The sequence below is a fragment of the Alexandromys fortis genome, unplaced genomic scaffold (assembly GCF_014885135.2).
Source record: "Alexandromys fortis isolate MF-2015 unplaced genomic scaffold, M_Fortis_MF-2015_v1.1 scaffold_23, whole genome shotgun sequence".
NCBI lineage: Eukaryota > Metazoa > Chordata > Mammalia > Rodentia > Cricetidae > Alexandromys > Alexandromys fortis.
The window spans coordinates 12,600,035-12,743,043 of NW_026067907.1; the positions used below are offsets into that span (position 1 = coordinate 12,600,035).

The following is a 143,009-nucleotide window of genomic DNA, read 5'->3' on the forward strand; positions in this document are numbered from 1 at the left end:
AAACTCACTGGGGTGATGTGGGATTCTCCTCTGTATACTATGTGTCTTATTTTACCATTGGTTATTAAAGGAGCTGTTCCGGCCAATGGCTTAGTGGAGTGAAATCAAGAGGGAAATCCAGAGATGTAGAGAGAAAGTAGGCGGAGTCAGGGAGAGGCCATGTAGCTTCCAAAGACAGACACCCCAGAACCTTACCAGGAGGTCACAGTCTCATGGTGATACACAGATTAATAAAAAATGGGTTAATTTAAGATATAAGGGTTAGTTAATGAGAAGCCTGAGCTAATAGTCCAAACAGTGTAATAATCGATATAGTTTCTATGTAATTATTTGGGTTTGAGTGGTCAGGAAACAAACAAAGAGTCTCTGCCAACACTGGGGACTCTGACTTTTGGGGTGTCCAGGATCCCCTTAGCTCTTTGCTGAAGACCCTTTCAGCCTTTCTCTGTAGCCCACCTTTATTCTTCTCAGGGATCCCCCAATCTGCAGCAGCACACTCTACCAGGAAGTCCACAGGTATCACACATTCCCAAGGTCTAGAGAGAGCCTCAGACACCAAGGGACAGAACCCACCCAACAACAACTAGATCATGTACCCAAACCTAGAATCACCCCAATCATCCTAGGCCAGCGCTTTAGACAGCAGCCCGAACACAAGCATCAACAGTCAAAACAATATGCTTCCTCCAGAACCCAGCAGTCGTGTAATAGACTCTGTGAAATGCTTGGACCTAAGGACTTACAATAACAATTATGAATATGTCTAAGGACCTTCAAGAGGACATTAATAAATCCCTAATGAAGCCTGTGAAACTCAAACAGGGGAATGAAATAATGAACACAGTTCAAATTATGAAAGTGCAAATAGAGTCACTTAAAAAAACCCTAAAACTGAGATAAAGCTGGAAATGAAAAATTTAAGAAGTCCAGCAAAAACCTCAGCAGTAAGCTTCACCAACAGTTTACAAGACATGGAAGAGAGTATCTCAGGTGTTGAAGACAAGGGGAGAGAAATGTATCCCTTTGTTAAAGAAAATGACTCAAAAAATCCAGGTAAAAACCATCCAGGGAATCTGGGACAGCACAAAAAGACAGAAATCTATGAATAATGGGGATAAAGGGAAGAAACCTGGGTCAACACAATCACAGAAGGGAAGTTCCCCACCTAAAGAAGCATGTGGAACACCAAATACACAGTACCAGAAAAGAATTTCCGCAGAACACACTAAACATACAGAACAAAGAAGGAATATTAAAAGCTGCAAGGGGAAAAGATCAAGTAACACATAAAGGCGGACCCATTAGAATAACACCCAACTTTGCAACAGAAACTCTAGAAAAATTAGAGAGATCTTGTATTAACTACTTAGCAGCACATCTGAAAGCTCTAGAGTCTATAACAAAAAGAAGGAGAAACACCCAAAAAGGTAGGTGACAAGAAACAATCAAACTCAAGGCTGAAATTAATAAAATATAAACAATACAAAGAATCAGTGAAATAAAGTGTTGGTTCTTTGAGAAAATCAGTAAGACTGATAAACCCTTAGCCAACTTAAGGAAAGGTAGAGAGGGAAGATCCAAATTAATTAATAAAATTAGAGATGAAAAGGGGGGCAGATCTGTTTGTACATTGTGAAGATTTGTTACTCGGATTGGTTTAATAAAAGGATGGCTGACCAGTAGCTAGACAGGATGTATAGGTGGCACAATCAAGCACAGAAGACTCTGGAAGAAGAGGGAAGAGTCAGAGGAGCCACCAGCCACACACGGAGGAAACAGGATATGTACAAGATGAGGTAACAAGCCATGAGTCATGTGGTAGAACTTAGATAATAAATATGAGTTAATTTAAGTTTTAACAGTTAGTTAGTAATAAGCCTGAGCTATTGGCTGAGCATTTATAATTAATATTGAGTCTCTGTGTTGGTTATTTGGGAACTGGTGGGTGGGAAAGAAAAGTCCACCTACAACAGATACCAAGGATATTCAGAGAATACTTAAAAAAAATCTGTATTCTACCAAACTGGAAAAGCCTAAAAGAAATTGATACATTTCTTTATACAGTCTACCAAAGTAAAAGTAAGACCAGGTTAGCAATTTAAATGAACATAATAATCCCTAATGAAATAGAAGCAATGATTAAGAGTCTCCCAAACAAAAATAACTCAGGACCAGATAGATTCAGCTCAGAATTCTACCAGACTTTCAAAGAAGAATTAATGCCAATACTTCTCAAATTATTCCACAAAATAGAAACAGAAGGAATAGTGCCTATTTCTTTCTACAAGGCCACAATAATTCTGATATCTAAACCACACAAAGACTCAGCAAAAAAGAAAATTGCATACCAATTTCCCTTATGAACATACATGCAAAATAGTCTCAATAAAATATTTGCAAACCAAATTCAAGAATACATCAAAAACGTTATCCACCATGACTTCATTCCAGAGGTGCAGGGATGGTTCAATACACATTAAAAAATAAAATGTGCTGGGTGGTGGTGGTACACGCCTTTAATCCCAGCACTCAGGAAGCAGAGGCAGGCAGATCTCTGTGAGTTTGAAGCCAACATGGTCTACAGAGTGAGTTCCAGGGCAGGCTCCAAAGCTACTAAGAGAAAGCCTGTCTCAGAACCCCCACCCTCCAAAAGCAAAAATAATAAAAATAAAAACTCATAGAAAATTCTTAACAAAACTCCAAAATAAAAATAAAAGTAAAAAAGCCAAACATACAAATCTAGGCACGAGAGCTGGAGACATTGCTCAGTGGTAAGGTTATAAGAGCATTGACTGCTCTTCCTGAGGACTCAGATCCAATTCCCAGCACCCACAGGCCAGCTTACAGTCATCTGTAACTCCACTTCCTGGGGACTCATGCCCTCCTGGGGTACCAGGCACACATGTGGTGCACAGACATGCGCACAGACCAAGTATCTGTCCACATTAAAACAAATGAAAAACCAACCAAACAAAGCAAAACAGGGCAACAAACAAACCCACACAATTAATGGCTGGGGAGGTAGTTCAGAAGGGAACTGGATGACCATGTAGGAACAGGGCCGAATTCAATCTCTTGATCTCACACTTTAAAAAGCCAGATTAGCCACACAGACTTTTAATCTGAGACTGTGGGGTTGGCACAGCAGATCCCTGGCAGTTACCGGCAAGCCGGTCTAGACGCTTGACCAGCTCCAGCCAGTGAGAGACTCTGCCTCAAAATGGGTAAGATGGATGCCTACCTTAGAGACAGCAGCTGGGCTGACCTCTGACCTCCACAGGTCAGACTCTGACTCTTCTGCATAGAGGTGCCCCTACCATCGTGGGCACACACACACACACACACACACACACACACACTTGAACCTATGTATATAGTTTCACACACATACATACACAAGATATACACTCACAGATGTACACACTAAAGTGAACCTATACACACACAGAAGCCACACACACAAGCAAACCTGTAAACACACACCTACACACACTGACACATACACACATACATAGCACACATAAAAACCAACAAAAAAACCACACACAACCTCGCTAGAAACAATAAAGTCGCCCAGGGCACCACTCCACAGCGCCTCTCAATTCACCCAGAGAATCCAGGCGGGGCCACAGGTCACACCTGCTGGTAGAACCCTCACAATGGCTCCTGGTGAGGTCATAGCAGGACCTGCCCTGACACGGCTGGGCAGGACGCAAAGGTTCTGGCTCAGGCGGGCTATGGAGACTGGCCTTAGGCCTTGAGGAACCAAAGCCTGTAGGATGCCTTGAGGTCCTCAGGTCTCTGGTTTGAAGGTCTGCGGTGCCTTTTCTTTGAGTTCTGACAGATGGGCCTCAAACCTATGCAACAACTTGACATTTCAGAAGTTTGGTTCCTAACCTGACCCAGCAGGGAAGACACTGCTCCCACAATTCCCCAGGAGGCTGCTAGGTTCTCATCAAACCCAGAGACAGGGCTGCTGGGACAGGTGAACCTGAGTTCCCGGAACCCACACCAAAGCTGGGTGTAGCAACACGAACCCATAAGCTCACATCCCTGGGTGGGGGTGGGAGGTAGAGAGGAGAACCCTGGGGACTCATGGGACAGGTGGTCGGGAGGGCAAGTGTCTCGACGGAAAAGGTGAGGGCCAGTTCTGAGGATGGCCTGTGACAGCACGTGTACATAGGGCGTGTTTGCACACTCAGGCACATAAGCGGGTGTGCACACACACGCAAGTACATACATACAGGTTGACAGGATGTATAGAAAACGTGACCCAAGTCCATGCCATGTGCAAGGCTCACCTGTGTGAGCAAAGGTCCGAAGGAGGAACAGGCATGTGTGAGGACCAGGTGCTCTGTGCACACTGTGACCAGAAGGAACCAGGCAGCTGTGCAGACGCAGACGACATAGACTGTGAACCAGAGTCGGGTCACAGGACCCAGGGTGCTGTGTCATTCCTGAACACCCAGTGCAGCCGGAAGCTGACTATTACGCACTGATGGGATCAAGCCCTGGAAGAGCCTTGGCTTTTCAGAAGTGCTGTGCACAGTGCAGTGTCTGCCGCTCTCCTTCTGAGGACTCTCTTCTGGGGCTTGAGTCACCCTGTAGAGGAGCTACATGTCTGCAGACACTAAACCTGGGAGGAAAGGGTCTCATCCTTGGGGATCATTGCCATGTCTGAGAGTGGATAAGGAAAGAAACAAAGGGAACCCTGCCAGCCCTGGCCGCTGTGGCCCAGCCTCTGACTTTGTAGCTGAGTGCTAAGTGCTCCGGAGTCCACACTGGCCTGAGTCAGTCATCTCAAGTTCAGGGCCCTGCCTCCTGGTTCATAGCATCAGTCACAGGACAGTTTCAGGCCAGGGGAGCTGTGGACACCGTCTGCATTGTCAGCATTTGACGGGGTCTGTTGAGCCTTAGAGAAAGCAAGGGCTGCAAAGTCATCAGAGCAGCACTGGGCTGGGACTGAAGTCCTAGGTCTTCTCTCTCCTCAGTCCAAGGGATGCTAATCCTCAGCTAACTCCAGACTCTCTGGTCTTCCAGCTCTGTGGGTGCTGCAATGCATTAGCTCTCCCGGTACCCCACTTCTCAGGAAGACTCTCCTTAGGGATCCCACACAGCACAGCTCTCATTCATAAAGGGAGTGAATTTCCTAAGCACTGGAGAGGTCTGGAGGATGGGAACCACCCCAGGTGACATTCCAAAACCTGTCCTGGGCAGGGAGTAGGCTTGGGAACTGATGCTTGCTGTGTGTGTGGGTGACAGGAACGATCGGTCTTCCCAGGGATGATGCAGAGTGCTTCACACAGCCCTGTGTTTGGTGTGTCCACAGGTTTGACGGCCGCACTCGGCCAGGTGCCGTTTTCCATCCCTCCTCTGTCTAGAGAACCGGGCAGCGACTCTGTCTCCCTGCAAATGGAGACCAACCAGGAGCTGCATAAGGGCACGGGCTGGAAGAAGCAGGGGGAGTCGAGGCTCTGAGGAGAGCTTAACATGGTTAACAGCTCAGAGTGTCACAGGTTGGGGATGCTTGCCCAGCCCCCATGGCAGAGGCCTTTATCCAGGTGTCAAGAGAACATTTCTCCAAGCAGCTGTGCAGGGCAGCCCCGACTCAGGGACCCAGAGGACTGACACACATGCGTTAAGGGATAAACACAGGGCTGGCATGTGGTTGGTTATTGGTTGGTATAAGACGGTGGAAGGGCGTGTCCGAGACCCATGGGACAGCAGTTTTTCCTTCCTTGACTCTGTTTTATGAGCTTCTCTTTACCTCTGGAAGAAGGGAGGCCTGGAAGAAGTCTCTCTGTGAATAGAGGCAAGGCTGGCTGGACCACGGCTCCTCCTCTCCATTCTCGTCCTGCTGGGGGCTTGGAGCTGTGGGCAGGAACATTCTGGTCTCCATTTATTTCTCCAGTCATCTCATTGGCTCAGTGTCCCGACTGCAGCTGTTTGTCCAGGGCGTGTGTCTGTCTGTCTGTCAGTAGGTTCCACACTGTTCTGTAAGCATCCGTGGTACCTGTCATCTCCCGAGCACGTGTTGCGTGCTTGTCATCCGTTGGCGTTCCCTTGCATTTTAGAGGACACTGATACCTCCAAATTTATGGAATTCGCATTTAATGTAGAATCAGCCATCATGTTCAGATTTAATCATTTATATTTATATACTTTCCAACTTTTGCCATTTATTTTGCTGGGAAGTGGACGTTTTACTTCATTTCTGCAGAGGGAGGCAGAGCTCAGCCCTGGAGACTCCCTGGCTTGTTGGAAGGGCTGGCAACCAGGCTGCCTCCCTGAGTCTCAGGTGTGTGGGAGGCCCTGTGCCCTTTGCTCTGTGCCCTGTGCAGGGCTGACCTCACACATTAACGGGAACGGTTGCTACTCTCCCGTGGAAGCGTGCCTAGGTTCCCTCCCCAGCTTTCTGACTTTTCAAGCACCGCACATGACTTTCATGCTCTGGAGACTGTGGGGCCAGGAGCCTCTAGACTGTGTGCTGATCTGAGAGACGCTGTTTGCAGAGTGCTGTGACGTCATGCCACTGAGGGGCTTGCGAGACTGTGAGTGGTATCACACCCTATGGACAGGGTCCTGCCGTGTTACCCCACGGATGTAATACTTTCTTCTTCACGGGTTGGTCCAATATCTCAGAGCCTCCCTCGGAGCCGGCTATTTCCCAAGGGTAGGTCCCCTATTCTGAATTCTGAGAACCCTCTAAAGCCCGCTCACAGGAGAGCTCTGAGTTCGGTGCAGGTTTCTGAGTGTCGTATCCTGGCTGGACAGTTTACTCTCCTGAGGCCTTCCCTGGTCCTGACAGGATTTTCCCAAGGGGCACTGGATGCTCAGGGGAACTATGTGTGTTGGCCCCCGTGTTTCAGCCCAGGAGGGCAGTAGAGCCCTGCGGGGCAGAGGTTTTTGAATTCATGGACCTGGCACTACCAAGTTGATATTTAGGTCCGGGTCAGTCCTTACCTGACTACAACCTGAGTCATAGCATGGAGACCCAGGACAGTTGTCTTCAAAGATCTGCTTCATGTAGACACAACACCCCCACCTTCATTTCGCCAGGCAGAGAGCACAGCAAAGGGCCAGGAGGGCAGAGGACTCTCAGGGGGTGGACCTGGCATGTCCAAACGCATTGGGCAGCATAGCAGACAGCTGCCTTTATGTAGGAAAGAACACGGGGCACAAGATCACATCCACTTCTCAGTGTGTGGACATCAGAGTTAGGCTAAGATGCTGCACACGTGTGAGCAAAGCATCACCCTAAGCTAGTGCAAGTCAAGGCCTTCCTGCCACCCCTCTCTCATGGATCTGGGCCAGAGCAGCCCATCTCACCAGGACCCAAGCATCCTGGGAATCTGGGTGTACAGTTCATTTCTGCTGACATATGAATGTACTTTGCTTCCACATGGCCAGCTGGGAGAAGGGACTGAGAGAGGCAAGAGGATGAAGCCCTGCAAGTAGCTGCTTGGTGCCACCAAGGGCCCTGGAGAAGGGGCAATGGAGCAGGAGCCCTGGAGAAGGGGCAATAGGGCAGGAACCTTGGGGCAGGGGCAATGGGGCAGGAGCCCTGAAGAAGGGGCAATGGGGCAGGAGCCCTGGGGCAGGGGAAATAGGGCAGGAACCCTGGGGTAGGTGCAATGGGGAAGACACCCAAGTTGGAATGCTGGAACAGGCAAACCAGGACCTGTGTACTGGGACAGGTGCATATTTGCTTCATGCAGCTGCTAACAAGAGCAGAGAAGCAGTGGCTGCCACCCACAAAGGGGATGCTGCAAGTTCAAGGGGATGCTGCAAGTTCCTTGAAAGAATTCTGTAGCTCCCAACTGAGAAGTTGTGCATACCACAGATGGCATGTTTGAGATGAGCAGAGTCCAAGAGGGCTGGCTTGGGGAACAGCCAAAGAAAACATAAATGAAGGGCAAACAAGTGGGCCAGCCATCTCAAAGGGACTCTGTGTAACTGGAGGTTTCTCTCCTGCCTGCCAGTTCCCAATAACCACTCTGAGGTTTAATATTAATTACAAAGTGTTTGACCTATTAGCTCAGGCTTATTATTAACCAGCTCTTGCAACTTAAATTAAGCTTTTTCTATTATTCTATATTTTACCACAAGGCTCATGTTTGTTACCTCACGTCTTTTTTCTCCAACATCTGCTCACGTCTCCCCGACTCTGCCCATTTTCTCTCTGTATCTGTTTGGATTTCATGCCTGGCTCTATTCTGCCTGGCTATTGGCCAAATCAGATTCTTTATTAACCAATGGTAACAAAACATATTCACAGCATACAGAGAGACATCCCACATCAACTTTGCTCACAAGAACAGGACAGAAGGAAGCTGATTACTTCAGGTCACTTTGCAGAGATGAAAAGAGGGACTTTTCTTCTCATGACTGCCTGGTCATTCCATGAAGGTCAGGTCACCACTTCATCCCCTCTCTCCCATGAGGGAAGTCAGCTTCCATCTGTAAGAAGAGAGTCACAGCAGCACCTCCTGGTGGTGACAGTGAGGATTGCAGCAGTGGATAGGTTAATGGCCCAGAGTGCCAGTCATGGGCAGTCCTCATCAGCACCTGCTGCACCATCTGTTCTCTGTGACACAGGAGAAACCTAATTGATGTGGAATTCTCCTTGTATACTGTAAATGTTTTTGTTACCATTGATAATGAATAGAGCTGCTTTGGCCTACAGCAGGGCAGAATAGAGCAAGGTGGGAATTCCAAGCAGATAGAAGAGGAAAGAAGGCAAAGTCAGGGAGATGCCAAGTAGCTTCCAAAGGAGAAAGACGCTGGTACTTTACCTGGTAAGCCACAACCTGGTGGCAAAACACAGAATAATAGAAATGGGTTAATTTAAGATGTAAGAGTTATTTAATAAGAAGCCTGAGCTAATTGGCCAAGCAATGTTTTAATTAATACCATTTCTGTGTGATTATTTCAGGTCTGGGCAGCCAGGAATGAATGAGCAGTCTCTGCCTACACCTACCTGGGAAGCTGTCAACTGTGGAACGTGAACCTCTCCCCAGGGGATTTGGAATAGCATGCCTGGGCTGCAGGTCAGACAAGGTCTGGGTTAGGAAAGCTGTGGGCATAATGAGTGTCCTTGATGCTGGACTTAGACTCAGTGAGGGGCTCAGATGACCTGGCTGTCTTCACACCTCCCAGCGTGGTTTGTGTTCCTCAGGCACAGCCTTACAGACAAGGCAGTGGTGGCACACACCTTTTATCCCAGCACTAGGGAAGATTATAAGACAGGAGGAGATAGGTCTCAGCTCTGAGATTCTTGGAGGCGGGATCACCATTTTGGACTGAGGTAGATGTAAGACCCAGTGACTGACTGTTTTGCTTTTGTGATCCTCAGGCAAACTTTATTTATTAAAATTCAAATGAGCCGGGCGATGGTGGCGCACGCCTTTAATCCCAGCACTCGGGAGGCAGAGGCAGGCGGATCTCTGTGAGTTTGAGACCAGCCTGGTCTACAAGAGCTAGTTCCAGGACAGGCTCCAAAGCCACAGAGAAACCCTGTCTCGAAAAACCAAAAAAAAAATAAAATTCAAATGAAATGCCACTTTAGGGCTCACTCTATGTTTCTGCAACATAAACAAAGACAGTGACATTTTCTCTTAACGATTCAGAAACCAATTTGATTGTTCGGCTGTCCTTCTTCCAAGTGTCCAGCAGAGGGCACTCCGCACCTACAGTATATGACAAGTGGGTCCGCATCCTCCCAAGAGGCGCCCTGGCTAAGGTAGCGGTTGGCATCCAGGACAAGGCCTAGGCAGTTGTCCTCAGCAGGTGACAAGCTCACTGGGTTTCTGAGCTATAGGGGAAAATCCCCCACAGTAGCAAACTGGCATCCCCCCTCCTACTTTTCCCCCTCCACTTCATCTCTTCCTCAATCTCCCCTCTCTTTTCCTTCTTGCTCCTCCTTTCCATCCTTCACCCCTGTTCAGAAGTCCAGGGCCCTTAAAGCTATGGGGAGCTGCAAACGGAGACTGTGCTTTTGTTTCTTGGCTGCCCAGACCCAAAATAATCACAGAGAAACTATATTAATTACAACACTGCTTGGCTGGTGGCCCAGGTATATTTCTAGCTAGCTCTTACATCTTAAACGAACCCATTTCTATTAGTCTATGCATTGGCACGTGGCCGTGGTGTTGCCTCATTTTTCACACGTCTTGTTCCCTCGGCAGCTACATGGTGTCTGCTTGACTTTGCCTACTCTCTGTCTCTGCTCGGATATTCAGCCTGGCTTTACTCTGCTCGGATATTCAGCCTGGCTTTACTCTGCTCGGATATTCAGCCTGGCTTTACTCTGCTGAGCCACTGTCCAAAGCAGCTTCTTTATTCCCAATGCTAATAAAACATATCCACAGCATACAGAGGAAAATCCCTCATCAGGGAGTCTGTGACATAGGTTTGAATTTAATCTCAGTACCGAGACCAGCTGGACAACTGGTTTTAACCATCAAACTATGAAATGCTGGAAAACATTAATGATTTTGAATAGAGGAGACACAAACTAAATCCCAAAGCAAATAAAGGGAGAGGGGTTTCAGTTTTTATTATACAAGTGGAAGTGCTCTGGGTGAGGAGAAAGTCAAGCACAAACATCAAAGTAGAATGGATTTATAACACAAATAGCAACATCTACAGCGCTGAAATAGCAACATATACAGCTTTGAAATAGCAACATCTACAATGTGGAAATAGCAACATGTACAATGCTGAAATAGCAACATCTACAGCGCTGAAATAGCAACATATACAATGTGGAAATAGCAACATCTACAATGCCAAAATAGAACATGTACAATGCCGAAATAGCAACATGTACAGCCTTGAAATAGCAACATACACATCTCTGCAATAGCAGTCAACAGGGGAGAGGAGCTGAAGACCAGAGAGGAATGCAAAGTGATGTTTTCCCAAAGAAAAACAGCATTGGCCACTGGACACCGAGACAGGGTCAGCCAGTGGGCACTGACTGTGGGAATGTGCTCGGCCACACTACGTTAGGATTTCTATCCCAGTGCTGTGCTGTCCACGCTCGCCCAGCAATCCACAGTAACTTGAAATGTGCCCTGTGTCACAAAGATGGATGTGGACTGCTGTGCTTGCGCCCTCTGGGGAGGAGGAGTTGATAAGATGGTTAATGTTGACGGTCAGCGTGGATGGATGAAGAACAGCCTAGGAGACTAATGAGATATGCCTGTGGGCCTGGAGTGCGGGTCTTTCCCGAGATCGTGTGGGTGATGACCTCATCAGCCATTCTAGCATCTGTGCTTCGTAGCCCACAGACCACCTGGGGCTGAGGATGCTACACATGGAATCTGGAAAATCAAAAAGTCCTGAAAATGATATGAGAATTTTTTATTTTTTTTCATAACCTGATTCCCTGGTTCTCTCTCGAGTATGAAGTTTGTAGATGATGATGTCATGCCACAATGTCAAAAGGTTGTGAAGAATGATCGGTAAAAACTCAGAAAGAGAAACTGGGGTTCAACCTGAAGGTCTGAAAAGCAAAACAGCCAGTCACTGGCTCTTACCTCTACCTCAGTAAGAAATGGAGATCCTGCCTCCAAGAAACCTCAGAATGGGACTGCATCTGAGAGCTGTCTCCTCCCATTTTACATTCCTCTCTAGTTCTGGCATTAAAGACACGCACCACTGGCATTAAAGGCATGCACCACCCGGTTTCTATGGCAACTAGTGTGGCTACTGAGTTTATAGGTGTGTGTCATCACTGCCTGGTCTGTAAGGCTGACCAGTGGGGCTGTTTTATTCTCTGATCTTCAGGCAGGCTTTATTTATTAAAATACAAATGAAATGCCACTACAAGGTTGAATGTGCCTGAATCCATTGATGGATTCAGATTTCGAATGGACTCTTGGGAGAGGTGTCCTGGTGGAAGAGGTGGGTGGCTAGAAGCTTAACCATGAAGTACCTCTCTTGCCTGTCTCACACAATTTCCTGCCCACCCTTGCATGAGCATCCTAGCCACACATCCCCACCGCCTTAAATTCCTGCTTTGCGTCAGGCACACAGCGATGGAGCTGACTAACCTGAGCCTGGAACCACAAGCCAGGAGAACTCCTCATTCCTGGAGCTGTCCTGTTAGGTTTCTGCTGCAGAGACAGGAATCTGGCTCACCCACTTGGCAGTCACTGCTAAAATTATGCTGCATTTGCCCTTTGGCCTGGCAGCTGTACCCTTGGCACAGAGACTGCCCTCCAGTATTGGTTTAGATGACAAGAAGAGACCTAGAACCTCACAGCAGTGGGCTCCATCCCTGACCTGGAGCCACTTTGGTGAGCGTGGCCCAGCCCTAGCGCTAGTGGAGGTGGGGGGAAAAAGTTGGCTTTCTTTCAGAACGTGCTTACATTCAGCATGAGCGGAGGTCAAAGAGTGACAGCAAAACATATCATTCAGAGAGAGAGAGAGAGAGAGAGAGAGAGAGAGAGAGAGAGAGAGAGGATTTCAAATGTTTCTGGGAGTAGGGGTCTCATTTCTCCACAGCTGCCTCAGGGACTGTCTTTTCTGTTTATGCTCCCCCAGACACACTTGCCCATGCAACATACACACACACACACACAGCCACCCATGCAACATATATACACACACCTGCCCATACAACACACACATACCATGCAACATACACACATACACACACTCATGCAACATACACACACACACGCATAGACACACAGATACATATCTATGAACACACACAGACACATGCCTATGCAGACACTCTGATACACACACACATATACATGCACCTGCATACACATGCACGCACGTACACATGCATGCATGCACCACCAACAGCAGTAGCAGCAGCACTCTGGGAGCACACACAGAGTAGGGCACCTTCTCTCAACATGTTTGTGGGTTTCGTACCTTTAAATATTTTTTTAATTTAATTTTTGAGATAGAATCTCACTATGTATCCCAGACTGACCTGTATGTAACTCAATACAGACCAGGCTGGCTTTGAACTCATAGAGATCCACCTGCCTTGGCTTAGAGTCTGGGATTAAAGGCATGCTGAATGCCAAGGGGTTCACATCTTACAACGTGAGTTGCTCTGCTGTGTCTGAAGTGGCAATCACTGAGCTTCTGGGCCAGGGTAGACCGTGTGCAGAGCACTGGGGGAGGGGGTATCTCCTTTCCAGAAAGCTCCCTAGTCTAGGAGGAGGGCCGGCTCTATTTAGTGTCGCATTCTGGAATGTTTGCAGCTATTGGGTCCAGATTCAGTGCTGAAACCTGGTCCATGTTCCGAAGCACCCACTGAAGTGTCACTCAGGGAAGGATCTTCTCCAGGCCTGAGTTTGCTGCCATAAATTTAGATCTTATCAGCTCTACTCCCTAACAAGGCTTTAAGAGACGTGAAAACAAGATTTGCTTTGTCCTGATTGGTTGAGGGGCATTTTATGGACAGAGGTACAGGAGAGTCTAGCCCTTTATTTCCTTGAGGACAGGCTGAAGTCTCTGGTGACTCTTGGCCTGGGTATTTTATAAGATGTCCAGCTTCCACAGCGGCTAGCCGATCCAGGCTTCAGCTTCCTGCCTGACTGCTGGGGTGTGTGCTGTCTGCCGCTACCCAGGGCCATGAAAGGGACCAGATGAGAGTTCACTCCGACAGGCCAAGCTGTCTTTTCCTATCCAGGTTGGTAACACCATGTGCCAGAACGGACCATGAGATATACAAGGAAACCCACTTTAAGAGCTTTTATTAATAAAGATGAAAGAAGGGGGTGCACAGGCCTGTCTGAAAGAAATGCGGCTAAAGAGAACGTGAGGTAGGAACATCCGCTTTTTAGAGGTAGTTCAGCGCATGCGCATAGGGGCTTATGTAACCATGCAGATGTACAGCTTGGTTATGTTGCGCATGTGCATAGATTTCATAGGCTGGAAAGCCCTAGGGTGACCTGGGCGTTTGCCGGAATGCTGATGGTGCTTGCGTGGCCGTGGTACCCGGGAAATGGAAGCACCGAGGGTGACTATGCATTTTGCCTAAGTGCTCCTGACTGTGGGACCCCAGATCGGGTGGAAATGAGGACACGGATCCTGTGCCTCTCCTCAGCTCTAGGCTTCTAGGGTGACAGGGAAGGAAATTCACACATCTTATACAAAAAAGAATCGTGTTTTGTTAGCCACAAGTTTCTGCCCGGGGAATGGAATTCCTAAGGCAGGGTTCTCTGTTGGCCATGATCGTCTTTAGCTATTAATAATTTGCCAGAATACTGTTATTAGAATAATTTTTATATTTTACAAGAATTTTGAGTACTTTTGTGTACAGTAATTCAAGCTGGGAATGGACTGGATGACAGAGAGTAAACTAATTTATACTGCTGGGGACCTGGGTATAAGTAGGGACTTTTCTGGGGAGGGTAGGCAGATTTCACAGGAGACATTTTCTCTGTCTCTTTCCCATAGACCAGTGTGTGGCTCCCTTGTGCCTTTTCCTTGAATTGGTTAAATCCTGTGGAATCCACAGTTCCTCACTCCACAACCCTGGGGACTCAGGACTAGATTTACCTGGCCCTTGCCATAGTTGCCTTTTCTAGCCCTGAAGACGAGTGTGGCCACTAGGACCATCACTCAGTTTTGAGGTCTCCCCTGGAGCTCTGCCGTTTGTTCTTGGCTCAGGAGCGGGAACTCGGTGCAGACTCCAGGCAAGGAAGATGCTTCACCGGGGTCCTGAATGACACACCCAGTCTCTCTGCTCATTTCCACCCTTCCCAAGCCCGTCATGGTGACACCTCCTTGTCTTCATTTCCACCCGTGTTGGGTCCTTAGCTGCCGAGCCTCACCTCTGTGAAGCCCTCCTAGTGGTAATTCCAATATGCGTTGTTGTGTTATGTGAATACAACTGCCTTCACTAAGCTAAAAAACGCCAACATCCCTCGAGAGGCACCGGCAACTCCGCTGCTGCTTTGCTGTCTGTGGAAGGGATTTCAGAGGAAGAGAGGAAGAGACCGTGAAGCTGCTGTCTGAGCTTGGTCTTGCAGAGACAGATGAACTCATGCTTGAATATCATCCCAACATTTACCATTTAAAAAATCAAGTTAGACATGAAACCTCTTCGTGAGCTCCTGTTTTTAGGCCAAGGAATCCAGGTAGGGTACGGACTAAATGAAAGGTCAGAAAAGGGCAGTGTGCTGTGGATGCTCCACCTTCCTCCCTGGAGCAGGCTCAGCTGAGTACTGACTTGAAGGATCGTTTTAGATGGGGTCCGCATTCTTGGGGCTGTGGTGACTTGGGAAGAATGGGTGGGTCCTGGAGCAGTGTTGCTAGAAATGGGATCCTGGGGTGGGTGTAGTGGCATTTCAATTATATTTTAATAAATTTTAATAAATAAAGACTGCCTGAAGATCTGAGAGTAAAACAGTCCCACTGGTGGGCCTTACAGACCAGGTTATGGTAACACACACCTTTAATCCCAGTAGTCATACTAGTTGCCATAGAAACTGGGTGGTGCATGCCTTTGACGGTGATGTATGTCTTTAATCCCAGCCCTAGATTATAAGACAGGAAGACAGCTCTCAACACAGTCTCATTGTGAGATTCCTGGAGGCAGGATCGCCGTTTCAGACTGAGGTCGAGGTAAGAGTCAGTGCTGGCTGTTTTGCTTTTCAGATCTTTAGGTTGAGCACCAATTTCTGACCCTGAGTTTTCATTTAATCCCGCTTCAGTGGTGTTTAAAGGGTGAGGTCTGCCTGCCCACTGGGTAGAGCTACCCTAGGGTGTGGGGTAAGCTGCAGACCACCCACTGGGTCCATCAGTATCCTCATGGACTCTTAAAGGAAACGCTTCTGACCTCTAATGCTGAAGGATCAGTTTCATTTTAACCGATTGTTGAAGTGTGGGTGTCAGGGCTGTGTCCCGCCACCCAGCCGCCCGCATGGCTAGCTTTATACCCGAAATAATTACACGGAAACTGTATTCTTTTAAACACTGCTTGGCCCATTAGTTCCACCCTCTTATTGGCTAGCTCTTATATATCGATCTAACCCATTTCTAATATCCCTGTAACACCACGGTGTGTCTTACCAGGGACGATCTTAACCTACGTCTGTGTCCAGGAGGAGAATCATCGCGACTCCTTGACTCAGCTTCTTTCTCCCAGCATTCTGTTCTGTTTACCCCGCCTACCTAATTTTATGTCCTATTAAAGGGCCAAGGCAGTCTCTTTATTTAACCAATGAAATTAACACAAAACAGAAGACTCTCCCCCATCAACCTATTAGGGGGGCAGTTCTCTTGAACACTTTAGTCTGTCAGCCAGGACATGAATTTGACCTTTCAATCAGGAATGCATTAACTATTCCTAGAAGCTCCCTGCAGATACTGGAGAAACCCTGTGCTTGTGGCTTTCCTAGAGATACCGTCTCTAATTATAAGACATGAAGGTCATGGCAGCTTTCCCTTATGTGATACAAATTGGGGATGCTATTCAGGAGAATTCACAGTCCAGTTCAGACTAAACTGAAGGCCAATGTGTATCAACTGCTCAAGTCTAGATTGGGTGGGATATACGTGTCAGTGGGGCACATGTATCTCCTGGCATGTATCTACTTAGTGAGACATGTGTCTCCAGTGAGATGTATGTCTAACGGGGTCCGGGGACACATATCCAATTAGACATGTTTGTCTAGAGGGCATATCTACCCATGGGGACATCTGTATCCAGTGGGGGTGCCTCTGTCTCATCAATGTGTGTGTCTGTAGGACACCCCATGTTCAGTGGGATGACTGTGTCTAGTGGCCATATCTCCACAGTGGGGCAGGATCTCACTTGGTAGTCCAGGCTGCTCTCACCATGTGGCTCAGCCTGGCCTCAATCCTCTAATGATTCTCATCCCTCAGTTAATGGGGTTGGGGGGGCCAGCTGATGTAGCAGGTAGGAGTCTCCTCTTTGGAAATTGGTTTAAGAGTATTTCCATTTCTTTTAATGATTCTGCCAATTCCGTTCCTTAGCTCCTTCCTTTCCTGCCTGGATTTTCTGTTGAATGTTATCGCTTCATTGATGGTCATGCAGTAGGTTCCAGTGATGGGGAGCCACCACGTGTCTGTAGGGGTTGATAGGTGATGATGATGGTGGCCATAGAGCCCACATGCATGGGCCCTCGGAGGAGGGGACCCCTGTCCCTCCATCTCAGTCATGAAGCTGATAACTGAGGCAGATTTGGAGTCGGGGACTGGGCCTGAGTCTGGTGGGGTTGGCAGGAAAACCATGCTGGAATCTGCCATGTGGCCTTCCCAGCTCTGATGTGGGAATGATTTCTTACTAATAAAGAAACTGCCTTGGCCCATTTTATTGGATAGAAAATTAGGTAGGCGGAGTATACAGAAGAGAATTCTGGGAGAAAGAAGGTTAGAGGAAGAGTCGCCATGATGCTCCCGCTCCAGACAGATGCAGGTTAAGATCCTCTCTGGTAAGCCAACTCATGGGCTACACAGAATATTAGAAATGGGTTAGAACAATATGTAAGAGCTAGCCAATAAGAAACTGGACCTAGCCGGGCCAGGCAGTGTTTGAAAGAATACGGTTTCCGTGTAATTATTTCTGGGTATAAACTAGCCATGCGGGCGGCCAGGTGCCGGGGACGCAGCCCTGCCGCTCCTATTTCAACAGATGGCGCCCAGACGTGATGGGCTAAATCCACTTAAAAACCTGAGAAGGCTTAAAAATAAGGGAAACAGAGTTTAACACAGATTTTTGCTGTTTTGTTGGTGGCATGCTGTAGAGAGATTCCTGATTCAGCAACAGCAGCAGAGAAAAAAAGCTGCGTCATTTTAAAGCGCGGCTTCCTGGTGCTATGCTGCCAGCGTGAACTCTGGCTTTAAAGCATTTCAAGGCTTTTATGGGACTGGATGTTTCTGTTCCCACTTGGGATCGGAGGAGATTGCTCTGAGACCTGCCGATGGCTCAGCGTTCCCTGCCTACACCTGGGCAGATGGCGGAATCAGGCTTAGGCAGGCGGAAGAGCATGGCGGATTCCTGCTGCCATACAGAGACGCGTTTTCAGACTGCGCAGTGCTCTGCGTGTCAGATTTGGCTGTAACTTGGATAAAAAGAGTTTCTGTGCTGCACACTCAGTCTCAAAATTAAATTGCTGATTGCGGCTCCAATGTAAACTGCTGTTTGCCTGTAACTGTGCTCAGCTCAAAAGCACCAAATGACTCTGAGGCAGGAGCGGCTGCTCCTTGCTGAACTGTGCTGATCTCAGGCAGGAACTACCGTAATTACCTTAAAACCGTGCAGTTAAGGTTTAGACTGGGCAGGACACAGGCAGTACCGTATTACCTATACATGGTGCAACTTAAGTTTTTAAGAAATGCTTAACATTTTAAGAAATGCTCCTGGATAATAAAAAAAAAAATACAGATTCACAGTAAAACAGATTCAGACACCGTTGGATGAATGTACGTAGGCTTGGGGAAAAAAAGAGAATATAAAGAATAAAGTTAATGTCTTAAAAAGAAAAAGGGTAAAGTCTTTAAAGAGACAGAGTACAGAAGTACAGATAGTTATAGATTAAGAGAAATAAAGAAAAATAAGCCACGTAAAAATGAAAAATTCACAGAGAGTCTGGATTATGTACATTGTGTTTTCTTTAAAATTTTTGACTGTGAAGGAGCTAAGTACAAAGAGACATTTTATTATATGGGCTGCTAAGCTGAACCTGCACATATGTTCTAAAGGTATCTTGACTTCAAAATTTGGATCTAAGGATATGATGCTTTGGAGAGGGTCTTCTTTTGTTTCCACAGAGGATGTGACCCTATGGATTGCATCTATCCCGGTATGGTATGATAGACCACGCCCTCCTGAAAGGTTGCTGTGAACACCCTCAAAAAATTACTTCACTCAACTGCCAACCGAGATGAACCTGACACACAGGTTACACCCTAAATGATCTGATTAACAGTGCCCCCATTCAGCAGGAAGCAGTTTGGAGAGAAAAAACTACGCCCATGTTCCCAAATATTGTTTATAAATGTTCTTTTACATTTAAAGGGGGATATGATATAGATATGAATAATTTGCATTGGTATGGATTTTAAGGTCAATTTTGTTATATGTATATGTATTTTTGAACTTGATTAAGGTATTGTGATTATGTAGTTCACTTAAAATGTAATGTATAATTAGGAAATATAGGTTGTTAATGGATAATCATTGCTAATAGTTAAGCTTGTAGTCATGTTAGTTAGATTTTCTAGATATATAGAGATATATTTCAATTAGATAGGCATTCTTCATATCTTTCAAAGACTGCAGAATATGGCATTTAAAATATTTTAATAACTTAGGACTTTTCATGACAAGGAGACACGTCTGCTCCTGGCAGCACCAGCTACTTCAAGAGGAAGATGGGCATCGAAGAGGATCCTTATGGAGTTGGATAGTCATTTGGGCAAGAAACTGCTCTTGCCTGGACTGTTGCATAAACTGGACACAGAGAACCCTCAGAGAGAGGACTGCTGAACTTGCCTAAAGGTGAGATGGTCTTTCGGGGTTCCTGATTCATGAAAGAGTCTACAAGACATTCTACAGAACACAGCAGAAAGTGACTGAACTGTCTTTAAAATTTCCTGCTTCATGGAAATGTATCTGGATACCATGGGCCTGTAGGCCGAAGATGGATGCCCCAACGGTACAGAGGAACTTTGGGTGACTGTCCAGGCAGCGAGATGTCTCTGTCATTTCTAGAGTTTTCTTATTTCTTGTTTACTTAGATAATATTATATCCTTCTGGAGTCTTTGATGGAGTTGAAGAATAAATAGTTATAGTTTTCCTTAGTTATGATAAGAGATAAAATAGATATAAATATTGTAACTGTAATTCTTACTTGATAACTGTTTTGTTATATGTAATTTTACTATGCTAAAGTTAAAGCCTTTCTTTTTTGTTTAAACGGAAAAAGGGGAAATGATGTGGGAATGATTTCTTACTAATAAAGAAACTGCCTTGGCCCATTTTATTGGATAGAAAATTAGGTAGGCGGAGTATACAGAAGAGAATTCTGGGAGAAAGAAGGTTAGAGGAGGAGTCGCCATGATGCTCCCACTCCAGACAGATGCAGGTTAAGATCCTCTCTGGTAAGCCAGCTCATGGGCTACACAGAATATTAGAAATGGGTTAGAACAATATGTAAGAGCTAGCCAATAAGAAACTGGACCTAGCCGGGCCAGGCAGTGTTTGAAAGAATACGGTTTCCGTGTAATTATTTCTGGGTATAAACTAGCCATGCGGGCGGCCAGGTGCCGGGGACGCAGCCCCGCCGCTCCTATTTCAACACAGCTCCTGTGGAAAAACACTAGCAATAACCACCCCGGATATCACTGTGAGTCTGGTCTTTGTTGATTCTCATCTTCCTGTTGCTTGGGTGAGTACATGGCCTGGTATATAGAAGTTACAGGAGCCGAGTGCACGCTGCCTTACCTGGTGCGGGGCTTCCACAGAACATGGAGGCACGACCTTGCGTTTGGCCTTGTCTCAGTGCGTAACTAGGAAGACTGGGAGAGGGCTGTGCTTTGTGGGTGGCGTGGCATGGAGTATTTTCAGTCAGTGGCTACAGAGAGGGTTTAGCAGTGGACTTATTTTCTTATACTACAGGAGAGGTCATGGATTTCTGTGCTTCCTCTGGAGATGAAGGCTCAATCTCTGTCCCCGTCCACAAATGGTCCTCTGTGTTGGGAGCACCTAGTGGGTTAGCCTGGAAACCCTTGCCTCCCCACGAGCCACGTGTCCCTCTCAGTCTTCCTGTAAGGCCATCTGCTCAGCAAGGCTCGCTCAAGAGGTGTCTGGGAAAGAGGGCTTCGACCTAGAGTCTGTGAGCCCCGAGACACTTCTGGAAGTAGTTTGTTTTTCTTCAGTACCAGATGGAGTATTTCATGATTTCACTCGCATTTTTTTAAGGGATGTTTAATCTCTAACGTAAGAGGATTTCAGTGCCTCCTGGTCACCCAGGAGAAGGGCTGGCCTTGACAGTTTTCAGTCCAAGAGCTGACTCACTGTGGTCATCAGCGCCTCTCTGGGTGGGGAGTATGTGCCTCTCCCACAACGTCGTGTTTGGAAGGGAACGCGTCACCGTCACCCTCAGGATTTGTTGAGCTTGGTAGACTGTCTCCTTTTATGTTTCTTAGTCTTTGGACAGTGTAGAAGTGCTGCAGAGAGAGAATGTAAGAGAGGAGTGCTCAGCTCAGAGATCTCATGTGACAATGATGTCATGTGGCTTGTATGCGCTCTCTCTCTCTCTCTTTGTGTGTGTGTCTCTCTGTGTCTCTGTCTCTCTCTTTGTGTGTGTTTGTGTCTCTGTCTCTCTCTCTGTCTCTCTGTCTCTCTCTCTTTGTGTGTGTGTCTCTCTGTCTCTCTCTCTGTCTCTCTCTCTGTCTCTCTCTGTCTCTCTCTCTGTCTCTCTCTGTCTCTCTCTCTCTCTGCTCAGGGGCAGCCAAACACCCTCAGAGTATCGCAGAAGAGATAAGCCTTGAGTCAGATATGGCTGTACCTCTCTAGAGCCTGTCTCCTTGGAAAGTGGACAACAAGGGGAAGACCATATTGTTCAAGTCCCTCCCTTCATTATAGCAACTCACAGCCCCACCTTGCTCCCCTTCTAACTGGTGCTCAGGGGACTCGGAGAAGCCACTGTGCGGCGGTTGCAATCCTGTGCAGGAAGAGTGAGATAACTGACCCTAATCCCAGCGAGGAATGGCTGCAGGAAGACCAGCCCCAGACTCTTCTCAACATAGCCCAGCAGGTCCAGACACTCATGCCTCCCCCGGATCCCCAGAGGACCAGCAGGTCATACGCAGCAGACACACAGCTCACAAACAAGGAACCTCTACCGTGTCATTCCCTGTGATGGCATCCCCACATCCCCAGTGGCGTGGAAGATGTACCGTTCAAGAGCAAGTCTCGGATTCTGTCAGTAACTGATCCGAAAGCCACAGGAAATTGTAGCCGCACTCATACACAGTGTAGCCTGAGGAATTTGGCAGTATCTTCACGGTTCCGTAAAACCCTGGGAATTTCCATCTAGCTCCTGATCTGTGACCATCCGTCACGCCCACTTTCCTCAGCATTACAGGTGGAGATAAATGACCTGCTTCGAATGTGTGTTTTCCTGGACGGGGCAGACCCAGCAGACAGGAGAAAGCTCAGGAAAGTCTGCACAGAGGTCTGGCCGCCTTTCTCGCCTGCCTGGGTCTGTCCTTCGGCCTTGCAGCACCTTCCAATAATGCTAAATTATTGTTCAACCACTAATTTATGACTTGCCTTGAAGGTAAATTTCATCTCTTCCCTCTCTTCTCTCCTGGAGCAGCACGGCTCTCTACACAGGCTGTGGCCCAGTTAGCATGTTCAAGTGAAAGACATTCTTTTCTGAAAAGTTCCAGCTTGAGATGCTGTACAAGCATGATGTGGATGGGAGCTGTGGTGAGCTGCTTGTGCAAGCATGGCGTGGATGGGAGCTGTGGTGGCTGCTTGTGCAAGCATGGCACAGATGGGAGCTGTGGTGGCTGCTTGTGCAAGCATGGCACCGATGGGAGCTGTGGTGGCTGCTTGTGCAAGCATGGCGTGGATGGGAGCTGTGGTGGCTGCTTGTGCAAGCATGGCACAGATGGGAGATGTAGTGAGCTGCTTGTGCAAGCATGGCACAGATGGGAGCTGTGGTGGCTGCTTGTGCAAGCATGGCGTGGATGGGAGCTGTGGCGAGCTCTCAAGTGCAGTGCGAGGCGTTGCTTTCATGCTGATAGCTGGAAAAGGATATCATTCCCACTTTCCATGGGCAAACTGAGGCAGAGGTATCTGTGCGTGTGTCTGTGTGTTTGTGTGTGTATGTGCATGTGTGTATGTGTGTGTACATGTATGTACGTGTGTGTATGTCTGTGTGTACATGTGTGTGTGTGTGTGTGTGCATGCGTGTGTGTGTGTAACCCAGTCCTGCTTCACTGGTCCGTAAACCTTGAGGTGAGCAGAGCACAGTGTTGGAGACAAATGAATTTATTGACTCCAGCCCTGCCGAACCGGAGTGTGACCTTATTAAAAGGCTGTGGTTTCACAGGAAATGAGGTCACAGTGGCATTCCCAGGGTGATCTCTGAGAAGCTGTGGGCATCCTATACAAAGGAGCACAGGGACACAGACACAGAGAAGGGAAGGGCTGGAGGGACGAGTGGAGAAGCAGCTCACCTACAGGCAGAGACAACTTTGTCCTCAGATCTTATCGCCCAGGTTGCCTAGTTGGAGGATCTCTAATACACCCCACCCCGTCAACTTTGGACCCCACTTCTCCTTTCCCTGGAAAGGGAAGAGAGTGGCTGTTTAGAACCTAAGTGACCTTGCAGAGAGGTAGAAGCTTCAGGGCTTTGTTGAGGTCCATTAAGGAAAAACATATTCCCTCCGATAAATCAGAACAATAAAAAAGAGAGTCTGAGCTCTATACCTAGCCCAGGTGCGCACCTGGCATTCCAAGCTGCTGATGGGAAGTGGGAAGAGTAACTATTCTCCTTCCCAGAAGCCTCTCCACTTTGGCAGAAGCTTGCAGAGGGCACTGTGTGGCCAGCCTGCCTGCTCCTCCATGTCTTTCCCTTTCAGATCCTCCCCTAAGGATGTGCTTTCTCTGGTGCTCTGGGTCTTCTCACCTTGTTCCTGTAGCCTTGGAGGCTCCTGAAGGAAGGGTCACTGCTGCTTAGCTAAAGTGTCGTCTGCCTCTGGGAAGAGACATGGCTGTCTTCTCAAGGGTCAGTCCAGTTGGGCAGGTCAGTGACCTGGCCAAGGGAACACACCTCAGGAAGGCAGGTCTACTTGAAGCCACGCTGAAGAGCTGGGAGATAAAGTACTTTTCCTCTCCAGGATTCCCACGCCCTAGGAAAGTCACTACAGTTCGCCAGGAGTTCTGCTGGTTCTGTCTGCCTGCCTTTGGGGGGTGATTTTCCTATTTTCTCCTATTCTGTCTCATTATTTGGATTCTGGCTAATGGGTTTTCTGCCCCCACCCTCATGATAGCTTTCTCCATCAGTGCAGTGGTCCAGATCAAGCTGAATTGAAAAAGTATAACAACAGGTATATTTGAGTTCTCCAGTCCCAGAGATGAAGGATGGAGAAGCCAAGCCCCTGAGCTAAAGCAGGGGGACTTTATAGGTTGTAGTCAAGGGGTGATGATGTATCTACCACAAGCTGGGTTTATGCCCAAATATGGCCAAAAGCTGAGCGCTTTAGGTGGACTCTGGGCAGAGGCAACTTCAGGGGAGGAAGCTGCAGTAACTTCTGAAAGAATGTGAACTGCGGTTTTTGGAGACTCTCTAGGTGGTGGAGTTTGGAGAGAGAGACAGGAACAGTGCTTTTCAGATGGTGCATGGGGTGAGCTGGTGGTTCCAACCGGAAAGCCTGCCAGAGCCCAAGTATCCTTTTTCTGGTACTTTGGACTTTTTATTTTCTTATTTTATACTTTCTCTGATACTCCCTTGCTCACCACATGGCTTCCTGTCTGTCCTGTGTCTGACCTCCAGGCCTAACTCAGGCACCAGATGCAGCTGTCCTGGGGCCAACTGCATAGATTTACTGCTTGTCTGTTGCCTGTCCTGGCATTTTTCTTTTTAATACTAATAAAATAGCCCTCTTTTGAGTTCTTTTGAGTTATTAATGAGACTAACAACCCCAAAAGGGAACCCTGCTTTCCCCAGTAATAAGGCCATCCAGGCCAACCAACACAACCCTGTGCTCACGATCCCCACCGGAACAACTGTGCTTCTGATAGACGGAGAATATAGGGAATGCAGAAGGAGTTCATAAAACTTAATAAAACTCAAGAGATTCAGTTTAAAAAGACGATAAGAAGGCAGGATTTTAAAGTGGAGACTCACAGTAGCCAGTGAACACTGGGAAAATCGCTCAGTATCCTTAGTCTTCATGGAGATTCAAATGGAATTCATAGTGAGATCCTAACTTGCAGTAGAATTGGTTGTGATAAAAATATCAAATGCTGATGAGAATAAGGATGGAGACCTTGCTTACTGTTGGCGTGAGAGCATCAATTGGGGTGCCAGTTAGAGTACCAGTGGGTGAGCACACATGAAGTATTTTATCTGCACAATGGGTTGCTTTTAGACACAAGCAAGAATGAGAGCCTGTCACCCCAACAAATGGGTGAAGCCAGGGACCCTGTGTTTAGTAAAATAAGCCAGACATGGAAAGACAAGTGTTGTGTGTTTAATCACGCACAAAAATTGAAATGTGGGCCTGGCTATGGTAAGAGTGGCCTAGATGTTGGGAGGGAATCAGGTTGGCGTGACCTCATGGAGGTTGGTGTGACCAGCACAGGCTGACACGCATGTAGAAACATCATGATCACATCATAAGATAAAATTGAAAAATAACTGTGCCTAGGGAGATGGCTCCATGTAGAAGAAAGCTTCATGGTCGGTTTGAGTCCTCAGAACCCACATGCTGACCAGTACAGGGGCATCCATTGTAATCCAAGGTTCTACAGAGAGACGAGAAGCAGAGATGAGAAATTCTCCAGAAGCTCTGTAATCCCAGGAAAAGACAAAGAGAATTCATCTTGTAAGATCAAAACCCCTGAGGTTGTCCATGGCCATCACGCCACATGCTCCACCATGTTGATGCATGTTAATGTGAAAGTGTGTGCAAGCACATTGCCCTCAATTAGTGTGTGTGCAAGTGCTTCGCCCTCAATTAGTGTGTGTGCAAGCACATTGCCCTCAATTAGTGTGTGTGCAAGCACAACACCCTCAATTAGTGTGTGCAAGCACATCTCCCTCAATTAGTATGTGCAAGCGCATCGCCCTCAATTAGTGTGTGCAAACAAATCACCCTCAGTTAGTATGTGTGCAAACAAATCACCCTCAATTAGTGTGTACAAGCACATCTCCCTCAATTAGTGTGTGTGCAAGCACATCGCCCTCAATTAGTGTGTGCAAACAAATCACCCTCAGTTAGTATGTGTGCAAGCACAACACCCTCAATTAGTGTGCACAAGCACATCTCCCTCTCAATTGTAAAATGATAAGTTTAAGTCAAAGGTCACATTTAAATTGAAATGTATTTAAAATAATATTACATGTAAGTATAGATCAGAAATCTCACACATAAATGTTAATCATATATATGTAATAATAGTTTACTATTAATTATAACATTAATTATAATTATAATATTAATTATATTAATTAAGTTATATATAAATTAATATTTATATGCTATATCTTATATTATATATTAATTAATTATGAGTATAATATTAATCATACATGATGTAATAATAGTTGTTGATAGAGAGTGCTGCCTCACTTTCCTGCTTTGGAGCTGGATCATTTGGACTGCAGTCCTTTCTGGGAAGAACTTCTCACTGACAGGATCCCTCAGCATGGGTTGCCCTCTCCAACCTGTCAGGGGAATCAGTGGCTCCAAGGTCACAGCCTGAAGTGAGGCCTTCCCAGTGCATTGCTTCTGTCGGTGGGTGAGCGCTGGCTGAGCTTCCTGTCAGGCACACTCTGGGTGCAGCCCATGTGGACACTCAGACTTCTCCAGCACAGAGAGAAGAACTTGTTCACTCCTGGCACACTGAAGAGTCAGTATTCACTAGCCTGAGCCGTGGGTACAACAGGAACCACTCCTAAGCAGACTCTCTCCTCAGGATGCTGAAGTCTGTGTCTACAAGAAAGACCTGGACAAGGGAAGCTCACCAGCTGGTGGTGGCCTGGCTGCCTGGCCCCTGACGTGATAGTTCTTCCTCTCCAGTATCTCCAACAACAGTCAAGGATGTTTTCTTCAGCAGCCCTCTGAGCGCACAGATCTCTAGGTGAGGGCCCCTTTTCTTTCTCGTTTCCCCCATTTCCCCTGCCTTTCTGTTTACATCAGTCTCACCCTCTGTGACTTTGTTCCCGTAGGACTGGAGGCAGAAGGTCCCTCGTCCGTTTGTTCTTCCTTGCTGAACTTGAGCATAGACTATTTCCACCCAGGGATCAAGAATGTTAGCACCTCAGGTACCACAAGAGTGGAGGATTGGAGATGGCAGGCCACCGGCTGAAGGGAATCTGGAGGAGAGGATGCCGTTACTTGTGTCAGTTCTATAAACAGGGGTGCCCACTATAGACCTCTGTAGTTAAAATGGAACCGGAAATAGCTAGACTTCACTATGATGAGATGCTTGATTTCCATGACACCCACAAAACACTCAGCCTAAGGCCCGCTCTGACAGAGCTTGGACCTGAGAGGACCGAGGACGCTTCGCTTGAGTCGTGGTTATATCTGCCCTGCGTGCCTGTCTGAGTATGAAAGCCATGAGGTCTTGCAGTGCGCCTCGGAGCTGGCCCCCTTCCCGCCCTGTGGTTCTGCCTGCAGCCTCAGTAGAGTCTTGTATCCATGATAGTATCTCTTGCTTTATTCCATGGAGAAGGAGCCCAGTGTAGGCTGTGCTCAGGCGGTCACCCGACTGTGGTTAAGCTGTGTACATGGCTTTCTGGGAGCTGGGAGCATTGCCGTATCCCCTAACAGCTTTAATTACAGGCGGCACAGAAAACACCAACACGATAGCACCATTTTCTCTCCAAGCTTAGGCTTGATTTCCTCAAGCTGAGCCACACTGGCTGTAAAATGTCTGCATGGAGTCATAGGCTGCCCTGAGAGATGAGCTGTCCCTTCTAGACCCCGCAGGCATGGCGCCCTCTTCTCCCCTTCCCTATTCACAGAACTAGGAGGCTTCAGTGGTCCAAGCAGGACTAGAGCCAAGACTCCATAGTTTGGTCTGAATTTTAAACGCTACAATACACACTTGCCACCTATTTCCCAAACCAGTAAACAAGACACCAAATTTCTAAAATCTGTAGGGGCTTGAACAAGCAGAAACTCATGGGACCTTCATAATGGGACAGCTAAGGCTGTGTAGGAACAAGTTGTGGGGAGCAACAGAGCAAGGAGGATGAGGCTGTGTGGCTTTCAGCAGAAGTGGACCTTCAGAGGGCTTCTGAGCCGGGTCCAGGCAGAGGGGGTGAAGGGGACAGAATCAAGGAATTGGCAGTGATTAAAGAGGGGCTTGGCTGGCAGCAAGGTCCACAGAGCCGTGAGCGATGGATGGGACATGTGACCATGGATCCAGGGAAAGTTCTCAGATACGGGTTAAAGAGGGACACTGAGGTGGGTTATTGGGGCTGAGGGGTTTATTAGAAGAGTTATTAATATCATGGACATGATGTGGGGTTGAGACCAACTTTCATCAAACCCTGAGCTAGCATCCCAGGGCCTCGTGCTGGACCTGACAGCCTACTGCTTTTTATCCTTTTGACTTAAGTGGGGCCACCCTGTAACCCTGTCCGGTGCCTCGCTGTGGATAGGAAGTCAGTGGCCAGGCTACCATCCCCTCTGTTGTAGGCATTTCTCTCCGTCCCTTCAGTAGGGCTCCTTCCATGGAAACCTGCATTTGGGGTGTCTAGATGCTTAGTTCCCTGAGCTAACATGCCAGCCCCTCGTACAGCTACCGTGGACTCAGGGAAGGGTCTAAAACCCACAGAACTCTGAGCCCATGGTGAACGCATCATTTTTCTGTTTCTTATTTGGGGAGCAGGATCAGGTGCTGTCACCAGACCCCCAGAGGACCTGTCCCCAAAGAGAATAAGGAATTCCTCTCTGCAAGTTTCCACCTCCCCCCTTATAACAGTAACTATTTCTGAACTCATTTGTGGTCCTGGTTTCCATCTGCCAAAGCCCTTGGGGTTCCCTGGGAAGTGGGATCATCACCCATTTAATAGAGTCAGGAAGGTAGGAAGAAAGACGGGGACACCCTGGCTCAGGCTCAGCAGATCACATTTAAGGCTAACTTGTTATTTTATCCTGTTCTACTGCAGACATGACAATGGAGCAACTGGAACATTTTATAAAAGTATTGCTGCCAACTCTCTAGTTAAGCGCCATTCCTTTCTTCAGCCCTTCAGCCTGGTGTGCTGATGTTACTCAGCACCCTGCGCCTGGTGACCTCCTCAAGTCTGAACAACGAATGGCTGTGGACTTCAGGCGTCAGAGGCTGTCTTTCTGCTTGAACCAGATGTGTTATCAGAGAGATCGTGGACAGTGGCCCATTCTGCTCAGGGAACCTCAAGGGGCTTTGCACAACCGGAGGTGTGGCAGGTGAGACCGAAGGTGCCAACACAAACAACTCAGCAGGAAGCAGTGGGAGCTGGCGGTGACTTCCTGAGGAGTCAGCCAGGGACTGGGTCAGGGATCTTCTTACAGCATCTCAAGACCCAGGGCTCCCATTGTACAGGGCTGTGATGAACAATACAGATACCCTTGCCAGGCTTGCCAGTCCTGGAAGAAAGCCACCCACCTCCTCTTCAGAGAGTTTCACATGCCCGACCGGGACCAACTCAGCTCTGCCCTGGGGAAGCATAGGAGCCCTGAGGGGGAAACTGTGGGGATTTAGACCACGTGGGACCTAACAGGCTCAAGTTTAACCAGCTGGGGGGGGCATGGGCCCTAGAATTTCCCCACAAGGATGGGAATGTCACGATGATGCAATGTAGGCACCCTGCCGGAGAAGCAGTTGCTGCAAGGAAGGAGGTTGTACATGAAAGAGTTGGGAGTGAGTTTGGAGAAAGAACAGACCACAGACCTAGCCCAGGCTGCTTTGGGAGGGGGTGCATGTCCTCTCTAGGCACACCAGCCAAGGGAGTATACAGGTGACCACTGGGATCTGAGTGAAGCACGGAGCGGGGAGGAGGAGCCTCGTGCAGACCCACGCTGCTCTATTTTCTCGTTTACAAAGGTGTCTGTGTGTGTGTGTGTGTGTGTGTGTGGTGTGTATGTGATGTGTGTGTATGGTGAGTGTGTGATGTGTGTGTGGTGTGTGTGTGTGGTGTGTATGTGATGTGTGTGAGTGTGTGTATGAGATGTGTGTGTGTGATGTGTGTGAGATGTGTGTGATGTGTATGTGATGTGTGTGTGATGTGTATGTGATGTGTGTGTGGTGTGTATGTGATGTGTGTGTAAGTGTGTGTGTGTGAGATGTGTGTGTGGTGTGTGTGTGGTGTGTATGTGATGTGTGTGTGAGTGTGTGTGTGTGAGATGTGTGTGTGATATGTGTGTGGTGTGTATGTGATGTGTGTGTGATGTGTGTGTGATGTGTGTGTGGTGTGTGTGTGGTGTGTATGTGATGTGTGTGGTGAGTGTGTGTGAGTGTGTGTGATGTGTGTGTGGTGAGTGTGTGAGTGTATGTGTGATGTGTGTGTGAGATGTGTGTGGCTCAGTTTACTCCCTGGCCTCTGACTGCTTGAGTGTGTACCCTTTCTGAACACTGCACACACGCATACAGTATCTGCATCAGTTGAATGTTGTGTGCCACACAGCCTGGAAGCCGGTCTGTCCAGCCATCCTTATAGGAATCCTCAAAATGGCATCTCTCAAAATGCTTAGACTAGCTGACGGGACATCACTGCCAAAGGGTCCGTGACCATGAGATGTTCTGTCTAGGAATGTGACAGACTCTGGCACGCTTGGAGACTGTGGGATGAGGACAAAGGGTGTCTTGCCCCATGGGTGGAGGCAGGACCTCCGACCCATCCTTTGGCATTTCCTCTGAAGTGTGTAAGAAGCTAATCTCTCTGCCATGCTGGATTCAGCAGGTGGCTCTGAGGATGGTAATGCTGTTTTGAAAGTCTGTGCCCTCCACAGGGAGAGAGAGGTGGTCAGGCAACAGCAGCGTGTCTGTTCCAGCTGCGGTGAAAACGAAGTGAAGCGAGGTTGCTTGTGATTTGACAGGCACCTCATTGGGTCTGGTTGGAAGCCCCTGGGAAGACACAACATCAATGGAGCAAGCACTGTCCAGGATTCCTGTGGGACGGCACCCCTGCCTCTCTCTGTGTGTGCTGCAGCTGGAGTGAGCACCTCCATTTCTCCCTGTGTTTAAAGCGGAGATGGAGAACCACAAACAAGGGGTTGCAGAAGGACACACCTGCCAAAGAGGGGCATGTAAGCAGACCTTCCCAGGCACAGGCCCCCCTCTCTTCTGCCTGCGGTCAGCCGCAGCAGGCCCGCGCCTGCCCTGGTGGGAGAGCTTAGGTTTGAGCGACACTGGCTTCTGGTCATGCCTTTACAATCTCAGACCTCAGTGAAGCCGGTACACTTAAACCCCGATCTAGTCTAGAACCCCTCAGCCTTGCCTCTTTCCACCCCTTAGCTCTGGACACAGTGTGTCATCCGAGAGCATTCTCCTGGTCTTATGGAGGCAGTGTGTACAATGGAAACCTAGGCTCCGATGGCTCACTAAAGGTTGGTGTGTTTAAAAGCACGTTTGCCGTTGTTCGGCATCGTGTGGTATGAGTGACCGTGGCTGCTCACTGTATCGTAGTTTATGGGCATACAGAAGGCACCGAGCTGTTTCTAGTTGGGACTGTTATTAGTAGCGGTGCTGGAAGGGCGTAGGGCTTTCTCTTCGATGTAGGCACTGTTTCTTCGGGGCGTATGTCAAGCAGGAGGACTGGTAGCTGGCTGAATGCGTGATGTCTGCTTCAGCCCCAATCTCAGTCCTAGCTTCATTCCCGTTGCCACATGGGAGGGAGGGGCTTTTTTGGCTGAGAGTTCCAAGTTACTGTCCACGCTGGCTAGTTTTTATGCCAGCTCGACACAAACCAGGATCATTTGGGAAGAAGTTTTGTTCGAGGAAATACCTCCACAAATAGTCCTGTAGGCAGGTCTGTGGGCATTTTCCTGACTGATGATTGGTTAGGTGGGCCCCGTCCCCAGGTGGCTCCACCTCTGGGCAGGTGGTCCTAGGGTGTGCAAGACAACCCGAGAGAGCAAGCGAGTAAGCTGTGTTCCTACGGCCTCTGTACCAGTTTCTGCCTTGCGGTTCCTGCTCTGCTGGGGTTCCTGCACTGACATTCTTCAGTAATAGACTATAAACTATAAGCTGAAAGAAACTCTTCCCTGCACCTGCCCGCCTCTCCAAGTTGCTTTTAGACATGGGGTTTCATCGTAGCAATAGAAACCCTAATGAAGACACTGTCTGTCTTTAGGGGAAGCAGGAACTTAAAGCAGTTACTCATAGTACATCTACAGTCAAGATTTCCACGGGACTGTCCTCCCAGTGGGGCACGTGAGCAGCCTCCTGGGTCCTAGCCCCTCTGCAGGCATTCCATTAGCTTACAGCCTCCTCTCCAGGGACTTGATGGCTCCATATCGAAACTCTCTCTGCGGTACACACAGGTTTTGCGTGAGAGGCGAAGCACATGCTTTGGCGCTGTATCTAAAAAGGTAAACAGAGGCACTGCAAGCAGCTGACTGGGCAGCTCCAGTCAGAAGCGGTTCATGGCTGCCCCGAGGAACCATGGGAGGGATTGCTGATAAGTTACACAGCTGGTTGGTTTATCAGGACCCTGGAAAGTCCCAAGTTGCATAACTGCAGTTTGTGGGATGCTTCTGAGCGCCAAGCTGGAAATGTTCGCATGTCATGGCGGACTGGCGCTGTCTGGCTTTGATCAGGGTTCTCCAGGCATGGCTTCACCTCTGACATACTCAAGTCTGATTCTGAACACGAGCTAACCTAAGGACAAGCAAGAGGACTCCACAATTCCCTGGAGGTCTCTGAGTCAGAATTTTCTCGAAATGGAAGGCAGATATGAAAGGAGACACGGGAGGCTAACTGTGGAGTTTTCTCATGGCCCGTCCACTGTGCTTCTAGGTACATGTGTCACAGGACCAAAAAAAAAATTATCCACGCAGAAACTATCAGTTGAATATTCACAGCTGCATGGTTTGTAACAGCTCAGCAGACAGGAACTCAGCAGCGGACTACAGACCTATAAGACAGGACAGGTTCTCACAGGGAACGTTGGCCATGCCGCAGGAGGTTTTAAGGCCTGTTACAACGCAATTAATTCTAGAAAATGTGCTAGGTGGGCATTTAGATTCACGCGAGAGTGTTGATGAGTCTAATTATTGACCGTTGAGGCAAGGCAAATCCAAGGGCAGGTTAACTAGGTGTCCTCAGGAAAGGGCAGCACTCACTGCTTATAGGTGCGGGGCTTTGGGATGATGAGAATCTGGAGAGAGGCAGGGGATGAGCGTCGGGCACCGAACATAACAGAACCCTGGTGCATGCATTTTTAAGCGGTGGATTTTGTGTTTTAGAGACGAAAGTTCAGTTTTCTGAATTTGGAGGGGTCAGCTCAGTAGCTGTGGACCCTGTGCTCTCTGGGGTGGGATCCCCAAGGACCTGGGGCTTGCCCCCCGGCTGTCACCTCCATCTCCACCAGCCTGGATAATGGTCCTCGACCTCACCCCTCTCTCCTGGGAATCCATCTGTGTCCATCTCTGGAAGACAGACTCCTAAGCAAGGGAGCTCATGAGAGAGAACTTGCACTTAAGCCTAGTGAATTTTATGATTTGGTTCTTTTGTATTTTTCATTTAAAAAAAAGTTGATACTGTTTTCTTTGATTAACGATCAAGGGAAGGAGGTCCCTGGTGGGTCTGTCCCAAAGTCACACTGCTGTGAGGCTGAACAATCAACCATTGTCAGGTTGACTTCATATTTGACGTCGTTCAGATGAAGTATAAATTGGAGTGTTAAAAATTATTACCTCCACTGGGCACAGTGGTCAGGTGTAGTGGCACACTCCTTTAATCCTAGTGCTTGGGAGGCAGAGACACACGAATCTCTGTGAGTTCAAGGCCAGCCTGGTCTACATGAGTTCCAGGACAGCCAGGGCTACATAGAGAGACCCTGTCTCAAAACAGATACCCACATGCACACATGCACACTCATGCACATGCACCACACATGCGCATGCACACACACACACATACACACATGCGCACACACACACACACAGGGAGGAGGAAGAGGAGAAGGAGCAAGCTTCCTTTGCAAGGGGTAAGATTGTTGCATAGTTAGTGCTTCATGGGCTCCATACACGTGCAAGAAACAGAGTACTGAATAATGCTCATACACCCCCATTTAATCCACTTAGGGGAACATTCAGAAAGCATTAGTCAAAGCTCCAAGGGCCATTAGGCCAATGGGAAGGACGAGGCGTGTTGTGGGCAGCAGGGTTGTTGATGCCCTGGGAGTGACTCATGAATGTCTGGGAGGCCCACAAGGCCATTGTCTAGTAACAGCATTGAGACAGGAGGGGAGGGAGGGAGTTCCGAGGAACAGGTGGGAGAGGGAGGGACCAGAGCACTTACTCAACTGAATCAACTGAATCGCGAGGGATGGCGAGAGACCTCAGCCCGGAGGAAGGCAATGACAGGCGCGTTGTACTGAAGGCAGCTTTGTTGTCAACTGCTTGAGCTAAATTATTCCATCAATTTTTTTTTCCCAGATGGCATCATATTTTAACCCTGGCTGACCTCAGTTGTCATGATCCCCCTGCCTCTGCCTACAGAGCTCTGGGAACTCAGAAGTGTGCCATCACACTTGGCTTCTCAGTTGTCACGATCCCCCTGCCTCTGCCTACAGAGCTCTGGGACCTCAGGAGTGTGCCATCACACTTGGCTGTCACCATTTGTTATTGTAGATGCTCTCTATGAGATAACCAGAGTCCTCCCAGGGCTGGATGAGGTACACGGATTCACAGGCGGGAGACAGAAGTCAGGAGCTCCTGGGGGACACATCTTCAACTAGGTGACTTAAAGACTGTCACAGCTCATCCTCAGGAAGAGGAGAGCAAAGAAAGCCTGCTGCTTCTTAGTTCCCTTCCCCACATACAGAGCCGGGATCCCAGCCTAGGGAATGGTGCCACCCACAGAGGTCAGGTCTTCTCAATTCAATGGATCCATTCATGGTAATCCCCAGAGGGATGCCCAGAGGCCTGTCTCCCAGCTGACTCTGGGTTCTGACAATGCGTCAGTGAACATCAACTGTGCCCTTCACAGCTGTCTACAGAAGACAAGGCTGGAGGGCTCAAATCAGACTCAGGCTGGCCAAGGCTCCATCAACCTCCATGGCGACAGTTCTTTCATGGGTTGCCCAGATGTCTTCCTGCTTGGAGGTTCACACACTTCCAGCCAGGCTCTGTCCTTAAAGGCTTCCCATGAGCTGTTACCCCATAAAAGAGCATCTCAGTGAGAATACACAGAAACAACTTAGGGAAATGGAAAAAACCCTCCATGAGCTGCTCTGTTCTCCTGGGTCCTCAGTGTTTAGCATCCTCTGGCCACGTCACTACTTCTCATCTCTCCCAGGCAGCTCACTCTCCTGCCTCCTTGGCTCTTTAATAACTCTGCTTCCTGGGAAGTGGGCCTGGAATCCCTTTGTGTCCTGCCAGCTTCCTTCACTGCCCACCACGGCCCGAGGGATGTATGGACTCTCTTTGGCAGAGAGAGCTCAGCTCAGTCTCTAGTCTGCAGAATTTAAGACAACTACTCAGATAGTGATTCCAGGAAGACTTTTGTGGCACTTTTTGTTGCTAGAGGCAAGCAAGCGCTCTCATCTAAGAGAGGCTTCCTGACTCAGCTTTAGCTGCAAAACCCTGCAGCTCATTAAGAGGTCCTGCCACGAAACACTTAAACGGTGTTGATGAAAAGCTGAAGGAATGATTTTCAGTTTTCAGCCATAGCAGGAAAAAAGCTGAGCCGTTTTAAAATGCTGGCTTTCTGGGCCGTCCTGCCAGGGCAAACTCTGACTGTTTAAGGCAGGAGGGCCAGCTACAGAGAGAGGACTTGAGTGTTGTCTATTGCAGCTTGTTTGATGGCAAGGACCTTGAAACACTGTAGACTTGTGGCTCTGAATGCGGCTCTGGCCGGTACCTCAGCCACAAGGTTGGAATGGCAGAAAGCTAAGGAATGGGCTACATCTAGCCGGCAAAGCCACAGCTTTAGTCCTACTGAGATTGCTTGGTAAATTAAAGACTCATGTGGTCAGAAAAAAAGAGAGATATACAGTAAAGAGAGATTCAAAGACAAACAAAACTTTTAAATGATTTAGAGTATTAAAAATATATGCAGGCTAAAAGTTAAAAGTTCTTAAAAGTAAAAAAAGGAAGAAAGAGAGTAGTTGAGTGTGGTAGTACACACCTTTAATCCCAACACTTGGGAGGCAGAGGGAGATTGACCTCTGTGACTTCAAGGTGTGGTAGCACACTCCTTTAATCCCAGTGCCTAGAAGGCAGAGACAAACAGACCTCTGTGAGTTCAAGGTGTAGTAGCAAACACCTTTAATCCCAATGCCTGTGAGGCAGAGACAGGCGGATCTCTGAGAGTTCAAGGAAAGCCTGGTCTACAGAGTTATTCCAGGACAAAGATACAGAGAATATAAAATAAAAGTAAAAATAAACGAAATAGAGATTAAAATAAACTGCACAAAGATGAAAATACACAGAGAATTTTGATACTGTATGCTATTATGCTCTCTTTGAATTGTTTGAATGCTGAGGAAGGAGCAACAGCTGCCAAAAGATATTTGTTTATAAATGCTGCTGAACTAATCCAACATAGATATTTTGAAAATGCTTTGAAATTTGGATCTTAGGACATGATGCTTTGGAAAGGAGTTTCTTATTTTGTTTTCACAGAGGATGAGACCCTGTTCATTTCTTCTATTCCGATATGGTATGATGGACCACGCCCTCCTGAAGGGTTGCTGTAAACATCTTCAGAAAATTGCTTCGCTCAACTGCCAACTGAGATGAAACTAGCACATAGGTTATACCATAAAAGACCTAATTAATGACGCCCCCATTCAGCAGGAAGCAGTTTGGAGAGAAAAAACTGTGCCCATGTTCCCAAATATTGTTTATAAATGTTCTTTTACATTTAAAGGGGGATAGGATATAGGTATGAATAATTTGCATTAGTATAGATTTTGCTTTATTGATAGAGATTTAAGGTCAATTTTGTTATATGTATATGTATTTCTGATCTTTATTAAGGTATTGTGATTGTGTAGTTCATTTAAAAATGTAACGTATATAGGTTGTTAATAGATAATCATAATAGTCAAGTTTGTAGTCATGTTAGTTAAGATTTTCTATATGTACATAGATATATTTTAGATAGGCATTCTTCATATTTTTCAAAGATTATAGAATATGACATTTTAAATGTTTTAATAACTTAGGGTTTCTCATGACAATGAGACACTCTGCTCCTGGCAGCACCAATCTACTTCAGGAAGAAGATGGGCATCTAAGAGGATTCTTATGGAGATTGATAGCCATTTGAGCAAGAAAACTGCTCTTGCCTGGACTATTGCATAAACTGGACACAGAGAACCCGCAGAGAGAGGACTGCTGAACTTGTCTAAAGGTGAGATGATCTTTCGGGGTTCCTGATTCATGAAAGAGTCTGCAAGACATTCTTCAGGACAAGCAGATAGTGACTGCCTTTGAAATTTCCTGCTTTGTGGAAATGTCTGCTGGAAACTATGGGCCTGTAGGCCGAAGATGGATGCCCCAACGGTACAGAGGAACTTTGGGTGACTGTCCAGGCAGCGAGATGTCTCTGTCATTTCTAGAGTTTTGAAAGTTGCTTACTTTTTGTTTGCTTAGGTAATATTGTATCTTTCTGGAGTCTTTGATGGAGTTAAAGAATAGTTATAGTTATAGTTTTCCTTAGTTATGATAAAGATAAAATAGATGTAAATATTGTAATTTTACCTGATAACTGTTTTGTTATATGTAATTTTGCTATGTTAAGTTAAAGCCTTCCCTTTTTTTTTTGTTTAAACAGAAAAAGGGGGAATGATGGAGGAAGGTCATTGGTTAATAAAGAATCTGGCTTGGCCCATTTTATTGGTTAGAACATAGGTGGGTGGAGTAAACAGAACAGAATGCTGGGAGGAAGAGGAAGTGAGATAAGACTCCTCAGAGAGACTCCATAGCTCCTCTCTGGGGCAGACACAATAAAGCTCAGACCCAGGATAGACGTAGGCTAGATTCTTCCCAGTAAGCGCACCTTGGGGTGCTTACACAGATGATTAGAAATGGGCTAGTCCAGGTGCGAGAGTTAGCCTAGAAGAGGCTAGATAGAAATGGGCCAAGCAGTGCTTAAATGAATACAGTTTGTGTGTTGTTATTTCAGGGCATAAGCTAGCCAGGCGGCCGGGGTGCTCGGGACGCAGCCCCGCCGCTCCTATTTCAACAAGGTATGATTTGAGCACACATAAACCTTGTCCCAGAGGGAATGACGACCTGGGTCGGAGCTGTTGGCTACTAATCTGATGACCCACCTAGTAACTTCTTGGTGAAGATGTCAGAGCAGACATCCCTGTTTCTATGGTGACAGCTTCCAAACTGCATTCAGTGATGCTGAGCCCTGATGTACGGCCCACCCTCATGGTGCTATTTCACAGTGGGTCCTGAGTATCCTTTCCTGGTGTTCTTCTAAAAGTCTGCCCTTGGTGCCACAGTGATGTCTGAGCATCTTTTCCTGGTGTTCTTCCAAAAGTCTACCCTTGGTGTCATAGCGATGTCTGAGCATCTTTTCCTGGTGTTCTTCTAAGAGTCTGCCCTGGTGCTATAGTGATGTCGGAGTATCCTGAGGTCTTCCCTCCTTGACCTGGATATTTTTGTTCCTGTCCCGAATGTCACACGGTATTATCCTGCTGGCTATGGAGACAGCCTCTCACCAACTGGTTTACCGCAGCAGCCGTATATACATCCGTTGGGTACAGTGAGAGGCTCAGGGCTGGAAGGTGTTACTCATCTGCCCACCCTGCAGCAGTCCTCTGAGCCTGACACTTGTGCCTGTGGCCAAGAAAGGCAGGAGAGCCACGAGGGAGATGTTCCGATTGAAACTGGTCCCTAAGGTGCTGAAGGGGAGACACCAAGGGCTTTGCTTGGTGTGAGCTCACCACACACCTCTGCAAAGAAGGCACCAGCTGGGAGACTGGGGGATGAGTTCTAGTGTCAGCAGCTTCACGATGTCCCCAGAATACTTCCCCTAACCTTTTAGGAACCTCGATTCAAGCCAAACTGAGCTTCAGGGCACCAATGCAGAAGAAGAATTTCAGGCCTAGCCAGTTTGAAGCAGAGTTAGAAATTTAATTGAAGATATTTTAGTATAAGCTTAGGCATGAAGGTTAAGAGAAAGGGGGTGTTCAGAAAGGAAGACATGCTAAGTGGGGTGCGGCTTCTCAAGCAAGAGTGGCTGTTACATGTCTTAGTGGTATCCTATATAATATGGCGGCTCACAAGTCACACGTCAGAGAGCTGCTAAGAAATGTTTTCTCCTGCTCCCCTGTTATGATTTTGGGGTGGCTCTGGAGATACCTTAGACGGAGGTTTCGTCAGATAAGTTGAAACCAGGAGCCACTGGGGTGTACAGGAATTACTACAGGCCCTTTTCCTGTGAGACTTCTCCTAAGACTGATGAAACGTGGAGAGCATATCGCTAGAGTGGGAGAAAGGTCTGAGAGGTTTTTTCTGGGATTCTCGCATCTCTGCGGGTGAGAGCTTTAACCGGATCCACGGGTGAGGGGCTCAGTTCTCTTCCCATGCCAGCCTTCTCCCTGGATTTCTGTCATGCCTCAGTGGCACCTGGGGGGCTGCTGCTAACTGAGATGGCAGGCTGCGGATGCACAGTGGGTGACACAGGCTGGCACCAAGTCTGTGTTCAGACAAGATAGCCACTGAATGTGCTGGACACACCAGGCAGAGAACCCATGACAGGCCAAGGCAGTGCAAAATTCCTCCATCTTGTATTCTGGCTGAGGCCATTTCAGGTTTAACTAAATTTGATCTCCTTGATGGAGACTCCTATGAAAAGTCACCCAACTCTGTTTTAGGAGCCCACGGCTAAGACGCCCCAGCTAACCTATCTTAGCTCCAGTTTGTGGGAACCTCCTCCTCCAGCTAACCAACCATCTTTGCTTCTGTATTTTGTTTTTTGCTTTTCGTGTGTGTGTGGGGGAGGGTGGGGATTGAGATAGGGTGTCTCTGTAGCTTTGGAGCCTGTCCTAGAACTCACTCTGTAGCCCAGGCTGCCCCCAAACTCCCAGAGATCCACCTGCCTCTGCCCTCCTGTGCATGCGCCACCACGGTCTGGCCCCTGACTTCTGTTAAACTTCCTGCTTGTGCAAAACCTCCCTTTGCAGCTGCCAAACAAGATAACGGGGTGTGGCTTTTGCCTTTAAAAGCCCCTTGCTCTAAATGCTTGGGGCTATACTTGGGTCCCAAATACCTGAGTATAGTCCCAGATGGCTGGAATAAAGACCTTCAGATGGCTATATACTGTGTCTGAGTGGCTGTCTCTGTGGGCTCTGTTGTGGAATGTTCCTTTAACTAGCAAAGATGTGTTACATTTGTTTATGCTGTGAAATATTACTTTAACTATGTAAAGGTGTGCTACATTTGTTTATGTTGTGGAATATTACTTTAACTATGTAAAGGTGTGCTACATTTGTTTATGTTGTGGAATATTTAACTATGTAAAGGTGTGCTACGTTTGTTTATGTTGTGGAATATTTAGCTATGTAAAGGTGTGTTACATTTGTTTATGTTGTGGAATATTTAACTATGTAAAGGTGTGTTACATTTGTTTATGTTGTGGAATATTTAACTATGTAAAGGTGTATTACATTTGTTTATGTTGTGGAATATTTAACTATATAAAGGTGTGCTACATTTGTTTATGCTGCATTTGTTTAACTATGTAAAGATGTGTTGCTGCTTCATCTTGCCTGTCTAAGGCACCTGACTGGTCGAATGAAAAGCCGACTGGCCAATAGCTAGGCAGTAGAGGAAGGGGGGAGGGGAGGGGGCAGAAACAATAAGTAGGAGGAGAAATCTAGGCTTGGAGTACAAGAGAGAAAAGAGGACCAGGGAGAAAGAGAGGGAGACGCCCAGTTCCAGGAGCAAGGCCACGGACGAAACAGGACAGTAAGATATACAGAATGAAAGAAAGGTAAAAAGCCTCAAGGGAAAAGGTAGATAAAGAGAAACAGATGAAAACAAGAGCTAAGACAAGGCCAAACATTCATAACTAATAACAAGTCTCTGTGTCACGATTTGGGAGCCGGCTGGTGAACCAAAAGAAAGCTTGAACCCTCTGACAAAATGATGCCTTGGCTTCAATGTCTGTGGCAAGATTAGGTATCTGCACAAAAGGCATGAGTGGGTGGACAGAGATCAGAGTCTCTGAGGCAGCCCAGGCGAGCCACAGCGACCAGGCCAAGCAAGCATGGGGGGAGGGGGGGGGACGACAGGACGGGACACAGGCACACAGTTCTGGGAAGGTGGGGGATTGGTTCCTGGCCTCTGGTTTGAACATTGACTGGAAAACAAGTTCTATCCTGAGATGGGGTGACTTTCTGGGGACCTATAGCACAGAATGGGGGGACTGGTTGCTAGTGAAGGCATAGGCCCTCTCCCTTCTACCGGGGGTTGAATCTCTGTCTTACCTATTCCTAGAATGGGGCAAAACGGGACAGTACCCAGAGGATTCAGCAGGTCCAGGATTTGGGTCAAGGTGTCCCTAGGTGTACACACAGGCCTCTCTACCTTACCTTTAGTATATTCTGTCATGTGCATGTATTATGTGTGTGGTGGTGTTTGTGTGTGTGTGTGAGTGTGTGTGTGTGTGAGAGAGAGAGAGAGAGAGAGGAGAGAGAGAGTGAGTCGGGCAATATCGTGACAGGCAGCTAATAACTCAGTTAAGCATTAGGGCTCAGTTCAACCCTCCTGAAGCTGAACAAGTCAGTCTCTGAGGAAGACACGAACAAAAGGCAGTCATCACCAACACCACCTACAACACACACACACACACACACACACACAGTTAGGACAAGGGGAATTGCACTTACTAGGCCAGAACCACTCCCCCAGGTACCTCCGGGCAATAACCAAATAAGAACAAAGCCTGGAACTTGTCCAGACTTGCCCAAGAATGGAAAAGCTATAGCCTTAGCCCAGCCCTGCTGGCCCTAACCAATTAGAAACCTACTAATATGATTGTCACTTACGTAAACCAATCCTAGACAGAATGCTCACACTGCTTTTAGAATCCCTTTAGCTGTGTATAAAAGAGCCTGAAGACTTGTGTTGGATGTGTGGCCCCAGCCTGCTGACACTGTTATTCTCTAGATAATAAACACTCTTGTTGATTGCATTCGTGGATGGTGGTCTTTTGGGGGACTTCTCCCGGACCCTAACAGAAAGGGAGCTATCTCTCAGCTCTCTCGAAAGTAGTTGTCTTTGGACTTGTCTCCTCTTCCCTCCCTGTGTTTTCTGCTGGAGCCATGTCTTATATAATAGGTCGGGGCTGGGGACAGACCTGCTGGAATGGCAAGGGAACAAAGACAAGACAGAAAGGCTGGGAAAAAACCATAGTGTCCCAGAAGTTTAGCGGGTTTATTATGGAGAGTTGAACAGTTACTGCGCACAGCTGAAGGAGTCAGTGCTGGTACAAGCAGATGAACCAGGAGGCGGGGCTTATGACGCACCACTGGGCCTGTGAGGCAGGTTTAGCTAATCCCAGCAGGAAGTCTTCAGGCTGTACCTATCTGGGATTGGGGATTCTCGTGCCGACCTCACACACTCCGGGCTTCCTCTGCTCCTCACATCTAGTCCTCTGCCCTGACCTCCTAACAGCCAGGAGGTGGGCAGCCCCGCCTTGCCGTCCCCAACATGTTTCTGCCTTGTGCAGGCCTAGAAACCACTGAGTCCCACGGCCTGAAACTCCTGAAATCAGGAGGCAAAATGAGTTCCTCCCTTTCACGGTCATGCCAGGCAGTCAGCTATGGTACAAAGGGCCCTGGGGAAAGCCCTCTCCTTCCAGGAACCGGCCTGACCCAGCAGCTGCAGCTCCGTGTGTGTAGCCAACTCTCACCCAAATGAAGGGGAAGAAAGCCGGCTTTGTCTTTCCGTCCCCTTGGCAGCCCAGCCTGAGTCTGTTCAGGATGATATTGTTACAGAAACTGGAAATTCCTGTGTGTACAGTCTGGGGTGTTCGCCACCAAAAATAACACAACAATGAAGGGTCCCAGCTTGACTCTGACAGCTCAATCCCAGGTGACATTCCAGACTCCAGATTGCATGGTGCGTGAATTGATTTGATCCTCTCTGGGTCTCTGCTGCTGGCCTTGGGGGTGGGGTGGGGTGGGGTGGGGTGGGAGGGTGGGAGTGTGGGGGTTGCAGAGGTGGAGGTGTGGGGGCTGCAGGGGCGGGGGTGTGGAGGGTGGAGGAGTAGGGGGCTGGGGAGGTGTTTGTCATTCACACAAGGTTTGGGGACTGTTAAGGGGCAGGACAGTGAGTGGGATGGACGCAGTGTCTTCAGGATCAAGACTCAGCTTCCCTCAGCACCAAGCCCCACCTGAGCTGTTATTATGGGGTCAGTGCGGAGGATTCAAAGTCTCAGACTAGCTCCAGCCTCCTCCCACCTGGGCCAGCAGCTGTGAGCTCACCCTTCATTCTCTGAGCCTAGGGTGTGGCCAGTAGAAACAAGGTTATGAGCACTGTTAGCATATTCTTGTGAATTTTCAGACATAGGCTCTAAACGAGTGAGTATTGGCTGTTTCATAAGGCTCTCCCGGGGTTTTCAGAATTTTATAAAACACATTCCTGGGCTTGGAATATCTGCCTGGGACTGTGGGGCTGTTCCTCCTAGACAGGCAGGAGTGAGGAGGAGCCGTCCAAGGCCACCCTCCCTCCAGCTCCAGCCCTGGGCCCAGGAGCCCCATTGCTTCCCTCTTCCCTGAGGCGGCTTGCTCCACAGACCTCATATTTATTCTGATAGGTGGGATCACGGCCACAACCTGAGTGGAGTCCCCATTCCGTCTGCTTGGGAGATGATGGTAACAGAAGGGTGGCTCCTAGCCCGGAGGATGTGGGCCACACTGGCCCCTGGTAGGGAGGCACATGAAGGAGACCTGAGAGCCATTCATGGAGACACCTGATTGGGCCTGGCCAGCCCTGGCCACTGCCTCTCCTGCCGAGCAGGCATGGGGCCCACTCCTGCGGGCAGGGACAGAAGCTGTGCTGCCTGTCTTGGGGCGTTTGAAGTCAGTAGATGCCCCTTCTAGCCCAGGTGCATCACTGCATGGGTGGGAAGGCTGACGGCACCTGGCCCTGTGCTGGTGTTGTTTAGAACCCCGTGTCTCCACGGAAGCTCAGACACCTGGGGTGTCACAGTTATCCCCATGGAGGGAGGTCTGTCCTCTGCACCCAAGGCCTGAGAGCACCTTACTCTAGAAAATAGGACTTGTGGCCCAAATTGTGCGATTAAAATACTCAATTTAAGATTCCAAACAGTCCAATCTTCTTTAAACAGGAAGCCCACACTGAGGAGGTTCTGACTTTTAGCTTTCCCGAGGCTTTCATAGGGCAGATGCCACCGTCATCGGTAGCCCCTTCTCAGGGACTCCCCGGAAAATTTGGGGGCTGTGATGACATCTAAATGGCATATATGATTTCTGTGGACACACGCTCTCCACACATGGTCAGGTAACCCTAAGCCAGGAGGTGGAGAAGTCTCACCTCTAATTACCTGGGTGTGGGCACCTTGTTTGTCTCTACAGTTGACGAAGTGATAGTGATAACATTCCCTGCAGGGCTGTTGGACCCAACCTGGCCAGTGTCTCGGGTGACTCAGGCTGCTATAACTAAAGATAATGCCCCTAGGACAAGAAATCCACATTCCCCCAGTTATTTTGGCTGGAGCTGCGGACCTGGTAGGGTGGAGGGGGCTGAAGAGGGCTGAGGTGGGTGGCCACCAGAGCATTCTCTCATGGCAGACCCTGTGCCATCAAGAGGCCACCCTCATGAACTTTGCCAGCCCTAAGCATTCAAGAAGATTGCAAAGGCCACCACACTGGGGCTCAGGGCCCCAGCAGCAATTCTGACCCTCTGGGCAATGCCAGGACTCCCCCAGGACCTGAAGGGATGATTCTTGCACCATTACGGGGTCTCTCTTAAAGAAAAAGAAACAAGCCAGCATGCAAATTTAGGTACAGAAGTAGATTTTAATGTAGAGTAAGAAAAGGTACAATAAATGTGTAAAAGGTGGTGTGGACCACATGACACCATCCAGACAGGAAAAAGGACATTTTATCTGATTCGCCGTGATAAGTCTCTGAGATGCTGTCCCTCTGTGGTTCCTGTCATAGCCTCTGACTGGCTGTCCACAGGATGAAGCCTTTTGTAGAGAGAACGGAAAGTTGGTTTTAGCTCCTGCGTGTATGATCAAAATTGATCGTAATGACATGGTTTAGGGACTTATATATAAAGAACCATTGTGGCATATGAGCCTGTGTGACCTGCGTCTTAACTTGGGAAGTCTGTTTCAATGTACGCAGCTAAGGGACATCAGTGAATTCCCTGGACTCCGACCACTGCAGCTGTGTGCCATTGGCTCTGGTCCTTATTTTGTGATACACTGGATTGGACTCCAGTCTTTTATTTGCTGAGTCAGCAAAAATATGTCTCTGCATCCAATGTATCAAAACAATGAACCCTTTCCCATTGACTGGGTTATCAAATAGCCCTGGGCTCATCTCCCTCAAGATATGTCTTTCTCTGTACTTTGACCTCTAAGAACTTGTGGCCTCAGTGTGCTTCTGGGCTTGGTGACAGCAGGAGCTACCCACACCCTAAGGTGTGATCAATTTACTAGAGGTGAAGACACGGGCCTGCATGCCAAGTGTTTGCCGCATGCGTGACACAGCCATCTGTTAAACTCTGTGCAGTGTGATTCATGTCCCCAAAGCATGAGGTGCCGGGCATTGTGTGTGTGCCACACCAGCGTGGTGGTCTTTCCTAAGACCTGTCTCGGCCTTGGCAGGATCACCCTAGATGCCCCCGTAGGATGAGACGGGAATCAAGGGGAGGAGCCCGTGGAGGACTGATGAGTTCTGGAGAACGGGAGCTGAGGAGACAAGCAGACTGGTGGTCAGGCTTCACAGGGTACAAGTCAATTGGAATTCCAAGGAACGAGAACCTTGGGTGCATCAGAAGAAAGAAACAAGCCTTGTCCAAGCTCCCAAAGCCACACTAGGAGACAGGTCACCTCAGGGATGCCGTGGATGGGCTCCGGTTGTCTTCAGAGTGAAGTCTAGCCCCAGCCTCTGTTTGCACCAGCGAGGTGGCTCGTTGTGTTCGTGCCTTACCTGCAGCTTCTGAGCCGTTGCCTCCACCTCACGAGCCTGGTGTTTGTGCCCTGATGGTGACAGGGAAGGCCAGATTGGGTGCCTGCGAGGAACACGGCCCCACCCTTTGTAATCCTTAGCTATAGAGACAGAGGGGAAATATAGTTTATAATCTTTATTCTCTGGGAAAGAAGATGTCTCACTCAACATAGCACTGTTCACACATGACAGTTGCAGGTATACAAAGGAGATGGATATTGTACGTGATGAATCGCATGCATGTGGGTGGGTGGGGTTTAGAAGTAGAAATAGCCAGTGCCTTGCAGGATAGCCTTCCTGGTAGAGTCTTGCTTTGTGTCAGCCTGGCATTACTGAATCTTTAAACCTTGAACAAAATGCTTCTTTGAATTTGCAGGTGACATCTGAGAACATTGATAAAAGGCCAGGCATCATTAGGCTGGCTGAAGCCATAAGTACACTTACTATATCATGTTTAAGAACTCTTAGAGAGGACATGAGGCATGGTGGATCCAAGTTCTCAGCTGACGGCCATCTGGTTTTGCTCTTGGAGTTGGCTTAATTCTCGGGACGCTTGCTCTATGTCCCACCCACAGCTCCCGTGTCCTGGAACACATGTGACTATGCTCATGGGTCTTCCCCACATGAATTGGGATTACAAAGGGGCAGGGGTGCTCCGAATGGCAGTCAGCGCCGCGCCTGGAGTAGTGGGGAATGGTAGCATCATGGTCACACAGAATGGAGTGGCCCCATCTGTAAGGTCTTTGACTTGATGACAGACAGTGACTTGATGATGTGGGCCAGAGAGTGAGGTCATTGAGGAGCTAAGAATAGTAGCACGGGGTGAAGTAAGGACGTCACTGTGTCACCTGGGTCTTCAGTGCCCAGAGAACTTCCAGAGGCCTGGAGAGTGTCGCTGAGTCTGCCTCCAGCTTGGCACAGTCATTGTCCTCAACGCCTTTGGAGTGAAGGGTGCAGGGTGACCTAGGTCATCCTAGGAGCCACACATGGGAGCATTGTTCTCTGGTCATCCTGCCTGCTCTGTCCCGTAACTCCCTTTCTCCCCGGCTCTGGCCATGCATGTGGAGGTTAGCTCGGGAGCCTCAGGCCTCAGGTCCCAGCACTCAAACCTGTGGTTCCAGAGTTATGTTTATCCAGAATGCACCTGACCCTTCCAGGGGGTTCGCTAAGACAGCTCTTCATTAGCTCCACCCTTCTGGACATCTCCTTAAGAAGACAGCTTGGGGAGAAGATGGGGCTGTGGTCAGACGTGGCCGAAGCTGAGCTGTAAGCGTGATGATGGGTTTACATCTCTGCCCTCGCTCTACATGTGGTCACGGCACTTCACTGAAGTCTGAGCAGGTCCAGCAGGTGGGAGAAGGTTCCTGTGCTTGACCCCTCTTCCTCCTTACCCAGCATGGGGCATGGTGTACATGTGTGTCCATATGTGAACATGGGTGTCTGCTGGCATGTGCAGATTTGAACATGGGCCTCATGTATGTGCACACATGAACACAGATTTCTGCAGGTGTGTGCATTTGAGAACATGTGTCTGAATTGTGTAGGCATGTATGGTAGCTACACAGAACATGTAGACAGCTGCATGCATGTGCAGCTGTGGATATGGGTATCTATATATGTCTGCATGTGTAAACATGGGTGTTGGTATGCATATGTGTGTCTGCATACTCACAAGTGCACCTTTGTGTGCATGCATGAACACGGGTGTCTGCATGCATGAACACATGGAAGTGTATGTTCATTCACAGTGTCATGTGCTCAGCTCAGTGACAATTTCATCATGGGTAACAGCATATAACGTCAGTACAGATTTATCCCCTGTGTACTTCTCAAAATGGACATGCGCAAGATTTGATCTTATCAAATGTCCTTATACCAATTTAATTTATCTTTAATGATTTAATCACTCAAAGGCTCTTGCTTATGCTGTTTTCCAGAGCGATGACCTCACAAGCATCGTGACTCTGGTGACCCAGCAGAGGGTGTGGATGTCCCTGCAGGACCACCACTCCCACAGTATGTGAGCGAGAGGCCACTCTGGAGCCTTCCCTTAAAACAAGATTGTTGTGCTCCTCGTTGCTATAGAAACCTACAGTGTCCAGCAAACATCTCCACCCAGCACTGAGGTCACCACCCTCCATTTTCAAAGTGTTGTTTGTCCAAGTATTCTCTCTGCCATGTTTCTGCCTATATCGAGTCATAAATCCTGAAGCTTCCAACTCCGTATACATACATGGACACGAGAGCACGCCTTCCCGCTAGTTTCAGGTTGCCGTGCTGGGCTTCATCCTAGTACACACACTGTGTGACACCTGAGCAGGAGAACTGGCCATCGCCAAGTGCTCTGGTGAGATGGAACCCACTCGGATCGTGGAAGATGATGGCCTTACTTCTTCTCTCCACATCCCAATCACAGCCCCATCTCCACCCCTCTCCACTCCCGTGGCTAGCACAGGAACCCCTGCAGGTGAGTTCTGAGAACCCTGCTTCACTGCAGGTGATGCCGAGGTGGGGAATCAACTCGGTGAGGGAAAAGGTGAGGTGGTGGAGAGCTTCTAATCTTCAGTTCTGCTGCCTGGACCCCGGGGGAGCTCCGGCCTGGCATGGAACAGCACCGTGTGCCACAGCAGCTTGCTTTGCTGAGTCCCAGTGGGACATTGTCTAGAGGGGGTCCAATATGGCTGTGCACTGGGAAGGAAGAGAAGAACCCTGGGCTGTGGAGTTTGTCAGCTAGGCAGACAAGTGGGCTGTGAGGAGGTAGGGCACTACTTTCCCAGGCTGGAGAGTGGGTTGCCTGAGGTCTCAGGGAATCCTGCTCCGTGTCTCCAGGAGCTTTGTTGTCACCCAGTCACAAACCCACCTGCGTGTCCCATCACGTCCGTGTTTCTGTGCGCCTGCCCAGCGCCTCTGTGCTGGGTGGAGTCCTTTCTCCAGGAGAGGCTGGTGAGATACCCTGTGCAGGAGTTGACTCAAACGTGGGAATTCGAGCCACAGGACCCCATCAAAGCATGCGTTATGACGGACATCATCACCTTCTAGCCAGATACTCAAACTCCCTTTCATCTTAGTCCAGCGGCGTTCACTGGGGAGTTTCAGCATGCTCCCTGCCGGTGCTGTAGCAAATCCCCACAGTTGTGTTTATAAGTGAAGTTCAAGAGACCAGGAGAGAGAAGTGACTTGGCCATGGGCCCTGCAGAAGGTGGCAAGTTCTGAACCTGGCCGGTCTAGGCCCAGGGGTCACTCCTGGAGCTCACGTCTGCTCCTGCAAAAGTGCATCCCAAAGTCAGGCTGTGGTCCTGCTGGAGGACAGAGCGGGTCCAGATCTCAGAGCTAGGGTCAGACCGTGGTTCTGCCGGAGTGCAGAGCTATGCAGTGATATTTCATTTGTATTTTAATAAATAAAGCTTGCCTGAGGATCAGAGTGCAAAGCTAGCCACACCAGTCAGTCGTACAGATCAGGCAGTGGTGGCACACACCTTTAACCCCAGTAGTCACATTAGTTAGCAATAGGGGCTGGGTGGTGGTGGTGCACACCTTTAATCCCAGCAGCCACACTAGTTAGCCATGGAGGCTGGGTGGTGGTGGTGCAGCATTAGAGAGATATAAGGCGGGATGAGACAGGAACTCGCTCTCTTTCAGTCTGAAGATTTCATGGAGGTAAGAGCTCTCTAGTGACTGACTGCTTTGATTTTCTGATCTCCAGGTTGAACGCCCATATCTGTCTCTGGGATTTTACTATTTGTGCTACAGAGCTAGGCTGTGGTCCTGCTGTGTCTACTTACGGTGCTATCCGGAGTAGTCTCGCTGAAGAGGGCAGGACGGAGTGTTTGATCTTAGATCAAGAGTCAAGGAAATGTCAGGAGGTGGGTGTGTTAAAAGCGATAATGAGCGTGTGTGAGACCGAATGATGGACCACTGCTGTTATCGTTAGTCTCCATCTCTGAAGGGGGCCGTTGGCCCATGTGTCGCCTCCCTAAACGTATGTTGTCATTATCTCTCTGCAACCCTTCATTAAACCGCCATCTGGGTGTCACCCCAGCACTGATGCCCAACTGGAGCCTCCGTCAGGATGGGAGGGGTCAGTCCCACTGTCCCCCGGTGACTACAGAGCACCGTGAGACAGAGGCAGGGTCACACACGGAGCCACTGCACCCGAGTTCCCGCGATATCCCGACCTCTGAGTGTGGGAGGGCACAGGCTTACGGTGACAGCGTGCCTGCTCAGAGTTCTCTATAAGTCTGACTGTGAGCATCTCACCATCGCCGGCTGATGGGAGGACACATTTCTTTTTAAAAGGCTATAATTAACATAGACAACGTGGCAGACATTTCAGTGAGCATGATTTGATTTTTGGTTTAATTATCTTTTAATATAGTTAATGTAGGGGCAAATATCCGGTTGCTTCGGACCGTCATGTGAAACGGGCTGTGTGTGTCCTAGTGCCTCACTAGCACATATAGTGGTGTGTTACTCGTGTTTTAATAAATAAAGCTTGCCTGAAGGTCAGTGGGAAGCACCCACACTAGTTAGTCGTACAGGCCAGGCAGTGGTTGCACACACCTTTAATCCCAGCAGTCACACTAGTCAGTCATACAGGCCAGGCAGTGGTGGTGCAGGCTTTTAATCCCAGCAGTCACACTAGTCTGTCATACAGGCCAGGCAGTGGTGGTGCAGGCCTTTAATCCCAGCACTAGGAAGGAATATAAGGCAGGAGGAAACAGTCTCTCTCACGGTCTCCATCTGAGGATTTGTGGAGGCAGAATCTCGCCTATTTTGTCTAAGGTCGAGGTAGCAGCCAGTGGCTAGCTGCTTTTGCTTTTCTGATCTTCAGATTGAACCCCAATATCTGTCTCTGGGTTTTTATTAATCATGCTACAAGCACAGCCCTTCACCCTTTCCTCGTGCATTATAGCTTCATTTAAAGCTGCCAGAGCTCCAGAATGAGAAAGGAGAAGGGTCTGTGGGAACCTGGGAGAAGCAATGTCCCTCCTGCTGGACTTGGTTCCAAAGGCAGAAGAGACAGAAACATGTTACTCCTATGAGCCCCTCTCCACACAAGGCTTTCTGTGACGATGCAGTTGAGAAGGCTAACGTTCACGTTTGACATTCTTCATGCTCGGCTCGCTGGAACAGTTCAAGCACATACAAGTTAAGACAACAGAGATAAGGGGGCAAAAGTTTAAAACATCTGAGGATAGAGGGAGGGAGGAGGCACACATTGTGCCGCAGGTACCTGTGTGCCCCAGGCCACCAGTAACTGATTGTCAGCTGTGACCCAGGGCAGACAGAAGAGTGCCCTGGTTTTGTTGTTTTGAGAAAGGGTCTCACTCACTATGTAGTCCTGGATGGCCTGGGCCTGACAGAGCTCTGTCTGCCTTGTCCCCCTCAGCGCTGGGATTAATGCTTGCACCCACTCCATGAAGAGTCTTTAGACATTGCTGCTGCCAGAAAATGTGAGAAAAGCCAGAGAGCAAGCGTTCTAGCGGGAGGAAAGACGTTCTAAGAGAGACACCCCTGCCCCACAATGACCCTGAGGAATGTTTCTAGGACACTCATGCTGAGAGAGAAAGGAGGGGACCCTGGTGCCAGCCAGAGGAGGGACGTGTCCCCAGGAAGGGATGGCCTGGTACAGGACTGCTTAACTCTTTGTGACTCCTGTCCTCTGGTTAAAGCTAAACCTCATGTCTGGCCTCTGAAGACGGACTTGACGCTATTTCCTCCTGAAGTGGCATATTGAATGATCTCTTCTGCCCTTTACTTCCTCTTTGGGGGCCTGTGGGAGGCAGGTGACTGAGCCTCACTTGTGAGGGCCTCCAGGGACAGGGAACCTGGCTAGCCCACCTCTATAGAAATCCCGTCACATGTCCAGGCCCAGCCTGCACATGCACCCCAGACTTCCCCTGCCCTTCCCATACATGGAGAGGGCATGAGGGTAAGCTCAGTGACAAGATTGGAACCTTTGACTCCCGAGGTCATCCTCTGAGTCTCCACGCCCATGGAGTGGTGGGAACCGTTGAAGGCCTTGAGAACAGTAGTTGAGGTGAATTCTGTCTGTCCTAGTTACCGTATTAGATACTGAAAAGATTTTAGATATTTATTTTGATTAATTTAATAATAGCAATAAAAATGTAATAAAAGTAATAAAATTGTGTTACTCTAAATAATCTAACTAAAATTATATTTTTTTTAAAAAAATTAACGAATGCCTAGCTTAGGAAAGAGTAGCTGGATTGGATTCTTGGTCTGTTGCTGATGTCAGTCTGTTAGGTGATTGGATTTGGAATAGGAGAGAGAGAGAGCGAGAGAGAGCCAATGCTTCAGGGGAGGTGTCCGGATGTGTATGCAAAAGGGAGAACGACTTTAGGGATCTTTCTGGTTACCATGGATATTCTTCTCTGACCAGCTTCTGAAGATTAAAATACACCACTGCAATCCTCCTATTCATTCATCTCTTGCTCTTTGAAAGGATCTCTCTCCCACGCCTGATTTAAAACCTCATGCATGAGCTGGTTCCTGGGGATCCCTAGATCATCGGCTGTAGACACTTAGAGGACCACCTGTACGGATGGACAGCGGCTAGATCCTGACAGACGAGCCTGGAGGTGACCACTGATCCCGAGCATGCCAATTTATTTGCATTGACTGCAGGATGTAAGGCTTAAGTGTGTATCGTCAGTACTTCAAAGACTCTCTTCGGATGAATTCTAGTCCAATTAACATTCCCATAAAACAGATGTCATAGCAGCCCCCAAAGTGAAGTAATCTAAGACAGAAACAGATCGGACTGCCCCTGCACAGATGATCAGGTGGCAGCCACAAATGCGCGCGTGTTCTAAAATATTCTGAACTGAGAACTATCTACACTTAAGGAAAGAAAGTGTGAGAATTGGAAATGGAATATCACTCTTTAGATGTTATCTATAAAATTCCCAATTTCTGGAATCTCCATTTCCTCTCTCTCTGCAATCACACCAAAACACAGGGCAGCTTTCCCTGGGAGTCAGCTGTCTGTGGGCCCCACACTGTGCACCAAAGGAGCCTGACCCCAGGTCTGGCTCACTGCATGGGGGAGAATTGGTTTCCCAGATGAGCAGCCGGGGGTGTTTTCTCTCTGCCGTGTGTGTGTGTGTGTGTGTGTGTGTGTGTGTGTTACTGTTGTTCTGTGCATGCCTGCAGGGCGGTAGGTGCTTACCAACGGCTTCCTGCTCAAACACTCATCTTGAAGAGCAGCTGTTCACTTGGAGCCGGCTGTTTTCACAAAGAGCCATTGAAAATGTGGATCTCACAGAGACGTATTCAGGAAGCTGCACTATGTCAGGCTTTCAGCCATGAAGAAATTCATAGAGTTAGGGGACCGCATTCGTGGGTGCCTTGTCGAAGGCACTCAGCCAATGGCCTCTCCGTCCAGGGCAGGAAGGCCAGAGGCTGGCTGCCCACGAGCAGAGCCTGTGTCCTTGTGGGTGTGTGGGTTACTGTTGTCTATCTGTCCGGCTGACTCCACCTCCCCTCTGAAAACCCTTTAAAAGGTTGGACTGAAAGAGTCTGTGATTTGTCTTCTCTGTGCTGCAGAGGTCAGGAGGCCCCATCGGTTCTGGACTGGGGTGGCAGGAAGGTGGCTTCTAAAGCCCAGGGAGGAGTCAGGTCACAGTCATAGCCAATGAGTGGTTTAGCAAGGACAGATCCTCATTGAACAGTGCCCCGTGTGGGCTCCCCTGGGCTATCTTCCCTGAGGATTCCCGAGCTCGAGGCAGGAACCTGGTACAGCCTCTTCTATCCAGCAACGAGAGGAAAGCCCAGTCCCCCTTTAACCGAGTGACCCTACCTGCCCTTCGGGAACCCACAGTGTCCTGAATGTACCACAGTTCAGAAATCCCATTGCAGTGTCTTGGAAAATTCCCTCAGCTTTACTAGAGTGAGTTGGCCTTGAATTTGAGTTGCATGGGAAGGCATGTAGGCACGGTCTAGAACCCCAAAGGGCAGGTTGGCACTCCAGGTGTTGAGTGCCCAGCTCCCGCCCGTCTCTTACCCGCCTGTTCCTGCTCCCCCAGTCTCACTCACCCTTGTTTCCCTGCTCATGGGATGAGCCACATTTTCAGAAGCTCTGAAGTGCTGGGCCTCATTAGGGGCAGGACTCTGCCCACCGGCTTGCCTCGCTCCCGGGTTCAGGCTCAGAACAGCCATTTCCTAAAGAAATTCAGTTGTGATGTTATTTCGAGGATTTCCCAAATACGAAAGGAAGAACGGGTAGAGAGATCACCGCTTGGCCGTACTTCCTCACAGCAGAAGTGAAGGGTGAACCCTGGACTGTTCTACAGAGGGAACCTAAGGGGCTTCAGGGGCTTCGGCCTGCTCTGCGGGTCCAGTTGGATGCCTTCTTGCAAGGAAGCACTTCCTGTGATTTTCCCAGCTGCCTCCAGCAGGTGGGCTGCTTTCTACACGGAAGGATAGAACAGTGGACAGCACTGTTGGTCACCAGTGAAAATGGTCACCAGTGAAAAGCAAGCCAAGACTATAGTGTCTTCCACAAAGGTTTGTAACTCTGGGATTTGGTCACATTAAGAAAAATAATTAAAGTCCTTTAAAAGTGTCTCTGACATGTCTGTCCATGTGTGGTGCACCGATTTCCTTTGGTAATCAGCAGGAAACAGCAGAATGCCAGGGCCAGGCTGCACAGTGTCCAAAACAAGCCCACTGCCAGCCTCAGGTGTGCATTTGGGTGGCCATGACATTGAGAGCCGTGGGCGAGACATGATGCATGCCCATCTGTTCTTTCCAAGGGTCTTAAGCTCACAGCTGGTGAGGGTAAGCAAGCATGGCATCTTCTCCGCAATGAGGTACCAATGATCTCTGTGCTCTGCTCGGGGGTTTGTAAATGAGGCAGCTCAAGCTCATGCAAAGACAAGGGTGAGCTGTGCAGACACTGCCTGGCCTGTCACTAATGGCAGGAGAGATTTGTGTTCAGATCAGCCACCCAGCAGGGCATGACCAAAGGGCAGGCAAGTTTGGCATCCTACCATGTACGTCAACATCCTTACATGTCTTTTGTCAAATAAAAATTCACAAGATTTGGAACTAGTGTAGCTTAAAGATAAAATGTTCTCAGTCAAGGTTCTCTGTGGAAACGACCAGGAGGATTCATGCTGTTAAATTCAAGAGAGACATGAGGCCAACACCTTCCCCTCAACCAAAAGAAACCACAGAAGGAGTGAGCAGCTGCATTCGTTGGAGGAGGGTGCTGGTGTGCAGCGAGCATGCGACCGGGATGCTTTGGAGCATGCATACCTTGGATGTAGCAGAGTAGGAAGGGAGCCCCTTCTCTGCTGCTCTAATGACCTAGGAACAACCTGAACCCAAAGTCTTTCTCCCAGAGGGAAAGAGGTAAGCAGGGACACCCAGCAGTCTTCACTGGAAACCCACCTACGACCCTGTGGCTGTAGAACCCAGGTCCTTACGGTCCCAGCTTGCATCCCTTGGAGGGACCTGTGCTGCACCCTTTCCCGCAGAGACTTCAGCTGTCCCAGGACCATCGGCACAGTTCATGTACCGTAGGGACAGCCAGCCATGGCATCGTCCTTCCACAGAACTGTGCTCATAGGTGCTGTCTATGAAAAACAAGGCCCAGCACAAGCAACCTTGGCAACTGCAGCACAGCCCACACAGTGCCCTGGCTTCAGTTGCTAGCACCCTTGTTCTGCAGAAGCAGAGGAAGCGGAGGGCAAGCAAAGGAGATCATGATAGCATGGAGCGGACTGCATGACGCCTGGAGGGAGATTAGCTAGCCCTGAGTGTTTGGGAGCCTAGGGACACCCCTGTCTTACACAGGAGGTCACACTCCTTCCACACTAGCTACTCTTCGTGTGCCTGGGAGCCTGCGGTGATGCCACCTCAGAGGAGACTGGACCTGGTGTGATGAAGCATGGGCTCCTAGGTTGTTGAGACATTTTCAGATGCCTCTCATCTTGATGTAGCCTAAGAGCCTACACAGTACAGGACAATTCTGTATTCTGTCAATTATGTTTTAAATAAACGCTGATTGGCCAGTAGCCAGTAAGGAAGTATAGGCAGGACAACCAGACAGGAAGTAGAGGTGTGGCAATGGGAACAGGAGAATTCTGGGAAAGGAGGAAACCTATTCCTCCCAGTTCTGTCCAGACACCTAAGAAGGAAGATGTGACCTGCCCCACTGAAAAAGGTACCTACCCATGTGGCTAACATATACTAGAATAACGGGCTAATATAGGTTATAAGAGTTAATAAGAAGCCTGAGCTAATGGGCCAATCAGTTTATAACTTATGTAGACCTCTGTGTGATTATCTTTGGGATTTACCGGCTGAGGGAACTAGGCAGGACAGAAACCCCAACAAGCATGTTACACCTGCATTCAGGCTGTGAAAACTCATCTACCCAGAACCGGAACCAACAAAACCTTCCTAGGCGATATCCTAGCATTCATCTGTAGATGGAACCCTCCCCATGACAACTGCTGTATAAAACCTGAAGAGGCACCTGCTTCACCAAACACAGACATCAGTGCCCTGCATAAGAACTGTGGAACCTCAGCAGAAACCCACAACGAAAGGAGGCTTGTAACAACTAAAACAAATTAAAACTAGTGATCTCAATGAAACTAAGTAAGTCTGAATGAGTGCAGAGAGGCACCCCCCAAACTCAGGAAAAAACCATTCAGGATTTGATTCAGCTAGGAGATGGATACCATCAAAACTACACACTGATGCAGGTCCTGGAGGTAAAAACTTCAACAATGAATCAAGGAATGCTGGCTTCAACAACAAGGGTGTCTTACAAAACACACAGATGTCGTTTACCTAAACAACCTCACACCATGGCCCAGGTAAGTAAACTTTGGGCCTTCCCTCATCATAGCATCCAGCGCTGTTGGAGGTGGTTCCCAGATCACATGGCGTCCACGCACATAGAAAATAGCCCATTATGTAAAATTGGTGGCTGCCCTTTGCGTGCATCGGTCCTGGGGCATGGAGAAGCAACATGTGGAGGCAGGAGACTCCGGCCGGTACTTGCTTCTGCTTTGGAAGCCAGAGTTTCACTTCTGACAAGGATCAACTTTAAAGAAGGAGTAAATCCCCTCTGCAGCATACATTAAAGAAAACCACAGAAAGTTCCATTGGACACAAAAGCTTCTGATGACAGCACAGGACGCCTCTACCTGCACAGCGAGCTCCTCTGCACAGCGCCGTTGCCTTTATTAATTCTTACTTCACAGGAAAGGTTTAAGTTTTGAACCCATGAGTGAATCTTTTGTTTTAATTCATATAATTTTCAGCTACATGGTTCACATTTGGCCTTTAAACATACTTTCTCTTTAGTGATAGTCTCATTTTCCCACCTATTACTTTATGGGTCTCCTTTGGTTTTCTTGGTAGATAGTTTCTTGTAGAATTTGAGCGTGTATATGGCAGTGAGTTACAAACTTCGCCTTATGTGTTCAGAGCATATTTCAAGGGCATTTTCTGTTTTTTGTTTTGTTTCTTTGGACTGTTACAAACTTTTCTATTTCTTTGTCTGTATTATCTATTTTCATTGTTGCTGAAAACATTTGGATCCAATAATGTGACCAGCTGACCCCTTATTTATTAATGATTTTTTTCAATGTATCTTGGAAAAGATTGTTTCGCTTTTGTGTATGTATGGTTAGTATGTGCCCAGTCGGTGTTTTAGAGATTGCCTTTGAAGGAACTGGAAAATATTTAAATGGAAGTCCATCTCTCCCAGTCTCTGGAATATGGCTCCGTATGGTTCTTTGTTTCTCCTGCAGGTTGAACCTGGGGCCTTACACATGCCAGCTGAGCCCTGTATCCTGAGTGACATGCATTTCTGTCCTGGGTCTTTCCTTAATACTTACCTAGACAGTTCATACTCCTACCTCCCCTTCTGAGACTGGCAGAAATGGAGGCTCACGGTCACCTCTTTTCTGAGCTTTCAATCTGCCCTGGACCTGTGTGTTTCTCTCTAACTTCCCCAGGCTCCACGGATGCTCTAAAGGTTCTGATTTTCTGAAGAAGCTCCTTCACTACCCTTTCCTCCCTGGCTCATGTTGTGTATTCCAGCAGGGCCATCCAGACACCACCTAGTGTGTTAGAACGCTGGCAGTGTTCCTAAAGCTCTTCTTGTTTCCCTCTGAAACCAGAGGTTAGAGTCACACCCTGGAGCATGGCTCCTCTCAGGAGGCCTGCAGCTGAAGTGGAGGAGGGAGGGCATGTCGCGATGCTTTCCTCCTGGGCCTGAGTTGTCTTTGTCCTCAGACTCTGTATTTGCCCGATGTGTTAGTTATTTTTCTCATCACTTTGACAAAATCATCACCAAAAGCAACTTAAGAGTAGAATGGGTTCAGGACAATTGTCTATATTCTGTCAATTATGTTTTAAATAAACGCTGATTGGCCAGTAGTCAGGTAGGAAGTATAGGTGGGACAAGCAGACAGGAAGTAGAGGTGGGTCAATGAGAACAGGAGAATTCTGAGAAGAAGGAAGCTTCATCCGCAGGCCTGTCCCAATCACAGAAGAAGGAAGATGTGATTGCCCTGCTGAAGAAGGTACCGAGCCATGTGGCTAACTTAGATAAGAATAATGGGTTAAGATAAGTTATAAGAGTTAATAAGAAGCCTGAGCTAATGGGCCAATCAGTTTGTCATTAATATAGACCTCTGTGTGATTTCTTTGGGGCAAAACAGCTGTGAGACCTGGTGGGAGGACAGAAACCAGGCAGGACAGAAGTCCAGACAACAGGCTATTTCAGCTCACGGTGTGAGGATGTAGTCCATCACGGTGGGGAGGCATGGCAGCAGGTGCGTGAATCAGCTGGTCATGTGAATAAGAGATATGTGATTGACACCCCTGTAGGCATGGCTGTGAATCTGGCGTAGGCACCATCACTCTTGGGACCATTTCATAGTGAGGGTTTTTGAGTACCTCGTGCAGACTGCGAGCTGTTTTCAACAGACTCACGGTTTGTTCTGTAAAGGGTTGGTGACACGTCTCAGCTAAAAGATTGTGGTGTAAAGAGTGAACACGGCTCAAAGGGACATGGAACATGGTCCCGTGTCTCACAAAGCCAACATTCAAGTGCAGTTTACATGCAAGGGAAGTGTGCCTTCATGAGAACTCACCACTGACAAGGTTTACCCCAGTGTCTGTAGATCTTGGGCTGAAACCAAGCAGAGGATGGTCATGGTACCTTCCCTCTGACCCGCAGAGCCTTCCGGTCCATGGAAAAGAAGCATCCATCAAGCCAGCCATTCCAGAGAAGGGAGCTGGGCCACTGGGGGCAGGTGCCCATCCGTTTAGTGTAAGAGTGTGAAGGAGAAGCAAGGTTGTTCCTAAGAACTTAGCATGAGAATCAACCTGACAGTGAGGGTCCTGGGAGTGAGTGCTTCATAAAAAAGAAGCAGAATATGTGGAGGTGAGGGGGCGGTGAGCCTGTGGGGCCACGGTATTGGTGCGGCCTGACTAGTGGTGGCACCAAAATCAAGAGCTGCTTGTCTTATCCAAGCCCCTGCCTGGCCTTCGTGGAGGGCACTGAGAAGTGCTGCTGGGATTTAAGAGTAACCTGGATGCTTTCACACTCTTGAAAACGGACTCAGGAATCAGAAGAGAAAGGAAGACACAGGGAGGGGTTGGGAGTGGAGACAGGAGCCCTGCCAAGGGCAAGTCAACAAGACACATGGCTCTGTTTCTGCTTCAGAAACATGGCTGAGCCCTGCTTCGTGCTAGCTCATGATCTGCGGAGAAGCGCGGAATGACTGCGCATGTCTGATCATTCAGGGCAGCTCTGGTGGGTGGGAAGAGCTCTCAGAGTGAGGCCAAGAGATTTGCCTGCTTCTTAAGACACATAGCAACACTGTCAATCTGCGATCCAACCCTTTCATCAGGGGACAGATGCTGACGCCACCCAGTGAGTGTGAGAGGCTCCTGTGCCCATGACAACTGAGGTGGTGGCTGCCACTCGTCTTTGCGGGAGACTCAGCAGGCAGAGGGGACACACATCCTGATGGGAGAGGGATATGAGGGATGCTGCCCAGCTCAGGGCTTCTCGGGGTGAATAAGAGGTATGCACAGGCTCTCTCTGGCTAGTGTGAAGGTGGAAGTCAGATTCAAAGCTGGAGACAGACAAGTTCTGTTCTATGGGGCCGCTGGACTCTAGTGACACTGGGTTCGCCATTGGTTTTCTGGAGTCACTACTGCGGCTGGGTGGGATTCTGTTGTCATACACAGTCCACGGTTGCTTGTCGGTGTTTCCAGCCTCTCCCTCCCTGTGCATTGCACATTGTAGTGTGTGTGGTGTGTAGTGTGTGTGTGTGTGTGTTGAACACATATGTTGATACCTCGGCTCTCATTTCCAAGTGCCATGCAGCGAATGCTTGGCCCTAAGCCCCCTGCTAGGATATGGGAGTGCATTTCGGCAGTGTTCATAAACCTGGGCTATCTAACCAGAGGAGCCTAGGGTTGACATTAGCAGCTCAGGTCATCTGAGCCGGAGTTCCCACATCTGGGTGTTGTGACTTGATCTGGTTGGTTGGAATGAGTCTAAGGGGTCAGTTTGGGGCCCAGCAGGGAGGATATCAGCCAGGAGAAGCAGATGTGACCCTAGAGGGTGAGACAAGAGGGTCTTCCATATCGTCATGAAGCCATAATGTATACAGGAGTTTGCCAAGTACCTGCTTGTTACCAAGTCATGGTTGTTGGCTGTTGTATGAGCACCAAGTGTGAGTTCTTAGCGTCCATCTGCCCAGTCAGTGACTAAAGACAATTCTGTGGAAACAAGCGGTGTCTGTGTTAGCCTCCTCCCCTAAATGGTGGTCCTTTGTGACTGAGGCACTTCCCGAAGGTCCTCGTGGCTTTTCAGAGACAGGAGCGCACTCTACGTAGGCTGGGAAGCTTCCTGTTTCTCTGATAATGTGTTCATCAGACTGCAGCTCTGCTGTGCATTCCTCTCATCGCCATGGCTCGTGGTGAAGCCTCGGGGGCCTGCTAAAAGGACAGGTGATGTCTGTCCATCTTCTCTTGGTCTGAAGTCTGACTGAGGCCGAGGCTACCGGCAGGGCCAAGGATGCTGGGGCTATCTTAGCGACAGGCTGGGACGTCCGTCTGGGTAAATGCTCCCATCAAGGGTGAGACAACAGTGGCTTTGCCACTGTTGATACATTCTGCTCAGTTGCTGTCACTGGTTCTCAGAGTCCTCTTCCATGGAGATACCCTGGTGGCCTCAGAAGGCTGTGGTGGTGATGGCTCACTCCTTACCTGGGCAGGCCTGGCTATGTACCCGCCACATCCTGCCAACCCCCAGTGGTGAAGCACAAATCCCCCTTCTGTCTCATGCCTTCCAGAAAAACCTGCTGCCCTTGCTCTGCTGCCCTGTCTCTGAGACCCAGCTGCAGTGTTGTGACTTTCCCAGCACCCAGGACACTCTGCTTGGACTCCATGTGTTTTTACTGAGCTGGAAGCAGAAGCCCACGGGAGGAGCTGGTCTGCACAAACGGGAAATCCAATCACACTTAGCCCAATCATGCCACCAGCTCAGACAGTGCTGACTCTGGCGCAGGGAGCAAACACCAAACGCATCCAGCAGCAGGGGTGAGAACGCAGGGCTCAGAAAAGAAAACACTATGCGAATCCCATTGACACCTAGCGCTGGGGCAGCAGCTGCTAGGCTGAGCGTGGAGGCGCTGCCAGGGCGGCTTTCTTTGGGACATTCAGATCAACTTTCAGGGAATTCCACCCATCAGATAGGACAGCGCGACAGAGCGGCCGAGCTTATCGCTAGCTTTTGTTTTAACAACTGCAGGGCAGGGAATGAACTGGGCCCCTAGTGTCCCTCGGTGGACTGAACTCATCCTGGCACCGACGTCGTGTTTAAAGCACACTGTGTATCTGAGAGGTAGGAAAACGATTTATTTAAATGACAAATTAGGTTGGCATCAAGCTCCATGTGGATTGAGTTACATTTAAAGATGTAATCTGGGGGCTGGGGAGACGACTGAATTGATGCGTAGGTGTGAGGACCAGAGTCCAGGCCCTCAGAATCCACATAAAAAAAAAAAAAAAAAAGACCTATCGTATGAGCAGTCTGGATGCAGAGAGCTGGAATCAGGGAGTTCTGGATCCAGCGAGAGACCCCAATTCAACAAAGTGAAGAGCAGTCCAGGAACCTAATGTCAACTCTGGGCCTCTATGAACATGCCTATGCACACCTATACACATCTAAACTCACGCACATATATACATGCACACACGTGTAGAACACATAACATGCAAAAAAAGACATAATCTAACCACTGGAGCAGACCGGTACGGATTTTTCTTGCAACCAGGGTCTGCTGTTTCGTTTTATGGTTTTCTTTCGTTTTTTCCAGCTTGGAGGTTGTGACATCCTTACCCTCAGATGCACGGAGCTGGAGCCCGCACCATTCCGAAATTCAACTTTGTTCATGTCATACCATGGTTGCTTAAGAATGAACACACACCTGCCCGCAGTGGTTTGGTGAGCCGTTGAGCCTCTGGTCGAAGGTGTTTGGAGTAAAGTGCTCCATGAAAGACCTGTTAATATATGCGTTTATAATTCATTGGCATGGAAGAAACGTCCCAGGAATTTGAGGGACCCCCTAGGGGAATTGCTAATTTATAAAGTGGGGTTCATGTCTGAAAATCAAACGCCAGAGCTCAAACCACCAAGGCTTCACATCTTTATTAAGGTGAAAACCAATTTCACCAGCGCTATCAGCCTCGTGACTATGTTAGAAGAGAAGACGGCTGCCAGGACGCGGCCTCCTAAGACGGTGTCGCAGGGATCAAAGAACGCGGCGTCGCAGGGATCCTAGAGTATGGCCTCCTAAGACGGTGTCACGGGGATCCCAACACCTAGCAACGGGGATTTCCTGCACTGCTTATGTAACGCTGCCTTGTGAGGGGCTCTGCTATTGTGTCTATCCCTTGAACGCTCTCTGGGGTGATACTGTCCCGGCTTCCTGGCACGGGTGGAGCTATGGGGGCGGGGCGCCGCTAAGTGGCTCCGATACAGTGATTTTCTTGCCAAGCTCAGGAAATTAATGCCGGGCTGGCTTTACCCGGTGATCCGCATCCGCCCTTCAGAGGCTGCCTGCCAATTGGTGTTACATTTCAAAGGGAAGCCACAATGGATGTGGTGGTGCCGGGAGGAAGAGCTGGCCCCGCTGCAGCGAGGGAGGCTAAATGTCTCAAACCCACCTGCGCTGTTGGGGGCAGAGTAGGCGGAGCCACCCCAGCCTGATCCCCTCTCAGGCTGGCGCAGCTCAATCATGCAAATTGGTAGAACCTGAAGCTCCTAGATGTCGTCTGTGTGAAAAAGGTGAAGTGTAGAAAAATGTTACGTGGGTAATTGATCCATCAAGTAAAAATAGAGATAAAATAAGCAATGTACAAAATAGCCCCTCAAACAGCTAAGTGAGTAAGCAAAACGTAATTGGGTGTCTTAAGGGAGAGGCGATGGGTAAATTTTAGAAAAACACCCAGCGAACGTATTTAGGAGCCCGGCCGGCCTGGGGCTAAACTAGCTCTGAGGTGATATGGGGCCTGCTGATTCCAGGAGGACAGGGGTGTCCACGGCCCTGTGACCTGAGTTGGCTGCTGTTCTGCCTGATGTGGTCTGACCGGCAGGTGCTGAGGAACCTCCCCTGCACCTTGCGGGCAGCTCTGCTTGCAGCCGTGTGGCAGAAAGGCACAAGGATGATGCCTGAACAACTGGAGAAGGCCTCCAGAGTTGTCCCCCTCCTCCTTCGAGGAGCTCCTATCAAGAAGATGAAAACACGGCAATTGATTTGGAAAATGAAGCTGGCTCCCTGGCAGTTGCTGCAAAAACCCACTGATGAGTAATCCACGTATTACTACAGCAATTGGTTCCCTTGTCTTCCCAGAAGACAGGAAAGGCCTCCCATGACCCCAGAGCGGTGCTCCCCCTTAATTCTATTTGCTTAATTCATGCTTCCAATTCATGCTTCCAAATCACGCTTCCACCTGACCCTGAACTGCCCACGATTTGATTCCAGGGCTGCAGAAGTGACTTAAAGGGATGAAGGAATGGTTGAGAGAACGCAGGGGCCATCAAGTGAGCAGATAAGCGACCGACCCAGCGAAGGAGTTGTTGGATTGACAAAGGGTTCACGGGTGTGAAGGCTAAGTGTTTACAGAAGGAACACTCAGATGGAATGAGGACGGCTCCACCTTAAGGGATGCAACTGGCTTCCATGAAGTCTGAGGAACCGGGTGGGAATGATGGTGGCAGTGGAGGCCAGCCCTTCACAGCCCAGGCTCTGCTGGGAGCAGCCTACTGCACCAGGCCTACAACATCAGCAAGAGAGAGCCGCTCATTTCTCCTTCTGTCTCTGAGTACCCTGCTCCGTGAGGTAAGTGGATGCCAACCCCAGAGGCGGGGCCAGCGGTGGGTGCCTGAGTGTGCAGGCTCACAACAGAGCCCCACGGCACCACGGGCAGAGCCCTTGAACTCGCTGGGTTTACTTTCTTACAAGATGCACTGTCCCCGCAGGAAAGACTGTGATATGTATCTCCCTGGCAGGACTGTCCCAGAAACATAAGCTTGAGGAGGAGGCAGAGCCAGCACATGCCCTGGGCACCCCGGGCATCCTGTAGGCTGCAGGGATGAGCCTTCAGTGAGGAGGAGCTGGCAGCTCCTGAGAGCGTTGATGGACTTTAGCTTCTGCTCCATACAGCTCAGCTCCCTATCACCCAAGAGAGAAGGGACTGGGCTGGGCTGTTTATTCTGGGTGTCCTCAGATAGGACACTCCATTGATCTAAATCACCATAAATGATTTAACTGCTGTCAATAAATACTTTGCAGTGTGAGTTCTCTGAGTGGCCCCGTATTTGGGGAAGTAGGAAGCACACTTACCTCTTCTGGCTGCTGTGTCCAGGCTGACAGGAGCTGGAAGCCATCATATCAGCTCCATATCACCCGATAGCAGCTTCATTCCCGGCCCCTGCCCCGTGCACACCTGCCTGTGCACATCTTTGAGCCTTGTCCCTAGCCTGTCTCTAGCAGCTGCTGCATAGATGATGAAACTAGCTTCCTTCCCCTCCCCTCCACTCCCCTCCTCTCCCCTTCCTTCCTCTTCTCTCTTCTCTCCCCTCCTCTCCATTTCCCTCCCCTCCCCTCCTCTTCCTCATTTTCTCTCTCCTCTCCTCTTCTCGCCCTTCCTTTCCCTTCCCTTCCCCTCCTCTTTCCTTCTTTTTCTCCCCTCCACTTCCCTCCTTTCATTTCTCCTTCCCTTCCCATCCCCTCCTCTTCCTCATTTTCTCTCTCCTCTTCTCTCCCTTCCCCTCCCCTCCTCTTCTCTTCCTTTTTCTCCCCTCCACTTCCCTCCTTTTATTTCTCCTTTCCCCTCCCTTCCCCTCCGTCCTTTTATTTCTCTTTACCCTTCTCCTCCCCTCCTTCCTTTTATTTCTTCTTTCCCCTTCCTCTCTCTTCCCCTCCCCTCCTCTCCTCTTCCTTTCCCTCCCCTCCACTTCCCTCCTTTTCTTTCTCTTTCCCTCTTCCTTCTTCTCCCCTCCTCTCCTCTTCCCTCCTCTCCTCTTCCTTTCCCCTCACTTCCCCTCCCTCTCTCCTTTTCTCTCTTCTCCTCTCCCCTCTCTTCTGCTCTCTTTTTCCTCTCCTCCCCCCACACCTCCTCCTTGCTTACTCACCTTTCTGAATTTTCTACAGTGATTGTCTATCAATTTGTAATGATGGAGATTAAAGCAGGGGGTGCTCACTGTGGACTGAAAGGGAGGCGAGCGAAAACAAACAGGATTTCTCGACAAAACTGAGATAACAAGTTAAGCTGAGAAGGATCTCCTCAGGGTGTGTCTTCTCCGGTTATCCCCACAGCCTCCCAGGTCACCCTGTTATCCTGGGCATTGCTCTTTGGGGCCCGAATGGGAAGAGAGCTCCTTGGAAAACGGAATGGATGTACAGAAGGACACGGGAGCCCTTGGCCTTGGCTTAGATCCCAAGTGACACAAACAGAAGATTCTGGAAGGCCACTGTTGACCCAGGCCTCCTGAACCAAGTGTGATGTCATGTTTTCAGTAAAACCAGACCAAAGGCTTACCCTTGATTCTTCGAGTCACCAGGCGCCACTCAAGGGGAAGCTGCAGGATGGTGGGCATCTGCCCCAGACAGCACTATGAGCTGAGCCAAGGATGGAGTGGATCACCCTGGAGCAGGGGTGGTTGAATGGCACCAAGGCCCGGTGAGCTTTGACATCTCTCTGGAAAGCGACTAGCTCATAAAGTGGCTAATTCAAACAAAAGTTTCATTAGCTGTAATATGAAAAAAATGTAAGGCAAAATTTAAATAAAGTTTCCTACAGCGATGGGTCTCAAGTACGTCTCAACTGAGGAGACATAGGGTTGTCCTTTGCAAACCTTCTTCTACATATTCTTCCACAGCTGAAGAAGCCCTCGGTTAGAAAGGCTTAAAGGGCATTTCTGAGTCTGCTCGCTGACGTAGGAGTCTGAAAATGAATCAATTGCAGACCAACTGGCCACCAGGTAGAGGTGAAGGCTGCTTTCAGTCCTGGTTTTCAAAGTATTTATTTAAAGCGAGTCCTTGCTGTGTCCCATGGAAGAGCCCACCCCTCTCCTCTTGACCTCGTGACCTCATCCCCGAGCACAGCGCTGGGGATAATTAAAACTGTTTATTCTTCAGGAGGCTCTGAGAGGTCACAGAAGTTTTAAAAATTAACCGGGTCCCCAAGCAGCTGTGCGCGCCCTGCTGGGGTCTTGGGCTGTAGACAGTCACTAGGGGGGAGGGGACAGTCTGTTTTCTGACCCTAGAGCAGGCAGTTCTTAGATTCCCCGCACTATCTGCAGGTCTCTGCTCTTTTCACGTGCTTCTTGGCAAAACAGACACTGGGGATTGAACACAGGGCCCCCCACCAGCCAGCCAAGCATCTCCTGCTGAACTCCACCGTCATCCCTGGTTTATTTTAAGGCAGGGTCTCGCTAAGTTGCCCAAGATGGCATAGACCCTTGCAATCCTTCTGCCTCCTGCTGAACAACTGGGCGGACAGGTCTGTGCCATCTTGTCTGGCTCCAAACTCTCCAGAGGTGGAGGAGAGCTTCCTACAGCTGCAAATGAAGGACCAAAATAAGCCAGAGTCTTTCAAAAGAGGAGCTAATACACACACAAGAACAGTCACCTCAGGACCTCATGCTTCCTCCCCCAGCCTCCAGTGCCTGACTAAAGACTACCTGTCATGACATAGCTGGTTCAGCTCTAGGTGTATCCACAGTCTGGAGAGTCCAAGACAGTCAGTCCTCCCTCGGAGGACCATGAAACTCAAGGGTGTATGAGGTGGGTGGGGAAAGTACCCACAGAGTGGGAAATGGGAAATGCCAGCCCTTCCTCCATACAACTTTCTCTCATTCTAACCTGCCAGGACCTAGGAAGCCTTTCAAGAATGTGGAGGGAGGGAGCCATGTCCTTGTGTCAACCTCGGAGCTGAGCATTTCTCATCTTTGTGTGAGTTCACCTTCTCTGGGGACTGGATGCCATAGCTTGCTGGAGAATATAATTGGGACTGAGACCTGGGTAAGGATGTTTTTGTCAGGGTCTGGTTAGCCTGGGACCAGAGAGAATCTGGAATCGTGCAGAAAGGTCAGGAGCAAGGAGAGAGAGAGAGAGAGAGAGAGAGAGAGAGAGAGAGAGAGAGAGAGAGAGAGACTGAGCAAGGTTTCAGGCAAAGGCTGAGGCCCCAGGGAAAGCACGTAGAGTGTGTCTTTGGCCTCACAGATTGTGCCCTACCCAGGAGGCTGTAGGAGCTAGGTGGTGCTCCTGAGGAGCCCTCAGCCCTGTGGGTGGTAGGCACCTTTGCTGGGGCTCCAGTATGGGCTGCTAGATGAACCTGAAGGCCGAAGATAACTGCTTTGTATTTCCCTCAACTCCTATTTTCTTCTCTAGGAAAAGGAACTCATGGAAACACAGCCACGACAAGGGGCTCACTGCCTGGCTCTTGTTTATTCAAGAGGCAGGGGACATGGCCAGGACACCTGTTTTCTGCTTTGAGAGTGTGTCAACAGTGTCACAGCAAAACAACAGCAATGATGGCCCCAGCAAGATCACAGCAATGCAGACTCAGCCTCGTCTGAGTGTGGGTTCCTTAAGGACACAGCAGGGGAGGACCCCTGCAAGCAGACAGCATCCCAGTAAGAGAATATTAGAAACGGGAGCCGGCTATGGGAAAACAGTTATCCTCCCGCCTGAGACAGCTGCGGACACGGTGCTGTGTGATGAGGGTGGCAGGAGCATCCTCGCCTCAGTGAGGCCCCAGGAGTCCAGGACCCAAAGGCTTGTATAGAATCTGCTGCTGCTGAGTGGAGAAAGGCAGCACTGGCTCCAGGGAACCGGCACTCCTCCCTGACACAGGGATCCTGGGGTGGGGTTGGGGGAGCCTGCCTTCTGCAGCACACCAGGAGTGCAGGGCCTGGGATCCCCTGGGCTTCGTGAAACAGTAACAGGAGGCAGAGATTTTGGACCAGCTCAGGTTTCTGAGAAGATTTCCCTCAAGTTCAACAGTTGCAAGAGAAATGAGAATTCAAAGAAAGCCAGTCTTGGCGAAAGGCGAGGCAAGGGTGGGGGAGTTCACAGGAGGTGTGTACCCTGGATTAGGACTGTATGAGCATACCTGCCTCCCAGTTCTCCAGCCTAGGTCTTCATTACAGGCATTGGTTTCACATTTTGCTCATATTCAGACCCCAGGGAATGGGGCTGCTTGAGTTGTTAAAGCTGGGGAGTCCAATTGCACAACCAGAGTAGGCTCTTCTCGGCGGCAGTGATAAGCCCAGCTGGGAAATGAGGGCTTGCACGCCTGTATGTCTCTAGCGGGAGTAGGCATGTCTGTGCCGATCCTGGAAGCAGTGGCGAGGATTCCATACAACACACACAGACAGCCCCGTCCCACCCCAGGCTGCCAGAGCAAGTGTGGGAACCACAGCTAGTGATGATGGACACGAAGGGTTTGAGTGCCAGAGTCTGCCATTCTGGGCAGCTCAAGGTGTTTGGGGTGAATGCCAAGGATGCCTCTCTGCCACCAGGCTCATTCTGAGGTGCCACCTGATGCCACCCGAGGCTGAAAGTCATGCTGCCAAGGCAGATCCATTTCTGCTGAGACCACCTGTACGTTCAACAACGCAACAACACGAGAATCACACCTCTGGGGGTTTCCGTGGAAGATCTCTTAGTTCTTAGCCCACAGGCTTCTATTTTTTAAAGAAAGCAGTGATTGCAGAGCACCGGGCTTTGCTCAAGACCAAGGAAGCAGCCACAGTAGCTGGAGTGTTCCGACCACACAGGAAATCATAGGCTGTCATGCACTCTCTTTATGCATGTGCAGAAAACACCGTGCACTTATACACTACACTATACACACACATACACACACCATATATACCACTAAAACTCACATCTAGATATAACACACATCACTGCACATACTCGTGTCTCACGCCACACAGTATATACACGGCTACCATACCTACCCACCCCCATCCTCACAACACACAGACTGCTAACACATATCAGGCACACAGCCCTGCTGCTGTGGGGGTGATGACAAGTGGGGTGTGTTCTACCCAGAGCGCTCTGGTTGCCCTTTAAAATGGGGCGGCAGGGTAGAGTGTGCACAGTTGGGATTTTGTTATGTGTGAGAGATTCTTGTTCCCTTGCTCTCCAAACAGGCAGCATCAGTGGATGTCAGAGCTGCGGACCAGTGCTATCCTGGTTCGTTTTTGTTGACAATTTGACACAACTGAGCATCACCTGGGAAGAAATCTCAACGGAGGGACCATCCAAATCAGATTTGTGCCTATATCTGTGGGGAATTGTCTTGGTTACTGACTGGTGTAGGAGGGCCAGCCCACTGTGAGACGTGCTGTTCTTTGGGCAGATGGCCCTGGGGTGTATACAAGAGAGAGCTGGCAGGGAGGCAGAAGAAGTGCCCCTTGGTGGTCTCTGCTTCACTTCCTGCCTACAGGCTCCTGCTTTGAGCGCCTGCCTGGAATTTTCCTCAAGGATGGACCGACAACTGGAAATGTCAGCAGAAATAACACCCCCCTCCACACACACACCCTCGTTGCTTTTGGTCGGAATGTTCTATTGCAGTGATAGAAAGCAAAGAGCAGGTCTGTCTGTCACTGGTCAGACAGAAGACTTCAACTATCTCATTAGCATAGGCGTGTGGGTTTCATGCCTAAGTCTGAACACCAATGAGAGACAGGCCACCAAGCCACTGTTTTCTTCTGTCAACCAGCTCGGCAGACCCACAACCAGGGTGTGCTAACTTGGCGGCCTGTCTCCTGGTCCTCATAACAGGCTTTGGGGATGGACGAAGCGGCCTCTCTCTTGTTTTGTGCCTACTTGCCGGCAAAGTGCATAATTCATATTCTACTCCCCCCCTGCAATTTGCCTTCTGATTATGACCGAGGAGACTCTTGTTCTAGGTGTTTCTACCAGACAGGCCAGGTGGGTGGGATTCTTTTTTTTAGAAAAGTCAAGTCAGGAATTGATGCCATCTCTGGCCCACCCAGGTGTCCAGCCAGAGTGAGGTACAGCCAGGCTGTAGGATGGGAGTTTTTTATGGAGGCGCTTACACCCAGGACGTAGAGGGAGGAGACAGTCCGCCCATGAGATGAGAAAAGAGCATTGCTCACTTTAAACAGAGCTCAGCACCATCTGTTTCCCACACTGGATGGGGCCAGATGGTTGGGTGGGATCTTCTCCCAGGCCCAGGAGCCATGGTACCTCAGAGCCGGGCCACGAGACGACCAACAGCAGCAGTGGAGAAGCTGCGGCTGTGCCCTGGTGTCTCTCCACATGGTGTGGGAAATGACGGGTATGTGGGGCTGTCCATAGGCTAAGGCTGAAGCCCTACCAACCCTGGTCCTAAGCAGATCATCTGTGGCGGCCACAGAAGGCAGAGCAGGTCTCTGGATTCACTGTCCAAGGAATAACACACCATATCCCACTACACGAGCTGCTTCATTTTCAATGAGCCCATACTTCTGCCTCTGCTCCATGAATGAAATGCTTCCCCCAGCGGGAGGCCGCGCACCCCTTTTGCAGGCGTTCTGACTGTCTGACTGTCGCTAACACAAAGCACCCAGCAGCACAAAAGCCCCAGAGGAAGTCAGAGTGAGGCTTCTGGTGTGGGACCAACCCCGTGCCCCGGGCCCACCTTCGATTGGGGGTATGGTAGGACGCACGCACGAGGCAATCTGTGCGTGCTGTGTGCAGCCCGCGACGTCGCCTTTCTGGAAGCTGAAAGCGCCTCTGATCTTCCAGAGGCTGGAAAATGTCTTTCAGGAAACATCCAGCTGCCTATCTTCTCAACCCCAGCTCTGCCAGCTCCAGAGACGCTTTCGTCCAGGGCTCACTTTAAAAGCCACAGAAACCAGGGCATTCATGTCCCCGCTGCCCTGTGAACCTGTGGGTCCTGATAAGAGATCTTACTACAAAGGGCCTTGCTGGCTGCCAAACACAGCCCCTCTTTCTCATGAAACAGGTTAACCGCTTGGCTACCTGAGCAGGGCTTCAAGGTGATGGTTTCAAAGCAGAGGAAGCACAAATGGGTTCTAGTTCTCTTTGAGGACCCAAACCTACATGGATCATGTTTCCTCCCCGCCAACTCCCCCCCCCCCCGCGCTTTTCCTAAGAAAAGCCATGTGCGGGGGGGGAGGGGGGGAGAAAAAAAAAACAAGAACCAAAAAACCAACTCTTCTGTGCACACAGCCTAAGAGAAATCTACCTTAAAATAGTATCAAGTGGGCAAGTGAAGCAACGTATTCCACGTGGAAACAGAACGTGGTCGTGCTGAATTACTCGTTCCACTCCCGTCATAGCTGGGATCCAGGAGGCACCTCACTTGGCTCCTCTGTGGAGGGAGCAAGTCTGAGCAGGGCCGAGTGGGCGGAGCTGCTCCTTCTAAGCCCCCTGTTTACCCAGGAACCATTAGGCGGGCTGCCGCAGAGGCCGGCTGTCTTCAGGGAGGTAACTGTAACTACAGGCCTGGTGGCAGCATTTGCTCTGCTTCCTCCGCTTCTCCCTTTCCATCCAAACTCGTTAATCACCCTGGCTCCTTAGTGTGTGTTAATTCTACCTGCACAGGTTCCATCTTCCACCTCGGAGCCAGGGAGGCGGGGCTGGGTTCGGCTGTGGGAGCAGCAGGCAGGCTCTGCCCCTCAGAGTTGTTCCTGGCTGGGACTCAGGTGTTGCAAGGAAGTCTGGAGACCCTGGGCTCTGCATCAGGGACCCCAGTGCTGGCAGCTGGTCCTGTCTGTATTTAGGGCAGCAGCCTGGGAGAATTATGGGTATTGCTTTTACTTCCCTCATCTCTGAGGTTCCAGAGATTTCCTTCTTTATTTTTTAGATTCAGTTTTATTAGTTTTAATTATGTGTATGTATGTGTGTACATGTTTGCAAGTACGCTAGTGGACCAGAGGTGCCAGAGTTCCCCAAACCAGAGTCACAGGCAGACATGAGCTGGGAACCACACGCAAGAGCAGTCCTCGGTTAACTGCTGAGCCATCTCTCCAGCCTCTAGAGTTTTCTTCTTTCTTTTTGATGGAGGGATCAATTCTCCACACTGGCTAGTGCGGGGACTTGGTAGAAGCCATGACCCCATACATGGCTTCCGTACTGCCGGAAAGACACTGTCTGGGGCTTTAGTTCTAGCCATCATGGTCATGGAGAGTCTGTGAAGGAAAAGGCTGTGAGGTCCCTGGGGTTCTCTCTGTGCCACAGTGGCAACAGTCTTGTTAGGAATGTAGGGTACTTGCTGTCGCTGTCTGGATTTAGAAGGCTGGCAGTTGGCATAGCTCCTGTCTGTGGCCCACTGATACTACAGTCCTGAACCCCAAGTGTCCTTGTCCCTTCAAACTCTGAGCACCTATCCCTTACATTCTTTGTTCTGTGGCTCAGAACTCTCCAGCCACACCCCTAGGGCAGGTAAAAGAACTCTTCTTCCTGGGTCCAGAGGCAAGTCCGTCCTCCCCAGTCCCCACGAACTCCCTCCTCTGACTGTCACCAAGGACAAGAGAGCAGTGAAGAAACTCAGGGTGCAGACTCATGGATGTGGCTCTCCTTCAAGGTTGATGTCAGCCATGCCCGATCTGCCTTCCCAGTCTGGATAGACGATCCCCGGAATGCACCCACAGGTCACAGCTCCAACCGTGGTGGTCGAGGGAGCAGGAGCGGGCTGACTTCCCTCCCCAGGATTAATGGTTAACTGGCCTGGCTCTTCAGCCAGCCCTGTTTAATTGACTGTTTAACTTAAGAAAAGGATCTCTGTGGGAGTCAGCAGTAAGTGGAGCCTTGGCCCCTGCTGCTGGAAGTCCTTTGTCTGTGTCACCTGCAGGTCAGCAGGCCCTCTCTGCTCTCTGATAACCTTTGCTATGGATGGAGTCTACGGCAGGCAAGCGTGGGCGTCATTCATGCCTCAGACCCGAGGGGTATGAAAAGACAAAGCACGCTGTTTAATTTCACTCTCAGTGACTCTAGCCCTGAGGCAGTGGTGGTTGTACCTGTCTACAACAGAAGCGACAGAAGGAAGCTTCGAGGACAAACTGACGATGCCCGTGGTTCTGTCAAAAGAAACATTGTTGCTGGCCTATGACTGCTGCTTTTGTTAATTAACTGAGTTTCGCCCCAATCAGAAACAACATGGACAAGAGTAACATGCATCTTCTACCTTTATAAAATGATGTCCCAGGTTAAGTTCTGCAGGTGAGAGCGCCCATTGAAGCTGGAGCATCAGCTGGTCCAAGTCTTTTTCTCATCTGCAGAAACAAAGACAGAGAAAGGGTGGGCCTGAATTGGGATCACCCAAAGGGGGCTCTTGTCCTGAGCAATGGTGGGGTTCTGGGGAATGTGCTCTTCCAGGGCTCAATCCACCAGTCTCCCTACCCTGAGTTCCTCCTTTACACATTCTACTCCATCGGTCAGGTACAGCCTGACCCTCTGTAGCACACACCATGGTGTTTGATCACATGCCTACCACGCATTTAGCTCTCTCACCGCTGTGCCTTCTGATCTCACCTGTGTCCCCCTAACCTTTTCTGGGATCAACAGCATGGCCTTCACTGCTTCATGGTCCCTCTGGCCCTATTTTTCTCAATGTGATAGGGTTTCTACCTAGCAGACAGGAACATCCATAGAACCATATCACATTAGATGGTTTCTCATAAAACATTTCTGTTTACTGCCAGCATACTTCAGATTAAAAGGCCTCTTTAGTCCCATAGAAAAACACTAGGCTTGTACCTTAATCTCCCAGACTTCCTAAGGCTGATAAGCCAGCACACAGTGGGGAGTTGTGTTTGTGTGCTGGGAAGCAAGCCTTCCTGGTATGTGCAGCCCAACAACAGCGGTGCTGAGACCGGCCACACCAGGCACAGGCTTACACAGCCAGCGTTCAGCACTGCATGGGTGACTATCTGTGAGGATGTCACCCCAGGTGCTCGCGTTAGTCCTGGTGTAGACACCCCTTTGGCCGTCAGGCGGTGGAGGCTGAGCAGGGTGGCAGCTGACAGCTGTGGAGTATATTTTCCTGTCTTTAATTCATCTGTTGGGCTCTTGGGGACTCTCAGAGGCTGGTCCGTCTTAATTCAGGGATGCTCAGTGTCCTGTAGGTTGTGCTGGGGGCTAATCTCTGTTTTCATTCGAGGTGAGCAGAAAGCTCTGCTGTTCACAAAGTGAAGAAGAAAAGCCCAGGGCCTAGGGCAGGGACATTCCTTCCTCTGCTCTTCGAGGGCAGAGTTTTGGGGTACATATTGAATCACTGAGAATGGGGATTACAGCCCCATTCTAGGGCAGCCTGAGCGACTTTAGAGACCCTGAGCAATAATGTAGCCTCGGGGATCTAGAGGCACTTTCTTTCCAGTCCCTGAGCACTGGTCTAGCTCAGCCAGCGATTCTCTGTCCACACTGTGCCTGGGGGCTCCTTAGTACTGACTAGGACCAGGGTGCTCAGGGCAGCCTTCAGGAAGGAAGGAGACTGGAAGGTATGCTGAGTCCCGGGAGGGGCATTTTCCCTGGTCAGTGCCTCACTTAGGGAGGCAGCCACTCCCTGCCGTTGCTGGGAACGTGCAAGAACGCAGGGCCAGGTGTACATGCTAATCGCTAGGTGCCTTTCTTACACACATATCTTTTTCCCAGCCAGCTTTGAAAACAGACGGGCTGAACAAAACCAGGCTTTTCAGACAAGCCCTTAGGGACATTTTCTGGGGCTTCAAAGCCTCCCAGAGGTAATTGTGAAAGTAGAGGGAGACTGTGCCCACATGCAAATTCTGGCTGCTGGCACAAGCCCAGGGCTAGCAGACAACCACCACCCTGCTTAAGGCAAACCCGAGAAGTGATCAGCTTCGGCACTGCATTAAGAACTCCTAGCATTTTCCACTCAGGAACTGGAAGGCACACGTCTTTGGGGGTGGTGTACATCAAATTGTACCAGCTGTATTATTTCAATGCCCTAGAAGGTGAAATATGTGTATTTTGAGACCTGGAAATTTATGGATAACCAAGATCAAGACAGCACCGGCATTCTTTGGGAAATGGGGCAACCACTGTCTTTCAATTTCTTCTTAAAGTTACGTGATCTCTACCCTCTTTTTCATTTGCTAAACCAGGAAGATCACATCAGCTAGGCTGGGCAAGATTCCCAAGTCACTCAGCTCCCAGAAGCAGAATCCAGTCCCTGCCCACATTGAGTCTCTACCCAACGCTGCTCGCCTGCACTGCCTCTGAGCGCGCTGTGGCCCCAGACTTTCTCTTCTCTGCTTTTCCACTGTGTGACGTGGTCACGAAGGATTCCAGCATCTCTCAGCAGCCGGGTCCCCACCCAGCCTGGCAAGGTGAGGCTTTCATGGGCCCTGGCTCAGCCGCTGGGGTTTAGAAATCATTTTCTTTATTAACCAAGTCCAACTGTGAATTCAGTCCTTTCACACGTCTTAAAATCCTTTTGTGAAAGTCAGCAGGAATGCCTCGGGCCAAGGGTTTAATCTGGTACCGACAGAAGCTAGGAAGGGAACACGGATTGATGTATCCGAGAAAAGATTCACTATCAGGAGATCCACAGAAGCAGAGAACCCCCAAGCACCTCAGCAAGCCCGGAAGTCACACCGGCATGCTTCTTCAACATCACAAGCTTGGCTTGGGAAAAACGTGTTTCCCATTTAAAACAATGTAATATATTCCGTCATTTTGCAATTTATTATGCTCTTACTGACATCATAAGGGACAGCAAACACTCTTGAGGGTCACCGGGCATAGGGCAGTGACAGGTTTCCTAGGGGTTGTGGTCAGTGTGTCCAGCAGCACAGAGCTAGCACTGTGGAATTCCTGCAGAGAGGCCATTGCTCAGAGAGCTCAGAGTGTCCATAGTATTTCTCTTCCTATAGGAAGATGCTGCATACTTCATCTGATACCCACTCCTTAGCAGGTGGAAAGTTCCAGAAGGCTCCTCCCCCACCACTGGGAGTCTTCTAAGGCAAGCTCCAGTATTTACACTCCTGACCCAAAGGTTCCAGGTCCACACGTATCAAGCCACAGAAGAGGGCAGGGTGGGAGTGAGTCATTCAGGTGGTACAAACGCTGCTGGCTCTGGTCAGTCTTCCACCTGCTAGGCGACTCTGGGCAAGTCACCAGCTTCTTCTTTACCTGTGCAGCTGTAAATCTTGGACTCTGAGGTGATTGGCTATGTTTTCTCTCTAGGCTGCCCCATTCTGCGTGCTGGGGAGGAAACTAAGGAAGCCCTGCTAAGCCCTCATGGATCAAGTCCCCAGCTTCTGAGGATGCAGAGGAGTAAGAACCTCGGTATGGGGATCTGATATTGGCTGCACCATCTGCCTGGGCCACTCTATACACCCCACTGCTATGGCAGAGAGCAGCCCTGGCTATGTCTAAAGAATGGCATGGACCAGTCACCATGGTGTCAAAGGCTTCAGTTTCACCTGTCAGTATGGCAACAGGGGCAGGAGACATCACTACGGCAAACCAGAGGTACATGATGGGAGGAGGGGGTTCTGCCTGCTCTCTGTGCGTGCTTGGTCCACGGGAAGCAGGATGGTGCTATCCTGTCACAGTCTGTGGGAAACAGGAAGCACAGACCCTGGGGTGGCTGAGCCATAGTCATGGGTAGACTAGAATGCTAAAGGCCTGCGTATGGTTGGGAAGAATCAGATTTACTTCAAACGATTTTAATATTGCTCAAAAATATCAGGTTTGCTGAAATGGAAAAGTAAAAGAACAGATTTACTTACTTACTGATTGATTATGTGTGTATACCTGTGGGGAGGAGGGGACAGGTGTATATGTTAATATGTCAATCTTTGTTGCTATTCCTCGAGATCTGTTCACTTAGTTCTTTTTAGATGGGGTGTCTCACTGACATCTTGAGCTTTCTGATCAGGCTAGACTGGCTAGCCAGTGAGTTCCAGGACCCCACTGCCTCTGCCCCTGCCTCTTCAGATTACAGGTACACGCCACCATGCCCTACTTGTACCAGGTGCGGCGGGGGGGGGGGGCGGGGGAGGTGAATTCAGGTCTTCATGGTTAGAACGGCAGGATCATGAGGGCAGTTCTGTATGTGTAAGCAGAGACGCTAAGGAAATCAAGCTGGACCAAACTAGAAACCTGCCTGATGCCTGTGACCCAGTGGTGGGTGCTTGCTTAGCGGACACACCATCTGCCCAGGGAGTTTCTCTGAGCTGTTATTCTCAGGATGGCAAAGTGAAATGCTGTCACCCAGAAACCCCTACTGCACCCCAGACCCAGCTCCCCAAGATGCTGCCTGGAGGCAAAAACCTTGCGAAGAAGCTAAGGCAGTGGTATCAGTTCACAGTGGCCAGGTCTATACAGCTGCTCACATCTACAGGAATCATGAAAGCCCCGGGCCCTCTGTCTCAGTCAGAAGCCCCAAATTCAGCCTCCCCACATGACAAAGTCCTAACAATGGCAGCTATGAACGGAGCTGGCTGAGAGGTGAAGGAAAAGCATGGACAATTCAATACAAGGGTGTCCTCAAAGAGGACAAGGACAGGAGAGGGAATGTGGGGTGGCTGAGGACATAAGAAGCCAGACAGCCATTGCACAGTCCAGGGAATGAGGAGAGTGCAGTGGCCATGTGGCACGGTCCCTAGCAGTTGTCAGGTCTCAGTCCGCTTGGTCATCCATAGCTCAGTTCTGTAGACTGGGTGGCTCAGAAGCAGCATATATTGGTTTCATACAGTTCTTGGGCTTCAGGGCTACAGCAGATCTTTGTGAAGGTTACTTGCCAGGCCATACACACATTTAGCTCTGTCTTCACAGGTGGAAAGTGCTGGGAGCTCCCTGGAGCCTTTTATGAAATTGCCAAACCCTTTACCAGGGCTTTACCCCATGACCCAACCAATCACTTCCCCTTTCTCATTTCCCTTTACCATCTCCTTTGGAGCAAAGATCTCAACAGGTCAGTTTTGGAGGGGCACACATGCTTAGACACACAAGGGTTGAGAAAGAGGGGGACCCTGGCTGACTGGCATTTGGACCTCCAGCCTTCAGAGCTCTACGTCCTATGGTTTAGCCTCTGGGGACTCTGTGGGTGTGAAAAAGTATTCATAAAGGAGTGCCCTTCCATCTGTGCACGGTGGGGTTGGATGATGTTCAGTGTACTCCCTGCTTACACACACACACCTCCTACCTTCATCTATCTATCTATCTATCTATCTATCTATCTATCTATCTATCTATCTATCTATCATCTATCTATCTATCTATCTATCTATCTATCTATCTATCTATCTATCATCTATCTATCTATCTATCTATCTATCTATCTATCTATATCTATCATCTATCTATCTATCATCTATCTTTCTTTCTATCTATCATCTATCTACCTATCCATCTACTTATCTACCATCTATCAATGTTTACCTATTGTGGTGCTGGGTCAAACACAGACATGGCTGGCAGTCTTTCTACAATGCCACTACTTCCCTATCCCTAAAACTATCATTTAAATGTCTACATGATCTCACAAGCTACAGACAGCTCGTAACTTGGGCACCCTTCCTTTTGTGACCATCTTGCAGCAGCACCAGCAGCAGCAGCAACAACATAGCAGCACAGCAGCTATGCACAGCATCTGTGCACATATTTGGGGTCCTGTGTTTTGGGGAGATGGAAGCTGAGAACACAGTGATGAGGAGAGAATTAGGGATGAGATGTGTAGGTGTAAGGGGAGACTGTTCATTCCTGGCCACACAGATCCTAATAATCACACAGAAACAATATTAATTACAACACTGGCCAATGGCTCAAGCATATTTCCGGCTAACTCTTATATCTTAAATTAAGCCAAATTTTTTTTAAAGATTTATTTATTTATTATGTATACAACATTCTGCCTCCATGTATGCCCACATGCCAGAGGAGGGCGCCAGATCTCATTACAGATGGTTGTAAGCCACCATGTGGTTGCTGGGAATTGAACTCAGGACCTCTGGAAGAGCAGACGGTGCTCTAAACCACTGAGCCATCTCTCCAGCCCTAAGCCAAATTTTTTAATTTGTATTTTTACCACAAGGTTTGGATTTCCTGCCTTGCTATTCTCTGCTAAGCCATTGGCTGAAGCAGATTTATTCATTTATTAATGAAAGCAACAGATTTACAGAAGGACTTCCCAATCATGCCCCCTTTTCTGTCTAAATAAAAGTAAGGTTTTAACTTTAATATAGTAAAATTACATGTAACAAAACAATTATCAAGCAAGAATTATAGTTACGATATTTAGTCCATTTACATTTGGCAAGTTAAAGAAAATACTCTATCATCTATCCTATCTTTGTGAGTCTAAAGTTTCATATCTAATTTATCTTTTATCATAACTATGGAAAACTATAACTATATTTGTCTTTAACTCTTCAAAGACCCCAAAAGGATATACTATTACCTAAGTAAACAGGAAGTGTATTGTAAGCAACTTCCAAAACGCTAGAATTGACAGAGACATTTTACTGCCCGGACCGTCACCCAGAGTTCTTCTGTAATGTTGGGACATCCATCTTCAGCCTACAGTCCCATAGTGTCTGACATACTTTTCAGTGAAGCAGGAAATTTGAAGATCTGTTCTGTCTTGTACTGGCAAAGTTCATCAGTTACTTTCTTCTGTGTCCTGCAGAATGTCTGATAGTATTCTCTGTGAATCAGGAACCCCAAAGGACCATCTCAACTTCTTTTGGCAAGTTCAGCAGTCATTTTTCTGTGGGTCCTGCATGTCCAGTTTACAGTATTCCATCAAGCAGTCCAGAAAAGAGCAGTTTCTTGCCCAAATGGCTATCAAACTCCATAAGGATCCTCTTCGATGCCCATCTTCCTCTTGAAGTAGATGGTGCTGCCAGGAGCAGACATGTCTCATTGTCATAAAAAGCCCTAAGTTATTAAAATATTTAAATGCCATTTTCTGTAGGTCTTTGAAGTTTTGAAGATTATCTAACTGAAATATATCTCTGAATATCTAGAAAACCTAAAATGACTTTAAGTTTGACTTTTATAAATGACTGCCTATTAATCTATAATTTTTAATTATACATTATTTATAAAGAACTGCCTAAACATAATACCCTAAACAAAAACAGCAATACATATAACAAAATTGACCTTAAATTTGTATCAATAAACCAAAGTCAGTACTGATGTAAAGTATTCATTTCTATATCATATCCTGCTTTAAATAAAAACAAACATTTATAAACAATCATTTTGGAAATTTGGACATTGTTTTCTTCAAACTGCTTCCTGCTGTTTGTTTAGCAAAGTATTCTTAGGATCACAGAGATCTTTTGGGGGCTCTTGTTCCATCAAACCACATTAGCCTGGAAGGAGTCCATAGGTCCTCATCTTCTGTGGAAACAAAAGCAGAACCTCTTTTCCAAACAACATATCCATAGACCCAAAATTTGAAGTCAAGATACCTTTATATTGGTTTAACTTAGCAGCCCCCAGAATCAAATGTCTCTCTGCCGACAAAACTTTCAAAGAAAACAGAATAGTATGCATAATCCAGGCTCTCTGTGTATATTTCATCTTTATGTGGCTTATTTTTCTTTATGTAGGCTCAGCTTCCAGCTAGTATCCTCACTGGAGACTTTGCCCTAACTGACGGAGGGACTGGATGCTAGGGGCCCATCTTCGCTGTGTGTTACAGTCCAGAGCTGAGAACAGAGTGTAGTGGATCAGCTCAGCTGATTACTGGGATTGATGGGACAGGGTTTTAGGACTGGGGGGTAAGGAGGTAGCGAATGACAAATAGACATAAGACTTAAAGGAATTGCATTTGAATGTATTTTTATTAGGTATGAGGCTTTTTTATATATAGGAAAGATTGTTTAACAGTATATATTACTTTATGTGGTATAGATTATTTTTAGAATTATTATATTAAATATATGAGAATAGATTTTTATTAGATGTCTCCAATGTGAGTTTGTGGTTGGTTATGCCAGACATGGCTTGGCGTTAGTTGTGATATAAATTTTTATTTTGGTTATGAGTTTATGGTATTTTAAGCTAAGGGTAAGTGGTTTGGTTAGTAGTTATATAGTTTATAGTTTTTTACATTTTTGTAATTTATGTAGAAGAACTTTTTTATATTTTTAACTTTTTAAAGCCTTTTTTAAACCAATTTTAAGAAGTTATAGGTATTTATTTTTGTTTTTTATTTTTATTTTATTTTTGTTGAATTTGTTTTAATTGTTTAAATTTGTTTTTTTGTTTTTTATTTATTAAGTACCAAATTAAACCTGGAAACCTTTTTTAAATGTTAACCCATTTTTTAATTAGTATTATATATTTTTGTATATGGCAATGGTTTATTAGTAGAATTTGGAAATTTAAACATATTATTTTTTGGCAAAAGTTAGATTTTATTTTTTAGAACATAAGTAGGTGATGTCAAAAGTGTCAGGGTTTTGATGTAAGAAGTGTGTGACGACAAAGGATGGTCCTTCTGGAACAAAGCCAGTGGGCACCCATCCTGTGAGAGTGACTGAGCTGGCCTCTGCCCCGATCTGCTCTGTCTGGGGATCCTGAGTCTGCTGAGTCCGGAATCTCTTCTGTCCCTTGGTTGCTGCCCTGTTCAGCTCTACCACACAAAGCTGTGTGCCCCGGTCGGGGTTCTTGCTTTTGAGGTAGCAGCTGTGCTGTCTCTGCATCCCTTCTAGGGCACTCTCCTGTCCTCCATACTGGAGACAGCAGGTAGTTATCCGTCTTTATGAAGCTCCTTTCTGGGCCTGTTTGCAGACTGGAAGGCCTGGCAGCTTCAGTTGGCTGTTTCTCCTGCCGAGGCAAACCTTGGCTGGAGGGAATAAGCAGAACACGTCCAGATGTCAGGGTTTATAGCATCATCAAACAAAGGGAGGTGTCTAAAGCCCCAGACCGTGAGCCCTCAGCAAGGGCGGCGGCGTATCCCCAGTGCCAGCTACCCTGTCCAGTCTTGCCTGTGGCATACAATCATGGCTTTGTGTAACCTGGCATGGGGACAAGAAGGTGTGGGCATGCTTGTGGTCGCTCACTCAAGTCAGGGACAGCCAGGGTGCCGCAGGAGGGATGAGACGAGAGGGAGAAGCCGCTCCGGGATGTCACATTGGTCTCTGCAACCACATTCCCATTGCAGCTGAATGGGTGCAGTCAGATGTCAAGACCTGAGAAAGTCAACCACAGGCCTGAGCGAAGGCAAGTTCCCTGGGCATCAGTCCCCTCGATGGAGGGAAGCTGTCAGGTGGCCACTGTGGGTGTTGCTGTCATTCAGCTTACTCTACAGAGGCCTTTCCACCTACGGGTCTGGGCACGAGTCTCCAGAAGGCCCTGAGTCCAAGCGGAACACAGTCTCATAAATACCTCATCCAACATCTCCCTGGTCTACAAGCATTCAGTGGTCAGGACTCCACACCGGGAGCCTGAGCCTTATCTCCCATTACTCGTAGGACAGTGTTGGTATAGGGGGTATCTGGGTTCACCCCAGACCCAGAACCCCCACAGGACACAGCTGAAGAACAGCTGACTTGTCTCTTTAGCAGGTAGTAAAGGAATTTGCTGGCTGGCCTGGTTGCACAACTATCTGGCTCACTTTCTTGCTGTGACTCTGTGGATATTATCCAGGAACTTGATTTTCAATTGTCACCCGAGTGTGCCTGAAATACAGACATGACAGGACGGCTGCCCTGGTTCTGACCCTGGCCCACAAGAGACATGTAAAGCTTTCTGCCTGAAGCAGAAAGACAGAGGATATATGGGGGAGACAAGGAAGAAAGGAGAGAGAGAGAGAGAGAGAGAGAGAGAGAGAGAGAGAGAGAGAGAGAGAGAGAGAAGCATGTCACTAAGGCCCTGTCTCCTCACTGGCCTGAAGGCAGCTGTACACACAGGAATTCTGTTGTGCACCAGCTGTGAAATATTTGTTTTATTTTATGATAGACTCACATTTTAGAGAACTTGAAAATATGGAGATGATTTCATGAAGGAGCTTGGGTCACAGGCACAGTAACCTTCATGTGGACGGGACATACTGAGCGATCCCGCTGTGCCTCCGGACGTCCCCCAGTTCCTCTCCATCTGCCATCAAGGATGGCATAGAACAGCAAGAAGACCCCTTCCTCTGCTCTCTGTGGCTGGTTCCATTAGCAGACGCCATGCCCTAGAGAGAGTGCTGGTGCTCCCTGTTGGAAGGCATGACCTCCTTGGTTTGGGGACAGGAAAATGGGGAGCAGCTTACAGGATACATTTCCACAATACCCAGAGCGAACACTGTCAGCTCCCAGGTTCTGCCTGTTCCTTGCTGACAGCAACGTCAGACCACCCAAGTGGGGAGTCTGTCCCTCCAGGCAAACAGGGGAAGCAAGAGGCACCAAGGGAGCCTGCCCGGGTCAGGTCCAATAAATCATCTCCATGGTAATGCCACATGTCCTCCCCCAGTGCTGCGTGAGATACAGATGGCAGAAATGATGGCCTGCACAATTAAAACATGGGGCCCAAGATGGGCCACGTTGCATGGGGTCCAACTCTGGCCAGCGTTATTGGGGCTCCAACAGCGGCATGAGGCCGGGGCTGTATTTAAAACAAAACACTCAGAGGAAACCCGGCAACGTGTTCTGCAGATCTAGTGAGCGGTACCTTGGGACTGACAGTAGTTTCTGTTTGTTCATGAACGTGACAGTCTGAGTACAGACAACAGAGCACCCCACATTCCTGGGCATGAAGGTTACGATGGGACTGTCAAACGAAATAACATTTTTGGAAATGAGAAAAAAAACCTTTGACGTTTAAGAAAAATAACAGTGAACTAGCAAGACTAGTGAGGCAGAGCCTGGGAGCTGTGTTCTTTCTTCAGGTGACTGTGTCCTCTGCCACCCTTGTGAAGGAGCGTCTGCCTGAGGCCTGGCTCACTTGGAGGGAAGAGACAAGGGGGTGAGGGCAAGGACAGGGGTAGGTGTAAGGGTTGGGAGAGGCATGGCAGGGGTGGGGTGGGCGGGGGCAGTTTGGCAAGGCTTTTGTACCCTCAGCTCTCAGAGCAGGTGAGAAAAAGTCCTAGATGTCGGCTTCTTCTGGGAAGAGGTGAGTGCTTCATCCCTGAAGCGCCAACTAAAGGCAACTCCTGGGACCAGCCTTGATTAACCAGCCGTGCGCGGTGACTGCAGAAAGGGGAGCTGACTCTGAAGCCAGAGGCCTTGGTTGACCCCAGCCACACCCTTGCACCAGCTAAGAAGTCACCCGAGCAACTCACTCTTCATTTCTGCTTCATCTTTACTATAGTGTGGGTGCAACACACACTTCACAGAACTGTCACGGGCACCGGAAGAGCCTCGGAAGTGCCCCGGAAGTGCTTTGTACGGGTGCTCAGCATCTTTAACGAGCAATCAATGCACCTGTTAAAATAAATGGCAGATAATAAATGGCAGTCATTGTTAGCTGCTGTAAGTATTAGAACTAGTGAATGCCTCTTCAAACCCCAAAGATGGCATCCTCTTAGCTGCAGGCCTGTGGGAATTCTTTGATAGATTGGCCTCTTGCACTCCATGCTTCATGTCAAAAGTTATATGTTAAAATTTGCCTACTGAGGGACATGGTGGCGTACAGCTTTAATCCCAGCCCTTGGGAGGCAGAAGCAAATGGATCTCTCCAATTCTGAGCTGATTCCAGACCAACCCGGGCTCCACAGTGATATCCTGTCACAAACAAACCCATCTGCCTATTAAGTGGGATCTCCCGTGGTGTCTGGGTGCTCAGAAGCCAGCAGCAGATGGGGTATCCGAGCTTGGCATCATCTGCTTTAGGGGGACGAGCAAGAGGAAGCTGAATCTTATTCGTATGCCTTGTGTTTTGCTGCGTCACCCGTGGTTCTCTTGAGATCAGTATGATGAGGAGCTTGAGCTGCTCCTTAGCATGGTAAGTAGGAGCATGGTCCCCCAGAGCTGGCTGCAAGCCTCTCACAGAATCAGGCAATGGCTACAAAAGAGGCCCAGTGCCCAGAGCTGACCTGATGCACCACCTATGGAGTAAGGCATAGGTCCTGTGGTTGGGCAATAAGTCCTGTTGTTCAGAGCCCAGGAGGTCATAGACACCGATTGTTCCAGCATGAGCTGCCAATGGTTTTTGACACCACAGCACTGCCTGGTTCTGCTGTCAGGTGCTCTGTTGCCCTAGAGACCTGAGGCTGCACCCTGTTGATTTACATAGCCCATTTGCATATCAGACACCACTCGTGCCTACACAAACCGATTTCCAAATTCAAAGGGTATGAGGGTATGCAAACAGAGTAGGGTATCCCTAAGACAAAAGGTTTGAGCCTGCTGAATTCCTTTCATTACTGTTCTGCTTGTTTCTTCATTACGAACCTATAGATAAAAGAAAAAGCAGAATGAAAGTGTAATTAAAATGTTTTAGAAAATGAACAAAAATCCTGACTAGAACATTCTCCCTCTAAAGCTGTTCTTATTGCTGTAGTCACAGGGAATGAGCTGCCCCAAACACACCGGTATTGTGTCTGTGTCACTACTGTGCAATGGTCCCACACCAAGAGACCCAGGAGAAAGGACAAAGGGGTTGGAGCTGAGCTTGGTTCCCTGGGTGCCCTCACCAGACCTGGTCTTCACTGAGACAGCCTCTCCTGGGGCCAGGGGCCTTTCTAAACACAAATCTAACTATGACCTCCTGCTTCTGAGAAACTGAGTATACAGAGGGACAACAGCCAAGCCTCAGGTGTGAGGGGAACTCGTCCCACACCTATAGCCTCGCCAGGAACCATCCTGTCCTGTACACACCTCAGGAGCTGCCCGCTATGGCTGTCGGGAAGCCGGCTAGCATCTTCAGTGACAGGCAGGGATATAAAGAACAGGAGACCAACTGGAGGCAGTAACAGCCCCCTTCCTATTTCAATAAGGCTACTCAGAGTTCCTACCTCCAGCTTCCCCTGAAGCCAGTGTCCTTCTCCTGCCTATTGGCTTTTCCATCTCGTTGTGTGCAGATTTGCCCAGCCCAGTGACCATGGGGTCCCTTGCACAGAGACCCCGATGTACTATCATCACTCATTCTTTGTGGACAGACCTTTGTGCCTTTCTACTCTCCAAGGTCCTTGAAGGTGGCCGTCTGTGCTCTTGGAGGAACTTGGTCCCTGGATACCACACAGGCTTCTACCTATCTAGCCTTCGTGCAGCTCAAAACCTACTTTCAGCCTTACCTGCTTCTCCACGAATCCTTCTCCCTCCTCTCCTCACCTAACTCAAATCTGGCTGCACTGTGCTGGCTGGGCCCAAATACTCCGCAGTCCTCTGCATCCAGCTGTAGGTTCTGGAAGTCTACTACACAGTCTCTGCTCACTGCACCAGTTTCTGCAGAGTGGCCCCTTAACTCTACTTCTTCCCTCATGATAGCATCCAGTAGGGTTCATCATATACAGCAAGTGTTCAGTAAACAGGATCAGCTGGATCCCGAATAGATCGGGGTCTCTCCTCAGTCCCTGCTGTCCTGATTATAAGAACAATGACTTGTTCCCAGAACCAGAGACATCAGTTTCCTATCTCAGAGTCCCCAGTCCTGCTTCTGAGCTAGCTGCTTTTTCTCAGTACTTCCCCAGGGGATGAGGTAGGGAGGCACTGGCCTGGAAAGAGGCCATTCTTCTGAGGATACTGCCTGAATCCCACGTACGATACAGTCAGGCTTCTGGGAAAGTGGGATGCATCACAGAACCTGGCTATTTTACGTTCATTTCTCTATTCCAGTTGCTATTGCTTTGCTCTGGATGGTCACTTGTCTGGATTGCCTACTTTGACGTTCTGCCCTAGAAGTCCAGATGTTGGGGTGTCAGGTAGAGGGACCCCGCTGTTGGCTGCTGCTCACAGGCACCTCTTTTCTCCTGGCTCTGCTCTTAGGCGACAGAGGGAGGCTGGATTTGCAGGCTAAGCTCTTCTTTGAGGAGCGGGATGCTATTTGTTACCCAAAGTTCTCTCCAGCCCACCCCAAAGCTGCAGATCACTGAGAAGTATACCCTTTCCTCAGAAGCCAGTGTGGCCATCAGTACCCTTGCTGCCGTCGTGGGATATGACCCATTTCCTCATAAAACCGTGTTGATACCCATCTACCTTCGTGTAGATCAGATTGGTCTTGAACTCACAGACATCCTCCTGCCTCTGCACCCCAGTGCTTTCACCACCATGCCTGGCCTAAGCCTATTTTCTCAAATGTTACAATTCATTAAAGAGAGCTGGGTACTTTTGCTAACAGTGTATTTAATTTCTTTACTAATTATAATAACATATACTTAATTTCTGCGTTAGTTTGGCTTTCTTTTTTCTAAGATGCTTTTGAATTCAAACACGCTAGAACTTATCCAAAGTTTCTAAGGAGGCTGTGGTAGAAGCGTCAGCTGGACTGCCCTGTACCCTCTGGGGGGTGCTCATCCACCGGCCACTGCCACCAGGCGCCTGTGAGTCCCACATCACAGCCGCACTGCCCAGGGGGCTCCTGCTCTGCCCTCCCAGGAATAGATACGTCTGTCTGAAAGAAAATTACCCTGAAATATGTGACCTGATGCTCTTAGAAAAAAAGCCACACCTACGTTAAACATTCTAGAAGGCTGATTGACTGATTAGAACGTCAGTGGCCGTGGAGGGATGGAATTTATAGGCCAGGGGACGAATTATCTTGAGTTATCTTAAGTCCTCCAAACAGCCATTATTGCCCACTTCTGCAGGTGGCCTGCCATCTTTGTGGCTATTAGGTAAATCCTTTCGGAATGCACAAACGGACCCCTTAGATTTCACCAACCTCAAAGCTAAGGATGCCGTCAGGTGACATCCGAGGTTATGCCAGAGATGCTTTTGCTTTAACCCAGCTACTGATGTCTTTACTTTAAAAGTGCCTTGATTTATTACTTTTCTCTGTTCTGCTGATGTAAAAATTGCATAAAAACGTTGCTGCTGAGATGTGACTGATTACCTCCTGAGTTCTGAAGCCTCCTTATCCCTGGGCTCCCCTCTCTGGTTTGCAGGCCATCTGGAGCCGGTTTTTTTCCTGCTATGGAGGCTCTGCGGGAAGTTTTGGCCCAAGGAACTGTCGGGGACCTACGAGTGGCCCGGGCAGAATTTGGGGCAGAATTGAGCCATTTACCCCCATCCACAGACTGGAGCCAGGCCGGCGGCAGCCTGCTGGACCTAGGCATCTACTGCGTGCAGTTCCTCTCTATGGTCTTTGGTGTGCAGAAGCCCGAGAAGGTTTCAGCCGTGGGAAGGTGAAACAGGTGTGGACGACACCGTTAGTGTGCTACTTCAGTAGCCGGGAGGGTCCACGGCAGCTCCACCTGTAGCATCACCTCCAACCTCCCCAACAAAGCATACGTGATTGGCACCAAGGGCATGGCCCAGATTTGCAAAACGTGGTGCCCAACGGAGTTGGTAGTGAATGGTGAGCGTAAAGAGTTCCCTCCGCCTGCCCTTGGGAAAAACTACAATTTTTTAAATGGATCATGCATGAGTTATGAAGCGAACCACGTCTGCGAGTGCCTGCGTAAAGGTCTTAAGGAAAGTCCCATAGTTCCTCTGGCAGAGAGTGAGCTCTTGGCTGAAATTCTTGAGGAGGCGAGGAAGGCCATTGGAGTCACCTTCCCTCAGGACAAATGATGGTGCAGCTCCTGGGTTGGACACGGCAAGCAATAATTTTTCCTACTTGGGACACTCTAGCTTGACCCTCATTGCTTTGGAGTTATTTTTGCAAAACAGCCCGAGCTTTCCCATTGGAGAAAGCCCTTTCTGGGCTCTTGAGAGTCACCGTCCTCTTGATGTTCTTCCTGCACATTCTGGCATCACCTGTCCTCACACTCACTAGGATGCAGCTCTGGGAAGTGTGAGTTGATGCGATGTCTTTCTGTATGCTGTGAATATGTTCTGCTCTTATTGGTTGATAAATAAAGCTGCTTTGTCCTATGGCAAGTCAGGATAGAGCCAGGTGAGAAATCCAAGCAGAGATACAGGAGAAAAAGGGCAGACTTAAGAGAGATGCCATCCAGCTGCCCAAGGAACAACATGCCAGCAGATCAGTAATGCCACAGCCACGTGGCAATACTCAGATTAATAGAAATGGGTTAATTTAAATGTAAGAGCTAGGGGCTGGAGAGATGGCTCAGTGGTTAAGAGTACCACTCTACCAGAGGATCTGGGTTCAATTTCCAGCACCCACATGGCAGCTTACAACTGTCTGAAGATGCAGTTGCATCTTCACCAATGCAAATGAAATAAAGTTAAATAAACCATAAAAAAATAAAAAAATTTAAAAAAAACCTGTTGCTGCTTTAGGATGTGGTGCTTGGGTAACCGGAATCTGAGCTCTGGGGCAATGCTCATGTTTGGCTATGGAATAAACTATCCCTCTCTGTCTCAGGTGAGATCCGTGCATTCTGCCCGAGGAAGCTGAGTGATTTGCCATGGAGCTGGTTGAGCCTCTTCAATGTGAGCTCTGCAGTGGCCATTGTAACTGCTTCCAAGAGGCTCTGCATCCCAGTTCCGCTGCCTCTGTATGTCACGATGCTCCCCACTGCCTGCGTGCTCAGACTGTCTACTCCTCCCATCCTGAGCACTTTGGGGGGGCTCCTCACCCTGGGAACAGCACCAGAAGTGTGGGTGGGGTCACTCTGCTGATCCAGAGAGGCCACCGCTCTGACATTATCAGCCTGCTGCTCATTCTGCCCTATAGCACCACTCGCTTCCCCTTTTAAAGAAAGCGAGTTCTTCCGGTGGGGAAATTGTCCTTGCCTGAGCCACAGGATGTGGCTCAGAAGGCCCAGAGGACCCTGGTGGAATCTCCCACATTGTGTCCACCCGTCCCAACCCTGCCTTCAGAGCAAATGAAAGCAGAGACATGGAATGAGTTTCTGACTCTGGAAAATCAAAATGTATGTCTGGGTTCCAGCCAGACAGGCAGAGGTGGGCTTGAGAGAAGCAGGGTCTTTGTGTGGCCGGTTTCTAGTCAGGGGCTTCCAGGAAATTCAGCGGCTTCTCTGACTACCTGAGCACTGTCCTCTAAATCACAACCGTGTCCAGAGTCCTGCAGTAGTAGCCTTACCCAGAACCTGTCCCTCCAGAAATTCAGCCCTTACCACCCACCAGGCTCTGGCCCCCGGGATCCAGGTCTGTTTTCAGAGGGAATCTTGATCATTTTCACCCAGAGTCCCCACCTGTTACTCAGTAGTGAGGTCCCCGGGCCAGCACTGTTTAGGAGTTGAACCTCATTTGTAAGCTGAACGGTTCCTGTTGGGTTTTCACAAATCTGACTGGAGACTTGTTCGTTTATTTATTTACTTATTTATTTGCAATGAGACAAATGACAAAGAGAGAGAAAAAGGGGATGGACACACACATGCAGTGGGATAATGCTCTTGTACATTGTAAAATAGTTAAATAAAATGCTGAATGGTCAGTAGCCAGGCAGGAAGTATAGGCATGGCAACCAGACCAAGAGATTTCTGGGAAGAGGAGAGGCAGAGAGTGAGTCACCAGCCAGATGCAGAGGCAGCAAGATGAGAATGCCTTACTGAGAAAATGCACCAAGCCACGTGGCTAAACATGAACAAAAACTATGGGTTAATTTAAGTTGTAAGAGCTAGTTAATAATAAGCCTGAGCTAATAGACCAAACAATTTATAATTAAATAAGCCTCTGTGTGTTTCTTTGGGACCAAAGAGCTGCAGACCTGGTGGGGCAGAAATGTCCATCTATACACATACACACACACACACACACACACACACACACAACACACACACAGAGCTGGGGCACAGAGAGAGCTGAAAGCAGATTGTGTAGCTGTATGGCTTTCCTGATTTGCTTGTACAGTTGTGTAGATAGGCCCAAGTGCATCTATTTCATGGGGGTACACTTGAGCCCCAACTGCATAGCTTCAGACAGAGACTATGTCCAGCAAAAGCATGGAGCTTATGCCATCTCCAGAAAAAGCAGCAGGGATGCAGGTTTAGGTCTGGGCAGGACCCCAGACAGCTTCATCAGGACTCTGAGTAGCTCTCATTGGTGACCTCAGGAATGAGGCAATGAGGCAGATCACGTTAGCCACACAGCCAGTGCTATGTACTGTGTGTATCTCACTTTTCTGAGACTCACAGCTAAGAGATTGCCATGATTCTCTGGACTCAAGACATTTGAACGACGCTGGAACCACTAAGGCTGTGGGGACTTTTTGGAAGTGGACACGATGTACTTTGTGAGAAGACTTCAGGGCCCCGGGCAGAAGGCTATGGTGTGAATCTGAAATGTTTCTCACACTTGATCCCCTGCTGGTGGTGATATCTGGGGAGACTGAAAACTTTTGTAGGCGAGTCCTGGATGGAGAAGTTGAGCCACTGGAGGCTGGTCCTCAGGGGTATATCACCTCGGGCCACGTCCCATCACATTCTCTGCTTCCTGGGCTACCACGGTGTGAACCATGCCACACGTTTTGTGTGATTGATTGCACCCTCTCAAGGCCGTGAGCCAAAACACACCTTCCTTCCTTAAGATTGCCAGGCATTTTGTTACAGCGATAGAAAAACTACCTTTTACAATAAAACACCGGGTCATGACTGGCTTTTAATGTTCCTTTAAACTTCGTGAAATCAGAAGGGAGACAGAAGCCTTGGCCTGAGCAATCCCAGGAGGTGCAGGCGGGAAGTCAAGGCGGATACTGGAATGTTTGCTTTTCAGAGATTGTTCTCGTGGCCCGTTTGGAATATTTGCAGGTTGGAGTGGGTGGCACCAAAAGCCCTTTGCTTTCTTTCACTTAGAAACCCCCAAAGCATTCATTCCCATTCTCCCCCTCCCCCTTCCGAGGGAGGCGGATGTCTGTTCTAAACTTTAATCAATGAAGTCTCTTCACCTTTTGCCCTGTACACAGCTCTTGCGACAGAAAATATTAGCTCAAGTGTGACACTTTATTGCCCCAGCATTTTCAGACCTTCTTTCTGTCTCCTTGTTTTCAAGGCTTCTGTGAAGTGTGCAGGGGAAGGGCAGGCACCCGTGAGATGCACCCCCAAATCCCCTCCAGGGCAACGTGTTGGGCCCAGAAGGCTGCCTCGTGAGTACGGACGGCTCTGAACAGCTGAGGTGAAAACTTATCATCCTCATCCTTCGAAAGTAGACTTTTTTTTTTTTAACAAAAGACAAAAAAAGTGAAAAAATTATTTTCCAAATTTTTTTTCCTACTCAATTCACCTGTGTTGAATCCAGAATTTAGGCTTTACTCTCAAAAAGTCTTTCCTCCCTCGGGTCCGTGCACATCCCATGTTAGGAAGGCAGACAGACAGGACAGCGGCTGCAGAAGGGGAATGTAGTTCTTTTTTTTTTGGTACGGCATCAGCATCGTGCAGGCATTTATCATGAGTGTAGTGTGGAGCTGAATTCAAATCTGGTCCCCTGAAGAGGATGTGACGCACCTAAGCCGTCTCTGGGCAGGAATGCCTTCTCAGAGACCTCTCCCCACACACCAGCCAGAGCATGATGGGGGGCAGAGCTGCAGCTGGGATCATGCAATCAAAACGGCTGGATGGAAACTCACCCGAGAGAACTCACAACCACAGTGAGGGCGACCGAGAAACCTAAGCAAGCCGAAGGTGTGGTACCCTCAGTCTGCTCATCAAACGGTGTGGAAGGAGGGCCTTGAGCGTCCTGGGGTCTTAGGCTTAAAACACTGGCATCACACCATGGTCATGACCTTCAAGGCTGCTGGCTGGAACCTGCGGATCTTCTTCTTCAGGGCCTTGGAGGCCTTGATGCGGCACAGTTTGGGCACAGGGGGAAGCGGTGGCCTGGAGCTTCCTGGGACTCGTGGGGACTGCTGGGGCGGCACCCGAGGCCACGCCCGCTCCCTCTGTCCAACCTGTGCATTGCCTCTTCCCAGGCCACTGCGGCTACTCTGGACACAGCTTTCCGAATCGTTGCTACTAGACTCGTCCCCGAAGCGGTTGGCAGTGTGGTCACTGGCCTCCTCATCCTCGCTGGTTTCGGCAATGGTGGAGTGGAACAGCGAGGCACACTCTGCCGAGTGCTCGGAGGGGTCGGACTCGCTCCTCACACAGGCATCCTGACGGGCAAGGGCCGGCCTGCTCTGGACCTGGGGACCACCTCCTCTCCTGGCTGGAGACTTAAGGGGCCCCAAGCTGGGCCCAGGATGGCTGACCGAGCAGGCTTTGGCTGAGATCTCCGTCGTAGACTGCCACTTGCGCTGCTTCCTCCTGGCTGCCGAGGTGAGGGGGGATGCCTCCATTGGGAACAGAACTTGGGATGCTGGGTAACTTTCCTGCTGGGCCACAACTAGGGGGACAAAGAAGGGAACAGGGTATAGTGTTGACTCAGAGCAGGAGCGTCCAGGAGGCTCTCTGGCCAGTGTGGGGCCCCTGCTGAGCCCTCCCTGCTGGGGCCTGCATGAGGGGCCCCATTCTGGAGTCAAGGCAGCGGCATGGGTGCCCTGCTGTCTCTCGGGTTGTGGTGGAAGCTGCTTCCCCAGCCTGGGCACTTTATCACTGATTCTTCTTCTGACCTTCACCGCATTGCTTTGGGGAGATCCCATCCTCAGCCTCATTGGGGAGGTTTCACCAGTGGTGTAAGAAGAGTAAGCAAAGGGCCCTGGGTCCAGAGGGGGGCTCTCAGGGCCCAGTACCCTGGACGGTGACAGGGCTTGTCCTTGGCCATAGTCAATGCAGGGCTGCTGGGCCTGGGAGCAGAGAGAGAAACCTACAGAATTGTCTCTGTGGACACGGGGATTCCAACAGGTGCTTTCCTCCTGCAGGGGGCTGCTGAGGGGCTCAGTATCCACAAGGGACACAGGCCCCTGTTGCTTGAGGCTGTCCTTGGCAGCATCCCTACTTGGTTTCACTCCTCCCCTGTCCATTCCGTAGGCCAGCTTCTCGAGCTGACCTCCACTGTCTGACCTCGGGCCACACGGCTTCCGTGGGAAAGGAGCCGTGTCCCCTCCCTGCTCCTGCAGCTCATCCCTCAGAGGGAGATCTTGGCCCCGCAGACGCAACAGCCTGTGGATGTAGGCTTCGGCGGAGCCCAGCTCACGGATCGGCCCAGCCTGAGTCCTGTTCTGATCAACAGGGACCAGAGGAGGCTCCGGAGGAGGCGAGTGAATGTCAAGATGTGGCGCTTCCTTAGGCAGAGCAAAGAGCGGGCTCTGGAGAGCCACTGCATGGAGGGGGCTGGGATACGGGTATACCTCCTGGCCACCCCTGGCCACCAGATCACGCTGGTACTTGGGGTCCAGTGTGTGGGCTGGGACCTCTATCCCCTGGCAGAGGAGGGATGGGGGTGCAGCATCAGCACCAGCTCTCTGAAGCCCCAGGTCGTCTGGGAGGACTCTCTCAAGATCACCTGGGAACGAGACCATGAAAAGCACATCAACACAGACAGATGCCAAGTCCCTGTTTCCCGTAGGCGCATATGGAGGCTCAGGCCTTATGGGCTCCGACAGTGTGTACCGGTCCCTGAGCTTCAGTGAGGAGAAGAAAGCATCATCTCGGTGCCTCCCCTTAACCACAGCTGGGAGGCTACCCAGGAGAAACGTGTCCAGCCATACACGGGACAGTCACGGCCGGAACTGCTCCAGCATCCACAGCCTGGGAGTGAAACTGGAGACTTGGCACAGAGACCAAGGCTGGCACAGAGCCCAGGGGTGTGTGTGTGTCCAAGTGACATCTTTTTCTCTTGGGCAAACATGGAAGGTGCTTGTGCCTCGATTCTTACTCTAAATGTGGCATGTCACATGATCTGAATGCTTCTTTGGAGTTTCTCGATGTTCATTTAAAAGAAGAAACACACACACACACACACACACACTTGCTCCATCCATGTGGGGTCAGCCTCTTCCCTACTGAGCCCAGGTACCATCATCTGCTATCCTTCTCACCCAAATGACACTCCCGCTCTTTCCGGCCCCTCTCTCTCACCTGTAGACACCGGTCTAGGCCGGAACATGCCCCTCGGCCGGCCTGTGTCCTCTGCACCATGCGGGAACCTGCTATCTTCTCCACCGGGCTGTGGGCTCCATGCAGGGACAGTGGTCTCATCCGCAGAGCGGGGTCGCCAGTCCCCCATGCCAGACCTGGACTTAGAGGGATGAAACACAGGCAGCCAGCTGCCCAGTGAGGGGGACAGGCGGTCACTGCAAACAGAGGCACATGAGGTGGACAGGGAGCAGGACCCAGCGTCACTCAGCTCGTAGAAGCCTAGACAGAGCAGACACAGTGGTCAGTGCGCCCCTGGCCAGTGGGCTCTACCCTAAGACTTAGACCCCTTTTCTCTTGCTTTTACTGGCACAGAGAGTGCTGAGGGGCTGCTAGGAATGCCTGTGGAGACAGGTCCACAATGAGAATGTTCTAGAATCTTGCTGGTAACCTTGTGAGTGGCTATGGGAACAACTGACCCTACCTCACCTCACCCCTATAGCTATGCTCAGAAGGAGAGCTTCCTTTGCTACAGACATCTCCTTTCTTTAACACACAACTGCATGGGGGGGCATTTCCTTCCCGGGAGTCCCCAGTCCCAGGGACTGCTCGGGTAGCACATCCCAGGTTAGACTGCAAAAGCTAAGTACCAAGAGTGCCACGGGGACTCCACACACCCCAGGCTTGCCGTCACAGATACCTGTGACCACTGTAACCCAGACACAGGGGTCCCTGTTGCCAAGTTTCACCTGCAGCATATTGAGAAAGCAAAGGTGACCACAGTCACAAAAGCCAGCAAAGACTGCCAACAATGACCTTCTCTGAGGAGGTCTGGGATGGCGCACAGGAGGGAGGGGCCGGTCAAACTGATGTAAATGACTTAGGTGATCCACAGCATGGTTTAGGAGCTCCTGGGGTATTTAATACAGCTGGTAGTTTACATATGTGTAAGCTGCTGTAGAAACTCTACTGTACGCAAACTCTTAAGCTATATATTATATTTAAACTTCATATGTTTATTATATTTGTATTTTTTTCAGTGTGTTTATAGCTTTTTATGTCTTTAGTCACATCCACTTCCCAGGCTGCTCAGGGGACCTCCCAAGTGTCAGATCAGAGGAGGACACAGGCTGCAGCGGGCACTGTCCACAGCATTAAGTCTGTGAGGGGTGGCAGCCACCATCAGCCATACCTGAGCTGGGCCTGCTGTCACTGTCCAGGGCCTCACAGGACGACCTGCTCACATCCAGCTGCAGCTCACTTATCTGCTGGTCCAGCTGGTCCAGGTGAGTCTTCAGGCCTGCATCCTGCCGCCTCAACCGTGACTGGGAGGTGAAGAAGGAGAGAGAATAAAACTGACGTGAATGCAGAGATCTAAACCAGGTCCAAGGTGGAAACAGGGCCACTGTGGAAGGCTCCCAGACTCCAGCTCCGAACTCATGTTAACTAGTGGGAAGCAACTCCCTGGGTCTGCTGGAATATACAGCGAAGGACTTGTCTCCCCTTGGCATGTGCGTGTGTACACGCACACATGTACAAACACATGCACACAGTCTAGCAGGACTGAAGATAGTTCTTCACACAGCACCTCCATGGCCTATGGTACCTGGGAGTGGGCATTTTGATAGGAGACCCCAGCTTCACTTGGAAAGCTTGGCGAGCCATATGTGCAAGACTGTCCCCAGAGGATGGACTTCTTTATACCATGGTCCTCAGGTCTATAGCCGTGCGCGTGCACACACAGGTACACACACACACACATGCACACACACGCGTGCGCACACACAGACACACACATAAACATGCGCACACGCACAGACACAGACACACACATACACACTGTGAAGCCCACACAAAGTGGGTTGAGTTCTGCTTGCTCATACATAAACTAATCAATACCGAGTGTTTGGTAAGAACTGATTTCTTTCAACCGTGCAGTTTCCTGATGTCTGGGCTGGCGGCATACATATTTTCCCTCTAATTAACAAGCAGGTTTAAGGCAAACAAAGAGGGACACGGCTCATCTGTGGAAGAGCGTGACCATGACTTTCCTAGTGGGGAGCTACATCAGAAATCTCAGCAGCGTGGGAAATCACCGGCAGCAGATGCCGGCAGTAATGACTTCCTGTTCAGCAGAACAAGTGCTTTCGCAAAGGGTCAGCGTGAGCTGAGTGGGATTCAATCTCAGCAGGCTCAGCCTTCCCCTGCAGGAGCTGACGGGGTGGGGGTGGGAGCCACCTCCGGGTGCTCTCGCCCCCACAGGAAAGAAGATTTTCTGAAGAGACAATGGGCACTAAGAAATTGGAATTTCCCTAGAATCTCATCTTAAGCAGGGACCAGCTGGAGCCAGAGCTTGTCTCGCGAGAAGAAATTCCCCCAGTTCTGACAATTCACCTACCACCTTCCCGGCGGCATCTGAGACAAGGACAGGGGAGTCACACTCTGATCAGGACTGCTCATCTCTTACCTCTTTTTAAATCTAAAGGAGTGCCCCAAAGATGAACTTGGGGTGTCATTGGGCCTTTTCGTTTGTCTCTCTTCTTCATGCGGACATACAGAATAAATGTCCCATCTCAGCGTCTCATTACGACTTGTGGGTGGCACAGCTGGCTTTTTAGGACTGCTAGGTCCCAGGCTCTGATCCTAACTCTACTAACCCAGGGTCTGAGGGTGTCTGGGGGCAACAGTATCTCCTATAGCAGCTCATGTCACAAGTGAATGAAACTTCCCTGAACCTGCTCCCATCACAAACTCCCAGACAAGCAGGAAGGAGACACAGGCATGCTCTTTCTAACCCCCAGAAACCAACACCAGGCCCATCAAAGGGCTGGCACGGATTTTTCCTGTAAAAGATTTTTCTTTGTCCTACCCTGACGCATACGGCCCACAGACACCAAGCACTTCTGCCAGGTCCAGTCCAGTGAGTGACAGCCTCTGTTTCTCTCAACTTCCCTTCTTCAGAGGTCTGGCTGGTGGCCCTCTTCTGAAGGTTGGGACCAGCTGCTCTGCAGATAACATCTGTCCAGACAGCCTAGGCAGCTAGTTTCTGGTTAATGGTTAAGGTCTCAAGACCCCAGAGTTTTTAGGGGCCTTGGGCTCTGCTGTGAGCTCACCATAGGGATTGATAGCCCCTAATTAATGCCTCCTCTACCCCTACTTCAAGTTTTCATCACTGTTCCTTAGGCTGAACTTCAGGGTCAAAGCCACTGTGAGCAGGAGGGAGCACGGCTGGCTACAGAGCCAGACTGTGGCACTCTGCCCAGGACCAAGCCTGCCTACGGTCTACAAGCCTCATGCTGATGCCAGGGATGTTCTGGGCCACTTGGGTCAGAATCCCCCAAAGCAGGGTCAGGGGTCAGAGGCCTCGTGCAAGGGAGAACTAACCACACCCAGCACACCTGCAAATCCTGGGCTCTTGCTATGTAAGGCTAAGGGGTAGGACCTTGTACCTTCAGCAGCTAAGTCTGGCGGTCACCAAATGCCCGAGTCCTGCCATTCCATGGTTCCCCTGAAAGGCAGATTCCTTTAAAAGCCCCACACCATTGCACAGAACTGGATCTGAATGAGTTCCACCTTCCCCCATGGACGGTTCTGCCCTGCAACCTCAGCATTAAAAAAAAATCTTTGTAATATATTTGGAGGATAAAAAGTTCAGGATGTTGAGATGGTATCTAAGACACTTCCTTCCTCTCTCGGAATGCTAATAGTGAGCACAGAAAACGCGTGATGCATGAATTACCCCCGACCGCCTCCTGCAAACTTCACAGCGCATCCATCAATAGTGAAGGGCCGGAGCGCTGGCTCACGGGGGAGACTGACAGTGACCCTGGAGAAGTCTGTCAGGTCCTCCTTGTTCTTGGCCTCATCTGCTTCTCATCTGACCTCCATCTGCCCCCTGTGTGTTCATCAAGCAAGCTGCTCGGGCCAAGGAAAACACCACTGACGGTTACGGAATCGGTGTGGCTTGCTCCTGTGGTGTCACCGCCTGAGCTGCCGCATGTTGTCACTTTTAGAACAAGTCGCGACCCGTCACCCCTGCAGGATGGTCTTCATACGGGTCGGGCTGTCGGGCTGTCCCAGGACACCTCTTCTGGATGTAGCCGAGGCATGATAGAATGTTACAGCTTCTTGGCATAGTGCCAAGCCAAGAGGGCGCTATTCTCCCTAAGCCCACTTACTCCAGTAAAAAACGCTAGCCATTTCCTGAGACAAGCCCCTGTGAAGACACTCATGGGGCAGCCTAAAGGGCCACCTGAAGCAGACTGTGGGGTCAGAGGGCTTGGGATTTCATCAGCAAAGAAGTCTGGAATAAGGAGGATTAAGTGCTGAAATCACCTCTGGTTTTGTTTGTTTGTTTTTGGCCCCAGTTCATCACGAGTCACTGATTTATCTAAGGAAAAAAACTCTCCTAAGCAGCTGCTGCAGAGTTCCCTTTGTGACTTTTGACACTGCAATTAGCAGGGCGTAGCCCATCTCTTGAATCCCTAGAAATGGCTAAACCCATCCCTACTTGAGAATCCCCGCAGAATAACTGTAGGGGTGGGGGTGGGGGGCTCCTGGACGCTTCAGGTTTTCACACCTGAACACTGACTGAGGGCCAGGTGAGCCAGCGGGAGGGCAGTGAGCTATCTAGATCCTGCTGGGTTTAACTGACAGCCCTTACATTATTTTCTTTATCTAACAAGTACCCTTGCTCTCCCCCTCAAGAAAAATGTCGAAGTGCTAAGTGCTAAGTGCTGGTTAAAGCACTTCACACAAATTCAACTATTTTTCTCTTTTCCTGTGAACTAAGTTTCGTGACAAAGCCTGTGTGTTCCTTCTGGTCTCACGGAGAGGGGTAGTGATGGTAGTGGTGAGGGGAGTGTGTGTGTGTGTGTGTGTGTGTGTGTGTGTGTGTGAACAAAGCTTGTTTGCTGTCTCCAAAGGCTTCTGGTAATTGTAGTGTGAGGGATCATGGATTGGGTCTACGGCTGAAGCGGAGTTAATCATCAACCTTAAGGGAACGGGTCATGCGTGTAACCGGCAGTGTGCCTGCCTGGTTGAGGTCACGTGAAGCGTAGTGCATAGCCTTTTGAACGACAGGCACCTGTTGTAATGCCTTGATCCTTTCCTGGGTCCAGCAATTTGCAGAGTCCAGTCCACACCAGCCATGTTCATCTCTGGGCAGGTGAGCGTCTCACAGTCTGGAGGAGGCTGCCAGCTGGGTTCCACCTTCAGCCAGCTCTCCACCTTCTCTGACACCCAGGGAAGATTCCAGGTGTCCTGGTGAGTGACTCAGACGCTGGACTTCCTGATTCTTTAGTCACAAATCCAACAGGGTTCTGAGCTGACTGAACACAACAGTTTCCCTGGACTTTTACCAACTATCAACAGGACAGATCCAAATTTCTCCGTCCAAGAAATCCCATTTAAGAGTTATGGATGAGGCTCCACTACACCTGAGATCATCATTTTGTTATTTTATAAATACTGCAGTGTCGGGCACACCTTTAATCCCAGCACTTGGGAGGCAGAGGCAGGTGGATCTCTGTGAGTTCGAGGCCAGCCTGGTCTACAAAGCGAGTTCCAGGACAGCCAGAGCTACACAGAGAAACCCTGTCTCGAAAAACAAACAAACAAACAAACAACAACAACAACACAACACTGCAGTACTGCAAAGCATCTCGAGCTGTTTCTAGAAGCAGGTTGTAGCTCTACCCCCGGAAGGCCTCCAGTGGTCCACAGAGGAGCACTCAATGGGCGGGGGTAGCTGAGAAAGCACCACCGATCTCCCCCTCCCACGTTCCTCAGACTGGAGCACACTCGGTTTTGTTTTGTTGTTAAAAGCGGAAGGTGACACGCAATCTTGGAGACTGGCATCAGCCCGCAAGCCTCCCTAGTGACACAAGTGAACCCAGTAGGGTGCCCTGCAGGACACGGTCCCGCTGTGCAGCCGGGGCACCTGCTAGGGGATTGAGGCCAGGGTCCCCTGCGTCTAGCCCGACTTGCGCGCCTCCGCACCAATGCTGTGTCAGCCGCAGAGGCGCTGCGCATTCAACACCAGGTTCCGCGCGCGGCTCCCCAGCACGCACCCCGTAGCGCGCTCCCCACGCAGCCGCGCATCGGGCCTCTCCACTCGCTCAGTCCACGCAGCTGCACCCCGGTCGCTCCCCAACACGCCCCCATGGCCACTCGTGTCCCGTTCTCTCCTTACCAGCTGCTCCCGCAGCGCCGCCAGCGCCGCCTCCAGCCGCAGCTCCTGGCTGCGGGGCCCGGGCGCAGGGTGCAGGCCCAGGGCGCCCCGCACGCGCGCCTGCTGCGTGGCGCGCAGTCCCTGAAGCTCCTGCAATCCGGCCAGTGCCGCCCGCAGCCGCGCGCCCACCCTGCGGCGGTCCCAGCCCGCGGGTCCCGGGCCGCTCGGAGCCCACATCTCCCGGTCGGCCGTTCAACCACCGCGCTGCGCGTCCCCGCCGCGTCTCCCCGCCCCCGGCCGCAGGTCGCCTAGGTGGGGTGGGACCTATCGCTGGCCGCGGAGGGCGGCGTTTGAGACGCCCGAGGTCACAGCGGCCGCCCCCTGCCCGCCCCGTCGGCCCGCCGCGCCCTAGCCCAGCCCAACCCCTGTGCCCCTGAGACCTGTGTGCTCCTCTGGGAAGGCCAGAGCCCCTCCGCAAAGGAACAGAGGAGAGCTTAGGCACGGCCGGAGAAAGGTGTTGTTTAGGTTTTTAAATTAAAAAAAAAAAAAGACAAAAAAATTACATTGCACAAACCACATTCCTGTTTCGTATGGAAAACCCACTACCAGGTTTCCCAGTGCACACCTGTATGTACCTGGAAACCTCTGGTTGCTTCTCAGTTTATCTAGTCCTCCCTCACTCACATGCCACGCACCTTTAAGGACGCTTCTAGCAAGTTCCTGAGTTGTGCAGCTCTTACCATGGTGGTCACTTCAGGAACACTGGATTCCAAAAGGAAGCCGCACACACATGATCAGTCGCCCCCACCTACTCTGCACACATGCTCAGACACCTCCCCCCCCCTACAGCCACGCCTGCCTCCAGTGGACACTGTCTTGAGTGGAATCCTGCTATTCGGGTCTTTACTGTTTTTAGACTTCGGGATGAGCCCATTTTGCACCCCCAGAACCTTCTTTTTCTGGCAGAATCATTCTCTGCTGGGTGGTGAGAGCCCTCATGTTTCTCCAGCGTTTCTTAGGAAGAAATTGCACCTCATTTCTGCACGCAGGCCGGGTGGAAACCCTTTCCTCTCACTTGAGCGTCCACCTGAGGCAGGAACCGGTGAATCACAGGTGGCTACTGTGCTCAAGGTTTTGAAGACATGCCAGGCTGCTTTCTTGAGTGTTCACCTTTGCCTCTGAAGCAGGGGTGGGAAGGTGCCAGCCGCACCCGCGGCTCGAAGTTGTATCACCCAGAGTGCCCAGGGCTGTGGAGTGCAGCTGGCAGCTAGCAGTTTCTGTGGCGGGAAGAGGCTAGGCATCTTTTCCCTGAAGAAATGGCCACCCAGGCACTCTGCATGCTCTGAATTGGTGACATCTTTAGTAACTAAGATCAGAGACTCTTTCCTTACGAAACACCATCTGCAAAATCCTTAGATACATGATTCCCAGTCTCCCCGCCCCCTTCCAGTCTGCAGGCTTCTGTTTTGCTTTCCTGTTTTTGTTTTGTTCAGTTCTGAGACAGGGTCTCCCTCCACTGCCCTTTCTAACTTACCATGCAGACCAGGCAGCCCCTTGAGCATACCTGGATCTCAGACTCTTGGCGCCAGACTCAGTTAACATTTTCACTCTTTATTTTTATTTCACTGCATCTATTTTTTTCTCTTGTCACTGTGCTTTCTGTGTTATGACTGAGAAGTCGCTGCCTGATTCTCCTAAAGGTTCCCCTAATAAGCTTCTGTAGTTTTAGCTCCTACCCTGACGTTCTACATCCACTCTGCCTGAGCTCTGCTTGGTCTTTCTACCCGGGTCCCTCTCTCCCTTTTGAAGATGTGTATCCCACTGGCCCACAACCATGTGCTGGCAACAATTTCTCCCCACGGAGCTGTGTGGGACCCTGTGGAGAACCAACTGACGCACAGATCGAATCTTTGTTTCCTATCATATTAGACCTTGTTCCGGGCCACAGCTGTGTCAGTGACTTCCTTTCCAGGGGTTCCGAAGTCTGGATGCTTGAGTGTTCCCTGCTCTGTGCCCTCCACATTTCTACAGGAATTTAGGGGTCACGTTGCCAATTTCTGCAGAGGAGACAGCATGGGTTTTGTTGGGGAATGTCCAGAATCTGTCAATCAGTGGGAAATACGACCCGAGGTTGAGTATCCTCGGTGCAGAAATATGGGCCTCGTGGCCCACAATCAGTTCTGCGATCACTTTATTCAGCCACGCCTCACAGTTACCAGGGAGTCTTGTGCCCGTATTAAATTTCTTTTTGAGTATTTGCTTCATTCTTACACCACTGTAAATTATTTTCCAACTTCATTGTTTAGGTGTTTAGGGCTGGCGCGCGGAATTTACCTGCTTATTCTTGTATGCTAAGGCTTGTGATGATGCTTCGCCCCCGCAGCGTACCCGTTACAAAGCAAGAAAAGCTTTTCCTTCCAATCAGATGGGCAGACATAGTGAGGAGTAAGGATGCCCACGGTCGGTGAATAGGAAGAAACCTAGAAGGTATAATGGAGGCCAGGGACCCTGGAAGTCACTTTGACGGTGTAGCCAAACGACCTGAAAAGGAGCCTCTCCAGAGCTTTGATCTGAAGAAGTGGCCGGGGACGTGCACAGAAGAACCATGGTGATTGGGTTCATTGCACACTCAACTTGGCAGCATAAGTGTGTGTGAGTGCGTGTGCAGTGTACAGCAAATGGGATCCTCACACTGACACTAGCTCTGCAAGGTGCTTCTCACTGCGAAGCTCTGTTTATAGGACAAGGCTTAATTAAATGTTACTAAATATTAACTACAATACTTGAATAGGCCTACCGTGAAATAGGCTGTGTCTGCCTATGCGGTCCCCAGGATCTCTTTGGACCCACTCTGCGGGCCTCCTTGCTTCCAGTCGCCCCCTCGTGGTCGGTTGCCAACACTGCAGCCAGTAGTCCTTCCATTTTAAGGCTGACCTTGGTCTCTCCATTCCGGGTGGCTTTCACCCCACCCCCCCAAGGAGGGAGGGAGGGAAGAAGGGAGGGAACGCCCTGCGTGACTTTCTTCCATCCCACCCTCCTTTCTAATATATCAGTATCCCTCCATTGGGCTCAACTCCTTGCCTGCTGCCCCCTTACATCTGCTCCGTTCTCTTCCTGAAGGAATGTATGGACAATCGGTCTCACCTCCCCCGCCTTTGCTTCTTGAAACACAGTCCAGAGCATGGTACAGCTTGCTTTTTGGTTCCATTATAGCTCCCTGCTTGTCCCACACACTGGCTCAGGAGACTGGGGCTGGAGAGCTGCGTTTCCTTTGATGAGATATTTTAGATGCTTAGACTCTGCGGCTGACTCTCAGTGATGTTTACTAAATAGACGCATGGTGACTTTTTTTTGTGTGTGTGGCTTGAACAGACTTTAAAAATGTATCTTGGCCTTCTTAAATAACTTCTTGCATTGCATAACGTGTTGTATAAGTGTTTTTATTACCAAAATAATATGGAAGACCTACAGTAGTCTGATGTGCTCTCTCTGGTCTCCATGAGCTGTGGCTTTTCTTCTGTGTGCTTCCCGAAGTCTCTGACAGGATCTCCTATCCACCCATCAGCTTATCCTTTGTGTGTCTTTTCTGTATTCCTAATGTACGTCTGTACGGCTCCATGCCCATAGTGTGTGTCCCATGCGGTTTTAGTGCTGACTAACTTTCCCTTGAAGTAAGTATTCCAGCGTCCGGACGCGCTTCCCTCATTCAGCTGACAGATTGCCGGTTGTCTCCTCTCTTCTTCCCACAGCAACACTGTAAAGCTCACCCTTGTACACATGGTGTAACTCAACCATATTAAATCAGTGATTGCGGTATTGCTGAAGGCAAGGGGAGTTATGCAAGGAGAGTGACATCTGCTGAAATGTCACATCCATCAGCACAAGTCTCCTTATCCGGTGAAATGATCTCGTGACGCGTCACCTCTGAGGGGAGCCACCCCACCCCCAGCCTGGGGAGTTGTACGGCCCACAGCAGTAGGGGCACCCCCTGTGGGACAAGGAATGACTTTATCAGAGACAGCTCATGCCACTACACACAGGCCATCTCAGCTACCTGATTAGAAGGGCAGCAAGTGCTCCATCTTCAAGATGGACTCCTGTCCAAGGTGGAGAACCTATGCAGCCATGCTGAAGAAGAGGTCAGCACCCATGCCCGTCAGAAGGGTCTGGAGCCCACAGCACCATCTGCCCACGAAAGCCCATGGACGCGAGGGAGAGGCCAGGTGGACACACTAATTGGTTACCAGGTTCTGCAGCCATGGGTACACCATACCCTGTTACTTGTGACCAGCTCTCCAATGGTCCTTTGTGGTTCCCAGGGGCTACAAGAAGTTGTACATCTTGGTGTTCTAGCACAAACTGCTACTGAGTGACTTGCTACCAGCTGCCATCCTCCTGTCCCTGGAGGGCAGTGTCGAGACTGGACCTCTTTGAGAGTGAACCACAGAGAAGCTGTCCCCATGTAAGGGGTCACTGAGGTGTGAATACCGTTCTCACCTGAGGTTCCTGAGGACAAGTAAGACACTTGGTATCGTGGCTGAGATTCCCAGCGAGCTTTCCTGCGGCTGCTGTGACCCTCATAAATGCTGCCACACCTCAGACTCCGGGGTTTCGACTTGATTTACAAAGTCACGTTACGCTTCTACAACATTAAGGACCCTGGAAGAGCCAGATCAGCGTCCGCTTCTAATTTATTACAGACGCAAAGCCTTATCGTGCGCTTCTGCCACATTATAGCCCCGTCAAAGAGCGAGATCATTATTACAGACACGCAGACAGAACTGGGTTGTGTTTCTTTCTGTGTGTATTCAGCATCCAGTAGTACGATTCGGTGGCGTTTCAGTCCTGACTCCTCTCTTGATGACAATGCTAAGGAGACAAACTTGATTACCAGAACCCTGGGAAGGTGCTGGCCTTGCTGGGCTCAGGGCTGGGACCACCCTTCCATGGGAGCAGGGTAGCACCAACAATGGGGAAATGCACCATGTAAGCACGCTTGTGATGTGTCTCGTGTATAGGTACATGTATACACATGTGTGTGCACATGTGGTATCACAGAGGACTAGTGTGTGTGTGCCAGTACATGCATGTTTGTACATATAATGCATAAGGTGTGTATGCATGTCATACTAATCTATGGTTGGAAGTGACTGTATGCATGTGATGGTATTTATGTATTCGTGTGGTATGTACATGTGTATGTGTATGCACGTATGATATGAAGCATGTGTGATATACATGTGTGCTTGTGAATGTGTGTGCTGTGCACATAATGTCTGTGTGCAAATACATGCAATGTGTGTTCCTGTGGTATGTGGTGTATGCATCTGTATGCATGTGCTGTGTATGCAAACATATTCATGTGCAGGAATTTTTCTGTACTGAGAAGCAGAATATGGTATCCGACAGCTAAGTAATAATTAATCATTTTTTACATCAATGTTTTAGGACACCATTATAAATATGTGCTTTTATATAAGAATATAATTGAATTACAGACAAAACTGCCTTTCACCCCTATGGGTGTGTATGTGTGTGTTACTATCTCTAAACGTGGTTTTTCATAAAAGGTCACCCTACTGCCATGATCATCTGTACGGTGTGGCTAGCACCAGACCCAAAGCACTTCCTGTCACAGGTCATGGTAAACACGGGCCATCGGGATTCACTGTGAAGAGCAGGTGGCGTGTGAGGCTTCAGTTGAACAGGTTGTGTGCTGTTCCCCTGTGTAGCTCCTGTGAAGTGGGCACTCACCCTTGTTTCTCCCTTCAGTCTGAGTGGCCCCGAGGAAGGTCACAGTTAGGTTCCTGCCACAGAGGCTGGGGTCAGGGTCATGAGGCAGCCGTGTCCTCCCTGCCCTGGATGAGCTGCCACAGAGACATCTCTTACCCCACAGGAGTGAGTGCATCTCCCCTGGTTACTATAGCAACAGGTGATGAGAGCTATATGGGAGCACAGCTGGAGAAGCTGGTCCCCGGAACTGCCAGTCACACACAGCGTGAGTATGCTGTATCCTTCCAGAGGTGCTAATGTTGCTAAAGTGCGTACAATTTTTAGTGAAACTTTAATTCTTTTTATCTTAGAAATGCTTCCCCCCATTTCCCATGCCAGCACGCATATCGGCACAGTCAGCATCACCCCCACCCTGTGTCTGTAATAGTGTCTTGAGCCGGTTACCTATTGCCTGGCGTTATATTGACGGCTGTCCCTCTCTGCTGAGCCACGGTTAGGGCACAGCGGTGTTAGCCTGTCCTCTCTTCAAAGCCTCCTCAGCCCTGCCTTGCACGGTTCTCAGAGTGTGCAGGGTTGGCGCATGCTGCGGGCTTGCACGCTTCCTGGTATTTTCCTGTTTGGCTCATTATTGGAAACTTAACTGGGGTATTTACTATTGGTGTTCAGGATCTCTGAGCGATGCTGTAGGGCACAGAAGAAACCGGGAACACTGAATGCAATGTATGATGTAAGCATGAGTATCCCAAAGTGACCGAGAGGTAGTTACAGAAGTCAGGTCAGTCACAGTTTCTTTGTGTGGGATTCAAGTTATCTGAAGAGGCTGATTGAAATGAACAAAACCAAAAGCCAGGGCCAGGCTGAAGCCTGGATCATCCAGACTGGAGATGTCCCCTTAACGGCACGAATAAAACATCCCACATACTCCTACCATGGTGGTTGATTTTGATGGTCAACTTGATGGGATTTGGAATAACCTAGAAGACACATCCCCCCCGGGAGACCACGAGCATTTCCTGTGAGGCTCAGCTACAGTTCCAACCCAATGCCGTTGATTCCTGCCTGCTGCACCTCTCTTCAGTCCCGAGGTGGAGGGCTCAGTCTCTGCTAGGTCCTCAGTTCTCTCACCTGACCATCCCGGCCCCTGCTGTGTCCTGTCTGCTAGCCACAGGGCACACGCTGGTCTCAGTACAGGCATGGACACGACTCTGCCGACATTACTCTCATCAAACACCTTTCCTAGATAGTCTTAGATCGGCCGCTGCCACAGTCTCACCAAGGATATTATTACTAAAAGCAACCATATGGTCCTAGAGAGCTTTCTAATAATGTGATAAGAGACCATGACCAAAAGAAAAAAAAAGAAAAAAAGGCAAGTTGGTAAGGAAAGGGGTTTAAAATAATTCATCCTGGTGGGGCCCTGGAGGCAGGAGTTGATACAGAGTCCATGGAGGAGGGCTGCTTACTGGCTTGCTCCTCATGGCCTGATCAGCCTGCTTTCTTATACCACCCAGGAGCATCTGTGGAGAGTACACCACACTCAGGGAACTGGGCTCTCCCACATCAATCACTAATCAATAAAACACCCTACAGACTACCTACAAGCCAGCCTTACAGAGGCATTTCCAACATGGAGAGCTTGTGTAGGGATGACAAAGTACTCGTCAGCTCATAAACCACTGAAAAATTAACTTCATGAGCTCAACTAAATGTAAATATTAAAATTTAATTACATAATCCTGAGAAGCAAGGGGCTAAAGAAAATTAAACATCGTGTGGCCCCCTTACTATTGCTTCCTCTCTAAGTACCTACTGGCTGCTAAACCCTGTGTTCTGCTTATGTCTTGCGGTGACTTTTGGGTACCTGTTTGTCTTTTTGCACAGCGGGAGATCTGATTTCAGGAAGTGACTCAGACCAAGGTCAGGCCAATGTGGAACCAGTGGGGGTCATACAACATAAAACAGAGCAGAGGTTGTTTAGAATGCTCCTCTCAGTGGAGGGTCCGGGATTCACCAGGAAGTTCCATTCACATGCAGAAATGAGCAGGCTGGAGGAACCCTGATACCTTAGATTCCCGTGGAGCAAACAAGGTTTCTGAGCTCTGGGTGCCTCTGGGCATATGGTTTCTTAACAGTGGTCTCCAGGGTGGAGTGGGACCTCCCTGGATATTGCTCTGAGGTGTCCTAATGCTTGTGCCACACGTAGTCTGGCTAGGCATCTCTGCTTGGGCTTCCAATGCCTCTGCTCATCCTTCAAGACACCCGCCTGCAGCCCAGAGTCCTAATGCCCAGGGTGTGGCACAGGTCACGCTGTGACCCTCCCTCCCCTTACTCCAGCATTCCCCCTGCCTGTGGAGGATTTCTCCAGGCCCTTTGCTCTCTCATAGTTTGGTCACTGGTGAGGTGGTCTCATGCCTTCATGTTGCAGTAGACTGTTTCCTTCTTCTCTGGGCACCAAGCCTTTGCGGTTTGTTTTCTGTTTCTGACTTGGCCTTTATTCCTTCGGCATTTGCCAGTGTCTAGGAACATTCCAGAACAGATACCTCAGTCAGGTGCTCAAGCCAAATGACAAACAGCAGTGGGATTATTTAACCCTCCCCGTGACACAGCCCAGAGACTGCGTCAATGCCTTTGTGGATTATCTGAGCTTAGACCGAGGCAGGAAGCCATGAGAACATTCTGTCACCAGCTTCTCATCCTGGGAAACTCAAGGACAAAGGGTCTTGCATTGCTGTAGGTTTCAAAGATATTTCCTGGGCGTTCTGGGTAAATTGAGCCACACCATATCTTTAAAGTCCTGAAGCAAATAGGACTCCTGCCCAGCTTCCAGAGAGATACTTCTTAACCAGAGGCCGGTTCCTTATTTCTTCTTCTTTTATAGGCAATTAAAGATCTGTTGTTCAAAAATATAAGTGCATAAATGCAATTATTTTCCTCCAATGTCTCCATGATTGCATTCAGTTTGTCCTTTAATGGCACATGAAAAAGGATCCTTTTTCTTGGTCTCTTCTCGTGGCCTCCTTTAGAACAGCAACTATGGACTCAGCTCTGGTTGCCTCACCTCCCTGTGCCTCTGCTGTGGGGGTTGATTTTTCTCAGGGAATAACTAAGAGAGACCCAAAAGCAAATGAAGGGTCCGGGGCCTTCCAAACCTGCCTCCAAGCCCCAACACAGTTTTACTTATGTGGCCACAGAAGACCTAGGCATGAAGAGGAACCAATCAGGTCTCACAGACGTGACTAACAGAGACCTCAGGAGGCATGGGAAGACCCTTTGTCAGTGGCTATTGGCTCTTCCGTGGGATGTCACCAGAGTCCCACAGATGAAGCTCCCTGGGTACCAATGCCTCAGGCAAGCTGCTTCAGGAGGCATAGAAAGACCCTTTGTCCGTGGATATTGGCCCTTCCGTGGGATGTCACCAGAGTCCCACAGATGAAGCTCCCTGGGTATCAATGCCTCAGGCAAGCTGCTTCTTTTCTAATGTCTGCCTGCTGATGTCTCCAGACACAAGTTCACTGCAGATAAAGATGGCCTGGGAAGGCCCACGAGTGGGGCTTTTATCGCCCTGGATTTAATGCTTGGCCTGAGGCTTCTTGGTCCATGGTGCCCTAGAAATGCCCCAAGGTTGAGCATCCTGAAGGAGGCAGGAGTATTAACAGTGACTTCGGCTATGCAGACACAGGGACAACTCTCTTGGTATGTCACCTGGCAGGGGCAGCAGGCAGGAACTGGACTAGGACACACATGGAAGAGGGTATCCCCGGAACCTGTTTGGGCAGTAGAATCTTCCCAGGCAGATTCTTCTAGGAGGTAGGGCTGGCTTTGCCTGACCTGAGAGAAACCATTAACTCTGAGATGGACGTGAGGCTGTTGGCAGGATCCTGAGAGTCCTTGGTATGGGGGGTACCCCAGAAATGACCTCAATGAGGATAGGTGGGTGGTGCCCTTTCTCAGAGGCCTTGACACAGACCCGTCAGCACCCTTTGGGGGTTCCAGGTGTGAGCTGCCTTTACTGGAAAGTTTAGGTGGAATATTGTATTACTCTTCACATTCATTTTTATGAATAATGAAACAGAAACGGAGCACTCAATGAGAGGTAATATTGACACATGAGAAACAAGCAGCAAATGAGAGGTCAGAGCTCTCACCAGTTCAAACAGGGAGTCAGCAAGCTGAGGCAGGGGTGCTCTGCCCTTGGCATCTTCCCCTGGCCTAGCACCCCGATAGTCCTGTAGTCAGCAAGAGCCCCAGGGCTTCGAGGGCTCATGGAGGGCAGAGATGAGTCTGTGAAGGCCCAGGCCCCACAGGGCATCATCAACCATGGAGACAGAGGAAGCTGGCATGTCCCTCAGTGTCTGGAAGAATGAGTAAGAACAGCCTCAAGCCTGGGGAAGAGCCCTGTGAGGGAGAAGCTGTGGGGCTCACCTGGGGAAAGGAGGAGTCTGGGTGTGGATGTGTGAAGCCCCAGAGGGAGGGGACGGCTCTGCTGAGTGGCACAGATGGGTTTCCACACTGAGGAGCAGCAGGGTTGCCAAGGAGGTGGTGGGGACGCAGGACGTCTGAAAGAGGAGCCACCAGGCTCCAGGCCTGGCAGATGCCTGGCAAGGACACGGTCCCAGAATAGCAGGCGATACTGCAGTCTCTGAAGCAGGCCAGACAGAGGATTCTGCCACTCATTTTCTCTGTGGGACATTGGTTCCTCTGTGTCTTTGAGGCTGGTTCCTAGAACTGTGCAGACACCAGCAGTCGAGAAAGCTTGGGCCTCTTAGGCAGGTGACCTAATACCTTTGCAGGACCTTCGGACATCATCCCGGACAGCTCGCTTGACCCTGCTGTGCACAGAGCACACGTTTTCCCAGTCCAGGATCTGTGTGGTCACACTGTACCTTCTTTCTCCTTTCCACTCTTGTTTGTGCCCCCATCCATGACATTGTGGCTTTGGACATAGAGCCTTCTGGCACAACTCTGCAAGTGTCCCCGAGTTCCTGTCCAGAGACAAGACGGGTGGTTCTCAGTACATACACTCAATTGCTCCCAGGAGTCTGGCTATACCGCGAGAGTGGGGCCAACTACCTCTGCTCACCCACAGGTGTCTGTCTCTCCCGAACACAGCCCTCTTGCTGAGTGTCAAATATTATATTAGTGTAGTTTTAATTGGATTTCCTGGGTTAATAATGAGGTAAAATCTCTTTCTACTCATAGACCTGTTCCTGGGGCTAGGGTTGATCAAGAGGTCAATTAACGAAATAGATTAATACTGAGGAGGAGAAGGAGATCTATTCAGTGTGGTCACACTGGGAAGAGAAATAAAGGGGCCCAGTGTCCTACCGTCCTACCTCACTTTTGGGTCCATCCTTGCGATACTGACCTCCAGAATTAGGTTTAAATGAAAGCCAGAGGTACACATCACAGCCGTCCTGGGCAAGGTGTGGCCCAGCCGGGTGTCAGCGTCTCAGCTCCCGCCTCTCCGGCAATGTGCACTGAGAAGTTATCAGACTGTGTAAGACAGTTCCTCAAATAATCCAAAGCCTAACAGAACTGTGGAAAGCATAAATATAAAAATATTTTATATTACCTTTGTTTATTGTATGTGTCAGAGGTAGGTGCCATGGTGTGCCTATGGCCACGGCGGTCGGTTCTCTTCTTCCCCTGTGTGGGTCCCCGTATCAAACTCTGAGCCTCACGTGACAAGTCCTTTTACCCACAAGCCGTCTCTCCATCATCCAGTCCTGGCTGTCCTGGAGCTCACTCTGTAGACCAGGCTGGACTCAAACTCTCTGAGGTCTGCCTGCCTCTGCCTCCTGAGTGCTGATATTAAAGGCGTGCACCACCACACCTAACATTCAATTTTAACCCACGTATATTGCATGAAGCACCCTTTAAAGGACCAAAAGGGAAAGAAACAATTATGTTTTCTTTGATAACAGTATCCTCGTGAAGCTCTTAGCTGAGGGAGAATCGGAAGGGAAATTTATGAATCGGTGAATCATTTACTTTGCCGTGGTGACCGAAGCTTCCGGTCACACGCACGTCCAGAAGAGAACTCGAGAGGCTAAGCACAGCTGATGTGGACGTGTCATATGTCAATCTGTTGATTTCATTGGTTAAGCAATAAAGAAACTCCTTGGCCCTGATAGGTTAAAACATAGGTGGGAGGAGTAAACAGAATAGGATGCTGGGAGGAAGAGGAAGTGAGCTCAGACTCTGCTCTGTTCCCAGAGAGACTTGACAGCTCTGCTCTCTGGAGCAGACACGCCAGGCTCCGCTCTCCCAGGCAGCTCCGACCCAGGATGGACGTAGGCTAGGATCTTCCCCGTAAGCGCACCTTGGGGTGCTTACACACATTATTAGAAATGGGCTAGTCCAGGTGCAAGAGTTAGCCGAGAAGAGGCTAGATATAATGGGCAAGCAGTGTTTAAAAGAATACAATTTGTGTGTTGTTATTTCGGGCATGAGCTAGCAGGCGGCTGGGGTGCTGGAGACGCAGCCCCGCCACTCTTATTTCAACACACAGCTGCGTTTTCAAACCACTCGGCCAGTCACCCATCGAGAGCATCACTGAGCGCTAAGGAAGGAGTGAGAGCAGAAGAATAAACCACAGAGAAATCAGTTACGGACCTTGGGGTTGATAAGAAAACACCCTGCTTTTCTTTGACTAAGACTTCTACTGAGATGAATCCCATCTCCAAGCACAACGAGCGGACAGTACCCTTCATTTCTTGGACAGCGGAAGACGTTTGGACATTTCCTTAAGAGAGACTGGGCGAAAAGGAAAGAGGACATTATAAACTGTATGTAGATTCAACCCAGGTCTTCCTTTAAAAGGACGATGATAATTTTAAGTCAAATGCATATTTTTAAATCAAAATAAAGTCATGGTATAGTTAACCTATTTTTAGATTTTCTTTAAATATTATTTTCTTGAAAATATTAGCTCCGTCCTAGTAGGACTTGACATACAGCTCACTAACATCTTGACAAGGAGGTGGCAGGAGGGGAGGACACAGCATTGCTTTTTCAATCACGCAGAACCTTCAGCACAGACTGGAGTAAGACAAGTTTCCCAACAGACAGAGGCAAGTCTGGACACACTAGGGAAACGCGACTGTCTGTGTGAACAATGGAAGGGCGGGGAGGGTGGGAAGGGGTGGGGGTGGGATTTTTTTTTTTTTTTTTTTTTATGAAAAGCAGGAAAGACAAAGGAAGCTTCCCAATGGGTTTTCAGGGCGGAAAGTCTGCCAGGCCGCTGTAGCCAACGGCAGATGTGTGTGTCTCAGAGCAAGTATTTGCTAGGTACAGAATCACCAAGCATTTATTAGCATCATCTGAGAAGTTGAAGATGAACACAGTTTTGAATCGCGTTTTCTTCAGGTCGCATTCAGAGTTACATTCACATTACACATCTAAGGGCATTCTCTGTGCAAGCACAAATAAGGAATCCGCCAATCCGATGATCTCAGCTTAGAGCCTACACCTAGTGCTGCCTCTTTGTGGACAGTGCTGGCTTTATCCGAGATGTAAAATATTCAACCTCATAACATTATTTACAACAAAGTGTGTTACCTATTAGGAATTATTCCAAACACAAAATTAGCCCATTTCAACACTGACAAAACATATGTATATTTCATACATTTATGGACAAAGGCCCAGAAATCCTGAAAATGTACCTTTATACGCAAGGCAATCCTAAATCCAATCTTTTAAACTTACATTTTAAGCTTGCCTATCAAGAATCCTTTTAGAAATTTTCTGAGTATTCAACAAAAGAATGTTTTAACAATTTAATCTCCTTTCAAGGTATTTCTCTTGTAAATCCTGTAAGGAATTTCGTTTTGTTTTTCAGTCTCAGTTTTGAGAATCAACATTAGAAAGTCTGAGACTCTCTATTTACCATGAAAGAGTTTCAGAATTAACAGGTCTGTTAGTGAACACTTTATATAGGCCAGCCTAAAGTCCCATAAAACCAGTTTTGCTTTGTTCTTTTATTAGTCTCAAATTCAAATCCTTCAGGTTTTTTGCCTTTTAGCTAACTAATTTTTTTTAAAGGAAGTAAGGAAAAAAAAAACTCAAACAGAAGCAACAACTTTTATATATTAATGTGGTCCAAATATCACCCCAAACACTCACAAAAATTTTTAAAAGAAGACATGCCAAGAATAATAATGTTAGCATTAATAAGGTAAAAAATGTAGAAATAAACTGGACTCTGATGGGCTGTGTTAATTTTAAAATTGATAGAATTTGGACCGACCCGGGAGGTGTGACTCTGGGCAAGCCTGTGGGGAATTACCTTGGTTATGTGCGTTGAGAAGTCTTGCCCACAGTGGGCAGCTCCATTCCCTGGCTGGGATCCTGGACTGCCTAAGTGGGGAAGGGGCTGAGAAGCACCGTGCAATCTGCGTTGGTTCCTGACTGTGGATTCGGGGTAAGCAGCTTCTTAGGCTTCTGCTGCCTTGACCTCCTTGTCTCAATGAACTCTATTCCTGAAAGGTGAGCTAAGCCAAGCTTTCTACCTCATATTGCTCTGTCAGGGTATTTTGTCAGAACAACAGAGAAGACATGGCCAAAAGGTTGACATTCACTTATTAGGAGCGCCAGGTACAGGTGAGTTTGTCCCCTACTCTCTTAGGAACCATGTAAATCTACAGAGGCCTAGACAACTAGAGTTCTCCCAGGGGCACAGTGTGATATTTTGTCTGTGATCTAACACGGAAAACTTGCCTAAAGATCAGAGAGCAGAGCTAGCCACCCTAGTTAGCCGTAGAGCCAGTCAGTGGTAGCACGCTTCTTTAATCCTAGCACTTGGAAGACAGAGGCAGGCAGATCTCTGAGTTCAAGGCCACCCTGGGCTACGCAAGATTGAATCAGTCTAAGGGAGAAACAGAGCCAAGCGGTGTTGGCTCACACCTTTAATCCCAGCACTAGGGAAGTGGAGACAGGAAGGGATACAGCTGGGCAGAGAGAGGACTATAAGGCAGGAGACAGGAGCTCCTTGCGTTCAATCAGAGGATTCATAGAGACAGGATCCTGTGCTATTCAGTCAGAGGATTTTGTAGCAGTAAGACCTTGTGACTGGCTGCTCTGCCTCTCTGATCTTTCAGCTTTTACCCCCTAATATCTGATTCTAGGTTTTTATGATTAAGACCAATTAGAATTCGCACTACAGGGCACCATAATGTTAAAAACTTATTCTTTCCCATGGTTACACAGATCACAGTAGATATATTCTCGGCAACCTATTTCTGTTTCGCATGACTCAACAGAACCCCAAATCTGACCTCTCTGTCATACAGCAGACACTGACATAGTTTCAGGCCTTGTCATACAAAAGGCCTACGAGCCCAACTACTAAACAACTGGAGTGTCTAAGAACTCCAGCAAAGACAAAGCCAGTCACCAAATGGACGTCACTAAAATATGATTCAGATAGAACCCAAACAGCTCATCCTGACAGGAAGGGAAAGCCTGTGGTGCTCCAGTCAATCAGGGAGCAGCTCAGCTGTCAGTCAGCAATTAGGGAGAGAAACTCACCGGGGTCAGACTTCACAGGAATCCAGTACCGAGACCAAATGCTCATTTCTCAGCCTCGCCAGGCAGAGGTGAAAAGCAGCCTCTGCCAGCCTAAGTGGGCAGAAAGGAAACTCTCTGGAGTAAGGTGACCGTCACAGCCGCTGGGAGTCTGTCCTCTCCATTCGAGGTCAACTTGTGAGTGGCTGATGCTAAAAAGGTGTTCTTCTGGACTGGCTTGCCAAGATTGTTACTAGAGTTGTTAGGGGCAGAGTTTGTGCCCCGGAAGCCCTAAACAGAGCCAGGTTTGGTCGCTCATTCTCAACAGGCCAGTTTAAACGCAAAAACAGAAAAGGGGTCAATGTGGCTCCATGAGGAATTAAAAACATCCAGTGACCCCCAGCAAGTCCATTTTGTGGTCCTGGCAGCTGTGTGTGTTTAAATAAAGAGTTGAAGGCGGGCACAGCCAAGCCGTCCAAGCAAGACCAGGCCCCGCCCATCTCTGATCCGTCATTGTCTAGACTCTAATCTCTCCCGCAAAGTGATAATCAGACAATTTGTCAGAACGTGACACCTCTTTCAAGGGACAAGCTCCACAGTGTGTGACACCAGGCTTCAGACTCCTCCCAGCGTGGGATTTCTGGACAAATCCCAACTCCACGGTGCAGTCTCATAAGTGCGGTAGACAGGCACAGGTGCGTCCTAACAGCCAGGTCAGTCACAGTCTGCTCTCGCTCACCTTCCCTGAAATGCCTCCGACTTTTACCCAGATCTCCACAGGGTTGTGCGAAGCAGACTTTTCTCAGATTGCTTCCAGGTCACCACGTGCCTTCACCCGTCGGGGCTGGCTCAGCCTGATTGCTAATATCAAATCTTTCATTTTATAGATTTTATCTCTATCCTTTTAAAACCCAATCCACTCGTTCTGATATTTTTATTTTCTTTCTCTTAATGTGTCATTCATTCTTCCATTTCTTTAAGAATGTCTTCAGCTCTTATAACTGTATTTAGCCCGTGTCATCTGAGGGCCTGGGCCTAGCTGGCTTCCTGACTTCCTCTGGCTTCTGTGTATCTGGCTTGTTTTCTTATGTGCTCAGTGATTTGGGATTGCAGCCCTAGGCCATCTTGAACTCCACCTAAGGAGAACTGCACCTCAGGAAAATGTTACTTTCTGTGGCTTTTGTCAGGTGCTCAAGGACCCTGTCACCTTGGAAACACATGATGGGATTCATTTTTTTTCTGGCCACACAGGTTGGACTCTGAAGCTTAACTAAGTTTCTCCTGCTCCACCTGGAGCCACATCCCAGCAGGAGGCTCCTGTGCAGCCCTGGGACTAAGTTCCTCCTGTTCTGTCTGGAGCCACGTCCCAGCAGGAGGCTCCTGTGCAGCCCTGGGCTTCCAGCTTTACACGGAGCAGCCAAGGATGTTCTCTCTTTTGGGCCTTCCCTTCAGTGATGTGGAATTCCCCTCTGTATGCTGTGAATATGTTTTATTATCATTGGTTGATAAAGAAGCTGTTTTGGCCAATGGCTTAGCAGAGTAAAGCCAGGGCTGAGTGAAGGAAACATCATGTAGCTGATGAAGGAGAAAGATGCCAGAACCTTACCAGTAAGCCACAACCTTGTGGTGACAGATTAATAGAGTTGGGTTAAATTAGGATGTAAGAGCTACCTAAGAATACGCATGAGACATCAGCCAAACAGTGTAGTAATTAATATAGTTTCTGTGCAATTATTCAGGTCTGGGCCTTCAGAAAATGAACAAACATCCTCCTCTTATACTTCAGTATCTCACTAAGGTGCTCAGTAGGAACTTTTGGAAATGGCTTTTCCATCTCACTTTAGCTACGGGTCATACATCCTTGTTGAATTAGAGGGTCACATGTCCTTGTCATGCTGAAGGTTTCCTGTTTCATGCATGCTCCAAAATACTTTTTAAAAGTCTATTAGTTTAAAAGCATCAATACTCAGTCACGCTTGTGGGTTGGCTGAGATGGCAGGCCCTAGTATGTGAGAACCCAGCCAACTAGGAACCATGTTGCTGCCAAAGCAGAATACCCTGAAGACTTCCACTTCTAAGATAACCGTGCACCTGCTTTAAAATGAGCATCCTGGCTTCTGGTGGTGAGTGAGTGAGTGAGTGTGTGTGTGTGTGTGTGTGTGTGTGTGTGTGGTGTGCCTACATGCGTATGTGTGTGCACCTGCATATGTGTGTGCCTGCATGTGTGTGTACCTGCATGTGTATGTGCTTGCACCTGCAAGTGTGTGTGCCTACATCCTTATATGTGTGTACCTGAATGTGTATGTGTGTGCACATGCATGTGTGTTTGTGTGCATGTATGAGGTTTTCTTCTCTGTTGAGCCTCACCTTCAGTGTGGGCAGTACACCGTCTGGGTTTATGTGAGAGTTGCAGGGATCTTCAAAGAAAGGGAAGAGGTAAATGGGGTGACTGAGAAACCCACTCCAATGGACACCCAGAAAACCTCTTTTCTTTTCCTAAAGAAATTAGAGGGAAAGCCGATGGTTCTCCTACACTGCAGAATGTTTGGCTTGGGACTTCCTTAGAAGTCCCGTTGCTCACTGTGATGACGGCTGTCTGAAGGCATGGCTGGCTACCCAGCACGTCTTTCTTCTGTTCTCTTTGTGTGCCAGTTGAGGGCTTAATAACAAAGACTTCACATCCTACCCTGTTCCTAAGCGGTGCCATCAGCAATGGACAGATGTCCTCTACTGGAGACACACAGTCTGACGATAGAGCTTCTGGGTCCCATGTGTTTCTAGGTGCATTTGAGGGGGTCTGACATGTGGAAAGTTCTGGAAGATTTGTGTATCAGTGGAGAGGAAAATTCAGAACACCTCTAATAATCTGTGAGCGTGGATATACATTGTTGAAATAAGGGAAGAGAAAGAGAGAGGGGGAGAGCTTGGAACTAGGTGCTGGGTGTTGAAGAGGCTTCATAGGCCTGTGGGTGGAAGAGGCCTGAAGAGCTAGGGGGCCTTGGCAGAATGGAACCCATTGCTGCAGGAAAAAGGAACACACACACGGACCTGTGCAGCGATCTGAAAACAATGATAAAATGAACCAAAAAGCCAGGGAGATGGAAAGAGCCTGAGGTTCTGAGTTTAGATCCTTAGCGCCCACAAAAATGCTGTCAGGTCCTGTGGCCACCTGTAATCTCAGCATTCAAGAGGCATAGATATGGCATCCTTGGGGCAAGCTGGCTAGCTAGCTAGAGTAGCCAGAATTGGAGGTCTGTGGGTCCTGTGAGAGACCTGTCATGACACATGAAGTAGAGAGACAATGTCAGCTTTAGGCCTTGACATGCTCACACACATATGTGAGTCCACGCATACATGCGCATGCACGCACACAGAGTAACCATACAGAACAGGAGGTCAAGATAGGATCGACGACCGTGTGACCATCCATCCACAGGGCAGGCCGTGAAATCTGTCAACAAGAGCAGCCTCTGGAGTCAGGAACAGCACTGGATCATCCAGACTGTGCAGACAGGGCACCCATTAAACCAAATTCCTAATCACTAGGGTCTCATGGTGCCCTGTGCGCCCTTCAGAGAGGTAGCGTGTTCTGTAACAATTATACCTGTGAAGCTATTGAAAACTGGGAAAGCAAACTGAGTTATCTGTTCATGCAGCCAACTCACAGTATTCGTCTTCATCTGCTGTCATTTGTGTTGCTTGCTGTCGTGTGGATGCGTGTAAGCTTCCTATGTCAAGCATTTCACTTTACCCTAGCAGGGAGGAATGAATACCTCTGGTGTTGGCAACCCTGGCTCTCTCCTTATCCGCTAATCTTCCCAATGCTGTTGGAGTGTGGCGCCCCCTGGTGGCAGGATGGTCTGCAGGACTAGTTTCCTTCACGTTAGCAGCATGGCTGGCTTCAGACCAGTGAGTGGCAGACCCTGCTGGGGATCTTGCTTGGCTTAGGCTCTCCAGAACCCCAACCCTTGACATACCTGATGACTAGATCAACAGTTTAATCTGCCACCTAGCTGAGATGGGTGGGGCTTCATGCCCAGGCTGGATCTAGGTCCTCTGAGGGTTTCCTGTCCAGATGTGTTTTTGTGTCCAAAATTTACTTGTCCACACCCCAAGATCCACAGAAAGCCCAGGGATTCATGGCTGACACCACTGCTTTGAGTCTTTTGTCATTTTCAAGTCTCTAGACCTCAGTATAAGGTGAAGGGTGAAGGGTTTATCTGTACAAAACACCCTTAGTGTCCAGACATGGGTTGTTAATCTAGTACATTCTCAATGCAGCACAGAGGGAAGTCTTGGGACCAGGATGTATAGTACTGAATTCCCAGAAGCACTTAGGAAAGTCTAAAAGCACCTCATTCCCAGAACCTCATAGAAGTCCAACAATGTCGTGTCCCCAGAACAACACAGGGTAGTCATTGCTTTCAACTTGAAAACCTAGCCTGCAATTTCAGAACACTTGTTATGATACTTTTCACAATACGATAGTTGTGGTGGATGAGGGTCAATGTGGTCATCTGTCAGTCATTAGATATATATACAGAGAGAACAAGAGGGGACTAGAGAGAGAGGGAGGTGGAGGGAGGCGTGAGCAAAGAAGAGAAGGGGAGAAGAGAATGGGGGGAGAGAGAGGGAAGAGAGGAAATGGAGGAGGAAAGAAAATGAAAAATATGTATGTGCACACATGTGCACACACATAAAGGTGAGAAAGGAGAGAGAAAGAAAGAGTACGAGAGAGGGATTGGCACACTGGAGCTTATGAGCACTTTTAGAAGGCTTTGCTACTTGTGGCAACATTGTAATCATGCCTGTGACCATGCACGCCATTAGCAGATACTCTTCAGCACTAGCCATTAGCAGACACAATTAGCAGAAGCACAGAGAACCCCCCCCCCCCCCCCCCCCCCCCCCCCCCCCCCCCGCTTCCCGTGAGGTAAACAAAACATTATCCTCTAAGAAGCTGATGGTTCAGGTTGTAGCCAACATTGGAAATGAATCCCAGGTGCTCGATGACAGCATCAACACTTTTTGGAACATGTTCTTTATTTATATAATGAAAATATGTTGCATTTGTCTAACATAATTTTGGCACGTGAAACTGATCTTTGTTTAACATAGTCAATGGTGTTGAAAAATGGCCTGGGTTCTATGGAGGAAACAGCCACGATGAGGGAGAAGCCCCAGAGTCCTGGAACCCGTGGGGAGTTGATGGAGTCAGCAAGGCTGTGTGGCACCCACAGAATATACAGAACTCTGCTTCTAAGAGCTGTGGGTCAAAGGAAGGAGAGAGGGAGAGGGAGAGAGAGAGTAGAGGGAGAGGAAGGGAGAGAGGAAGAGAAAGAGGCAAGGAGGGAGAGGGGGAAATATGGAGAGGAGGAGGGGCAGATTTCTCCCCCATTTTCCAGGGCCAGGTTGTTCAGTGTCCCGGAAGGCATCTGCCAGCCCCACCAGGGAGATCGTGAGTGAGATAGCATTCCTCTAGGAGCAAGAACACCCACTCCCTGTTCTGTTGGAAAGATTAGAACAGCACCAACACCCTCTGCTAGGGGAGCAAACAATGAACCAGGAGAAATGAATAGAGCCTCCGCAGTGTGGTCAGTCTGGGAAAGGACCGGAGCCACTGTGGCTGGGGCAGCGACTCAGACAGAGCTCTGGCACGTGGCCCCTGAGAGGCAGCTTCAGTGAGCAGGTCGCCCCGGTAACTGGTCCTGAGAGCTTGCGTGTGGGACACAGTAGGAACCGTGCAGAGGAGGAACCTGGACACGTCTTCTCTGGGCTGTGCTAATAGGAATAGTATCCAGCTGCCCTTCAGTCCCGTAGGTGATGTTTGGGACACATGTCATCTTCCAGGCAGCTACTGTGGGGTGCTTTCAGGCAGGGTCAGGACGAGAGGCAGCAATGCCTTGCCTCAGGGCAGATTATGTACCTCTGGAGACCTAGTTTCTTTCTTCTAGCTTGACCTTGAGACCAGAAGACAGAGCTCAGGAGCAGGGCAGGGAGAAGGAATTTCCTTTTCAAGAGACCTTCACAGCTCCAGCTGTGTGGCCAGCCAAGGGTTAGGGAGACAGTGAGCAGGGCTGGGGTGTGTGGTCTAGAGCTGTTGGTGGCTCTGTGAATTAGATCCTGCATTCTCAAGCTTCTGTGAAATTCCCCAAATTCCTTTACCAGGGTAAAGAGAATCTCTACTACCAAAGAGACATCATCCTGGCCTGGAGACCCTTCACCAGATGTAGCCAGAAACACTGCCCAGAGCAGTCGAGAATGCCGAGCCAACCACACGGGACTCCAGGTCCCATGGGACCCTGCCCCCATCAGTCCCCAGCTGTAGATGTGCGCAGCACTGAGGGACCACAGCCTGCTGAATTATATAGTAAGGGAAGCGGAATGCTTAGGTGATGGATGCCCGCTACTATCCAGACTGTCCAACCCTATCACGTGGTGATAGAGGGGCCTTCATAAAGTTCACCCTAGAGAACTTCACAACTAGAGGATTGGAGAGTTACAAAAAAAAAATCACAAAACATATCTAGGTAAGTTTCGGTTTTGTGTTGGATTACACCATAGTTTGTCCTATGGAAAATACAGCCATGTGTTCCATAGGTTGCCGGTTGGATGTACCTTGTGGGTCCTGGGGGGGGGGTCTTGTGAACCATTTAAACAGGACACCTACACCACTCTTTTCAGATATGTCTTCAGAATGGCTGAAGGGAATTGATTCCTTGACATCGGGACCCTCTGCAATGGATGCAGCAGCCTTACCAAGTCCTGGGAGGCGCAGCCGGCTCTGGGTGTGTGTTCACAGGCACAGGGGCAGAGTCTCTGCCTTAGGTACCCCCAAACATAACAGCTGCATATGGCACACCCCATGATGTTCCTCTGAAGAAACACTCTCATTTGCTTTCCTCAGGGACTCTTTTTAGAAATTCAGAAATACCTCATGCAGTGCCTGGGGAAGGTTTTCCAGCCACCCTCCGGGCATCTGTAGTTGGAGGCTGCTCTCTTTGTAGCCCAAAGCTCATTCCTGTTCTGAGGAATGTCTGGCTGTTTGACATACAAGTTTCTAGTCCAGACTTCTCAGAGAACCCTAGTAGGGCAGGTGGACAGTCATGACTCCCAAAGCTCATTTCTGTTCCGAGGAAATGGTTGTTCGACACTTTGGACTTCTGAGAGAATCCTAGCATGGCAGGTGGACAGTCACAACGTGGCTCCGATGCTCAGTGTCAGCTGGGACCATAGCTTCCTCACAGCGGGCCAGCAGGAGCTTCTGGCCTCAGGAGCCCATAGCGGGTGGGCTTGTACCCAAACCAGTAGCTCTAATAAGCCACAGCTAGTGCCCTCCTCACCCCCTTCCAGGTCTTACTCACTCATGCCTTCAGACACTCATGTATGTAAGCTCCTTTGTGTTCATTCCTTCATTCATTTACTCTCACTCTCTCCGCATCCAGACATTCATTCATTCCCTCTCTCCTACATCCGGGCACTCATTCATCAACTCTCATATTCGGAGAGTCATATGTTCAGTTGAGCACACATTTAAGCATTTATTCATTTGTTAGTTCACACCTTTGTCACCTTTGTCTATCCATTCAGCTAGTCACTCATACGTTCGGGGCGGTGTGTGTGTGTGTGTGTGTGTGTGTGTGTGTGTGTGTGTCTGTCTGTCTGTCTGTCTGTGCCTGTGGCCTTCATGGAGAGCAGAGAGAAATCCTTGGAAGGCAGGAAGGCAGTGTGAGTCAACACTATTCAGTAGCCAGCGTTGACCCCCCAGGCTCTGACCCTAAGTGGTTTATTTCAGGCACATTTAAGCACAGTACAATTTGGTGCAAATGCTCTGGTGATGCTGACTGAATCCCGTGCACACAACAAAGCATGCATCAATCTTTTTGAGGAACAAAGCAAGCCGAGTAAAGATTGCATTTGACTATAAAGAAATGCTCTGTAAAGCCCATGTGACACTTTCCATGAATATGGTTCTATAGATTGACTGAGAAAAACAATGATATGGATCTGGGGGAGGGTCCATCACGGTCTCTGGCCACACAGATAGTGCTAAGATCACCAGGCTAGAACGCACGTCTGCTTCCAGCCGTCTGGGCAGATAGCAGGTCCTGCATTCCTTCCCTTGAAGGAACAGCACTGTGTGTTTAACATTCCAGGTCCTTCTAGTACTGGTCTGTGAGCACAAAGGTCTCTGCATCTGCTACAGTTCAGTCCTTCGTGCATACTGGTCCTTCTTCACTCTCCTTCACTAATTCACTCTCATTCACTAATTCGTTTATTCATCTCTTTAACCTCTCGTTTTCTCACTTGGATGTGGGAAGGCGGGGTGATTTTCAGGTTTCTGTGCAACCCCTGGAGAGATGGATACTTCTGATGACGGTGCCCATCGTTAGGAACATGAGGTTGGCCATGAAATTGAATCCTCATTTGATTTGGGTAGGAAATACCCGTGATGAATTATGGAAAGACACATGGGCCTGGCTGTCGTTTTTGTTAGCTCTATATCACCTGGCCCTCATGGTGCCTGGGGCTCAGGGAGACTCTCATCTTCCTGGCCTCCATATTGACTGTATCCGTTTCGCAGCTCACGTGTCTTTTCTACTGAGGCGAGAAGCCGAGTTTGACATTTGAAGGACATCACAGCACTGTTCCATAAACATTATTTTAAGACTAAAGTTTCGCTCCACTGACCGGGGAGACAGCTCAGTCAGTTAAGATGGAAGTGCAGGCACAGGGCCTGAGTTTAATCCCTAGGACCCGAGTAAGAGGCTGGGAACCATGGCACACACTTGTAATCCCTGTGCTGGAAAAGCAAAGAGACATGGATCCCTGGATATTGCTGGCCTGCCAGCCTAGCCTAACAGGTGCGGTCCAGGCCAGGGAGAGACCTTTAGCAAGGATGCCTGAGATTTCCTGCTGACCTTCACTGATCTAGAAGCTAGTTTGTGGGGAAGATGTGCTCAAAAACGCTTGTATGTGATGTATGATACTGCACACTGCCCGAGAGACTCTGGACCCGGGCCTCAGCACTGTACCCCAACTCCTTAAAGAACAGTTAGGCATCAGGGCTGTTTTCAACTTCAGTGGTCCCAAGCCTCAGTGCACAGATAATCAGATAACCACTGGGGTGCTGTAAAAAGTCTGATGCATGGGTTGCACCTGGACTTTGTTCTAATGCGGCCCCACTGTGCCTGGCCATCAGGACTTTAAAACGCCTCCTAGTTGCTCCAAACGGGCTGCCACCGTGGATGGCCCTGCACTCCATCACACACCCTCCGCAGCACCGCCCCACCGGCTCCTGGCTGGGAGCCCAGGTGAGGTCTGGTGTAGCGTAGCTCCCCGTGGAAGGCAGACTTGCTGGGAGTGGATGCTGGCTCTTGGCTCGGTGTCTTTCCTGCCGCGTGATGGATGACCTTGCTGCTTTGCTTTAACCACCTCTGCGATGGATGCTGACATCTAACCCCACGTCTTCCAGCACAAACAAGGAGCCATCACTGGCAATGATAAATGGGACCAGGTCTGGGCAATGGAAACAGCTCTTCAGTGTCCTGAGTGCCTTTCCCTCGGAGGGAGGCAGGGCTAACCATGCACTGGACAGACAGAAGGTCGGTTCTTGGTTGGAGCGCTAGGTGAAAACCTGGCCTTGCTAAGACTGTATTTATAATTAAATTCCATTGCTACTCAAAGCGGTATTGCTGTTTTTATTTCTCATCTGGAAAATGACTTGCAGGCTTGCTGGCTCTTTGTGAAGCTCAGAGAACTTTGTGAAGCCATTTCGAGTTTTTGTTTTCTTTCTTTCTTTCTTTCTTTCTTTCTTTCTTTCTTTTTTTTTTTTTTTTGGTGTGTGTGCAAGATTCTGGCAAAAAGCCGTGTCAAAGTGTGAAGAGCACAGAGTCTGAGTGATGAATGTTTTCAGGAGAGCTGGCAGAACGCAGAGGGCACAGAGGGCACAGAGAACCCCATGGCCCTTGGTTAGCAGTGATAGCACCCCAACTCCTCCTTAGGCGGTCGAGAATTATTTTCGATTTTCCTTCTCTTGCCCTTTCTCTGTACCGCAAAGGAGAGTTGGCATAGCAGAAACAACTCAAGGTTCCTCATTTCTAATCCACACATGGGTGCCCCCTAAAGTGTTTCTCTCTCTCCAAGCTCCCCTTCTGTCCCTACAACTCTTTCTCCTTGTAAGGTCTCTCTTGTTACAAGCTTCTTTTTGTCTTCAGGCTCTCTCCCTGCAAGAGTGCAGACTTGCTCTTTCTCTCTCTCCTTCCCCTGTAAGCTTTCTTCCCCTGTAGGCAGTACTCTCGGGAGTTTTCAGAGAGGGCTTGCTGCCTTTCCTCAGACTGACTGTGCATGGAGGTTAGCAAAGCACCACAAGAGGATTCTGGGTGGAGACGGCTACTTCTGACCAGGGAAGCCCCAGAGACTGTTCAAGTCCGAGAATCTGTTAAGAGAAAGCGTATGTGCTCTCTCTCTCTGTCTCTCTCTGTCTCTCTGTCTCTCTGTCTCTCTGTCTCTCTCTCTCTGTCTCTCTCTCTCTGTCTCTCTCTCTCTCTCTCTCTCTCTCTCTCTCTCTCTCTCTCTCTCTCTCTCTCTCTCTCTCTCTCTCTCTCTCTCTCTCTCTCTCTCTCTCTCTCTCTCTCTCTCTCTCTCGTTTGCTTTGCCATGCTGGGATAAGCCCTCACCTTACCATCCCTTTCTCTCTCCTTCTCTGCTTACAGACCCAATGCCAGCCCTGGAGAGAGGTGCCGTACTGTACTGGGAAGCTGGTACTGGCCTCATCCTAGCTATGGAGAAAGGTGCCGTATTAAAGTGGGTGTCATGAGCACGCAGACCAAAGTACCTACATTTCCACGAGCAGGCCAACAGTTGTGACAAATTCTGAAGGCTTTCACACAGGATCCCTGCCAAAAACAATGTTCCCACCTCATGAACTCCAGTGGACCTCTATGCAGATTCCGTACCATAGAAATTAATTGAAGTTTATGTATGACTCTGTGACTTACATATTTTTGTGGTAATAAAGCTTGGTACAAGGATCAGTGAGATAGGAGCCCAGGGCTGCCTTATGGCTGGCGATGCCATATTGATCATAACCGACACCGACTGGGGTTTCTCACTGCTGCTAGGAGGCGTGCCGGCAGTTTGCGTTGCATTTATTGCTCCGAAGTGGGTCCGTGACCACGGGAAGCTGCAGTTGCTTGGAGACTCCCGGAGTGGAGTCATTCAAGCACTTGCTCCTGAAATGACCTGCCACCAGGGGGCACTCTGAACCCATGCAGATTGAGGCCCTCCTGCGGGTTGACTTGGTTCCGAGGGGAGCCGTCCTGTGGGAGAAAGAAAAAGTAGCACCTAGTCTGTTGACACAGCAGAAGCAAAGCCTGTGAGCTCTATACACGGGGCTTCCAGTCCTGTTCGCAAAGCTACAGGGAGGCCCACCGTCTTGGGGAGCAGCTGTCTGTCTACTTTGCCCTAGGTAGAGTCAGATGTGAAGTCCATTGAAGGACTGGAGTGGTCAGGGCAGGGTTTTGAGATATTCTCGGCAAACTGCGGCGGGAATGGGCGGGCTGGCCAGCAACGCCTGAGGGCCCCCGTCGTCCTCCTTGGTTCTTGAAGGTCAGCGGTTCAGGGCTTTGTGACTTAGATAAATGCCACACAGATGAATTGTTATTTTTGCAAAACTGGTGCGTAATGAATACTTTGGTTAGAAAATGCAAGCGTGTCTGACCTTTCTGTCATTGGCAAAACAAAGAGGCAGAAGCCACACTCGGTCAACATGGTTCTAGCCCAGAAAATCTGAACAAGGGAACAGAGCAGAAGACAGGAGATTCCATGCGGTTGGACGCAAACACCTGCTGGACATTTCCGTGTCTGGACAATGTCCCTGTTACCCGAGGGTTAGAACAAGATGCATCACCGCAGGGTCCCTCTAGAGCTTTGGAACACATACCTTAAGCCTCCTGTGGCCCTGATAGGTGGATGATTTGAATGTATTCAAGGTTTGCACGATCTGGCAACAGAGAACCTTCTAGAAATTAACTCAGGTGCTCTATGTGGTGTCTCCTCCCTTCTTGTCCCCTAGCCTGACTCTGGCTCCAGTATGACTGTTCTCACTTTACAACAGCTAAGGCCCTGTTCCCAACCAAGCTCACATTCACAGGAACTGGGAGTTGGAATTCTGATTGTGACATCCGGGTGACAAACTTCAGTTCCTAGCAAGAGGCTGGGGACAAGCACCTGGCCATCTGCAGGAGCAAGCAGCTGTGCACCACTAGATGGCACTGGGATCTCAGGACAGGTGTGCTCAGGGCTCCACAACCCTCAGTGGGGAAACTGATCCCTGCAATGGCCATGGAACTGGATAATCACAGCCCCTGGTGCGAAGAACCTAGGATGTTCTCTGCTTCTTCAAAAATACTAATGGTCACAGTAAAAGGTTTGATTTTCCCTTTACCAATTTTCCTTTTATCAATTCTGAAAAGAATAGTCCAGTCCCTAGACCACTCTGGCTGGATGTGCCCAGGCTCGACAAACACTCCCAGTAGGTTAGGAGAAGAGAGGAATGGCTATCTGGAAGAGAAAATGTCTGTCTGAATGTACCCGATGGGAAGGGCATGGGGACAGGCAGATTCCTGTGAAATATTCCTTGGTTAGTGCTGTAAAGATACAAGCTGTGAAGATCGCAAAGACTAGAAAATTCCAGAACCAATAGCCAGACCAGGCAACAGGCCCTTGGGATACCATGTAAATACTTGGGTGCACATTTAAATATACCCCCGAACACGGGAATATACAAAAACACCCACAGATATACATGCACACTCACACCCACCCTTCACACAAGGATGCACACGCGTGCACACACACACAAATCTCTGTGCATAAGCATGCCTATATGTGCATGCTTACAAAATCCTTGTACACATGCACATTCACAGACATATGCACAACCCCACGCACACATTCACACCTGATCACATTTACAGGTGACTGGAGACTGACCTGAGCTATCACAATGTCACCTGAGGCCAGACACTGGCCCGAGACATAGTTCACGGTGATAAGGTGACAACACTTTATCTAGAGGAGGATCAACAGCCCAGTCCCTCTTCCTGACGGCCTGTGCTTCATTCAGCCTCGGTCACCTCGTGGGTCTGCCTCCTCCGGATGTCCCCACCTCCCTCTCAGGTCACTGCTCATCTCCTCCAGGGACGACTGTCACCTAGCGTGGCCCTCCCCGGTGTCTGCACCTGATGTGGAGCAGCCTGTGGCTGGAGCAAAGCGAACAGGGCTTTTCATGGGTTTTATGGCTGTATTTGCTACTTAGGAGCAGTTTGCTTTGATGTGGTGTGCACCCAGCAAGAGCAGGCAACCGGCCCTCAGCCCTAGTCCTCTGGGGGGCTCCAGGCCGGTGGCTTTTCTAACAGTCTTTTATGGCCTTGCAGGTGCCCGAGGGCAGGATGAACTGGGCGGGCAGGCGGTTATTGATAAGGAAACTTAATACCTAACAAGTGCCAGGTGACATTTCCTCCTTGATCCACGCTGGGATGAGGGCTTAGATCTGAGCTGAAGTGAATAAAAAGGATGATTGTGGAGGGAAAAGAAAACAAACCGTCACCTGCCTGGCAGCGATTAATGCACACCTGTGTTGACTTACTGGTAATGAGAACTCTCCCCTCAGTTCAGCTGGCTCTCCGCTTACCCAGAGGCCACGTCTTTGGGCCCCTTTCAGAGAGAACCATGGCCTCCAGGGAAGATGGGTCTTTGTTCTTTCAGCTTAGGAATGTGGACAGCAGAAACTCAAATGAACAACCTCAGTTCCAGCTAAGATCTAGGCTAGGAGGTGGCGCGGATTCCCTCCGAGTCAGGCCTGAGCCTTTATGCAAGAGAAGAACCAAGCTGTGCCAGTCTAGAGTCAAGCAGAGCTGAGAACAGGCAGGGCCAAGCGGGCACAACCTAGTGAGAGCAAAGCCGAGAGAGGGTCAGTGAAGCCAGGGCAGAGCGAGGGTCAAGTTTAGCACGGCCTAAGCCCAGCTAGGGTCAAGCAGGGGTGAGTTGGGTGCAGCACCCATGCCAGGGACCCCATTGGTTCACTGATTTCATTACACCCAGTACTTCTGCAAGGCTTCTTATCACCTTCACGATGCACCTGGACCCCACCCAGTCCTAAACTTTTGTTGCCTGTGAGCTCACAGCGTTATCACAGAGTTAGCCAGCCCGGTTATCATTTCCCCTTACCCTATTAGCAAGAAAGATTAGTGGACGAGACAACGGAAACAAGAGATTAGGTGCTTCCAGGAGGTCTTAGCAGCCAACACTGGAACTCTGTAAGGTGGAAATGGCTCCAGTTTTCAAACCATGAAAGCCGAGGGGATGTGGTATTGCTTCTTCTTGGAATGAGAGATGGAGCAAGGACAGTGGTTCAGTTCTCCCAAGGAAGAGAAGGACCTGGGCCACCAACTGCAGAGGAAATACAAAGCAGGTGCAGATATTGGGAACACTGAGTGGACATGGTCACCACATCAGCGTTTCACCCCAAACTTGATACCCAGCTCTCCTGGATATGAGAGACAAGAGATACAAGTTTGAATCACTTGCTGGGAGTACAAGCTTGCCCCCCTGAGACCAGCTTCAGCATTCAGAACAAGGCTGCCATCTGGGGCCAGCCAAGTGACTCAGAGATGTGGTTATCTGGGTATGGTCCGAGGGGCCAGTGTGAGGACAGAACCTACAAGGCACAGGCAAGATACGGGGGATGGCAGAGTCACCTTGCTTTTCTTTAACAAATGATTGGTCCTTCCCTTCAGGGTCCACCACCTCCTTCAGCTGTCTAGAAACCCAGTTCCTCCAGACGAAGTTGGGTATGGGGCCAGCTGTTTTCAGGACCTTCTTGGAGGCCGTTGCTGGTGTCCTGGCTGAGGGGACTAGGGGAAGCCTGGGGTTACCCCTACACTCCTACAGATGCCAGTTTCTCTCAGGTGGCTGCCTGGTCCTAGCTGTATGAGGCTGTCAGCCTCTACTAACAATGTCAAGGAAGCAGTCACTCTTGCCCAGACTGCCCAGGCCTCTGGAGTTTCAAAGAACAGACTTCATTTGCAGAGATAGTTCTAAGTCCCAAGAAACCGCGAGCACGGACAGGACTGTGGTGGTCTTCAGTCTCTCCTTCCCAGAGTCACAAGGTCTGGGCCTGAAGCTACCACAAGGGAGGGAGTGTGCTCCAGACTTTCCTTTCGTCTGTTATCCTGTAAGTACTGTTCCACAATGGGGCGAGGACACAGTGCGTGGCTACGGGGTGGGAAGACCTGAGCCTTCATTCTGTCCCCTCTCAGCTTTGAGAATTTTGATACCCTGTTGAAGAATGGCGGGCTGCGTCTCCGGCACCCGGCTGCCCGCATGGCTAGCTTATGTCCCGAAATAATTACACGAAAACCCCATGCCAAACTCATCTATAAATTGTACATTGTCCACATAATTCCCCTTCTGAGAAAGTCACATTCCAACATTCACCAAATGCGTGTCTCTGATAAAGTTGTGGATCATTGACTATCAGTCTGGGAGGGTCACCATGGATGACCTTGAGGGTCACCATGGACGACCTTGAGCCCCCTGTGCCTCTTTCTCCTGGAGCAGACAGGCTTATACATGAGCAAGAACAGCTTGTATCTCTCTAGAGTTGGAGGGGTTGCCCTGGGGCAAGGAGGGTCACACCAGGGTTCAGAAGGGGTTCTCTGGGGTCACTGGCGTTACTCTATGACAAGACGCTGGAAAGTCAGGTGCTGCCTCCTCCCTCCTCGTCTGGCCCTCCTCGGTCTCGGACTTTGAGTTGGCTCCTCTCCCAGGTGCCATGGCTCTGAACAAGGTGTTTGGGGCTGAGAATGAGTTACCTGAGGCTGGAAACCAGATCTGGCTTCTTGGCCCGTCTGCCCCGCCCGGAGGTGTCAGCAGGCATGATGTCAGAAATGCTTTTCTGTTCTTTTAAAGGTCCTGTGCACGAGGCTGCTTGGACAGGTCTTACGCTGATCGGAGTAATGGAGTCCATACATTCGATGGTTTAGAATAGCTGAGCCAGGACATCTTTTTTTTTCCATGGCCTCATAAAATCTGACATTTATAATCTTTTTGTAGTCATCAGGACTTAAAAGATTGGTAACACAGAGGTGGCCCAGCCACATGTGCACATGGTTAGAGGCATTTTTAAATAAAGACATCTCTTGGGGTTTGTTTTGTTTTGGTTCTGTGTTTTCATACCACCAGATGCTTAGTAATCTGTTGATTTAGTAAAGTATGTATTTCACTCCCCAAAGAAAACTCTCAAAGAGCTGGCATCCTCAATCCTCTAGGCACAGGATGGAATTTGAACAAAGACCCTTGACTTCTCCAGACCCCCGTGGGCCCCAGCTGTGGCCCGGGAGGAGGACACAGCCGTTTTTACAGCCTCTCGCTGCGCCATTCAGAGCGGATGCCATCAGCGGCAGCGTCCAGGAGTAGCCAGGTGCCACGCGTGCAGAACGCCAGTGCTCGTGTCCACATCTGCACAAACACTCTGATCTTTCTTGTGGGGAATTTTCTGTTCTCTCCACAAAACTTCTTTTTCAAACTTAAGAGCCCTTGAAGAATGGTGAGTTTCTAAGTGTAGTGTTTGTCCTTCCACTCAACACTCGGCTGGTGTGCTCAGCTGGGGAGAGGAAAGCCTCTTTATCTCTTTGATACCTGGACAGACCAGGGCTCAGAGCTCTGAATCCTGCCTGCTCCTCGGCATCTCTCGTCCTGAGGGCTCTGCCTCAGACCACCCAGCTGGGTATGATAATGTTGGTGGTAGAATTGTCCTGGTGTTTACTGGATTCAGAGGTGGCTTCAGCACTGAAAGATAGAGCTGACCTGACAGCTGATAGATGTGAGACCCCTCCTGCTGCCTGTGACTTCGTGGGGAGCCTTGCAGGGTTCTTTGGATCTCCTGTTAGATGTTGCTGTTCTTTTCTGGCCAGAGACCCCAATTCTGCCAGGATTTGGTAAGACGCACAGTCTGCGGTAAAGCCCTTCCGCTTGTCACCAGCTGACTCATGGCGATGCTCGCTAGTCCACACAGTTGCCTCTGATTCTTGAGTGGCAGGGCGCGTGCCAGGCGGGTGAGCGTGTGGCGTGCGCTGTGCGCTGTGTGAGCCCCCTAGGTTCCTCTCTTCCTGGCCGCGGTGTGCAGAGCGTTTTCCTGCCGCCGGTGGTGCTGAACACGACCAGCAACAATGCCCATTCCCCCTCATACCCAAGCCTTTTCCAGCAGAAATCAATGTGTTCCAAAGTCCCAGGATCAAACGGCATCCGTGGGAAACCAATCGGTCTTGACTGGTCCAAAAGAGGATTGCTGCCCTTTCTAAGGAAGGGGTTTGCTCTTAAAAAAGACCAAGAGATTTCCCCACTTTCTGTTGAACTTTGTCTGTTCCGAGCCACACTATGTCCTAGGAGAGCTAGGCTTTCCTCCTGGCCTACAAGCTCTGAGGTTCTGGTGGTGTCTACCCGAAGTCACTGTGTTACTGTGGCGGAAACTAGGGGTGCTGGATGTCACTGCCACAGAGCCAAGCCCGAGCGTTGTTTTACTGAGAAAATTTCCCTTTTACAAAGGGTTGGCCGTGGGTGCTGAAGATGACCATGAGTGACAGCAGGAGCCGATAAAGGAGCAATGAGTCACACTGTGGTCACAGTTGTACCAGCCAAGCAAGCGGGACTCAAGGGAGCACCACACTGGGCGGTCTCACTGGGAGTCACGGACGCCTGGCGTGATGACCACCCAGCTGGCAGTAGAATCCACAGAAGAGCTAATGGATCTTTAGCTGGTCCATCTTCCTATGCTTAATGTCTTCAAGGGACTGTGAGGATCTGCCTTCTCTATTTTCTTGGTTCCCTTGCCTATTAAATGGTGTGGTATTCTGTATTTTAGATTGCACCTTTCAAAACTATCATTGAAAAGAAAACATTTTACCATTAATAGTAAATTATTTGAGGTATTGCTGACTGATATAAGAAACTGGTTTCAGGAGTGAGATCATTGGCTATAGTTACACCAGGCAAGCTGGAGACTTTGCTTTATAGGAGGGGTTTGGAGATCCTGCAAGGATCAGCTAGAGAAATCTAGAATATAGGGAGGAGAATTTATTGGGCAATTCTGTGCAGGCTCAGGACAGAAGGCTGAAGGAGATGTGGACAGTAAAGGCCATCTTCATGGGTTTCAGATGGACACAAAAAGTCTCCCAGCAACGGGGCAAGAGGATCTCCTCATTTGCACCACCACCACCACCACCACCACCACCACCACCACCACCACCACCACAAAAAAAATGGATTGCAATTTGTCCATGTCCCAAGAGTTTGTCGAAGACTGACTTTAAGGTGATGAACAGCTTATCTGGGGGAGACTTTAAAGGCAACGCAGTGCCCAAGGGTAACCCCTCTCTGCTTTTGGCCAACTTCATAGTGAGACTCAACAACAAAGAGGAACAGAACAGCCCGATCTGGAGAATCACGGCACAGCCAGGAACAAAGTATGAGTTTCTGTTGCATCCCGGGCAGGTGCAGTCAACAGAACAATGTAATGAACCCATTGCTTCAGGCCTTTACCACAGGCTCAGAAGGGTAGGAATGCAAATGTGTTTCAAAGATTTTCCGGGGTAGATCCCCTTCCTCCACCTAAGAGCCCTGAGGTACTCTGCGTGCCCAGAACTGTCCTTGGATTCAGACTCCTTTCCTTCTGTTCAACCAGTAAAATATCCCAAGTGGACCATAAACATGGTTCAAGCATAGTTCCTTCTGATAGCACCTTGTGTCTGCCTCCATGGTGCTCTTCCGCAGACACCCAGAAGGGAAGACTCATCGCACCATGGAGGCTTCTGGTGGGATGTAGGAGGGGCGCTCTCGATGCCAGAGCAGTGTGTGGCATGGTCAGAGGTACGGGGGGGGGGGGGAGTTCCCAACAGGACAGTGGAGACCTAGCCATGTGAAGCAAATGTCTCCAAAGTCAAAGCCAGCCTCAGAGGTTAGTCATGTGTGCTGCAACCAGCCATGATCGAGGGTGGAGCTCCTGGGAGCTCTTCTCTCATGATCCTTAGAAGTTGCCCTGGAGGTTATGACTTCATGAGTGTTTTCCCTGCCCAGTTTTGGTCTTGGTCTGGTCCCCCTATTCCTTATTGGTGGAATATGAATCTGGGTGTTGAAAGTTTGTGAACAGGGGCTCCTAGTCAAGTTTTATTGAGTCTCAGAGCAGTCTTCAGACTTGGCCCTCTGGATAATGCTGGACTTGCACTCTTGGGGTGGACCAAGGGTCTTTTGTACTGAGATGTTGAGATGAGCCTCTGGGGCAAGACACAGAGGCTTATTTAATATTTAATGTCTCCCGTAGGCTGTGTGTTAAAGGCTCTTGAAAGGGCAGTGCCCCTGGGGAATAGTGGGAAATGAGAGGAGGTGATTAGGGGGTCTTTATGTCCAAAGGGTATGCCCTGAAGGGAACTGTAGTGGGACCCTGGGCTCCTCCTCTTCTCCTTTGACTTCCTTGGCTGTGAGGTTTCTTCTATTGCAGTCTTCCCATCAGTACCCACAATGCCCCAAAGCCGGCTCCATTCAGCCATGAACTGCAGCTACTAAAACTATGAGACAAAACAGCACTTTTCTCTTTATAAAATAATTATCTCAGGTTTTTATTATAGTTAACGGTAAGCTAACTAACGTGGAACACTTCCTTTTGAGGAAATGATGTTGTCAATTTCTGTGACCTTGAAATTTTTTCGTTGTAGGGGCAAATATCCATGATACACGAGAATGTGTTTTATAAAGACCTTTTCCCATAATCCTTCGGGCATGTCAAGCATCTCCCCACTCTGCCCTCTTCTCCTGCTATCCCCCTGCATTGCCCTGGGCTTACTTCTATTTCCATGTTCTCACGCATAGATGACTTTTTTTTTCTTTGAGGCAGGGTTTCTTTGTGTAGCCCTGGCTGTCCTGGAACTCGCTCTTGAAGACCAAGCTGGCCTAGAACTCACAGAGATCCACCTGCCTCTGCCTCCCGAGTGCTAAGATTAAAGGTGTGCACCACCACTACCTGGCATATATATGACTTTTTTTTTTATCTCTGTCTAAATTCACAGTTGAGAAAACAATCTGGCATCTGTCTTTCTGAATCTCACTCATTTTCTTTAATATAGTGACCTCCAGTTGTACCTGTCCCACAGATGAATTCTTCTTTATGGCTGAATGAAATTCCATTGCGCGTCTGGGATACGCCTCACTCATGTCTGTCACGGGCATCTAGGTTGGTTATAGCGATTCGGCCAGTGTGAGCCGTGCTGCAGGGAACAGCAAGTATGCCCATGGCATGTTGACTCTGGGTCTATATCAAGGTCTAAATGGGTTAATCTGAGAAGTTCTCCTTTAAGGGTTTTGAGGAGCCCCCACACTGATTTCCACAGAGGCCGCACCGTCCCTCAGTAGTGCATACGGGTGCATGAGCATTTTTGATGATAGCTGTACCCCCTGTTCTTCTTTCTCATCCATAGATGTCAGCTGGTAGCTCAGGACACAAAGGGAATAGGGTCTGGGAAGCTGTGAGGTAGGTGACCGGGTGTGGGACAATCAGGGCATCTCCTCAGGCTTGAGCTCCGGCAGTCAGAGCAGAGAAAACATGTTTGTCCTAGTCTAAAACCACGCACAAATCATGGGTTGCACGTTACAACAACAAAAACTCAGCCCTGTTCGGAACTGACACACATCCTCGCCCAGCACGTATTTGAGAACTGCAGGCCGTTTTGCTGCGGGTTCTGTGCATGAAGAGGCTTGCGGTGAAGTGGGTGGCTGCAGGACTTTCAGGGGCAATCCAGGGTCCTGGCAGGGGCCCCCAACCACCAATGGCGGTCTTGGAGGCCCCAACAAGAGGGAATTGCTAATACATGGCTTATATTTCCCTTAAAATAAATATCTGCTGAAAAATTAAAGGAAAACATGGTCAGTCAAATATATTTGGGTTTTAATCAGACCAGAGTTATGTGAAAAATAACCCGAATACTCAAATAACGGAGGTCACAGACAAGAACTCACAACAGTGTTTTTGGGCCTGAGAACGGAGGGCAAGCTGGCTTCTTCTCTGTCATGAGGGGCCAGCTGGCCGCAGTCAGTTTGGGTGCTGACAATTAGTGGATGAGTTTGTATTTTGGAATCTGAAGCACAATTAATAAAGGCTGCTTCTTCAACTTCCCTTCCTTGGAGCGAACCCCAACCGCCCTTCTGCTGAATGAAGAGGTTTACATCGGAGCCTGGAACTGGGGAGACAGCTGAGGGGCAGACAGAACACCCTGGACTTAGATCACCACCCGGGTGCAACCATATGTAAGGGTGGAGACGTGAGATGTGGTTAGGGCTTCCCCGAGGCACCAACAGACTCACTAGAAGTTATTCCATCCTGAGTCTTCGTGTATGAGAGGAAAGATTCTGGTGTGTCCGTCGGGGCATGCATGCTGAAACAAGCCTGAATGTCCCCTGGCTTCAGACTTGTGGCAGAACTCCCGAGGAAAAGCCTTCTGCTGCACCCCTGGAAAATCAGGCAGATCCCTGATTAATGTTATCCTGAGAGGTAAGAACCAGCATGTGTGAGAACAGAGCTCTGAGGCAAGTCTGCAAGGTAGACGGGGAACCTCTCTGACCCAGGCAGACTCTGCCCTTTAGTGTCTGGTCTTCACAGCATCACTGCCTGCACCTGCAAGCAGTGGTCACAGTGACCAGATGGCCTGCAGGACACCTGCTGGGCCAGGTGTGACGGATGAAGTGAGCTTGCAGGGTATGTGGCCCGCTTCATAAGCTCCTCACAGCCACTTCTTCTCCGTGGTGGGTACCAGGGAGCAAATAGCCCTGAGTCACTGAAAATGAGAACTGTGGCCCTTTCTTCTCAAATGAGCCCATAATCCAAGCTGAGGTGTGCAAAAGCCAGGCTTTGCACAGATCCACGGCCAAGCCGGTGCCCTCAGCAGACCCACGTGGACAGGAAGAGCAGTACTCATGTGTATAGAGGATGTGGGACAAGCAAACAAGCAGGACCCCCCCCCACCCCATTTTGAGACGGGAAAAGTTCCTGTTTCTCGAGGACTTCTGTGGATGATTGACGTTGGCCACTGTTGCTGATCAGATGTCCTTGGAGGATAGCGAGGGCACAGGCCTGGCAGCAAGTCTCAGCCAAGGCCTGGCAGCGGTTCCCAGAACCTGGCTGGGCTTGCAGCACACCTGGCTGATCTGCAACTCTGATTGGGAGCTGAGCTTCCTCCAACAACTCCACTGAGCGAAGGCAGAGTCCCATTCAAACAAGGGCCTCTTTAGGGCAGCTCGCTGGTTCCAGGAGAGTTCTATCATAGGAACAGACACAAACGCAAGCCACACCAGGAGGAAAAGAGGACATGAAGAAGACCCCGTGCCTTCCTCCGCTGCAGAGAAACACCATCACTCATGGCGTGTGCACTATTTTGCCGTTCCCATGACTCGCCAGGTTTCTTGCAGCTGGGTAGCCTCGGGCATCTGCCTGTCTAGTTTTAACTTGTCAGATGCACACATATATATATTTTAAGCAAAACTAAACCGAACACCACAGGCCTATTTCGGCCTGCCCTTGACTTGAATGCTTACACATGTCTAAATTCTGAGCCAGTTCTGGGCTGCCCCTGTGTCTTCAGGTTGCCAGAGCTCTGGGATACTCGGTGTATCCTCACTCCTATTGGAACCCAGGGTGTGTGGACACAGTGATCTGGAGTACAGGGCAGCAGGTGCCCGTGCCTCCGCTTTTTGTTATCTTTTAACAAGTGCCGGCGTGATGGGATCAAGCTGGGGAGCAGATGGGGGACCCTGAGGGTCTGCTCTGCCCTGTGAGAACCACCACAGACACGGAGGTAGCCGCGGCAATACTGCCCTGTATCCTTTCTGTCCTCAGTGGCAGTGTAGATCAACAGCAGTGTGAGGAGCTGAGGGACACCTTGGGAACGAGGGGCCACTACCTGGGGAGTTCATCCTACGTGCAGCAAGCATTGTGAAGCTGTTTGGGCACAGTGCTCTTGTCCGCCTAGGTGGCAGCCATGGCTGAGCTTCTCAGGCCTGCTGGTGGCACCACCATCCCTCAGAGGTTCCTCACAGCTCTAAGCTCCTCCAGGAGGGGCAGAGGCCTGGGCTCCAGCCAGGCCATCTCAGGGAGAGTCTGTTTATCACTTCTGTTGGTTTCTGTTTCTGGGCAAGGGTTCTTTCAAGAGAGGAATCCGAGTCCAAAGCTAAAATCAGTGTTTGGAAACCCATATTTTAGGCCTTGGATGGCCGCTGTGTGCTTAGCACGTGAAAGCAAATGTTGTTCTGCTCCACTGTGCTTCAGCCTGACTCGCATCTGTCATCCGCTGCACTCTGTGCCAGCCACCTCACAGGCAGCAGGACCCTGAACCTCACAGGCAGCAGGATCCTGATACGGGCATACCAGGTGAGGGGGCTGAGGAGAAGCAGCCTGACCTGGAAGCCAGAGAAGTCAGCATCACCCTACCAGCCGATATATGGGGTCCTCTCACCCCCAAAATGGCATTTGAGTTCTAAAATATTATTGAGTCTAAAATATTCTCATCTACAGAAAACGAATGAACCCCACAGGGTAAGTCAGTATCTGGGTAGATGGGATTAAATCAACATTTTTAGGCATCTGTCACGCGTGAGCTTTGTGGGTGACATAAACAGAAACAGTCTTGGTTCCTGCCCTCGGGATAAGAGGGCCTGGATTAAAATCGTGTTAAGCTCTTAATCCCCTGTAGTGTGTAGTGGAATCATCACGTCTGGGCTGACATAAAAAGCCAATTCTTTCCAAAAGTTATTATGTAATACAATCATCTAGGCACTGGTTTCTGATATGCAGTTTGTCCGTGTGCTTGTTGAACAGGGACTCTGCTGACCAGCAGTGAGGGCAGCTTGCTCACGGTCCTGTGACACTTCAGACCCTTGCAGGTTTTGTAGTAACACTGGGAGCCACATGCTGGGAAGAGCCTCCTGGGCCTGCCTAAGCCATGCGGGGCCACCACTGTAGAGGACAGAGAGGCAGACTGCTCACCTTTTCAGGCCGACTCAGAGGTGTACCTGGAGCGGGGAGCCCTACAGAGACCGCACAGCCATTCTTTGTCATTGTCTTCCGCTTGCCCCTTGCCCTCAACCCAGGACACACCAGGGGTTCTTGTGTTCTACAGAGAATATATATATCCATAGGTTTATTATTATCTGTGTGGCAGTTTGAATGTAATCGGCCCCCATAAGCTCTTAGGTAGTGGCTCTGTTAGGAGTGTGGCCTTGTTGAATAGGTGTGGCCTTGGAGGAACTGTTAAGTGAATCACCTCAATTAAATGTGCTTTCTTTATAAGAGCTGTGGTGGCCATGGTGTCTTTTCACAGCAATGGAAACCTGAACTGAGACAGTCTGTAAACTGGGCGGCTGAGAAGGAGCTGCTCCGTCTACAAGCTGAGTGCCTCAGCCGTCCCACCCTGGTGCTGAAGGCCTGGAGTGACGCCAAGTTGGAATTTACTAAGCAAAGGTTTTGGTATACATTTAAGGATGGGCATTGAGAAGGACTGGGAGATGGAGGAAAGTTTGGGAGGCCAGGAGGGCAGGAGTAAACTTCATCCTAACCATCCGCTGGTATCTCCTTTTGCAAACTGGCTTTTTTTCTAGTTATGAAAGTAATATATGTTTACTTAAGAGAGAGCAAAAAAGAGAAAGGGGGTAGAGGACATAGAATTTATAATCTGAAAAATGATGAAAGAGAGATAATTGTACAGTCTTCATACGGAAAGACCCTAAGGTTTTTGGAACAGTTTCTAAAATTAACAACAATGAAACCCACACATGGATATGTGGACACATATACTCATAAGTATACACAATAATATCCATATGTGTACATGGACCCCCATACATGGATGCATACATAGACATCCATCCATACAAGTACAGGAATATGCTTAGACACACTCGTACGCACATGCATACCAGAACACCGGCATAGGGGTACACAAGCAATTAATATCATGCATGTGTGCACTTGTTCCTATGGGGTCACACATAAACCTGAAAATGTACATACATTGTTGAAATATGAGCGGCGGGGCTGCGTCCCCAACACCCCAGTCGCTTGGCTAGCTCATGCCCGAAATAACAACACACAAACTGTATTCATTTAACTGCTTGGCCCATGAACTCTAGCCCTTACAGGCTAATTCTCGCACCTGGACTAGCCCATTTCTAATGATGTGTGTAAGCACCCCAAGGTGCGCTTACCGGAAAGATTCTAGCCTAAGTCCATCGTGGGTTGCAGCTGCCTGGGAGAGCTGAGCATGGCGTCTCTGCTCCAGCAGAGCTGTCGGGTCTCTCTGGGAGCAGAGCAGAGTCTGACCTCACTTCCTCTTCCGCCCAGAATTCTATTCTGTTTACTCCTCCCATCTATGTTCCAAGCTGAGGCCAAGCAGTTGGTTTATTATAACTTAACCAATGAAATCAACAGATTGATATATGACACTCCCACATCACTTCCCCTTTTTCTGTTTAAACAAAAAAAAAAGAAGGCTTTAACTTAACATCCAAAGCTCTAGAAATGACAGAGACATCTCGCTGCCTGGACAGTCACCCAAAGTTCCTCTGTACCGTTGGGGCATCCATCTTCGGCCTACAGGCCCATAGTTTCCAGCAGACATTTCCACAAAGCAGGAAATTTCAAAGGCAGTCACTATCTGCTTGTCCTGAAGAATGTCTTGCAGACTCTTTCATGAAGCAGGAACCCCAAAAGGTTATCTCACCTTTAGGCAAGTTCAGCAGTCCTCTCTCTGCGGGTTCTCTGTGTCCAGTTTATGCAATAGTCCAGGCAAGAGCAGTTTCTTGCCAAATGGCTATCAAACTCCATAAGGATCCTCTTCGATGCCCATCTTCCTCTTGAAGTAGATTGGTGATGCCAGGAGCAGAGTGTCTCATTGTCATGAAAAGTCCT

At 49.3% G+C, this 143,009-nt stretch overlaps 1 protein-coding gene, 3 long non-coding RNA genes and 1 pseudogene across 5 annotated transcripts; 3 read left to right on the forward strand and 2 right to left on the reverse strand.

Moving 5' to 3' along the window:
• Positions 1 to 47,224: 47,224 nt before the first annotated feature.
• LOC126497848 (uncharacterized) lies at positions 47,225 to 53,171 on the forward strand. Its single transcript, XR_007590692.1, has 4 exons — positions 47,225 to 47,430; positions 48,018 to 48,547; positions 49,784 to 49,943; positions 52,547 to 53,171. It is a non-coding gene; the product is annotated as an uncharacterized lncRNA (long non-coding RNA).
• A 22,485-nt stretch (positions 53,172 to 75,656) lies between these two features.
• On the forward strand, positions 75,657 to 84,563 carry LOC126497849 (uncharacterized). The gene is made up of 3 exons (XR_007590693.1): positions 75,657 to 75,991; positions 76,851 to 77,138; positions 84,502 to 84,563. It is a non-coding gene; the product is annotated as an uncharacterized lncRNA (long non-coding RNA).
• Positions 84,564 to 87,589: 3,026 nt separating this feature from the next.
• LOC126497769 (trans-1,2-dihydrobenzene-1,2-diol dehydrogenase-like) lies at positions 87,590 to 89,869 on the forward strand (annotated as a pseudogene).
• A 3,110-nt stretch (positions 89,870 to 92,979) lies between these two features.
• Dact2 (dishevelled binding antagonist of beta catenin 2) lies at positions 92,980 to 102,047 on the reverse strand. Its single transcript, XM_050136014.1, has 4 exons — positions 101,783 to 102,047; positions 96,782 to 96,914; positions 95,593 to 95,871; positions 92,980 to 95,017 (listed from the first exon to the last, which is right to left on the reverse strand). The coding sequence occupies exons 1-4, from the start codon at positions 101,996 to 101,998 to the stop codon at positions 93,342 to 93,344; spliced, it is 2,304 nt and encodes a 767-aa protein (XP_049991971.1). The 5' UTR covers positions 101,999 to 102,047; the 3' UTR covers positions 92,980 to 93,341.
• Positions 102,048 to 109,267: 7,220 nt separating this feature from the next.
• On the reverse strand, positions 109,268 to 116,225 carry LOC126497844 (uncharacterized). Of its 2 annotated transcripts, XR_007590688.1 has the most exons (4): positions 115,785 to 116,225; positions 113,067 to 114,250; positions 112,860 to 112,971; positions 109,268 to 112,476 (listed from the first exon to the last, which is right to left on the reverse strand). It is a non-coding gene; the product is annotated as an uncharacterized lncRNA (long non-coding RNA). The 2 variants fall into 2 exon arrangements; XR_007590687.1 differs by lacking the exon at positions 115,785 to 116,225 and having other exon boundaries at positions 113,067 to 114,646.
• Between the last annotated feature and the right edge of the window lie 26,784 nt (positions 116,226 to 143,009).

Excerpts from the sequence above, each read along its gene's own strand:
- Dact2 (XM_050136014.1), bottom strand. The coding sequence starts at position 101,998 with ATGTGGGCTCCGAGCGGCCCGGGACCCGCGGGCTGGGACCGCCGCAGG. Across the intron at positions 96,915-101,782 it reads CGGCGCTGCGGGAGCAGCTG|TCACGGTTGAGGCGGCAGGA; the intron begins GTAAGGAGAGAA and ends TTCACCTCCCAG. Across the intron at positions 95,872-96,781 it reads TGACAGCAGGCCCAGCTCAG|GCTTCTACGAGCTGAGTGAC; the intron begins GTATGGCTGATG and ends TGCTCTGTCTAG.